Source organism: Salvelinus namaycush, chromosome 23 (genome assembly GCF_016432855.1).
Source record: "Salvelinus namaycush isolate Seneca chromosome 23, SaNama_1.0, whole genome shotgun sequence".
NCBI classification, from domain to species: domain Eukaryota; kingdom Metazoa; phylum Chordata; class Actinopteri; order Salmoniformes; family Salmonidae; genus Salvelinus; species Salvelinus namaycush.
The window spans coordinates 44312142-44456320 of record NC_052329.1 but is presented as its reverse complement, the minus strand read 5'-3'; the positions used below and the strand labels follow the sequence as shown (position 1 = coordinate 44456320).

General features: G+C 42.3%; 1 protein-coding gene across 2 annotated transcripts; it reads right to left on the bottom strand.

The window, feature by feature from the left end:
- Positions 1-43811: 43811 nt before the first annotated feature.
- On the bottom strand, positions 43812-107506 carry LOC120018848 (fibroblast growth factor 12-like). Of its 2 annotated transcripts, none has more exons than XM_038962068.1 (5): positions 107161-107506; positions 63114-63224; positions 58887-58990; positions 44851-45049; positions 43812-43991 (listed from the first exon to the last, which is right to left on the bottom strand). In XM_038962068.1, exons 1-5 carry the CDS (start codon positions 107249-107251, stop codon positions 43846-43848), a joined length of 651 nt encoding a protein of 216 aa, XP_038817996.1. In that variant the 5' UTR covers positions 107252-107506; the 3' UTR covers positions 43812-43845. The 2 variants fall into 2 exon arrangements, with proteins under 2 accessions (XP_038817996.1, XP_038817995.1); XM_038962067.1 differs by lacking the exon at positions 107161-107506 and adding an exon at positions 69650-69848.
- Positions 107507-144179: the final 36673 nt, after the last annotated feature.

Here is a 144179-nt window from a genome sequence, read left to right as displayed (position 1 = left end):
GGATAGGGGGGTGCTCCCTCTGCTGTTTCCTGAAGTCCACAATCATCTCCTTTGTTTTGTTGACGTTGAGTGTGAGGTTATTTTCCTGACACCACACTCCGAGGGCCCTCACCTCCTCCCTGTAGGCCGTCTCGTCGTTGTTGGTAATCAAGCCTACCACTGTAGTGTCGTCCGCAAACTTGATGATTGAGTTGGAGGCGTGCATGGCCACGCAGTCGTGGGTGAACAGGCAGTACAGGAAAGGGCTCAGAACGCACCCTTGTGGGGCCCCAGTGTTGAGGATCAGCGGGGTGGAGATGTTGTTACCTACCCTCACCACCTGGGGGCGGCCCGTCAGGAAGTCCAGTACCCAGTTGCACAGGGTGGGGTCGAGACCCAGGGTCTAGAGCTTGATGACGAGTTTGGAGGGTACTATGGTGTTAAATGCTGAGCTGTAGTCGATGAACAGCATTCTCACGTAGGTATTCCTTTTGTCCAGATGGGTTAGGGCAGTGTGCAGTGTGGTTGCGAGTGCGTCGTCTGTGGACCTATTGGACCTAGTTTTCTAAGGGCCTGAAGCGAGGCGACCATCTCTGTCGGCGCCATCATCTTATCTGTCTTATCATAATCGCACTGATTAGGAGGTTTATTGTAATTTTTGCACTTTCCATTATTTCTTTTGCACTATGAAAATGTCGCCCTCAGTCTGTGGTTGCCTGGTATCAAATACCACCCCTCCTACCTGTATGTCTCATCCTGCTCTCCCTTTCTGTTATGACTGCTTATCCCAACAAAATTCATAAAATAGGAAAGGTCTGTGTGATGGTCCACCAGGTCTTCCTAGGTCCTTCTAGGTAGGGCAACAACACTGTGCATGTGAGATTCACCTCTGACCCTGCAACAGTCACCATGGCGATCAATGTCTACTGTGCTACTGTGTCACCATGACAATATCACCCCATCGCTACAGCCATGACTACAGCTTTGTCACATGAACATTTTTATAATATGAAACAACTCAAATACAAGTAACATTCTGTGAAATAATAGTGATTTTACTCGAGTTTCCAATGACGTCCTGTAAATTGTTCTACAGTATGTAGTTATTTAATTACATCAATTTAATGTGGAACTGTCACTTTGGTCTGCACCCTGTGATGGAAATATTATTATTGGCACAACCAAAAAACAGCTAAACGTGTACAACACTCTACACTAACTGGTGCACAACTATAACCTCTAACAATGTACGCTGTGAAATATGTTAATGAGGCCCAGAAGTCACAATCCCATGCACCCACAAGTGGTCAATAGGTTGGAAATGTACGGTATTATATGTGGTAACATTACTGTAACACCTGAAATACAGATATTTCCTCACCCATGACAATTTTCCCACAATACAGTGTAATATTTTGTCAAACATTTACAGTGTTAAGTTTAGGCTTGCTGTTAAAAAACAAATCAAAGTATCCAACTTTCTGTTATCACATATGCATCTCCCCAAACGCACTCAATAATCATCGCCCATCTCAACTTTCAAATTAGTGACAGCCAACACATAAGATATGTTTAACAAACTCAGTTAACTTCTAAGTTCTAAAACTGATCTCAAGTCAGTTACTAAATAGTTGGAGATGGAGAGGCCAATGTGAGATTCACCTCCGACCCTGCAACAGTCATCAAGGCGATCAATACTGCTGCATTACCATGGGAACAATGTCTACTGTGCTAGATATTGTTCTCATGACAATGTGTATAATATGAAAAAAGGAATAGCCACAACTCTGATGTTGATGATTCAATGTGTCAATGTTTAGTTTTAGTTTTTTTCTATATTTATTCAGACTACTGTCACAACCATAGGCTTAGTATTCATTCTAATTATATGATCACAACAGTGAGTAGTGGGATTAGTGGGAAGTGATGGTCTAATCTTCAACTGAATTGTATGACTTGTTATGGGGAAAGAGTTGAATTTGAGTTGAGTAAGTTGAACTTGATATATCTTGATATGCACCGAGTGTACAAAACATTAAGAACACCTTCCTATTGAGTTGCTCCCCATTTTGCCCTCAGCCTAAATATGCTTGGGGATGGACTCTACAAGGTGTCAAAAGCATTCCACAAGGATGGCCCATGTTCTCCAATGCTTCCCACAGTTGTGTCAAGTTGGCTGGATGTCCTTTGGGTAGTGGATCACTTTTGATACACATTGGAAATTGTTGAGCGTGAAAAACCCAGCAGCGTTGCAGTTCTTGACACACTCAAACCGGTGCATCTACAATACCACGTTCAAAGGCCCCTAAATCTTTTGTCTTTCCCATTCAACCTCTGAATGGCACACATACACAATCCATGTCTCAATTGTCTCAAGCATTAAAATTCACCTGGTAAGTCTATGTCATGGAAAGAGCAGGTGTTCCTAATGTTTTGTACACTCAGTGTATATCTTGATCAATATATAATATATTGATATTCTGATGTATCTGATAGTCCTTCTCTACCTACCATGTTTGACAGGATAGAGTTGCTCCTTGGCAGGGTTGAGTATAATGGGATTTTTGGGTAAACCACTGGAAGCTGAGAGAAACACAAAGCAGAAAAAACACTCAATTTGTTAAAAGTTTGACATAGTTATCCATAAAACCTAACCCTAACTACAGGAAATACTCATAAATATACATATCACAAAAGGATTTACAGTGCAAAGTTCATAGTCTCAAAATATTCAGATAGTTGTAAAAAAGGCCTTTTTTAAAAAAAGAAAATTGACCCCTCTGGTGAAGTTGATGGCTCTTCCTTTGGTCTCGTAAGTGACCACACAGTGGTACAGTCTTTCGTAGTGCTCCAACATTACATTGATGACCAGCTTGTCTCCTTTGAGCACACGATCAATGTTCCCGAAGGCATTACACTCCTGCTTCCTGGTACCACAGTTACCACCAGTTCTCGCAGTCACCACTTGATGCTGTACAGTGACAGCATGAGCATGAAGAGAAAATAAAAACAGAGATGAAATGAGTTATACACAGGCTGATGGAACTGAGCACCGTTTAAGTAAGTCACTCGAAGGGTATAAAACCCTGTGGTAATATAGCCTATCTACATTACCTCTTTCTGAACAGGCCCTGAGTTTGGCAACAGTTTGGCTATCTGTGTGTTATGCCTTGTTCATTCCTTCAGCAAATTAAGGTTACATTCATAAAGTGGTGTATAATTAAGTGATATTGCCCAAGAAGCTGGTATTTGGAGGATATATTGGCATGGGTGTTGTTAGGCTCATCATCGATGAGGCGATCATATCCTCCAAACACCGGCTTCGAGGGCTGATGGGATCTAATCCGGCTCCCGGGTGGTTTTAGTTTTTAAAAATTATAATAATTATTAGTAATAAAAAATTGGAGGGGGGGGAACAAACTCAATATACTTTAAAACAACTAAAACCAAATTGAAACTGTGTAGAAATTATAACCGACCTACATTCATACAGTTTTTGACTGTATCCAGCTCGCTAATAATCACCGAAATGAAAGCTAGAAAGTCAGGGAGCATCGAAAATTCCAAAAACGATGGATAGAGAACAATTTTGACGGCAAGGAAATATAAAAATAATTTATTGCGGCCCTCTGGATCTAGTTGAAACCCGAATGAGTTTGACAGCCCTGGCATAGTAGGTATAGTTCAATACATCAGAGCTTGTCGAACAGTCAGACTATTTGGATTTCATACAACCATGACAGCCAAAGCATAAGATATGTTCAGCAAACTCAAAACATAAAGGTTGATTTAACTTAGAAAGTTCTAAACCTTAACAAAAAACAGTTACTAAAACATTGGAGGCCTCAAATGTTGTAATCAGTCATGAAATCAGCCAAACTTTATAAATCAGTCTTGAAATGGCACAACATGGGCATTCATTTAAAAAATAAAGGAACGTACTGTAATTTACTATCCGGTATCTTAGCTGAACATTTGTTGTTCATTTTACAGCTAACAAATGTAATAATTTGCTAGACCAGAATGCATTGTAGTCTACAGTATTATATTGTAAACTGGTGTAGCAGCACATTACTGTATGATTTACTGTAAAAATACAAATACAGAAATCCATTACAGTGCTTGTTTTCTGGTTGAGAAGACATAATATATCCAGACTACAATGAACTAGTCTTTGTTACAAAGCAGGTCAAGACAACATTTTCATGATTTGAGCAAGACGTCATGTTTTCTGGTCAATTAAGGGCAGGCACCACACTCTAATGGTGTTTCTTTCCCCTTAAACAAATCACAATCAACTTTTACCAGTTGAATGTAGACAGAAATATCATTAATAATTTCTTTTTTGTATACATTTTTTATGAAATATTGTATTAAAATACACAAATGAGGTGGTCTCCCATTAAATATGCTCACATTTGCAAATCCCGCAAATACATTTCTCTGGACACAATTTAGACTGCAAAACACCAAACACCTATTTAGACCCAAACACCATCTCTTCAAAGTATGTTAATATAGTCCAGTTTGTTACATTCTCTATGAAAAGGGGCTTTTAAATTATGTATAATTCTAAACAGTGAGCTTTGAAATGTTTTGATGTATAGTATGTCCATTTTAAAGTGGTTAAAATTCATGAAATTTTGACGACACTAGTACGATAAACTAAAGAAAATATACATTTTCATCAAGATTTTGAGATTTTTATGTTGACTTTTTAAAAATACTAATATTAATAAACCAAAATACCAACAAATCTAAAAAATAATGGGTAGATGGAAAAATGTAATTTTAGCCTGCGGTGCCTGGCCAAATTATAACCAAAAACATGTTTACAAAACTTCCTTGTACAACCTAGTATACAATCTGACAACAATGTTTTCCCCCCTGGGGTATATTAATGATACCAGTGCTTTTTAATAAGGAACCTATTTTGAAAATTGTATCAAGTAATACACCTTCTTAGCTGCTATTGGTACTATGTACTGCATCCAAGTGATACTACTAGCCTTTCTCTCATATTGTAAGTGAAATGAGTTGTACACAGACAGATTGAGGATCACCTTACATGGTACCAAGTGACAGAGGGGCTAGCATTAGGCAGCATGATGTCCTCCAGGTCAGGGCAGGTTAGGGTCCTGCCCTCCTGTACGGGCGTGATTACTAGAATGGGAGGCACGGCAGCCTTCACCTCACAGTTAGGGTCCTGGCCACGTGGCACCACCTCCAGACACACAGCAATCTTGGCACACAATGTCCTGTTTTAGAGAGGGGAAAGTACACGCACGCACGCACACACACACACACACACACACACACACACACACACACACACACACACACACACACACACACACACACACACACACCATGTTAAATCAGACAAACTTTGACTTTGTCATCTTTCCAAAAAAACAGATATTGTAGGTCAGGAAGTTTTGGCTCAGGATTTGGCACACTTCCTGACTGTCCCACAGATAATGATGATGGGTTCAAAAGATTTAAAGAACGTCTAACTTTTTATACAAACATCTGCTCATAGACAGGTTCTTGGTTGCATGGACCAAAACTCCTGGCCCTACCGAGCACAATCTCCATCCTACCTCAGCATGCAGATGTACTAGCCGGTGTCCTGCGTGGTGGTTGGCTGCAGCCACAGCCTCTCCCTCTCCTTGTTGAGCCTCTGGTCGGGGTGGTGGAAGTCGATGGGTTGTTCCAGGTCCTGACCTGCAGCCACGTGGTACCACACCAGGTTGAGGCCTGCTGCTTGGGCCGAGCTATAGTTGTAGACAGTGGGGTGGGAGAAGAGAGGGCAGGGCAGCCAGCCTGCCTCCCCCTCCATAACCCACACGGCTCCATCGCCTGACTCACCCCAGTCGTGGCACTGGAACTCTAAGAGAGGGATTACTCTCTCTCTCTCTCTCAGATTCACACAGAGAGAATATTAGTCTTCCTATTAAATGCCCCCTATGGAACATTACAAATTAATCCCTTCTGGAACCATCCATTTCCAACAACACCTCCTAAACACTGACACTTAACACAGGACCCCCCAAAGGTTGTGTCCTCAGCCATCTGCTGTACTCCCTGTTCACCCACAACTGCGTGGCTTTGCAAGACACCAACTCCATCATCAAGTTTGCTAACGACACCATGATTGTAGGCCTGATAACCAACAACGACAAGTCAGCCTATAGAGAGGAGGTAAGTGAACTGGCATTGTGGTGCAAAGACAAAAACCTCTCACTCAACGGTAGCAAAACAGAGGAGTTGATTGTTAACTTCAGGAAGCAGAGGAAGTTCCTCGGCGTCCACATCACAAAGGACTTGACATGGACCAACAACAGCACTACTCTTGTCAAGAAGGCGGTGGAAGAAATTCGGCATGCCACCAAGGGTCTTCTCCAAAAACAACCGCTGAACCATCGAGAGCATCCTGACTGGTTGCATCACGGCCTGGTACGGAATTGCTCCATCCACGACCGCAAGGCCCTCTAGCGGGCAGACGGTGTTGGAGCATGAGGTCTGAAAGAAACTGTCTCTGAGCATGTGGGTATCTACATGCTATCAAACTGCTGAACACTTGAACTGGACTGATCCCCTGCTCTGATTCTCCACACCTTAGCACACACACACACACACACACAAACACACATTCATGCTACACATACATCACAACTGCTGCTACCAGACTTTTTTTAGGGTGCAGATCAGATTTAATATTGCAGAGAGATAGTGGCTTCCAAGAATGTAATTGTCTGCAACATTTCCAATCCCACATATATATATATATATATATATATATACAGTTGAAGTCGGAAGTTTCAATACACTTAGGTTGGAGTCATTAAAACTCGTTTTTCAACCGCTCCACAAAATTCTTGTTAACAAACTATAGTTTTGGCAAGTCGGTAATCTCCTTTGTGCATGACACAATTAATTTTTCCAACAATTGTTTACAGACAGATTATTTCACTTATAATTCACTTCATCACAATTCCAGTGGGTCAGAAGTTTACATACACTAAGTTGACTGTGCCTTTAAATAGCTTGGAAAATCCCAGAAAATTATGTCATGGCTTTAGAAACTTCTGATAGGCTAAATGACATCATTTGAGTCAATTGGAGGTGTACCTGTGGATGTATTTCAAGGCCTACCTTCAAACTCAGTGCCTCTTTGCTTGACATCATGGGAAAATCAAAAGAAATCAACCAAGACCTCAGAAAATAAATGGTAGACCTGCAAAAGTCTGGTTCATCCTTGGGAGCAATTTCCAAATGCCTGAAGGTACCACGTTCATCTGTACAAACAATAGTACGCAAGTATAAACACCATGGGACCACGCAGCCGTCATACCGCTCAGGAAGGAGACGCGTTCTTTGGTGCGAAAAGTGCAAATCAATCCCAGCACAACAGCAACAGACCATGTGAAGATGCTGGAGGAAACAGGTACAAAAGTATCTATATCCACAGTAAAACGAGTCCAATATCGACATAACCTGAAAGGCCGCTCAGCTAGGAAGAAGCCACTGCTCGAAAACGGCCATAAAAAAAGCCAGACTACGGTTTGCAACTGCACATGGGGACAAAGATTGTACTTTTTGCAGAAATGTCCTCTGGTCTGATGAAACAAATATAGAAGTGTTGGCCATAATGACCATTGTTATCTTTAGAGGAAAAAGGGGGAGGCTTGCAAGCCGAAGAACACCATCCCAACCTTGAAGCATGGGGGTGGCAGCATCATGTTGTGGGGGTGCTTTGCTGCAGGAGGGACTGGTGCACTTCACAAAATAGATGACATCATGAGGATGGAAAAGTATGTGGATATATTGAAGCAACATCTCAAGACATCAGTCAGGAAGTTAAAACTTGGTCACAAATGGGTCTTCCAAATGGACAATGACCCCAAGCATAATTCCAAAGTTGTGGCAAAATGGCTTAAGGACAACAAAGTCAAGGCATTGGAGTGGACATCACAAAGCCCTGACCTCAATCCTATAGAAAACGTGTAGGCAGAACTGAAAAAGCGTGTGCGAGCAAGGAGGCCTACAAACCTGACTCAATTACACCAGCTCTGTCAGGAGGAATGGGCCAAAATTCACCCAACTTATTGTGGGCCACTTGTGGAAGGCTTCCCGAAACGTTTGACCCAAGTTAAACAATTTAAAGGCAATGCTACCAAATACTAATTGAGTGCATGTACACTTCTGACCCACTGGGAATGTGATAAAATAAATAAAAGCTGAAATAAAACATTCTCTCTACTATTATTCTGACATTTCACATTCTTAAAATGAGGTGGTGATCCTAACTGACCTAAGACATGGATTTTTTTACTCGGATGAAGTGTCAGGAATTGTGAAAAACTGAGTTTAAATGTATGTATGCATGTAAACTTCCGACTTCAACTGTAGATAGTTGTCAAAATAAAAAGTATGCATGCATGAGCATTAGTTTGCAATTAAGGTGGTTTGATTGAATTCCAGCCTGAGACACAGTGGCATGTGGCATAGGAATATTAGAAACACAGAAATGAAGATGAGAGGACTATGAACATGGCACAAAACATGGTCAAATATACTATTACTATTAATGCTTCGTTCAGGTGCTATCGGAGTTCTCGGAAATTCCTAGTTCCGACTGGGAAGTTTCAATTGAATGACCCTCCAAGTAGGAATTACAAGTTGGAAAATCTTATTGGTTTAAGAATTGTTCCGACTTCAAAAGCACTTGAACACAATCATGTCGAAGTTACAACTACCCATTTTCCTATTTCCCACGAGAATGTGAAGCCAGCACAATACTGCATTCAAGTGCTAGTCGGTACTACGAAACTGACATTTCTGACTTGCTAACTGGTTGAACGCGTTACAGTAGCCTAAGTATATAACATGATTGACATTACCGTAATAATCATAATGGAAAGGCCTTGGAAGTGCCATAACCTGTGTAACATGTAATAAATGCATTATGAAGAAAATTGTGTAATTTAGGCTCCGCGAAATATGAAATGGGTATGAAGAAAATCGTGTACTGTTGCCTACATGACAAAAAGGCCTTCTGATTACAAGTGCACCTGTATCCCAAAGTATTAAGCAAAATCAAGCATAGAAAACAGCATTGGCATTAATAAAACCATTTTTCCCACAAATTAAGTCGCACGTAAGTGTGCATCTTTTCTCAAAAATTCTGTTCAGCAAGTCTAAAACAGTACATATAGGCATGCAACGACACATTTTATAATAATGGTTAAACAAATGCGTTATGTACCTATATGCACGAATTGAATGTGAGACTGTGTTGAATATAAACACAGATACACTGATGCTGTACGTAACATGAAAGCAAAAAGGAACACTAAACTCACACAGATGTGTAATCTGAAAACATATGTTTATCTTAAAGGGATAGTTCAACCAAATACTAAATTACATATTGGTTTTCTTACCCTGTAAGCAGTCTATAGACAGGGTAAGGAAACCAATTGTGTAATTTGGGTGAAACATCTCTTTTAACTTTGAACTCTTCCTTTATATTCACGTCAGTTTCTTCTCAAATATAACATATGCTGACTTGTGCAAAATAAAGTTAGGCTACTTCATTTGATGTACAATAAAATATTGGACACTTTACATTTGAAGCTAGGCTACTTAGGCTAATTTAACTAAATAAAACATCTTCTTTCAGCTTATCTGAGTGTCACAAATGACTGCTTTAGTAGCCAATTGTCTAGAAACATTACCGATACTGCCTGAATTAGCCTAGAATTTCTCATTATCATTCAACCACGGGATGATAGGAAGACATTTTCTGAGTCACGAAATTACTTAAAAAAGGACTTGCATCTATATCGTAAATTAATTGATTCCGCTTCCACAAAAGAACACTCATTATGTGTCTGAAACAAAATCTAATTATCCACTACGATCGATATTATCCACTCTTCCTGTCTCCTCTGGCAAGCTCAGACAACAGCGAGACAAACTCCAATGTCTCAGTCTGTAAATTGCTTAACCAGGTCCGATCAGAATCTGATGGAGAAGAGTAGGGTCTTTCTGTCAAAACTGACAAACTGTATGAAAATGCATAAATTAATTACAATAGATCTATATAGATTTCTCTGCTTGCACCTTATGGGAAAAGCATTATTGCTTGAATTGTTTGGATTATAGGCTGAGAGTGAAATAAAGCAAGCTATTGTCTATCCATGCAACTAGTACGGCAACAGTGCACAATGCGTAATAAACGGCAGCAGTGCACAATGTGGTAATACTTACAACTCCACGGGTTCTCTCTGTAGCGATGAAGAAGGCGACGGGAGAGGTGACACGCCGGGTAGGGCAGGGCAGATTGGCTGTTGTAGGGTGAGGTGACAGCCGGCTGCAGACAAATTCACGATCAGAGCGGAACGAGGGACACCGCGGTCGTGCCAGTACCAGGCATGATTTAAATCATATGGCAAACGGCAACCACACGGTCTTGGGAATCCTTACCATCCAAAAGACAGTCGAACGTCTTCGAGATTCGTCTCGGCAGTAGGCTACAGAGTATTGCCTATTACACATAAAACGTACCTGTCCGTTTGACGAAAGACTGCCAACCGTCATAAACTACTTTGAGGTAACTTGATATGCAAATCTCCGTGAGCCCCCCGTGCGATCTCCAAGGTACCACTGGTAATTAGAGTTAAATGACACTCCTCGCATTGTGTTGTTGGATATAGGAGTAGGTAAAGCCACCGAAGAATTTAATCTTTCAGTAGGCTATTCCATAACACAATCAGACACCATTCTTTCTTCTAGACTTCAACATAAACTGTGTTATTGTCACGTCTGCTCCCGCTCTTCCTTCCCCTGGCGCTTAAGGGCGCCAGATTACCCTGCATCACACGCTCCTGCCATCCATCACCCACACCTGCCTTCCCTCGTCACTCGCATCAGCGTTATTGGACTCACCTGGACTCACTTATCACCTGTTCATTTCCTCCCCTATATTTGTCTGTGCCCTTACTCTGTTCCCTGCTGCTGCATTAATTGTTTTTTGTCATTAGTTGACCTGACCTGTTCACCGGACGTGCTACCTGTCCCAGACCTGCTGTTTTCAACTCTCTAGAGACCGCAGGAGCGGTAGAGATACTCTTAATGATGGGCTATGAAAAGCCAACTGACATTTACTCCTGAGGTGCTGACTTGCTGCACCCTCGACAACTACTGTGATTATTATTATTTGACATTGCTGGTCATTTATGAACATTTGAACATCTTGGCCATGTTCTGTTATAATCTCCACCCGGCACAGCCAGAAGAGGACTGGCCACCCCTCATAGCCTGGTTCCTCTATAGGTTTCTTCCTAGGTTTTGGCCTTTCTAGGGAGTTTTTCCTAGCCACCGTGCTTCTACACCTGCATTGCTTGCTGTTTGGGGTTTTAGGCTGGGTTTCTGTACAGCACTTTGAGATATCAGCTGATGTACGAAGGGCTATATAAATAGATTTGATTTGATTAGTTTCTGTTTGCTGATGCTGTTCCTGTCTCGTTCTATGTCTGTATTTATTAAATGTTTACTCCCTGTACCTGCTTCGTCCCTCCAGCGTCATTCCGCGTGACAGAATGCAGCAGCCAACATACGAAGCATTGGGGAGTACTGGCGTTCCGGTTGGAATGGTGGCAGCGGCTCTGGGTCGCCATCGAATGGCACCGGGGATGCCTAGCCAGCTCGTCGAGCTTTCACGCCCTAGCTGGTTCAAGAGGTTTCCTTGCCTCGGTTGGCTCGAATGGCGCCCATCCCACGTCGGGCCTCAGCCGGATCGTCAGTTCTTGTTCGCCCCGCTGGTCCAGGAGTTTTGTTTTTTATTTTGTTGGAGACGTCGGGGTGGATCCCGCCGCCGATGGTACCGGGGGTGCCTAAGCCAGCCCGTCAGGCTTTCACGCCCTGGCTGGCTCGAGAGGTTTTCCTGGCTCGGCGGCTTCCCATCCCACGTCACACTCCACTGGATCACCGGGCTCCCCTTTTGCTGCGGGATCGAGAGGCTCTCATGCCTCAGCCGGATCGTCAGGCTCTCATGCCTCGGCCAGCTCGCCAGGCTCTCACGCTCCTGCCGGTTCGTTGGGTTTTCACACCCCAACCGGCTTGCCCAGCGCCCATGTCTCGGGCCGGTTCGCCCAGGTGGGAAGCCGGGAGGCGTCCCAAGAGGGAGGGGTACTGTCACGTCTGCTCCCGCTCTTCCCTTCCCCTGGCGCTTGAGGGCGCCAGATTACCCTGCATTACACGCTCATACCATCCATCACTCACACCAGCCCTCCCTCGTCACTCGCATCAGCGTTATTGGACTCACCTGGACTCACTTATCACCTGTCATTTCCTCCCCTATATTTGTCAGGTCCGCAGCTCTGTTCCCCGCTGCTGCATTGATTGTCTTTTGTCTTTGTATTTGTTTCTGATGCTGTTCCTGTCTTGTCTACGTCAGTTGTTTATTAAATGTTTACTCCCCGTACCTGCTTCGTCCCTCCAGCATCATTCTGCGTGACAGTTATTGGCTTATAGGAACAGGTGGTACAACTGCTACGACAAGAGATTTAAATTTAAGGAAATAAATCATGAAATCATTTAAACATTTTCTTAGTGCTCTGCATACTGCCATGATGAAGGAAGTGATTAATGTACCAGAAAGTTAAACTCCTCCCTTCCACGGAAACCCCAAGTTGCCAAATCTCCAATAAAGGGCGGTGTCACGGCCGTCAACAGAAGTGGACCAAGGTGCAGCGTGGTTAGCGTACATGTTCTTTTATTTAGAAAAGACGCCGAACAAAACAATACACACTACAAAACAAACCGTGAAGCTAAAGGCTATGTGCCATAAACAAAGTCAACTTCCCACAAAGACAGGTGGGAAAAAGGGCTACCTAAGTATGGTTCTCAATCAGAGACAACGAATAGACAGCTGCCTCTGATTGAGAACCACACCCGGCCAAACACAAAGAAATAGAAATAAAGAAACTAGAATGCCCACCCTAACCAAAATAGAGAAAAAAAAACTCTCCATGGCCAGGGCGTGACAGTACCCCCACCCCAAAGGTGCGGACTCCGGCCGCAAAATCTGACTCTAAATGGGAGGGTCCGGGTGGGCGTCCTTTACGGCTGCGGCTCTGGTGCGGGACGTAGACTCCCCTCCGCCTCTGGCTCCCCCCCTTTGGTGGCACCTCTGGTGCGGGGACCCTTGCCGCCGACCCCGGACTGGGGACCCTCGTAGCGGGCCCCGGACTGGGCACCCTCGTTGCGGGCCCCGGACTGGGCACCCTAGTTGCGGGCCCCGGACTGGGAACCCTTGTTGCGGGCCCGGGACTTGGCACCCTCGTTGCGGGACCCGGACTGGGCACCCTCGCTGGGTGCTCCGGACTGGAGGCTGTCGCTGGAGGCTCCGGACTGGAGGCCGTCGCTGGAGGCTCCGGACTGGAGAACGTCGCTGGAGGCTCCGGACTGGAGGCCTTCGTTGGAGGTTTCATGACTCCTCACTGGAGGCTTCGTGCCATGGATCATCACTGGAGGCTTCTTGCAATGGATCATCACTGGAGGCTTCGTACAATGGATCATCACTGGAGGCTTCTTGCCATGGATCATCACTGGAGACTTCGTACCATGGATCATCACTGGAGCCTTCATGCCATGGATCATCACTGGAGGCTTCTTGCCATGGATCATCACTGGAGGCTTCGTGCCATGGATCATCACTGGAGGCTTCTTGCCATGGATCATCACTGGAGGGAGGAGACGTATGGACAGTCTGGTATGTTGAGCTGCCACAGGGCTCACCAGGCTGGGGAGACATACAGGAGGATTAGTTCTAGGCGCAGGCACAGGACTCACCAGGCTGGAGAGACATACAGGAGGCCCTGTCCTTCTGGGGACAGGTCACAGGATACACTGGGCCGTGGAGGCGCACTGGAGGTCTGGAGCTAGGAAACTGCACAACCCGTCCTGGCTGGATGGTTACTTTGGCCCGGCACATGCGGGGCACAGGACACACTGGGCTGTGCAGACGCACCGGAGACACAGTGCACAGAGCCGGCGCAGGATATCCTGGGCCGAGGAGGCGCACTGGACGTCTGGAGAGCAGGGCTGGCACAACCCTTCCTGGCTGGATGCTCACCCTAGCCCGGCAGATGCGGGGAGCTGGAATGTAGCGCACCGGGCTAAGAATGCGTACTGGAGACACAGTGCGCTCCACCACATAACACGGTGCCTGACCAGTATGACGCTCGCCACGGTAAGCACGGGGAGTTGGCTCAGGTCTCCAACCTGACTCAGCCACACCCCCCGTGTGCCCCCCCCCACATTTTATAGCCAATTTTCACTTTGTGCCTTGGTAACTAGTGAGAACCGCAAAGTAAGCAGAAAATTATGCAATTATTCCAAAACTGCAGCTCATTATTGGAAAACGTATTTCGCTACTTCAGTCAACCAGTCCATTTAGAATGTTTGATAAAACTGTCGTCATTTGGCAAGGTATCTGTATCCCATTAATTAGAAACGTTTTTATAGGCAATTATTTCTGTAGGTGCACAAAGAACAGGTGGAGCAGTCGGAAATGCTATTGAGTGAGTGAGACATGGAGGTGAAAAGGAATTTAGGGAGAACTGGGATGCTTGGTTTGGTTTATTTTTTGTTCTGTCCCACAAATGCACATGTAGAAATTGAACAGTAAAAGCAAATGAACGTTGTATTCAAGACAACATTTCGACCAAACAGTTTAAAGTATGGCATGACAGTACATTTCATAACACTTTACCCAATACATTTAGTGTGTTCCATCAGGCCACTACTCCACCATCACATACAGTACCAGTCAAAAGATTGGACACACCTACTCATTCAAGGGTTTTTCTTTAATTGTACTATTTTCTACTTTGTAGAATACTATGAAATAACACATATGGAATCATGTAGTAACCAAAATGTTAAACAAACCAAAATATATTTTCTATTTTAGATTCTTCAAAGTAGCCACCCTTTGCCTTGATGACAGCTTTGCACACTCTTGGCATTCTCTCAACCAGCTTCATGAGTAATGATTTTCCAACAGTCTTGAAGGAGTTCTCAAATATGCTGAGCAGTTGTTGGCTGCTTTTCCTTCACTCTGTGGTCCAACACATCCCAAACCACCTCAATTGGGTTGAGGTCGGGTGATTGTGGAGGCCAGGTCATCTGATGCAGCACTCCATTACTCTCCATCTTGGTCAAATAGCCCTTACACAGCCTGGAGGTGTGTTTTGGGACATTGTCCTGTTGAAAAACAAATGATAGTCCCACTAAGCACAAACCAGATGGGATGGCGTATCACCGAAGAATGCTTTGGTAGCCATGCTGGTTAAGTGTGCCTTGAATTCTAAATAAATCACAGACAGTGTCACCAACAAAGCACCATCACACCATCACACCTCCTCCTCCATGCTTCACGGTGGGAACCACACATGCAGAGATAATCCGTTCACCTACCCTGCGTCTCAGAAAGACACGACGGTTGGAACCAAAAATCTCAAATTTGAACTCATCAGACCAACGGACAGATTTCCACTGGTCTAATGTCCATTGCTCATGTTTCTTGGTTCAAGCACGTCTCTTCTTCTTATTGGTGTCCTTTAGTAGTGGTTTCTTTGCAGCAATTTGACCATGAAGGCCAGATTCACGCAGTCTCCTCTGAACAGTTGATGTTGAGATGTGTCTGTTACTTGAACTCTGTGAAGAATTGATTTGGGCTGCAAGCTGAGGTGCAGTTAACTCTAATGAACTTATCCTCTGCAGCAGAGGTAACTCTGGGTCTTCCTTTCCTGTGGCAGTCGTTATGAGAGCCAGTTTCATCATAGCGCTTAATGGTTTTTGTGACTGCACTTGAAGAAGAAACTTTCAAAGTTCTTGAAATTTTCCGTATTGACTGACCTTCATTTCTTAACCTTTATGGCTGCAAGGGGCAGTATTGAGTAGCCAGTTAAATCGTGCCCATTTCAAACGGCCTCGTACTCAATTCTTGCTCGTACAATATGCATATTATTATTACTATTGGATAGAAAACACTCTCTAGTTTCTAAAACCGTTTGAATTATTTCTCTGAGTGAAACAGAAGTCATTCTGCAGCACATTTCCTGACCAGGAAGTGGAATGTCAGAAATCGATGCTCTGTTCAACTTCCTGCCTATACATGGGCATGATACGTAAGAGTCTACATACACTTCATACACCTTCCCCTGGTTGTCAAGAGGCGGTGAGAGAAAAAATTTCGTGTTTATCTTGGTCTGAGGTGGAATTAAAGCTCTTTGTTTGACGTGACCGTCCACTTCCTGTTTCTGGAGCGCGCGAAAGAGGACATGGATTTGCCTTCTGTTTTGCTCTCGTTATGGACGACTAACATCTCCGTCTTAGATTTTATTTGATACATCTGACCATATCATCGTAAAGTATGTTTTTTCAATATAGTTTAATCAGATTATTTAATTTTTTTCGGGAGTTTTGCCGTGTTCCGTTCTCTGACTTTGTTGACGTTGGAGAGATCCGTAGCACTTGGCAAGTGCCCATGCTAAATGAAGAGGGAAATTTGCCATTCCAGATCCAAACAACGACTGTTCTGGACAAAGGACACCTTGTCCAACATTCTGACGGAAGATCACCAAAAGTAAGAAACATTTTATGATGCTATTTCTAATATCTGTCGTGCATGTGAGCTGGTCGTGGGCGCCCAAGTGTTTCTGGCTATTGTGGCTATGCTAATATAACGCTACATTTTGTTTTCGCTGTAAAACATTTAATAAATCGGAAATATTGTCTGGAATCACAAGATGCCTGTCTTTCAATTGCTGTACACTATGTATTTTTCAGAAATGTTTTATGATGAGTAATTAGGTATTTGACGTTGGTGTCTGTAAATATTATGGCTGCTTTCGGTGCAATTTCTGATTGTAGCTGAAATGTAAACTATGATTTATACCTGAAATATGCAAATTTTTCGAACAAAACATATGCTATACAATAAATATGTTATCAGACTGTCATCTGATGAAGTTGTTTCTTGGTTAGTGGCTATTTATATCTTTATTTGGTCGAATTTGTGATAGCTACTGATGGAGTAAAAAACTGATGGAGTAAGAAAAGTGGTGTCTTTTGCTAACGTGGTTAGCTAATAGATTTACATATTTGTCTTCCCTGTAAAACATTTTAAAAATCGGACATGTTGGCTTGATTCACAAGATGTGTACCTTTCATATGCTGTATTGGACTTGTTAATGTGTGAAAGTTAAATATTTTTAAAAAATATCTTTTGAATTTCGCGCCCTGCACTTGAGCTGGATGTTGTCATAAGTGTACCGGTGTCGGGCTGCACCCCAAACAGGTTAAAGTAATGATGGACTGTCGTTTGTCTTTATTTATTTGAGCATAATATGAACTTTTACCAAATAGGGTTATCTTCTGTATACCACCCCTACCTTGTCACAACACAACTGATTTAGCTGAAACGCATTAAGAAGGAAAGAAATTCCACAAATGAACTTTTAACAAGGCACACCTGTTAATTGAAATGCATTCCAGGTGACTACCTCACAAAGCTGGTTGAGAGAATGCCAAGAGTGTGCAAAGCCGTCATCAAGGCAAAGGGTGTTTACTTTAAAGAAAGGGAAAGAGGATACCTAGTCAGTTGTACACATGAATACCTTCAACTTGCAACATACAGGAACTCAAGTCCTTTTGACCTAGAATTCCTTACAATCAAATAAATGCCGACCGCATTATCTACCAATAGAATTCTCTTCGATTATAATCACAGCTGTGTATACCCCCCCCAAGCAGACACCTCGACGGCCCTGAAAGAACTTCATTCGACTCTATGTGAACTGGAAACCACATATCCTGAGGCTGCATTTATTGTAGCTGGGGATTTTAACTAGGTTAATCTGAAAACAAGGCTCCCTAAATTTTATCAGAATATCGAATGCGCGACCCGGGCTGGCAAATTTCTGGATCATTGCTACTCTAACTTCCGCGACGCATACAAAGCCCTCCCTCGCCCTGCTTTCGGCAAATCTTGCCACGACTCCATTTTGCTGCTCCCAGCCAATAGACAGAAACTAAAACAGGATATGCCCGTGCCTCAGGTCTTTTCAACGCTGGTCCGACCAATCTGATTCCACATTTCAAGATTGCTTCGATCACGTGGACTGGGATAGGTTCCGGATAGCCTCAGACAACAACATTGATGTATATGTTGATTCGGTGAGCGAGTTTATTAGCAAGTGCATCGGACATGTTGTACCCACGGTGATTATTAAAACCTTTCCCAACCAGAAACTGTGGATTGATGGCAGCATTCGTGCAAAACTGAAAGCGCGCACTACTGCTTTTAATCATGGCAAGGCGACCGGAACATGACCAAATACAAACAGTGTAGCTATTCCCTCCGCAAGGCAATCAAACAGGCTAAGCGTCAGTATAGAGACAAAGTAGAGTTGCAATTCAACGGCTCAGACACGAGACGTATGTGGCAGGGTCTACAGTCAATCACGGATTACAAAAAGAAAACTAGCCCCGTCCCGGACACCAACGTCTTGCTCCCAGACAAACTAAACAACTTCTTTGCTCACTTTAAGGACCCACTGACACGGCCTGCTACCAAAGCCGGCGTGCTCTCCGCAGCCAACGTGAGTAAAACATTTAAACGTGTTAACCCTCACATGGCTGCCGACCCAGACGGAATCCCTAGCCGCGTCCTCAGAGCATGCGCAGACCAGCTGGCTGGTGTGTTTAGGACATGTTCAATCAATCCCTATCCCAGTCTGCTGTTCCCACATGCTTCAAGAGGGCCACCATTGTTCCTGTTCCCAAGAAAGCTAAGGTAACTGAGCTAAACGACCATCGCCCCGTAGCACTCACTTCCGTTATCATGAAGTGCTTTGAGAGACTAGTCAAGGATCATATCACTTCCACCCTACCTGACACCCTAGACCCACTGCAATTTGCTTACCGCCCCAATAGGTCCATAGACGACGCAATCGCAATCACACTGCACACTGCCCTAACCCATCTGGACAAGAGGAATACCTATGTAAGAATGCTGTTCATCGATTACAGCTCAGCATTTAACACCATAGTACCCTCCAAACTCATCATTAAACTCGAGACCCTGGGTCTCGACCCCGCACTGTGCAACTGGGTCCTGGACTTTCTGACGGGCCGCCCCCAGGTGGTGAGGATAGGAAACAGCATCTCCACCCCGCTGATCCTCAACACTGGGGCCCCACAAGGGTGCGTTCTCAGCCCTCTCCTGTACTCCCTGTTCACCCATGAATGCGTGGCCATGCACGCCTCCAACTCAATCATCAAGTTTGCAGACGACACTACAGTGGTAGGCTTGATTACGAACAACGACAAGACGGCCTGCAGGGAGGAGGTGAGGGCCCTTGGACTGTGGTGTCAGGAAAATAACCTCACACTCAACGTCAACAAAACAAAGGAGATGATCGTGGACTTCAGGAAACAGCAGAGGGAGCACCCCCCTAACCACATCGACGGGACAGTAGTGGAGAAGGTGGAAGGTTTTAAGTTCCTCGGTTTTAAGTTTTGACCAAGTTCCTATGGTCCACCCACACAGACAGTGTGGTGAAGAAGGCGCAACAGCGCCTCTTCAATAGGAGGCTGAAGAAATGTGGCTTGTCACCAAAAACACACAAACTTTTACAGATGCACAATCGAGAGCATCCTGTCGGGCTGTATCACCACCTGGTACGGCAACTGCTCCACCCACAACCGTAAGGCTCTCTCGAGGGTAGTGAGGTCTGCACAAGGCATCACCGGGGGCAAACTACCTGCCCTCCAGGACAACTACACCACCCGATGTCACAGGAAGGCCAAAAAGATCATCAAGGACAACAACCACCCGAGCCACCTGTTCACCCCGCTGATGCACCTGTACTGACCCCGCTGTTCACCCCCGTTCACAGCGCCACCTGTTCACCCCGCTATCATCCAGAAGGCGAGGTCAGTACAGGTGCATCAAAGCTGGGACCGAGAGACTGAAAAACAGCTTCTATCTCAAGGCCATGAGACTCTTAAACAGCCATCACTGACATTGAGTGGCTGCTGGCAACATACTGACTCAAATCTCTAGCCACTTTAATAATTAAAAATTGGATGTAATAAATGTATCACTAGAAACATATAATGTTTACATACCCTACATTACTCATCTCATATGTATATACTGTACTCTATACCATCTACTGCATCTTGCCTATGCCGTTCGTGCCATCGCTCATCCATATCTTTATATGTACATATTCCTATTAATTCCTTTACACTTGTGTGTATAAGGTAGTTGTTGTGAAATTGTTAGATTACATGTTAGATATTACTGCACGGTCGGAACTAGAAGCACAAGCATTTCGCTACACTCGCATTAACATCCGCTAACCATTTGTATGTGACCAATAAAATTCGATTTGATTTGATTTTGAACTGAAATGTGTCTTCCGCATTTAACCCAACCCTTCTGAATCAGAAAGGTGCAGGGGGCTGCCTTAATCGACATCCACGTGAAAATACCTGTGAACAACATGTCAGCGGTAAATTAATAACAGAAGACAACTGGAAAAGGTTAAGTGTGTTACCGTTGTGGCAAAGGCTGCCATAATGCATCCTAATGCGGACTCCAGAGTGAAACAGGCCAGAACTGCAACAAAGCAGGCCACCTTCAAAGAGTTTGTCGTCCTGAGACAACTAAATTAGTATTATTTTTTATTTTATTTTACTAGGCAAGTCAGTTAAGAACAAATAATTTTTTACAATGACAGCCTACCCCGGCCAAACCCGGACGACAGTGGGCCAATTGTGCACCGCCCTATGGGACTCCCAATCACAGCCAGTTGTGATACAGCCTGGATTCGAACCAGGGTGTCTGTAGTGATGCCTCTAGCACAGAGATGCAGTGCCCTAGGCAGCTGCGCCACTCAGCAGCCCAAAAGTTCTAAAGACAGAGAAAGACACATTTCAAGAGTAAGAAGAGCAGTGATATGCATGCTGTTGATGAGATATCAGACAAAGAGAGTGACAATGGATTAGCTAGCCTATAGATCTGTAATGTGAAAAGTGACTTGAAACAAGCTATCTGGCCAACACCACAAGTGAATGGACAGTGAAAATGGAGTTAGACACAGGCTCTGCTGTATCAGTGATGTCACAAAGTGAGTTCAGGAGGCATTTCAAGAATGCAAAGTTGAAGCCGTCAACTGTTCAACAGAATGTACACAGGTGACAAGATAGTTCTCTCGGAGTGATGTCTGTGACCAACAGTGCGAGTTGGATCTGTACGTGGCCAAGTCCGGTGGCCCAGCGCTCTGGTGTCATGACTGGCTGAGGAAGTTGCAGATGGGCTGGAGATCTATAAAGAGGTTGCATGCCGCAACCCCTGCCCTGCAGTCTACTGAGAGGAAATTGGAAGGAGTTTTGAATGGTGCTGCATCTGTGTTCAAACCAGGCATTGGAACACTGAAAGGGAAATCAAAGGGGAAATAGTTCTCAACGACGATGCCACACCCAAGTTCCACATGGCACGCCCAGTTCCATACGTTATCTGCCAGAAAGTGGATAGGTTGGAACAAGCTTTCCGTGTTGTAATAGGGGCAAGTATAGGATATCATTATCAAAGTGTAGTTAGAAAATGGTTTATTATGACATAATAAACATTTATTTGGCCATAAAAGGAAAGTGGCTCTAACTTTGACTTTATTTTAATAGGTTCATTTGAAGGCGATAATGCACATAGAACATTATTTCCATGTGTCAGATTTGCAGAAAGGGTAAAAGTAGGTTTGTCGAACTAAAAAGATGCAGGTTGTTGGGACAAGGTTTGTCTCTAAGGGAGGTTCTCTATTTCACAGTACAAAGGCTTTTTGGATGTCATCACATAATGCAAGCTGGCAAATCAACCCTCCTACTCCAGGCATTTATACAAATGTACTTTGCATTTCAAACACATCTCTACTTTTGTCACGCTTATTGACACTGGGATTGTTTATTTCATGTGTCTTATCCTCCAGGGAAATTATATTTAAATATTTTGTTTATTTTCCATTCCGTGGCTGTAGCTGACTCTTTCGTTCTGCCGTTTGTACCGCTAGACTTGACAGACCCCTTGAAAATAATTTGGCTTAGTAAGTTGTAAGTTACAGCACATACACATAATTGGGGCCAGGAGTTTTTTGTCGTTGATCCAAGCAGGAAAAACTCTGGACCCTAATTATAAGCTTTGGGTCAGGTCTTATATTATCAAGAAAAACTCCTACCATTGCCTATTGTGAATCACATAGTCTGATATACAAGATGTTTATGTGTATCAAATAACATTCCCTGGGTCATTTTATAAGCATTCATGGGATTTTGTCATGCTAACGTTAACCGTAAACCAGATTGACCCATTGTCAAGGCCCAGAGTTTTCATCAACAACTAGAAAATGACATTTTCGGGAGAACATTTGGTGTGCTTGCTCCTTGTTTTTTCATGGTAATTAAAGAAGTTGTAGCAGTAGTGGTAATTACGGCAATAATAATGGTAGTAGTAGTAGTAATATGGTTTTCATAGGCTATGGGTTAGTTATAGTGACCAATAGGGTGGTTTGTAGGTGTGGAGTTTTTATACTGGGTTATAGTGGGCTAGTAGTAGTGGTGGTGGTAGAAGTGGTGACTGTGGTTGTGGTAGTAGTAGTAGTAGTGGAAGTTACTTCAGTGGAGGTGGTATTAGTAGTGACTATGGTCAATTGTAGTATAAAGCTTTATTGAAGCAATCAGTTCTTTTTAAATCTGATTCTGCTGCTTGCATCAGTTACCTGATATGGAAAAGAGTTCCATGTAGTCATGGTTCTATGTCATACTCGGTGCCTCCCATAGTCTGTTCTTGACTTGGGGATTGTGAAGAGACCTCTGGAGGCATGTCTTGTGGGTGTCTGAGCTGTGTGCTAGTAGTAAGGATCGGACCCTTTTTTTTCAATGTTCGCCTAAAATGACATACCCAAATCTAACTGCCTGTAGCTCAGGACCTGAAGCAAGGATATGCATATTCTTGATACCATTTGAAAGGAAACACTTTGAAGTTTGAGGGAATGTGACATTAATGTGGGAGAATATAACACATTAGATCTTTGAAATGCAAGAGAAAGGCCATTATCTGACTTAGGACTACGCGCAATTTAGATTTTGTCCACAAGACGACAGCAGTGTATGTGCAAAGTGTTAGACTGATCCAATTAACCATTATGTTCAAAATGTTGTATCATGTCTGCCCAAATGTGCCTAATTGGTCAATATATACATGTTCAAGTACATATAACTGTGCACTCTCCTCAAACAATAGTATAGTATGTTTTCACTGTAATAGCTACTGTAAATTGGACAGTACAGTTAGATTAACAAGAATTTAAGCTTTCTGCACATATAAGATATGTCTATGTCCTGGGAAATGTTCTTGTTACTTACAACTTCATTGTAATCACATTAAAGCACATTAGCTCAACCGTCCCGAGGGTGGCCGGACTGTAGAGATCTTCAAGTTTTAAACTCTTCTTCACAAATTCCTCTTTTACAACAGTGTTCTATTCATATGAGGTTTTGAATATTTACACTATTGTTCTATTTTAAAGCATATTCTGCAATAGTACTCTCTCCATACACAGATTTCCTATATAACATTATAAATCAACTTAGGTATTTACATCCACACCACCAGCAACAATCACAGCGCAGCTAGCTCGAGAGGTACACATATCATGTTCTTGACGAAATTTCAGTGTCTGGTGGCATCAATGAACAGCCCTTCCCCATCTCATCTGTTACCCTCTCAAACTTTTCAATGGCTTCTTCTGTCAGTGCTCACTACCTGTAGATTGATGGGTGGTGTTGGACAGAACCCCTAGATAACGTTATAGATCGTAAAAACATCTCTTTCACACCGGAGCTAGTCCCCTGACAGCTCTCATTCACTTAGTGCTTAATAGTAATAATATCTATATCTAAATTTCTGTCCTCTTATTATCAAAATTCCAATCCTCTTGTTATCCAAAATGCAATCAGCTTAATATCCAAATTTCAATCAGCTTAACACCTTTCCACACTCACAATCAGAGTCACTTAGTGCTATTCCCAAACACTCAGTAATCTCCCTTATTACTCTCTGTACATCTTCAACGATTCTCTTGTCGTTACTTCCTATGCACCATGTATCTTCAGCGGTTCTGTTGCCGCTTCTTGCTACACATAAATAACACCTTGTGCTAAATAACACCTCATGCCATTTGTAGTGGCTGCAGGCCACGTAGACACTTCTTATATACAGTGGGGAGAACAAGTATTTGATACACTGCCGATTTTACAAAGCATGTAGAGGTCTGTCATTTTTATCATAGGTACACTTCAACTGTGAGAGACAGAATCTAAAAAAATCCAGAAAATCACATTGTATGATTTTTAAGTAATTAATTTGCATTTTATTGCATGACATAAGTATTTGATACATCAGAAAACCAGAACTTAATATTTGGTACAGAAACCTTTGTTTGCAATTACAGAGATCATACGTTTCCTGTAGTTCTTGACCAGGTTTGCACACACTGCAGCAGGGATTTTGGCCCACTCCTCCAAACAGACCTTCTCCAGATCCTTCAGGTTTCGGGGCTGTTGCTGGGCAATACGGACTTTCAGCTCCCTCCAAAGATTTTCTATTGGGTTCAGGTCTGGAGACTGGCTAGGCCACTCCAGGACCTTGAGATGCTTCTTACGGAGCCACTCCTTAGTTGCCCTGGCTGTGTCTTTCGGGTCATTGTCATGCTGGAAGACCCAGCCACGACCCATCTTCAATGCTCTTACTGAGGGAAGGAGATTGTTGGCCAAGATCTCGCGATACATGGCCCCATCCATCCTCCCCTCAATATGGTGCAGTCGTCCTGTCCCCTTTGCAGAAAAGCATCCCCAAAGAATGATGTTTCCCCCTCCATGCTTCACGATTGGGATGGTGTTCTTGGGGTTGTACTCATCCTTCTTCTTCCTCCAAACACGGTGAGTGGAGTTTAGACCAAAAAGCTCTATTTTCATCTCATCAGACCACATGACCTTCTCCCATTCCTCCTCTGGATCATCCAGATGGTCATTGGCAAACTTCATACGGGCCTGGACATGTGCTGGCTTGAGCAGGGGGACCTTGCGTGCGCTGCAGGATTTTAATCCATGACGGCGTAGTGTGTTACTAATGGTCCCAGCTCTCTTCAGGTCATTGACCAGGTCCTGCCGTGTAGTTCTGGGCTGATCCCTCACCTTCCTCATGATCATTGATGCCCCACGAGGTGAGATCTTGCATGGAGCCCCAGACCGAGGGTGATTGACCGTCAACTTGAACTTCTTCCATTTTCTAATAATTGCGCCAACAGTTGTTGCCTTCTCACCAAGCTGCTTGCCTATTGTCCTGTAGCCCATCCCAGCTTTGTGCAGGTCTACAATTTTATCCCTGATGTCCTTACATAGCCCTCTGGTCTTGGCCATTGTGGAGAGGTTGGAGTCTGTTTGATTGAGTGTGTGGACAGGTGTATTTTATTCAGGTAACGAGTTCAAACAGGTGCAGTTAATACAGGTAATGAGTGGAGAACAGGAGGGCTTCTTAAAGAAAAACTAACAGGTCTGTGAAAGCCGGAAGTCTTACTGGTTGGTAGGTGATCAAATACTTATGTCATGCAATAAAATGCAAATGAATTGTCACGAATACCACCAAAGGTGGCTCCCCTTCCTGTTCGGGTGGCGCTCGGCGGTCGTCGTCGCCGGTCTACAAGCTGCCACCGATCCCTTTTTCCTTTTCGTTTGTTTTTGTCTAATTGTTTTCACCTGTTCCTTGTTGGGGTTTTGGGATGGGTGTTATTTAAGTTCGTTTAGCCCGCTGGTGTTTGTGCGGGCTTGTTGTTATTTTGACGTTAGTGGTGTTTGTGTACTTTTGGGTTTTCGCTGTCCGGTATTTTTGCAACTGTGGTTTTGGGTTAGTTGCGCCTGTGTTTTGGGCTTCACTCATGTTTGTAACTGGCTACTGTGCTAAAGGACATTAAAGCGTTTTTTCCCGTCAACCTTCTGCTCTCTGCGTCTGACTCCACACCATCACTCTCCAGACATTACATTAATTACTTAAAAATCATACAATGTGATTTTCTGGATTTTTGTTTTAGATTCCGTCTCTCACAGTTGAAGTGTACATATGATAAAAATTAAATACCTCTACATGCTTTGTAAGTAGGAAAACCTGCAAAATTGGCAGTGTATCAAATACTTGTTCTCCCCACTGTAAATGCCAATAGACAGCTGTCAGCGAGGCTTTCCATTGTACCGTTACTCACCCTAGCTCTAGTCTTCTCACCGTAAGACAAGTGAATAGCCTTCTCATACAACTATGGGTACCTTATTGTTCAGCTTTGTTGGTTTAATGATATTTAAAAAAGTGTATACAAATTAATTTACAAAAATTCAGTCGCTGTGTCGCTCAATTGTTTGTGGACGATGTGTCTCCTCCGGGGCAGCTCACAGTAAGGGTCTGGTTCAGGGCGGGTCCTCGTTGTCTTTTGGTCAGACAGGAATCTTCCTCACGCTTCATAAAATGCGCCACCGGTTTTCCTTGCAGACCCTTACTGGAAAGCTCCGCAGGCAGAATCAATCATCCTGTTCGTAGATGCCAAATTACCACCAGGGACACCTAAAGTCAATCTTAAATGAATCATTCTTTATTAACTGCAAGTTGGAGAGGTCACAGTCAAACTTAGATACACTAAGTACTGAAATGAGCTCTGCTCGGGCAGCCCTGTTAGATCTCTTATATACTACTTACACAGTAGTAAGTAGTATATAAGTAGTATATACAGTAATATATACTAGTATATACAGTAGTATATACTAGTATATATAGTAGTATATAGTATACAGGGCTGCCCGAGCAGAGCTCACAGTCTCCCATCTTAACATAAAGAACATCTTCTGGGCATTCTGCTAGATGGTCCTAAGGAGGGGGTCATGACGCCACCCCTCATATATTTACCAAGCACAGGGAGGAAGCAAGGATTACTTATGACACAAAAGACAAGATTAACATTTTCAAGGCTGTCTCTTCACAAGATAAAATGTCCTTCACAGATGCAATCCAAGAGTGTGCAAAGTCTGAGATGCCCAGCCCTGAGAGGGAGGAGAGGAGGATCTCATGATTCATGTTGTCAAAGGCATTGGATAGATCTAGGAGGATGAGGACAGAGGAGAGAGTAAGCTTTGCAGGGAGCCTCTGTGACACAGAGAAGAGCAGTCTCGGTTGAGTGACCTGTCTTGAATTCTGACTGGTTAGGGTCAAGAAGATCGTTCTGAGAGAGATAACAAGAAAGTTGATCAGAGACAGCACGCTCAAGTGTTTTTGAAAAAGAAGAAAGGGATACAGGTCTACAGTTTGGCATCAGAGGATTTGAGTGTTGGTTTCTTGAGAAGGGGAGCGACTCGGGCCAGAAGGGACTCAGCCAGGGGTCAGGGATGAGTTGATGAGGGAAGTGAGGAATGGGAGAAGTTCTCCAGAGATGGTCTGGAGAAGGGAAGAGGGGATGGGGTCGAGTGGGCAGGTTATCGGGTGGCCAGACCTCACTAGTCGCAGAATTTCATCTGGAGAGTGAGGGGAGAAACAGGTCAAGGCATAAGGTAGAAAATTGTTTTGGTATAGTTTTTTTTACATTAGAACTTGAAAAAACATTAGAAGCTCCAACTTACCCTCCCCATATGAGAGACCAGTGGACTCAATAGACTGAGTGAATGAGTAGCGGATTTTGTCAACTTTCTTTTCAAAGTCGTTGACAATGTCGTCCGCAGAGAGGGAGTGGGTGGAGGATTAAGGAGGGAAGAGAAGGTGGAAAATAGAATAGAATTTAGAGTGGTAGAAAGTATCTGGAAGCAGCGGATACAGAGGAAGAGAAGGTAAAGACGAGGGAGTGAAAGGATGATAGGTCCTCCATTTTCACTCAGCTGACCTTAACCTGTTCTGTAAGCTCGCAATGAGTCACTCAGCCATGGAGCAGAAGGGGAGGGCTGAGCCGGCCGGGAGGAAAGGGGACAATGCGAGTCATAGGATGTGGAAAGGGAGGAGAGTAGGGTCGAAAAGGCAGAATCAGGAGACAGGAGGGAGAAGGATTTAAAAGAAGGGAGAGATGATAGGATAGTAGAGAAGTGGGAGAGAGAGAGTGAAGACTGCGATGGCGCATGACCATCTGGGTAGGGGCTGAGTGGTCAGGGTTGGAGGAAAGGGAGACAGAAAAGGAAACAAAGTAGTAATCAGAGACCCGGAGAGGGGTTGCAGTGAGATTAGTAGGCGAGCAGCCTCTAGTAAAGATCAGGTCAAGCATATTGCCTGCCTTGTGAGTTGGGGGGCGATTGGGAAGGGGTGAGGTCAAAAGAGGCAAGGAGGGGAAAGAGAGTTGGAAAGAAATTAATTGAAAGCAGACGTCGGGAGGTTGAAGTCGCCAAGTACGAAGAGGGGTGAGCCATTGTCAGGAAATATGCTTATCAAGATGTGAAGCTCATTGAGGAACTCTAAGGGCACCAGGTTGGCGAAAGATGAAAATGATGTTATTAAGCTTGAGTGGACAAGTGACAGTGGCAGAATGGAATTCAAATGAGGAGATGGACAGGTGAGAGGGGGAGAAATGATAAAATCTCCATTTAGGAGAAATTAGTAGACCTGTGCCACCACCGCGATGACGAGATGCTCTTGGACTATGAAAGAAAATGTAGTCAGATGTAAAAAAAGAGCGGGTGGAGTATCAGTGTTCTCTGGGGTGATCCATGTCGCCGTCAGGTCCAAAAAGTGAAGGGACTGAAGGGGAGCATAGGCTCAGATGAACTCGACGTTCTTGACCGCAGATCGGCAGTTCCAAACGCTGCCAGAGACCCGGAATTCCACATGGGTTGTGCGCGCAGGGTACACAAAATTAGAAGGGTTGCAGCCAAGGGGTGGGGAGCGTCTGAAAAGCGAACAGGTATGGAAAACACACACATAGTTGCCAAAGCTACAAAAAGTAGAAAATAACTCGGCAAGATATTCAAGTGAGAGTGTGGAGACGTCCTCTCTTTCCTTCCTCAAAGAACCGTCTTTGTTTCGGCGACGGTCTTAGTTTTTGCGACACAACCGCCACTGACATGACCGCCGCTTACAGCTGTCGCTGAGAAACCAGGGGAGGCTGAAATACTAAAACAAATTGCTAATTGCCTAGCAGAGGTGGAAAGCATACCTCCCTGTAGTAATTGCTGATTGCCTAGGAGAGGTAAAACCACTCCCCTCCAATTCAGCCACTGATGACCAAAACAGGTCACAAATTGCCCTGCCCCTTAATCCTGGTTGATGTGTCAACAACAATCTGCAAATTATGAGCAGTCAGCAGTTCACACACCAAGAAGGCCACTGGGAAGACAGGCAGCACTTCAAGTAGATGGCCCTAGCTAGCAAAAAGACAGTACTAGACCACAACAGATAAAGACAAAAAATGATAGTTATCACTCTAGTGATAGAATGAAAAACATTGAGATGGAGCCTGAGAAGCTAGTTATTTACACTCAGAAAATATAAGAAACCACTCCCCCTCCAATACAGCCACTGATTCCAAAAACAAGTCACAAATTGCCTTGCCCCTTAATCCCGGTTTGATGTGTCAATAATTACAATTGAAGTCGTAAATTTACATACACTTAGGTTGGAGTCATTAAAACTCGTTTTTCAACCACTCCACAAATTTCTTGTTAACAAACTATAGTTTTGGCAAGTCGGTTAGGACATCTACTTTGTGCATGACACAAGTAATTTTTCCAACAATTGTTTACAGGCAGATTATTTCACTTATAATTCACTGTATCACAATTCCAGTGGGTCAGAAGTTTACATACACTAAGTTCACTCTGCCTTTAAACAGTTTGGAAAATTCCAGAAAATTATGTCATGGCTTTAGCTTCTGACAGGCTAATTGACATCATTTCAGTCAATTGTAGGTGTACCTGTGGATGTATTTCAAGGCCTACCTTCAAACTCAGTGCCTCTTTGCTTGACATCATGGGAAAATCAAAAGAAATCAGCCATGACCTCAGAAAAAAAATTGTAGACCTCCACAAGTCTGGTTCATCATTGGGAGCAATTTCCAAACACCTGAAGGTACCACGTTCATCTGTAGAAACAATAGTACGCAAGTAAAAACACCATGGGACCACGCAGCCATCATACCGGTTAGAAAGGAGACGCGTTCTGTCTCCTAGAGATGAACGTACTTTGGTGTGAAAAGTGCAAATCAATCCCAGAACAACAGCAAAGGACCTTGTGAAGATGCTGGAGGAAACAAGTACAAAAGTATCTATATCCACAGTAAAATGAGTCCTATATCGACATAACCTGAAAGGCTGCTCAGGAAGGAAGAAGCCACTGCTCCAAAACCTCCATAAAAAAGCCAGACTACGGTTTGCAACTGCACATGGGGACAAAGATCGTACTTTTTGGAGAAATGTCCTCTTGTCTGATGAAACAAAAATAGAACTGTTTGGCCATAATGACCGTCGCTATGTTTGGAGGAAAAAGGGGGAGGCTTGCAAGCCGAAGAACACCATCCCAACCGTAAAGCACAGTGGCGGCAGCATCATGTTGTGGGGGTGCTTTGCTGCAGGAGGGACTGGGGCATCATGAGGGCTAAAAAAATTATGTGGATATATTGAAGCAACATCTCAAGACATCAGTCAGGAAGTAAAGCTTGGTCACAAATGGGTCTTCCAAATGGACAATGACCCCAAGCATACTTCCAAAGTTGTGGCAAAATGGCTTAAGGACAACAAAGTCAAAGTATTGGAGTGGCCATCACAAAGCCCTGACCTCAATCCCATAGAAAATGTGTGGGCAGAACTAAAAAAGAATGTGTGAGCAAGGAGGCCTACAAACCTGACTCAGTTACACCAGCTCTGTCAGGAGGAATGGGCCAAAATTCACCCAACTTATTGTGGGAAGCTTGCGGAAGGCTACTCGAAACGTTTGACCCAAGTTAAACAATTTAAGGGCAATGCTACCAAATACTAATTGAGTGCATGTAAACTTCTGACAGACTGGGAATGTGATGAAAGAAATAAAAGCTGGAATAAATAATTCTCTCTACTATTATTTTGAAATTTAACATTCTTAAAATGAAGTGGTGATCCTAACTGACCTAAGACAGGGAATTTTTACTAGGATTAAATGTCAGGAATTGTGAAAAACTGAGTTTAAATGTATTTGGCTAAGGTGTATGTAAACTTCCGACTTCAACTGTATCTGCAAATTATGAGCAGTCAGCAGTTTACACACCAAGTAGGCCATTGGGAAGACAGGCACCACGGCTAGTGCAGCTATTGCAGACCAGAACAAGCTAGCTACTTTCTATGCCCTGGACCAGAGCTAGTTAGTGCAGACCAGAGCAAGACTGATGATAGTGCAGACCAGAGCTAGCTAGCAACTAACTATGCTCTGGACCAGAGCTAGTGTGGACCAGAGCTAGTGAGGACCAGAGCTAGCTAGCTACCCTGGACCAGATCTAGTTGGTGTGGGCCAGAGCCAGACCAGAGTTCCAGTCCTGGGCGTAGCTACTAGCTAGCTAGCACTGGTCCGCACTAGCTCTGGTAGAGCTCTGGTCCGCACTAACTAGTATCAACAATATTTTGTTTAGCAATCTAATGCCGGGCGTACACTACACAACTTTGAAAATCCTTACATCGCTGAGCCTCTTACATTAAACGCCATCATTAAACAAGCCTCTCGCACTAAACGATGCGGCAAAGACGAGGGATCACACACTACCAGATTATTATTCACTTGGTCGTGAGGATTCTCATTGGCTATTGCCAGTGGTGTAAAGTACTTCAGTAAAAATACTTTAAAGTACTACTAAAGTAGTTTTTGGGGGTATCTGTACTTTACTTTACTATTTCTATTTTTGACAACTTTTACTTTTACTTCACTACATTCCTAAAGAAAATAATGTACTTTTTACTCCATACATTTTCCCTGACACTCAAAAGTACTCATTACATTTTGACAGGAAAATGGTCCAATTCTCCCACTTATCAAGGAAACATCCCTACTGCCTCTGATCTGGCAGACTCACTAAACACAAATGCTTCGTTTGTAAATTAATGTCTGAGTGTTGGAGTGTTTTAAAAACACAAGAAAAGGTGCTGTCTGGTTTGCATAATATAAGGAATTTGAAATTATGAATACTTTTACTTTTGATTCCTAAGTTTATTTTTGCAATTCCATTTACTTTTTATACTTAAGTATATTTAAAACCAAATACGTTAAGACTTTTACTCAAGTAGTATTTTAATGGGTGACTTTCACTTTTACTTGAGTCATTTTATATTAAGGTATCTGTACTTTTACTCAAGTATGACATTTGAGTACTTTTTCCACCACTGGCTATTGCTAATCACCGTTCTCAAAATGACACTACAAGAGCATTGCAGATTTTGTGCCGATAAAATCAAAATCAAATATATTTTGGGACGGCTCAAAGACGGGATCGGTAGCGCTCACATTGAACAAGCATCGGTGATGGCCGCACCCTGAGTAGTCAACGACATGGGGATTTTGTCTCCGATCTCAAAAACGTACCTGGGACAACTTAATCGGGTCCCAAATCATGTAGTGTACACTTGGCTTTAGTTGAGTCAGTCTGAACATGTCAACGTTGGTTTGGTGTTTTTGCAGCTTTAACGAATCAAGAGCAGTGGCAATTCGAACACTTCCCATTGAAGCATATGGAGCCCATTGAAGCAGTTTGTCTCTGTGGATGGTTTGTCCTCTGACAAATCACCTGTAACTGTCAGTGTTCCTCAAGGTTCCGTTTTAGGACCACTATTGTTTTCACTATATATTTTACCTCTTGGGGATGTCATTCGAAAACATAATGTTAACTTTCACTGCTATGCGGATGACACACAGCTGTTCGATGAAACATGGTGAAGCCCCAAAATTGCCCTTACTGGAAGCCTGTGTTTCAGACATAAGGAAGTGGATGGCTGCAAACTTTCTACTATTAAACTCGGACAAAACAGAGATGCTTGTTCTAGATCCCAAGAAAGAAAGAGATCTTCTGTTGAATCTGACAATTAATATTGATGGTTGTACAGTTGTCTCAAATAAAACTGTGAAGGACCTCGGCGTTACTCTGGACCCTGATCTCCCTTTTGATGAACATATCAAGACTGTTTCAAGGACAGCTTTATTCCATCTACGTAACATTGCAAAAATCAGAAATGTTCTGTCCAAAAATGATGCAGAAAAATGAATCCATGCTTTTGTCACTTCTAGGTTAGACTACTGCAATGCTCTACTTTCCGGCTACCCGGATAAAGCACTAAATAAACTTCAGTTAGTGCTAAATACGGCTGCTAGAATCCTGACTAGAACCAGAAAATTTGATCATATTACTCCAGTGCTAGCCTCTCTACACTGGCTTCCTGTTAAGGCAAGGGCTGATTTCAAGGTTTTACTGCTAACCTACAAAGCATTACATGGGCTTGCTCCTACCTATCTTTCCGATTTGGTCCTGTCGTACATACCTACACGTACGCTACGGTCACAAGACGCAGGCCTCCTGATTGTCCCTAGAATTTCTAAGCAAACAGCTGGAGGCAGGGCTTTCTCCTATAGAGCTCCATTTTTATGGAATGGTCTGCCTATCCATGTGAGAGACGCAGACTCGGTCTCAACCTTTAAGTCTTTATTGAAGACTAATCTCTTCAGTAGGTCCTATTATTGAGTGTAGTCTGGCCCAGGAGTGTGAAGGTGAACGGAAAGGCACTGGAGCAACGAACCACCCTTGCTGTCTCTGCCTGGCCAGTTCCCCTCTCTCCACTGGGATTCTCTGCCTCTAACCCTATTACAGGGGCTGAGTCACTGGCTTACTGGTGCTCTTCCATGCTGTCCCTAGGAGGGGTGCGTCACTTGAGTGGGTTGAGTCACTGACGTGGTCTTCCTGTCTGGGTTGGCGCCCACCCTTGGGTTGTGCCGTGGCGGAGATCTTTGTGGGCTATACTTGACCTTTTCTCAGGATGGTAAGTTGGTGGTTGACGATATCCCTCTAGTGGTGTGGGGGCTGTGCTTTGGCAAAGTGGGTGGGGTTATATACTGCCTGTTTGGCCCTGTCCGGGGGTATCATCGGATGGGGCCACAGTGTCTCCTGACCCCTCCTGTCACAGCCTCCAGTATTTCTGCTGCAGTAGTTTATGTGTCGAGGGTCTAGGGTTAGTCTGTTATATCTGGAGTATTTCTCCTGTCTTATCTGGTGTCCTGTGTGAATTTAAGTGTGCTCTCTCTAATTCTCTCTTTCTCTTTCTTTCTTTCTCTCTCTCGGAGGACCTGAGCCCTAGGACCATGCCTCAGGACTACCTGGCATGATGACTCCTTGCTGTCCCCAGTCCACCTGGCTGTGCTGCTGCTCCAGTTTCAACTGTTCTGCCTGCGGCTATGGAACCCTGACCTTTTCACCAGATGTGCTACCTGTCCCAGACCTGCTGTTTTCAACTCTCTAGAGACAGCAGGAGCGGTAGAGATACTCTCAATAATCGGCTATGAAAAGCCAACTGACATTTACTCCCGAGGTGCTGACCTGATGCACCCTCGACAACTACTGTGATTATTATTATTTGACCATGTTGGTCATTTAGGAACATTTGAGCATCTTGGCCATGTTCTGTTATAATCTCCACCCGGTACAGCCAGAAGAGGACTGGCCACCCTTCATAGCCTGGTTCCTCTCTAGGTTTCTTCCTAGGTTTTGGCCTTTCTAGGGAGTTTTTCCTAGCCACCGTGCTTCTACACCTTTATTGCTTGCTGTTTGGGGTTTTAGGCTGGGTTTCTGTACAGCACTTTGATATATCAGCTGATGTAAGAAGGGCTACATGAATACATTTGATTTGATTTGATTTGATACAAATTTAAAATGGTAATAGTTTGAATGGCATTTCTAGCCTAAATGGTTGAAGACTAGTAGCGACCCAAAAGAATTCACCTAAGTTTTTGGCCCCTGAAATGCAATAGGATTTATGCAAATATGGTTGTAGTGTGAATAGTATAAGTAGTATCAAAACTTTTTTCCCAAGCAACAGTACCAGTGCTAGTCTGGTGTTGGTAGCTTTAACGGTTCAACAGCAGTGGCGAATCCAAATACTTCCCTTTCAAGTCTTTGGAGCGTGTATGAACATTTGAAACAGTTATAGTTCAAAAAGTATAAATGGTATCAAAAAGCTGTATACCAGCAACCTATTTCAGACCGGTCTGCACGTTAAGTTCGAATGGTGTTTCTAGCTTTAACGGTTGAAACCCAGAATGTTTCCTATTCAAGTCTATGGCCATTGAAATGATTTGGGATTCATGCACATTTGGTTGTAGTGTGAAAAGTATTAGTAGTATCAAATGTATTTCTTTTCTCCAAAATTATATTTTTGGCACCTTGTTTACTCGCTGGTGATCTAGCTCTCATTGACCAACATTGAAAACGCTGCTAACGCTACCTAGGTAGCCAGTTAATTTAACTTGTTTTCCCAAATGTATGTTAGCTAGCTAACTTAGCTATATTATGAATATAACTCTCATCTGCTGTCGGCCTCAGGATACGATTTGAGAGTGAACGAAGTTAGCTCCGAAAGTGGTTGCCTTGACTGTATGCCGGCAGTGCATTAGCCATCCAGTGTCCACAGTACAAACTTCCTTTTAGCAGGTTGTAATGACAGTCTACAACAACATACCTGAAAGTCTCCTGATTAGCAAGAGGTAGTCTATGTTTACTTTCATTGTGTATTAAAAACACAGTTTGGGATCATTGTGCGAGGTTTTCTCCATTGGTTAGAAGGGGGAATTGCACTCTTCGAAAAACTTTGAGCTGAATAGTAACAAGAGGAGGGCTTGACAATGGGTCAATTGGGACTCCGTTGGAACGTTACCTAACGTTTTAGGAACATTCACTGTTTGCTGTGACATTAGCAACACATGGAGTGTGTGAAGAAATTAGTGTTATCACTTTTAACAGCACTGTGAAACTTAGCGTTTCTTAGTTAGTGTCCATCTGTTTATAATTGTCTTATAAATAGCTGCTCAGAGTTATAATAGAGTCGGAGAGTGTTCTTTTTTCCCGAAAAACCTTTTGGTGGAGAGAGCCTTGTCATCAGTAAACTCTTGTCATTTTGACATGGAGTCTTGTTTTATCTGTCACACGGCATGAAGAAGAGCTGTATTTGTATTGGCCTTCATACATCTTTCATAACCATCTCCTGCTATTAAGACAGCAAGATATTGAAGACACAGGACCCTAAAGTGAATCTTTGAAGAAGAGTTTATTTATACCTACTTCCACCCTGTACTGTATCAGAGTGGTTGTGCTCTGCGCTTTAAGGAGGTCTGGGAGAATGTGAAACATCACTGTATCTACAGTGTAGAATAGATGTTTGTGAGTGAGTGCCCGTGTGTATGCATGCATATGTGTGTTTGTGTGTGTGCCTGTGTGTGTGTGTGCGTGACTCTAGGAAAGTGAGCAGGTGCACATGACAAGATCGGCAATCCCATCATAGATTATGAGATTTGCACAACAGTCCTATCTCAGTGTGTACCTTGTATGATATGATGGATGGATTATATGCAATGAAAATGATGTTAAAGAGCAGGTTGTGTTGTTATTGTGTTACCTAAATGAACACTAGGTAGTGAATAATGTTTTTATCTGAAAAGTTTTTATCTGAAGACTATTAAAACAAAATGTTGAGTGGTCAATATACACTGAGTGTAGAAAACATTAGGAACACCTGCTCTTTCCATGACATAGACTGACCAGGTGAATCCAGGTGAAAGTTATGATCCCTTACTGATGTCACTTAAATCCACTTCAATCAGTGTAGATGAATGGGAGAATACAGGTTAAATAAGGATTTTTAAGCCTTGAGACAATTGAGACATGGATTGTGTATGTGTGCCATTCAGAGGGTGAATGGACAAAATATTAAGTGCCTTTGAACAGGGTGTGGTAGTAGGTCCCAAGCGCACCGGTTTGAGTGTGTCAAGAACTGTAATGATGTTGGGTTTTTCACGCTCAACAGTTTCCTGTCTGTGTCAAGAATTGTCCACCCCTCAAAGGACATCCAGCGAACTTGGCACAACTGTGGGAAGCATTGGAGTCAACATGGGCCAGCATCCCTGTGGAATGCTTTCGACACCTTGTAGAGTCCATGCCCTGACGAATTGAGGCTGTTCTGAGGGACAAAGGGGGAGCAACTCAATATTAGGAAGGTGTTCCTAATGTTTTGTACACTCAATGTATGACTAGTATTTTACAGTTCTTTCCATTTCCTCTATGAACTAATTGCAAACAAATAGTACAGAAGCTCCACCATCCGCCCCATTCCTTGCATTATCTCACTCTTTCCTAAAACCCCTAAAAGTCTAATCCTTTGGGATTTGCTTTAAGATGGTCATATCATGGACCATTTATCTATTTGATTTGGAATTTGCCTAACAAGTCACATGATAAGTTGCATGGACTTACTCTGTGTGCAATAATAGTGTTTAAATTATTTTTGAATGACTACCTCGTCTTTGTACACCACACATACAATTATCCGTAAAGTCCCTCAATTCGAGCAGTGAATTTCAAACACAGATTCAACCTCAGAAACCAGGGAGGTTTTGCAATGCCTCGCAAAGAAGGGCACTTATTGGTAGATTAAAAAAACAGACATTTAATATCCCTTTGAGCATGGTGAAGTTATTAATTACACTTTAGATGGTGCATCAATAAACTCAGTCATTACAAAGATACAGGCGTCCTTCCTAACTCAGTTGCCGGAAAGGATTTCACTATGAGGCCAATGGTGACTTTAAAACTATTAAGTTTAATGGCTGTGATAGGAGAAAACTACAGCGTTGTCGTTACTCCACAATACTAACCCTATTTACTGAGTGAAAAGAAGGAAACCTGTACAGAATACAAATATGCATCCTGTTTAAAAATCCTCTAGAAAAACCTGGTTCAGTCTGCTTTCCGCCAGACACTGGGAGATTAATTCACATTTGAGCAGGACATTGACCTAAAACACTAGGCCAATTCTACACCGGAGTGGATTACCAAGAAGACAGTGAATGTTCCTGTTTGGCCGAGTTGCAGTTTTGACTTAAATCTACTTGAAAATCTATGGCAAGATCTAAAAATGGTTGTCTAGCAATGATCAGCAAGCAATTTGACAGAGCTCAATACATTTGCAAAACATGTTTTCACTTTGTCATTATGGTGTATTGTGTGGGTGAGAAAGAAAAAAAAACAATTTAATCCATTTTGAATATAGACTGTAACAACAAAATGTGGAATAAGTCAAGGGGGATATGAATACTTTCTGAAGGCACTGTACCTCCATACTTCCATTCAATTGTATGTGTTACCTTCATATGAGTCCCGTGACACTTGTGGGTGCCGAATCTCATCTTTCCATAGAGTGGTCATATTAACACTACCGACATTTTTGTGAGAAGACAGAGTTTCGGGATGTCTTATGGTCTAACAAACAGCCCTGTAGTTCTTCCACTTTCCACTGCAGATTCGGAAGGGTGACATAGGCGGATGCAGTGGATTGAGACGTAGCCCATGCAAAAAAAAACAGTTGAACTAAGCTCATGAGGCATTTATATGTTATATTCTCCAAGAATCAATGGGTACATATCAAGTCCAAAAATGGATGTAGCAAGTGCTGATTGCCCCTGTAAACAGGATTATTCCATTTCATTGGTAGACAGATCATTCAATTGGCCTTTAAGAGAGGCATATACTGTATATATACTGTATATATATATATATTCTTTAAATCAGTCATCCTGCGGCTCTACGAAACAATAGGCCTGGGACATTTTACAAACTTTGTAGTGTAATATTAAAGAAGCTACACAGAATTTTTGCCTCTTGGTGTGTTCTTGAGCCAAAAGGAGTCCCCTAATATTGTAGTGACTCCAATTGGAGCCCCTGAAGTGACTCTAATCAACAGTATGCAAGGTTATCCTTTGTGTTGTCTTGACAACACCCTCGTCACACTTTTGGGTAGCAAAAGTCTTTACAGGTCTGTAGTTCTGATATCTGATTGGAGGTTAACTTTACAGTAATGCTATTGGTAAACATCTCAAATGTGGAATCCAATCAACTCAGATGTTATAAAGAGTCATATTCATTTTCTCTTTCTTGTTCCTGACCTGCACTGGTGAGATATCTACACTCTCTATCTCTCTCCCTCTCTGAGCTATTGGCCATGGCACAAGCCATGGTTTCTTTGACTCTCTCTCTCTCCCTCTCTGATCATGCTTAGAATAATGTTTTTTAATGCCTTGTACCTTAAGCTTTGTGCCTTTGATATAGACAATCCTCATGACCAGTCATTGATCTTAGTCAGCTAAACACATAATACTTGATTGCACATGGTTGACGCCTCTGGCATATTGCTGTATTATCTTTATGGAGTCAGATAATTAATTTAATGGGCTAATTGCTTAGTCTTCTTACAAGTTGCATGTGAGGAGTATACAGTAACTTCAGAAAGTCTTTCAGACCCCTTAATTTTTGCACATTTTGTTACGTTACAGCCTTATTTTAAAATGTACATAAGTATTCAGACCCTTTTTACTCAGTTCTTTGTCGAAGCATCTTTGGCAGCGATTATAGCATCGAGTCTTCGTGGGTATGACGCTACAAGCTTGGCACACCTGTATTTGGGGAGTTTCTCCCATTCTTCTCTGCAGATCCTTTCAAACTATGATCGATCCCCATGGGGAGCGTTGCTACAGAACTGTTTTCAGGTCTCTTCAGAGATGTTAGATTGGGTTCAAGTCCAGGCTCTGGCTGGGCCACTCTAGGACATTCAGAGACGTGTCCTGAAGTTACTCCTGCATTGTCTTGGCTATGTGCTTAGGGTCGTTGTCCTGTTGGAAGGTGGACCTTCGCTCCAGTCTGAGGTCCTGAGCACTTTGGAGCAGGTTTTCAACATGGATCTCTCTGTACTTTGCTCCGTTAATCTTTTCCTCGATCCTGACTAGTCTCCCAGTCCCTGCCACTGAAAAACATCCCCATAACATGATGCTGCCACCACCGTGCTTCACCGTAGGGATGGTGCCAGGTTTCCTCCAGACGTGACGCTTGGCATTCAGGCCAAAGATTTCAATCTTGATTTCATCAGACCAGAGAATCTTGTTTCTCATGGTATGAGAGTCTTTAGGTGCCTTTTGGCAAACTCCAAGCGGGCAGTCATGTGCCTTTTACTGAAGAGTGGCATCCGTCTGGCCACTCTACAGCTATGACCCGATTGGTGGAGTACTGCAGATATGGTTGTCCTTCTGGAAGGTTCTCCCATCTCCACAGAGGAACTCTAGAGCTCTGTCAGAGTGACCATCAGGTTCTTGGTCACCTTCCTGACCAAGGTCCTTCTCCTCTGATTGCTCAGTTTGGCCGGGCGGCCAGCTCTATGAAGAGTCTTGGTGGTTTTTCCATTTAAGAATGACGGAGGCCACTGTGTTCTTGGGGACCTTCAATGCTGCAGACATTTTTTGGTACCCTTCCCCAGATTTGTGCCTCGACACAATCCTGTTTCGTAGCTCTGCGGACAATTCCTTCGACCTCATGGCTTGGTTTTTCCTCTGACATGCATTGTCATCTGTGGGACCTTATGTAGACAGGTGTGTGCCTTTCCAAATCATGTCCAATCAGTTGAATTTACCACAGGTAGACTCAAATCAAATTGTAGAAACATCTCAAGGATGATCAATGGAAACAGGATGCACCGGTGCTCAATTTAGAGTCTCATAGCAAATGGGCTGATTATTTATGTACATTAGATATTCTGTTATTTATTTTTTTATACATTTGCAAAAATGTATAAAAACCTGTTTTCGCTTTGTCATTATAGGGTATTGTGTGTAGATTGGATTTGTATTTATTTAACACATTTTAGAATAAGGCTGTAACGTAACAAAATGTGGAAAAAGTCAAGGGGGTCTGAATACTTTACGAAGGCACTGTATTATATGCAAACATATCAAATATTACTTCACTACAATATTGTCCAGCAAATTACCCAATTACCTTGTTTGCCTAAAACTAATGACTTGTAGTAGAGTAGTTTCATGATAGGAAATGGATTAATATTACATTATATTCATGAATCAACATTCAAGACATTTTACGTAAACATTTAGCAATTAAACTTCCATAGTGTATACTTATCAAATTCAGTGGGTGTGTCAGATCAAAGGCATTCAATAGTCAAAGACTCCTGTTTAAACTACAGGAGCAATAAAACGCCAAAGAGACTGGGGTTTGGTATCATTATTTTTTATTGTTCAGTTATATTTTTCATCCTGCTGTTTATTTGCAATGTTTTTCTATTATATTATGCATATGAAGGTGTTTCAATAAAGGTGCAAACATTAGCAAACACATAGAAAGACCATTTACCGTAAATATGGCATTAATCGCACCCTTCAGTTTTAGCCTACATGGTCAGGTTGAGATCGACAAAGGGCCTAGCTCCTTGATGAGATATCCAAACACACCGGTACACATTTAGGCAGGGCTCTTTTCGCCCCATACCATTCATTGCCTGTATGCCATGGACCTGACCTCATATCAATGACCCAACCCTCCAACACAACTAGTCCTAGTGGTGGTGTCATTTTCCCCAATGGAAGACTTCTCAGAGGAGTGATTGGATAAGTAGTAGTACACCAATTAAATGCAAAATCACCAATTTACACAAAGAAAATTCAGGGGGAACCCGCTTTCAGGCCGGGCCTCCTTCAGCACAGCAGCCAATCAGAGACGACCTCATAGACCTCATGACTCATTGACAGGCTAATTTAAACATATCTAAAAACTCTCCTCCAGTGTTGCTTGACCGAGTCATGATGAGTTTAACTGTGATAAGTAAAGAGATAATAAGACAATAGGATATAGGGCAGTGTGTATAGATATTCCCAGCAGTGGATCCAGTCTACAATGAATCAGGGCAGTGTATAACAGATTCCCAGTAGTGCAACTTATCACACAGGAATGCTGAGGTTTATACAATGACACATTGTATGATTTGGATGGTCGAGAAAGCAGTCTGTGCTTTTAGCAGAACTCACAAAAATCTAGATTGCTATTATAAGTGGAGGTCCCACTGAAATATGAAGGACTTCCTGGATGATGTCTGAAGGTATACCTGGGTGTGGAACTCAGGTTTTGATGACAGCAGTAAGTATCATGACATATGACATCAGGGTTTGACCTTTGACCACTCTCGTTAGCCCTAGCTGTCCCCTCATTCAGGATCCTTCAAGTGTGTCCATCACATCTCTCACATTCAAATCATTGTCTGAGTCTTTTGATCAAATGCTTTTTAGTGTAGCAAACTATGGTTTTTAAAGGAGCACACCAATAACAATACTTCCTTTTCAGAATTTCATACTGTACATACAATGTTTCTTGGCATAAAAAACATCTGTGTACCCCTTCACTACTGTACAATGTGCAGTATCAGAACTCTACATATCCGTCTCACGGAAAATTCTGGACCAGCGTGACCGCACCCCAGACATCTTGACCACGGCATGTGACTGCTCTGTGAGTGCAGGAGAACAGTGACTGCACTATCAGCTCAAGTGGCTAACAATAATACTAAACTGTACCATGTGACCAGCCTAATGTTGGAAAGGTAGCTAACTCCATCAAGCCCAACAGATGGCTGGTACTGTGAAGTACAGTGACCCCGCCCCCCCCACCCCAGTGATACCCTTTGCCCGTCCCCTTCCCCATGAGAGCATCATAGCAAATCAGAGAGCAGGATTCGTGATACACGCCTATTCCCCTCTGACGGCAGTGTCTGCAGAAGAGACCCTCGAACCTCCCCGTGCCAAACCCCCATCCATGACCCCCCTTCCCCAACCCAAAAGGAAAATTATAGTAATGATAGGAGGGAGAGGGGAAAGAGTCTTAGGCCCAGATTCAATCAGATCAAGCGTTAACTGGCTATAGCCGACACCCGCATAGCTCATGTTTTAGCTGTGTCGGAGGTGTAACTGCGTTGGAGCTGTCGGTGAATCGGTGAGCAGCTGCTCTTGATCATTGTCACAAAGCCACACCCAAGTTCAGAACGAGAAAGTGTAGGCTATATAGAAATAATGACGCTCAAATTTAAAACAAAATTATGAGGATCAGCCAAATCGAGGTGTAAATTACATCTCACATTCCAGTGCTCTTAAACAGCAATGTCTGTTTTAGGTATAATGCCAGGAGCCTCTTGTCGATTTGACAGCTCTAACGCAGTTCCACCTCCGGCACCGCCAAAACAACTGCTATGCGGATGTCGACTAAAGCTGATCTGTTTGAATAACGCCCTAAATCAATTACAATACAATGCTTATTCATGATTCTAACAACACAAAGTAGTAAGTGAAAGTTCTGTTACATTCATAAAATCAACGTGTGTGAACTACCATGGTTTAAAGCTTATTTTAGAGCTTGACTTTGAAACATTGACATTGTCATGATGAGGAGGACGAACTCCCTGGTGCCACACTCATATCAGGCTTTTGCATAAAATGTCAATTCAATGTCCTGATTGAAAAATATTTTCTCCCATTTTTTTCTAAAATATTTCACAGGCAAGAATTTCGTAATTGTATTTTTTTCTTCTATTTTTGTTGTTGTTGTTTGTTGTTGTTGTTTATCGTCGTTGTTGTTGTCGTTGAACAAGGTGTAAGAAATACGTGGGGCGATGTGCAGGCTATGAGCCACCATCCTGCACTGTGGAGTTCTGCCCCACCCCTTTTTCTCCTCCGTTCAGGAGAGCGGGAGCCTCAGTCCCTGAGTTTTTTCGTGAGCGTCCCTTCTCCTCGATGTCATGCAGCGATGGCTCTTTGTACATGCAAACTGAAGAAAGGGCGGGGGAGGGGGACAAGTGAGAAAAAAAGAGAGATGGAGGTAGAGAGTGAAGAGGAGTGAGAGAGAGATGGAATATTTATGCAGTAAAGAGATATAGGAGAGAGCAGGAGGGGAGAGAAGGGAAGGGAGAGAGACAAGACAATAAGAGAGAGAGAGAGAAAGAGAGAGAGTATGGGAGATAAAGGAGGTAAGGGAGAGTGACAAAAAACAGAGGAGATGAATTGAGAGATTCAGCATTAGTTTAGAGTTAGTTTAGTTCAAACACACAAAACATTAGAACCTACATTTGCCCTCCAGCAGGGTTGGGGTCAATTTGAATTGAAGTCAGTCAACTCAAAAAATTAACTGAAATTCCAATTTAATTTTCAATAATTACTCAATAAACTGAAAATAAGAACCTATTTATTTAAAACATTTCAAAATTCAGATCACTTCCTGAACTGCATGACTTCAAATAAAATTGACCCTAACCCTGCCTCCCAGTACCGAGGAAGTCATTTAGCTTCTCAAACTTGAATGGATTATCTGGGTACCTGTGTCTGAGGACTCAAATCTATCAAAGGCAAATTGAGGTCTTCTCAAACAAACAGAATTCTTGTAATCTGGCAATCTGACATTACCCCATACAGAATATGTCGTTATAATGTCCCATGACAATTTTGGCCTGCTGGGTCATTTATAAACAGATACAAAGATGCTTCATTAACATAGCTATGGCTTGTAAAAGTGTTATGACTCCTATTAAATGCACTTTAAATAAACCTTGACTTGATTTATGGCAGGTGTTGCATTTGAATCCAGCCCTGAGTGTGGCTGGCTGGCAGCCAGACAGTGTTTCGGGTCTCACCTTCGATGGGTCTGGGCACAAAGTGTGAGCAGGGCTTGGTCTTCTTCACCCGGTTGCCCTTCATGACAATGCCGTCCTTGTTGAGGCCCAGGTACCAGGCCCTGCCAGACTCGTGCTGCCGGAACAGCGTCGATGAGTAGATGACATAGTAGTTCTCAAACACAGACTCCTTGAATTTCGCCTCTACTGTGAACAAGTCCTGAGGAACAAAGAGAGGACCGTGTTCAAAGATCTAGCCCACCGGTTTAAAATTTGTCAAACATCAATGGAATTCTTAGTTGAGAAGGCAAAAAGTTGTCAACGAACACTAATTTTAACCAATCAGTGACAAGATTTCAAAGTTTTGTTTATTTCAAGTAGACGTTTGTTGACAACTAAAATAAATATTAACCAAAAATGGACATTGATTTTACATTGCAGTGCATTCGGAAAGTATTCAGACCCCTTGTTCTTTTCCACATTTTGTTTCGTTACATCCTTATTCTAAAATTGATTAAATAAACATGTTTCCTCATCAATCTACACACAGTACCCCATAATGGCAAAGTGAAAACAGGTTTTTAGAAATTTTTGCAAATGTATTAAAAATGAAAACAAAAATACCTTATTTACATAAGTATTCAGACCCTTTGCTATGAGACTCGAAATTGAGCTCAGGTACATCCTGTTTCCATTGATCATCCTTGAGATGTTTCTACAACTTGATTGGAGTCCACCTGTGGTAAATTCAATTGATTAGACATGATTTGGAAAGGCACACACCTGTCTATATAAGTTCCCACAGTTGACAGTGCATGTCAGAGGAAAAACCAAGCCATGAGGTCAAAGGAATTGTCCGCAGAGCTATGAAACAGGATTGTGTTGAGGCAGAGATCTGGGGAAGGGTACCAAAAAATGTCTGTAGCATTGAAGGTCCCCAAGAACACAGTGGCCTCCATAATTCTTAAATGGAAGAAGTTCGGTACCACCAAGACTCTTCCTAGATAGAGCTAGCCGCCTGGCCAAACTGAGCAATCAGGGGAGAAGGGCCTTGGTCAGGGAGGTGACTAAGAACTTGATGGTCACTCTGACAGAGCTCCAGAGTTCCTCTGTGGAAATGCGAGAACCTTCCAGAATGACAACCATCTCTGCAGCATTCCACCAATCAGGCCTTTATGGTAGAGTGGCCAGACAGAAGCCACTCCTCAGTAAAAAGGCAAATGACCGCCCGCTTGGTGTTTGCAAAAAGGCACCTAAAGGACTCTCAGACTATGAGATACAAGATTCTCGGGTCTGATGAAATCAAGATTGAACTATTTGGCCTGAATGCCAAGCGTCACGTCTGGAGGAAACCTGGTACCATCCCTACGGTGAAGCATGGTGGTGGCAGCATCATGCTGTGGGGATGTTTTTCAGCGGGAGACTAGTCAGGATCGAGGGAAAGATGAACGGAGCAAAGTACAGAGAGATCGTTGATGAAAACCTGCTCCAGAACGCTCATTACTTCAGACTGGGGCGAAGGTTTACCTTCCAACGGGACAACAACACTAAGCACACAGCCAAGACAACGCAGGAGTGGCTTCGGGGACAAGTCTCTGAATGTCCTTGGCGCAGCCAGAACCCGGACTAGAACCCGATCTAACATTTCTGGAGAGACCTGAAAATAGCTGTGCAGCGACGCTCCCCATCCAACCTGACAGAGCTTGAGAAGATCTGCAGAGAAGAATGAGAGAAACTCCCCAAATACAGGTGTGCCAAGCTTGTAGCGTAATACCCAAGAAGACTCGAGGCTGTAATCGCTCCCAAAGGTGCTTCAACAAAGTACTGAGTAAAGGGTCTGAATACTTATGTAAATGTGATATTTCCGTTTTTTATTTGTAATACACTTGCAAAATGTTTTTTTTTTAAACAAAACAAAATTGCTTTGTCATTATGGGGTATTGTGTGTAGATTAATGAGGGGAAGAAATTATTTGATTAATTTTAAAATAAGAAAAAGGGGTCTGAAAACTTTCCTAATGCACTGTATGTCAGGTTTTCGCCTGAAGGGGTGTTACCAGTGGAGGCTGTTGATGTAAGAAATTAGGAGGATGGGCTATGGGTGTTTGCTATGACTACATTACATTACATCCAGACATCACAATGAGCACATCCTCCCCACATCCCCATCCACTGGGTATTACAGGTTGGTTATGTATACAATCCAAAACAATGGTGGAATTTTAGCAGAACAATCCATGTCGACCTCTAGAAGATCCTAGTCTTAGAAAAAAAGGTGCTATCTGGAACCTAAAAGGGTACTTCGGCTGTCCCCATTTGAAGAAAAGGTTCTACATGGAAACCAAAATAGTTCAACCTGGACCCAAAAAGGGTTATCCTATTGGGACAGCCAAAGAACCCTTTTGGAACGATTTTTTTCTAAGAGTGTACGTCTTACTACAGAGAGTAACATTTGGTCTAGATTTCTCCTTTTTTCCAGGCCTTGGAATTGGACGACTGTGCCATTCTGTCATAGTACCCTCGAGCTGTGCACAGGTGCACAGGGTGGAGAATGTGATTAATCAGAGCACAATACACCTCAAGTAGTATGTACACACACACACACACCTGACACATGCTGTAGACATGGACGAAAAGACAGAGATCGACCTGTTTAATGTTTTCTGAAATTCAATTTGACAACATTATCTCTACCATCACCCCTCCATTATTTCAGCAGATGGTAATGTTTCCTTGAGCTCCAAGGGATGTTTTTGTGAAGAAGACAGCGTGGAGGACAGTGGGAGAAGAGAGGGAGGGAGAGCAGTGTGAAATTGAGGGATGGAAAAGAAAACATAGAGAATATAGTAGAAGACTACATGCAATGAAATAGACAGTGACATTTAGTCAAGGGCCATGGCTTTTTATATCACCATCTGACCACCCAATCCAGATCACTCTATTCAGATATAAGATCACATTAATGAATAAAAACGTACATTGTCTACAGTGGCGGTTGGTGACGTTTAAGATGAGGGAGGCTGATTTTTTTTGGAGCATGGCCTTATTTCTATTACAGCATATTGGAGGTTGTTACAATTTACCCTACGAATTAAAGTTTACAACCTAGATGCAAAGGGCGAGAGAAAATATTGAGTAATCAAGGTGACAGACAGTGACACATTCAATACCACCTGACACACTCTTACCTGCATCAAGCTGATCTATGGTGTAATCATTAGTCCAACAGTTGCAAACAAGAGTTTCTATTGGACAAATTCAGGTATGTTTATCCCTGTTTCGTTACGTTTGCTTCCGTTTAAGAAAAGTTTTAACAGAATTGGCAGAATGAATACATCCCTGATCACCGCAAACACAGTTCACTTTCATAGCAGCCACATACAAACAGCATGATCATTTCTTCATTGTATAATTTGTTCTCGCATCTACGCACTCTCCTCCTCTCACCGTTTCAGTACACAATACAACATCTGTCTGTGACCAGGCAAAAAAAAAACTTTCCATGCCATACCATAACCGCTAATCTCTACACACAGCCTACATCGTTGTCACCATATTAGCTAACATCATAGTCAACATCAAGGGCGCAACTTTCACTTGGGACAGGGGGGCATGAAAAAGGAAAGTCCAGTCTGTGACGGCTCTGAGTTGAACTTTTCCAGATACAACACTTTATTCTCTCTGTGCAGCAAACACTGGACAAGCAAGAAGCTTAAAAGAATGAAACGATTTGAAGGCAGTCTGACAAACCTCAAGTTGATTCCCAAACTGTATCCAAGGTTGATAGAGGCTTTTCCTGATGACACAAATGTCAAACAAAACTGTGAGGAAGACCTGGGAGACACTATTGATGATGATGAATGGACACATACATTTGAATTCCCAGTCATGTTCATGTACTCTCAGACATAAATTACTGCAGTGTAAGACCATCCATAGAGCATACTATACTGACCAAAAATATAAACGCAACATGCAACAATTTTACTGAGTTACTGTTCATATAAGGAAATCCGTCAATTGAAATAAATTCATTAGGCCCTAATCTATGGATTTCACATGACTGGGCAGGGGCGCAGCCTACCCATTTGGGAGTCAGGCCCACCCACTGGGGAGCCAGGCCCAGCCAATCAGAATTAGTTTTTCCCCACAAAAGGGATTTATTACAGACAGAAATACTCCTCAATTTCATCAGCTGTCTGGGTGGCTGGTCTCAGACGATCCCGCAGGTGAAGAAGCCGAGGGACACAAAAGGGGACATATTTGCATGTTATGATCTTGTGAAGGCTGGCTGAATTCTTTCAAAGAGTATGTTATTTTATCTCAGCATGTCTACAGATTCTCCCTTCTCCCTGTTTTTTGTTTGCTTGGAAATGTTGATACTGGAGACTTATCTGAAGAAACTGTGTAACCAAGCATTTATAGCGGCTAAGAAACATGTCCATTAATTGGAAGGTTGGTTATCCTCCCACAATTTCACAATTGTTGGCAGAAATGTCAAGTTATGGGGATTGTGGCTGACAAGGCCCGTACGTCTCTCTCCAGAATGCGCTCTCTCCCGCCCTTTCGTGGGTATTCATTGTTTCATAACTTCATTGTGTGCATTGTTTGGTGTGACTATCAATTTCCAATTACATATATCACCAGTAGTAGCCCACATTTACCGTTAACTTACGGCAATTTCTGTTAATGCCGTCGATATATTATTATTACAGTTATTTACCGTTCTCATTGTCGGATTGGACATGTGTTTTGCAGTACTCACAACCTATGCTACACTTGTGAGAAACACGTTTTTGTTTATTACATTCAATTTATGAATTTTGTCAATATATTGATCGTCTTTCGTTTGAAATGCTCCTGTCAACGTTGAGTAAGGACCTGCACCTGAATATGGATATAGAAGTAGGACTAGTTTACCTGGCCTGCGTGCAAATGTAGGCCTATAAACGTGCCCAGTTAGGGATGTCTGATAGTATTTCTGATCGTCTTAACTCACCACCACTAATGAGCTGTGGAGCTTCTCAGCATAATTCTGAACAGCAAGTAAACAAAGTATGTTTTTAGAATAAATTGAGAATGACAATAGTTCCTCACAGTGTTTTAACAATATTTCCAGCTCTCTCTCTCTTTCGATAACCACTCGGCATGAAAGGGAAAAATGTAATGCTCTGTTCCAGTGGAAAAGTCATACCTGATTACTTCTTATCCCTTGCACAAATAGCCTACAGCTGTGTCTGTCCCAAGCTCACTGGCTCAGGAAACTGAGGGCCCAGAATATTTTATACAATGTTTCAAGTTTGCTAGTGCGAGTTTCGGCAACCCAGTTAATAGGTGATACAATGTTTCAAGTTCGTTGCAGACAGGACATGAGTAGCCAATGTGATTTATAGGATATTAATTTGCAGGCTGCAATGTTTTTATGTTGGCTTTATGTAGGCTATTTTTACATAGTTGGCAATGGCAATAAAAGTTAATTTTATATTTGTATAATTTTCATTTAGATAGAATGTAGATTAACCCCAGACAATGATTTTGAGATACAAAGACTATTATAAATTAAATGAAACTGTTCCACAAAAATGTACAAATCAAAATCATAACTGGCACACAGATTGGTAGAAATGGTAAGATAAATTGGCACTCTAAATGGAAAAGGTTGCCGACCGCTGGTGTAGCCTATTACCGGCAACTTCAGGAGCTTAACAGCAGAATCTGCGAAGGCCAGCAGCAGAGGGAGGATGGTCAGGAACAGTTTTAATTCTTCTGGTTAGGCAATCTTGAACTCTGGCTCCCTCTTGAGTCATTTGTGTGTCTTAATTATTTAATCAAACAGCATGCTTAATGCATCAGACCAGTGCAGTAAATATAGCCTAGTTGATTTTATTAAAACACATGTCTATACATGGAAAAATAAACATAGGAACATTTTCACCAATTCTTTTTTTGTCGTGTACAGCCCTAGTAGAAATGCAGGAAATGAGCACCAGACCCACCACCAGGTTATGTCCCCCCCACTTCTAAAACCAAAGATGCGCCCCTGGTCAACATAGCTAGCTACTAGAACTAACGCATTAATAAACCTGCTACAATGATGCACCAGAGTGTACAGCAAGCAGTTTAGCAGTTACACCGGTGGGCCACAGGGAAATAAATCAATAAAAACAAAAACTTACCTTGACTTGGAAGAGTTCCAATGTTGGAGTTCCATAGCCAGCTAGCTAACATAGCATCCCTCTATGTTTTAGCCGGGTGTTTGAGTAGGCTAAAATAGCTAGCTGCATATATATAGCTAGCTCTCTCCTCTCTCTCTCTCTTGCTTCTAATTCATTTTTGATCAATTTAATTTGTTCAAATCTGTTCAACAATTGTCTCTCTCTCTCTTTGAGTCAAATTCTCACCACATTTTATGCACTGCAGTGTTAGCTAGCTGTAGCTTATGCTTTTGTACTAGATTAATTCTCTGACCCTTTGATTAGGTCGACATGTCAGTTCATACTGCAAGAGCTCTGATAGGTTGGAGAATGTCCTCCGGAAGTTGTCATACTTACTGTGTAAGTCTATGGAAGGGGGTGAGCACAATGAGCCTCCTATGTTTTGTATTGAAGTCAATGTACCCAGAGGAGGATGGAAACTAGGTGTTCTCCGGCTACACCATGGTGCTACCCCAGAGAGTGCTGTTGAGGCTACTGTAGACCTTCATTGCAAAACAGTGTGTTTTTATCAATTATTTGGTGACGTGAATATATTTAGTATAGTTGTATCTAAAAAGCATAACTTTTTTACTGTTTCACTATTTACATTTTTCTGAAATTCACTAAGGATGGCCTTCCCTTCCTCCTCTGAGGAGGCTCCACTGATTGTCTATTTCTAATGAACTTATTATATCCAATCCAAACATTTCCCTTCTTTATATCTCTATCTCCTACAATGAAAGCAGTTCTTCCTCTAAGGTTTAATAACCCCGATTGCCCGCCTTAGGCTGCTTCCACTGGATGTTAACATTCACTTCTGCTAATCATGTATGCCCCCCCTTATAATTCCTGAGTAAATAACAGTTATTTTGAGTTGAAGCATTATACTTGCAGGCTGTGTTACCAAGCTCACTTTATACGAAAGAAGAACACTGACTAAGTAATAAGGCTCAGTTCCAAGCAGCGCAGGGCAAGCTGAAGACAGCTTTCCACCCAACACATCTCACTGTATTTGGGGGACGGGGGACAGGGAAATGCTCCCCCTTCTCCCATCCCTCTCCACAGCCACGTTAGCAGATTAAGGCTTAGTAAATCAACAGGGAGACCACTCTAGAGACAGCTAGGCTAATAGGGGGAGCCAAGGCTGAGCCAGGGGAAGGTGGGATGAGAGATACAATGCAGGCTATAGTATCAGATCAATTGGCTGGAGTCATTGGTCACTATTCTCTCCAATAAGAGGGAGTATTTTATGTCATAATATCTCAGTCCCTGTTCTGGAAACAATAGAATACAATGGAATTCATCTCGGAAGCCAGAATCAAATATTCTGTGCTAGCTCCAAATACTATTATTCATTTTTTTAAAACAGAAATTAAAGAACGATGCAAAAATAAATGGTTGATAACATGAAACATTATTATTGAAGCAGGAAGATAAATGACCCAGCCACTCAATTTATTGTGCTGTGATACCCGTACTATCAACTGTTTACCCGTCATGGTTGCCATCGATCGATTTCTGAAACGGAGGAGGGAATCTCAGCCAGAGCCTCCTTATTACACTCTTATCACCAACCATCATCATCATCAACTCCAGCAACAAATGTCTCATCCTCCTGATAACACTGTCACACTTATGACATTATATAACGCAAACGTAGCTACAAAGGTTATTTTCGTCAGCCACAGATCTTGATTAAGCAAAACGTCAAAAAAACGAATACCCCGACAACAACACCTCAGTATAACAAGCAAGACAGCAATCAACAGGATCGCACCCCGCGATCACACTTTTTTCCTTTTGGTTCCTGGGTCATTCCACTAAAAGAGTGTCTTTTGCATCCGTTTGATATTTTAAGTAGAAATTGTGCACCAATACTCCATTTTAAAATCCTGGTATATTAGTGCCCTTTCATATAGTCCACATGGAGAATTACATTTTTACTATGAATAAAGACTGGCTGAGGAAGATTTTAAACCACTTAACCCCAACATTTCTCAGAGTTCTCACCATCATTGTAAAGCCCTAGTTTATTTTGTTGCTTTGACAAAAGCGTGAACTGAACTCTTATTTCACTTTGGTTTAAATAGTCCTTTAAAAATATTTTTTACAAAAGAAACATTGAACATCTAATAGTCAAATCACAGAGTAAAAGCAGGTGAGCTGGTTCTACTTTTTTTGGCCATTTTCTGGTGTTTTGTGGTGGAAAACTGAGCAGGTCGAGCATAACACATCAACCCTGTTCCCCATAGATAAACGCAGGATAAACATTGATTGTCATGAATCTTGCCCTAGAGGTTCTGCAGAGTGGTCACTAGCTGGCACAGCCATAAAGTCATGAAATATAAACCTAACCTTAACCCTAATGCGTAACCCTAACCTTAAACTAAGGCCAAAAAGCAAAAAAAAGGGATCATGAATTGCAGCTGGCCCATCTAGCAAAAATCAGTCAGTTATGCCTCCAGGGCAAGATTCATGACAATAAACGTCAACCTGCTAGACCAGGCCTGGGCAAAGGCCGGCCCGGGGGCTGGCCCGGGGGCCGTATGTGGCCCGCGACCTGATTCAATACGGTCCACGGAATCATGCTCATATCACAAAGAATTTGCATTAGTACAGTTTTAAAAGCCCAATGAATACTCACCTTTGTGTAATGATTTAACTCCCGCCACTTGTGGGACATTAATTTTGAAGGCACGTATAAATAACAACTGCACGAGGACAGACAGTGACTGAGTCTGACACACGTCACAGTTACAAATAGTAGCTAGCTAGAAATTGCTCGAAAATGAGTTGTTCATATATTTCAAAGAAAAGGAAAGTAGACAATGAATGTAGGGTGTTCCAGCAAGAGTGGATATCGAGATATTTCTTTATTGAGGTATCAGGGAAAGCTGTGTGCTTAGTGTGCAAAGAGAGCATCGCTGTCTTGAAAGACTACAACTTGTCCCGGCACTTCCAGACGAAGCATGCAGAGAAATATAGGAATATGTCGTCTGAGCAGAGGGCAAGTGCATCGAAAGAGTTACTTTCTCAGTTGCAAAAGCAGCAAGGACTTTTCACAAAACTGCATTCAGTTTTGTGAGAGCTAGCTATGTACTGTCCCACAAAATTGCTAAACATAGCAAGCCATTTGCTGAAGGCGAATTCATTAAAGAAAGTTTGACCCTGCAGAAATAATTTGCCCCGACAAGAAAGAGCTGTTTCAAAATGTTTCCCTGTCAAGACGAACAGGTACACGGCGTGTTGAGGACATTGCAGAGAATAATTGAAAGACAAGGTAAAGGATTTCACCTATTTGTCCTTGGCCCTGGATGAGAGCAGTGATGCACATTGCACAGCACAGTTGTTGATATTCTTACGAGGCATAACCCCAGACTTTGAAATTACAGAGGAGCTTGCTTCAGTGCAGTCAATGAAGAGCACAACCACAGGGAAGTATTTATTGGAGGAGGCTAATAAGTGTGAGGCAAAGCTGGGACTGCGTTTTGAAAAGTTATCCAGTGTGAGCACAGATGTGTGCCCAAACTTGACAGGAAACACATTGGCCTTTTGAAAAGGATACAAGATCAAGTAGCTGAGCTGAATCCAGATCAGAAAATTATTTTCCTGCATTGCATTATTCTTCTTCAGGAGGTGCTCTGTAAATGTGTTCTGAAAATGAGCCATGTTGTGGATAGTCACTAAAGTAGTAAACTTCATAAGAGCAAAATCTTTAAACCACAGGTAGTTTGTCTCACTTTTGGAAGAGACAGAGTCGGGTCATACAGATCTCCCCTACCACACAAACGTGAGATGGCTGAGTTTGGGGAAAGTGCTTCGAAGGGTGTGGGACCTGAAGTCGGAGATTGCTGAGTTTTTGCAAGATAAAGAATGGTTGGCTGATTTTGCCTTCACTATGGACATCATGGCCCTCATGAATGAACTGAATTCCAAACTACAAGGCCTTTTTGCACATCAGATGAAGGCTTTGACAAGGCTATACAAGGGAAAATGACTACTCCTGACCCGCCAAGTAGAAGCCAACAATCTCACTCACCTTCTGAGACTACTAGGACGTTTCCTATCAGATGACCAGAGGGAGAAGTATACATCGCTGCTGCGTGCTTTGAGCGGTGAGTTTTCTCATCGTTTTGAGGATTTTCAAAGTGTTGGAATGACATGCTGTTGGTTTCCTCTCCTTCAATGTGGATAACGCTCACACTGACCTGCAACTTGAGCTTATCGATCTTCAGTCTGATGCAGTGATTGGAGAACTATTCAAAACAATGTCACTGACGAGGTACTATACATCTCTCGATGAACAAATCTTTCCAAAGATTAGGAGTCATGCTCAGAAGATGTTTGTACTGTTTTGGTCAACCTATGTAAACTCAGCAAAAAAAGAAACGTCCTCTCACGGTCAACTGCGTTTATTTTCAGCAAACTACATGTGTAAATATTTGTATGAACATAACAAGATTCAGCAACTGACACATAAACTAAACAAGTTCCACAGACATGTGACTAACAGAAATTGAATAATGTGTCCATGAACAAAGGGGGGTCAAAAAAGTAACAGTCTGGTGTGGCCACCAGAAGCATTAAGTACTGCAGTGCATCTCCTCCTCATGGACTGCACCAGATTTGCCAGTTCTTGCTGTGAGATGTTACCCCACTCTTCCACCAAGGCATCTGCAAGTTCACAGACATTTCTGGGGGGAATGGCCCTAACCCTCACACTCCCATCCAACAGGTCCCAGACGTGCTCAATGGGATTGAGATCCGGGCTCTTCGCTGGCCATGACAGAACACTGACATTCCTGTCTTGCAGGAAATCAGGCACAGAACAGGCAGTACAGCTGGTGGCATTTTCATGCTGGAGGGTCATGTCAGGATGAGCCTGCAGGAAGGGTACCACATGAGGGAGGAGGATGTCTTCCCTGTAACGCAGCGTTGAGATTGCCTGCAATGACAACAAGCTCAGTCCGATGATGCTGTGACACACCGCCCCAGACCATGACGGACCCTACACCTCCAAATCGATCCCACTCCAGAGTACAGGCCTCGGTGTAACGCTCATTCCTTTGACGATAAACGCGAATCCGACCATCATCCCTGGTGAGACAAAACCGCGACTCGTCAGTGAAGAGCCCTTTTTGCCAGTCCTGTCTGGTCCAACGACGGTGGGTTTGTGCCCATAGGCGACGTTGTTGCCGGTGATGTCTGGTGAGGACCTGCCTTACAACAGGCCTACAAGCCCTCAGTCCAGCCTCTCTCAGCCTGTTGCAGACAGTCTGACACTGATGGAGGGATTGTACGTTCCTGGTGTAACTCGAGCAGTTGTTGTTGCCATCCTGTACCTGTCCTGCAGGTGTGATGTTCGGATGTACCGATCCTGTGCAGGCGTTGTTACACGTGGTTTGCCACTGCGAGGACGATCAGCAGTCCGTCCTGTCTCCCTGTAGCGCTGTCTTAGGCGTCTCACAGTACAGACATTGAAATGTATTGCACTGGCCACATCTGCAGTCCTCATGCCTCCTTGCAGCATGGCTAAGGCACATTCACGCAGATGAGCAGGGACCCTGGGCATCTTTCATTTGGTGTTTTTCAGAGTCAGTAGAAAGGCCGCTTTAGTGTCCTAAGTTTTCATAACTGCCTACCGTCTGTAAGCTGTTATTGTCTTAATGACCGTTCCACAGGTGCATGTTCATTAATTGTTTATGGTTCATTGAACAAGCATGGAAAACAGTGTTTAAACCTTTTACAATGAAGATCTGTGAAGTTTTTTGAATTTTTACGAATTATCTTTGAAAGACAGGGTCCTGGCAAAAAGAGTTTATGTGAACAGACATTTTCAGCGATGAAATATAACAAGTCAAGGCACAGATCATCATTGTATTTATATTCCGGCCCCCTGACCATCCGCGTCTGAATCTAGTTGATGATCCCTGGCTTAGTGCATTAATGGGTGTAGGCCTATTGGTGAGGTGGGGAGATGAGGGGGGCTGTGGAAAGTTTTGACTGACATTTTAATAGATTTTTTTTGTGATAGTACTGCTCCCAAAAAATATTGCAAGACAGTCAAGTACATTTTAACATTGATTAATTTTAAGATTTGACTATAATGTGTCGGGTATTTATGAAATTCACATCGTGGACAACTCAAAAAAATATGTTTGACCTCGATCTGAGAAAACACTGATGGCGGAGTAGACCAATGACAGTGGTTTGTTCATAAAATAATGGTTGCTTGTTGACACTGAAAGAACACCCCCCCCCCCCACCCCCCTTCTCTGCAATTGCATTTGAAACTTTTATAGATGGAGGCATCAATAACTTATTAGGGTTGGACCCACAGCACAGCATACAAAGTCAGTGGACCCACTCTTCCCTTCTTTAAGAGCCACGCAGAGATATAACCGCTAAGAGACCTGTTGTACACTCTTAGAAGGTGCTATCTACATCCTAAAAGGGTTCTTCGGCTGTCCCCATAGCACCTTTGAAGAACACTTTTTGGTTCCAGGTAGAACCCTTTTGAGTTCCATGTAGAACCCTTTTGAGTTCCAGGTAGAACCCTTTACACAGAGGCTTCAACCTGGAACCAAAAAGGGTTCTCTTATGGGGACAGCCTAAGAACCCTTTTGGAACCCGTTTTTCTAAGTCTAAAGCGAGACTGTGCTTTATGTTGGGATGTCAAACAAACGAATGTCTCCAACCTCTGCAATTCCATTCTTTAAGGATTTGTCCTTCCCCTTTGAAATCTGCTGTTGATCTTGGCCATTAAAATACCCAAGAAATAAAGTACCCCCCTCCCCTCTCTATAAGCATGGTCCCAAGATACATTATAGTGCTCCAAAATAAGGGGGGTAATGGTATTTTCCAAACATCTAGGAAACACCTGTTTAGTAAGTGTATTACTCAGTGAGTGTATTATGGTCAGAGAGCATTCATAAAATCTCCATTTGGAGAGTGGTTGTTATGTGTGTGTGTACTGTACTATTTCTCATGGTTCCCGGAGGATGACCCCAAAAACATACTGGGAAAACATGGGCCAGTATTTATCAAGCATCTCAGAGTAGGAGTGCTGATCTAGGATCAGGTTCTCCCTGTCCATAATAATCTGATTCCTTATGATCTAAAAGCAAAACTGATCATAGATCAGCATTCCTATTCTGGGACACTTGATGAATATGGGACCTGAAGAGAGGATTATATATCACCAGACTGGAGAAAGAAAAGGTAACGTAGGTGGAGAAATAGGGAACATGAGAAGAGGGAGGGAGGGAAAGGAAGGAAGAAGAAAAGGAAGAGGGAACGGATAGAAATTCGAGATGGAAAGAGAATAGGACTGAGGCAGACACTAAATAGCTATTATCCATAAATAACCGAAGAGACAAAGGTTGCATCCCAAATGGCTCCCTATTCCCTATGCAGTGCACTACTTTTGACCAGAGCCCTATGGGTGATATCTAGAACCAAAAAGGGTTATTTGGCTGTCCCCATAGGAAAACCATCTGAAGAACCCCTTTTCGAGAGGGTTCTACCTGGAACCAAAAAGGGTTATCCTATGGGGACAGCCTCAACACGCTTTTGTAACCCTTTTTTCTAAGAGTGTATGTAGGGAATAGGGTGACATTTGGGACGAACAAATACAGACCTGTTCAAATGCAGACCTACAGTGAATCTAAACTGACTTGGTACACAGTACTAAATCCGTATTATCCAGTACAACAAAAGTACCAGTTACTAAAGACTTTTTCTAGAACAAGTTTTAATACATCTAGAATATAATCACACACACACAAACACACAAAAACAAACACACACACAAAAAACACACTCAGAGTCAGTCAAGTTTTAGAGTAGCAGAGGCAGGACTTACTGAGGTGTAGAGGAAGCCCTCTCCATTCATGGCTGCATAAAGGCCGGCCTTCACCCCCTGGATGGCCACCACCCGCAGCCCCACCGGGATGAGGTTAAACAGAGCTGAGGAGAGAGAGAGACAGGGGGAGGAAAAAAGAGAGATACATGAAGAGATACATGGAGAAAGAGACAGAGAGAGAGAGAGAGAGAGAGACAGAGAGAGAGAGAGACAGAAAGACAGGAAGGGATAGGGAGAATGAACACAGGTATAATAAAGGTCACAGTTCATTCCTACCCACCTTACTATTTAAATACAGTACAGCAGTAGAGCAACATCACAGCACTGTGACTTTCACATTTCGGAAGGGTGTTGACTGAATGGAAACCAGGTTCAGTGTTCTCTGGGGGTCATTGTATTGAATAAGGTAGGCTGTGGAAGGAAAGTGATCTATGGTGGATCTTTGAGGGAATAAGGGGAAAAGGTAATAAGCGAATCAGATACGAACCTCAGGTGTAGGGGGGAATGTGACAACACTCCCTTGTCAGATGCACTGATTCAATTTCACTCAGTGAAAATCGACAGGCTCCTTGGTTGGCCAACAAATTGCCTTTGGAGGCAGAAAAGAATAACATATACCAGAGGCCAGGAGAGCAGCGAAGCAAGAGCCCAGAAATTATGTGTGTGTGTGCGTGTGACTGTGCATGTATGTGTGTGGATGTCTAAGCACGATGGGGGTGGATCAAAAGAAATGCATGAGGGAGAGTGAAGTGGAGTCCGTGTGAGTGTATGTGTGGGATAAAGAGACTGAAAAAATGTGTACATGTGTGTGTGTGTGTACTCTGTGCAGGGGCGTCATGCCTATAGGCCAGTGGAGGAGAGAGAGTGTAGAGTTACACACACAGCGTTTTATTTGATTTTAGCTGCCGGTGATAATATTAGCCCCTACCATTTTATGAGTTGGCTTTAGCTAGCCAGCTAGATAGGTTCCCAATCTCCCAGCCTCATAACTAGCTACCAAACCATGTCATGCTATCAATCAAGTTATAGTAGTTTGTCTAACTACAGGTAACTGCCAAAAAGGAAACACCAACATAAAGTGTCTTAATAGGGCGAGCCAGAACAGCTCCAATGCACCTTGGCATCGACTCTACAAGTGTCTGGAGGGATGTGACACCATCCTTTCCACGAGAAATTCCATCATTTGGTATTTTGTTGATGGAAAACACTGTCTCAGGTGCCGCTCCAGAATCTCCCATAAGTGTTCAATTGGGTTGAGATCTGGTGACCGAGACAGCCATATGGCATAAGGTTTACATCGTTTTCAAGCTCATCAAACCATTCAATGACCAATCATGCCCTCTGGATGGGGGAATAGTCATCCTATGTGGATATAGCCATTGTAGCCAGAATAATGGCCTGTCCAACATTTTTATACATGAGCCTAAGCATGATGGGATGTTGATTGCTTAATTAAGTCAGGAACCACACCTGTGTGGAAGCACCTGCTTTCAATATACACTGAGTGTACAAAACATTAGGAACACCTGCTTGTTCCATGACAGACTGACCAGGTGAATCCAGGTGAAAGCTATGATCTCTTATTGATGTCACGTGTTAAATCCACTTCATTCAGTGTAGATGAAGGGAGGAGACATGTTAAAGAAGGATTTTTAAGCCTTGAGACAATTGAGACATGGATTGTGTATGTGTGCCATTCAGAGGGTGAACTGACAAGAACAAATATTTAAGTGCCTTTGAACGGGGTATGGTAGTAGGTGCCAGGCGCACCGATTTGAGTGTGTCAAGAGCTGCAACACTGTGTATCAAGAATGGTCCACCTCGCAAAGGACACCCAGCCAACTCGACACAACTGCGGGAAGCACTGGAGCCAACATGGGCCAGCATCCCAGGAATTATCAGCTGTCCAAAGTGCTATGGATAGAGTCCAGGCCATAATCACATTTTTAAGCTATACAGTGTTTGTTTACAATTACATTGTTTACAAACAATGGAGTTAAGAAAGCTTCTATTTAAGTTGACAGTTGAACTAAGCTCATGAGGCATTTATCAATTCTATTTCTTAAAGAATGAATGGCTATGTATCAAATCATTCATTAAAAAGGTTCAAAAACAGATGTACCAATCCCAGATTTTCCCTTTAACATCATATCCTCAAAACCATCCTAAGACCTGGCAGCATTTCTCACCACTGCTTCCTGGATTCTGAGCTAAAGCCCAGAAAAAAAAGCACTGTACTGTAATTTGGGCAGCCCATAAACCTCATGTTAATGCCAACCTTGGAGCTCCATAATGCCAAAACTCACAAATAAGAGCTTCGGCGATCTTTCAAGGATCACATAACAACACGAAGCCTTTCGAGATGCTTCGATGTGGGCTAGGAAGATAAAAGTTATACTTTTTTAACGGAGAGGGATAGGTGAAATAATCCGCAAGGACACAAATACAAAGGGATAAGGAGGGGATGCAAAAATACTCCAGCATCATGAGTGGGTGCAACTGAGCTCCTGTATGAAGAAGGAGCCCTCCGGCTACACAGCTCACCAGGCATTCATCTTCTCTCTCTCCACGAAAACACATACTGTACTGTACCCACCATCCATTCACTCTGAAAGAGCACAACTGTGCAGGCGACTGCCAGTCGTTTTGGGCTGGGAAACAAGATCGCTTTTGGTCCGTCTCCAACCTCTCCTTTCCTTTCCTTTCCTTTCCTTGCCCCTCTTCTCCTCTCCTCAGCCCTGTTTTCCTCCTCTCTTCTATTTCAGCCATCTTTACCTCTTTTCCCCTCCTCTCCCATCCTCCTCTTATCAGCTTTCCTCTCTCCTCTCCTCTCTTCTTCTCTCTTCTGATAGAGCTCATTGGGTTTACTTCTGGCTTCTCTATCTATCTCTTCAATATGAGTAGGAGATGCGAACGAAATAAGCTTAACATCTTGCCAGCTGTTGATTCTTCTATTCTCCTTCCCCTGAAGCTCTGGAGACTCATATGCTATGATATTTTCATTCTGATACAACGAGAGGTCTTCTTCTTCTTCTTCTCTCCCGCTGGTACAGCAGTGGAGAAAGGAAGAGGAAGTTTGACTTTCCTTCGTTTTTTTGTTCAGCAGAGTTGCGAATTGAGTTACTGTGGGAACTGCGGCTGCCGCCGCCCACTCTTCTCTACCATTTCACGACTGCCAGGTACAGTAGGTAATCTCGCCCCTGCAATACAGTGTGTGCTGCAGCGCTAACACACACACTCTGCTATAGGGAAATAATCGTAGTGTGAATCGACCAAGCACAGGTTAACTACTTACTTAATACTCTTCATCTCTATTGAGACACAATGAGCTCCCTCCACTTCATTCTGTCCTTGGCAACATGTTGTGCCTCACTCCAAGAGCACACAGGTTGGATGAGTGGCCCTCTGTGGCTCAGTTGGTAGAGTCCGGCCCTTGCAATGCCAGGATTGTGGGTTCGATAGGTGGGATCACCCACCATACAAAAATGTATGCAAGTACTGTATGACTACGTCGCTTTGGATAAAAGTGACTTATAGGGCCAACACTTTGCTCTGGACTTCAACTCTATCAAGTGACTCCTGTATCTATTAAACTGTCACTTTAGTGTGTGTGTGCACACACACAAGGAACACAAGCCATGGTGTGCATGCACGTAACTTGTGTACCTCTAGGCCCGATACTGCATGTAAGTCAAGGAGGGGACAGATCCCCTTCCCACCAGACTGATGGACGGGAATGCTCCTGGCCCAACAGTTAACAGATTGTTTGAGAAAACAGAGAGGAGAACAATGACACTGATAGTAGTGGTGAACTGGCTCGCGTAGCTGAGAAATACACAGTGGCAGAGTGCGAGCAATCCATCAGTCCTCTCTATTCAACTCCACTCCTTCCGGTGTGTCTGCACAGATTTAGCTGGTCAAACACAGAGTTGTTTGTGTTTGTGAAAGTGACCCAAATGTAACCCTGTTCAACGGGGTGTGTGAAGGTAATGCAGACGGGTGTGCGTGGAGTGTTGAGGCTTGCACAGGTGATTATCTATGGAATTCTAGATTGCGTTGTGTCAATATCCATGTACACTATCATGATGAAATGGCATTTGTTATCGTAAGGGCTAGGCAGTTTTTCGGGCCCACGTGACCTCGCCAGGACAAAGTATATTGTACTTTCAGATTGTATGATAGGAGATGTGCATGTTGGGAATTGTAATGTGTGTCATATAAACTCACTGTAGTCGCTGTTCTCGTCCTTGGTCCCATTTATAGTGCCATCCGGCTTCATCTGCAGGTAGAAGCCCTGCTCGCTGAACAGTCGAGTCACAATGCCCTTCAGCTGCGGCTCTGCAATATAACACGACAGGGATAAGAGTTAGCTAGCTGCTTGAGTCGTGTTCATTAAGCACCAAACAGAATAAAATGGACTGAAACAGGGAGGAACTACCTGAATGTGTCCAATAAGAATAGCTCATTTTAGTTTTCCATTGAAATGACCACGGCCCAGGTCACTTAGGCACCAAAACACTTGAATGCCATGCCCTCATACCCTTAGTACCCATTTCAATGACTAGGGGCTGACCAGGAAGAACTATAGACTATAACTAGGGCCCAGAGTTCTTCCTGGTCGGATCAGGTCGCATAATCAGAAAAAACGTATAGTGTAAGCCCGTTAGTGCAGTATAGTTAGTACCCATTAGTGCAGTACCATGTGATAGGCTACATAATGAATGAATTGTCATGTGATACATGTGATGACACACAAGTAAACAATGCCTCCCATCATGACAGAGGCAGACAGATCCCCTCTCACCATCTCCTCAGACCATCGCTCAATGGTAAAGAGAATAAGAGGAATAAGAGGGTTTTAAATCGCAACAGCTAATTGTACTAAGGCCATTCAGAGCATGCAGATACCAACATAACACTAATCAGTGGAAAACAATCTAAACCATCTCCCAGTCTTGTAGATTTAAAAAAAGTTTCAGTTGGTGGGTCAAAACTGAACTGAAAAATAAACGGTCTAAGAAGCCACCTCCAGATCATGAACTGGGCGCACAATATGGGACAGATAAACTTGGCACTACAGCTGCCTAACACCCAAATTATGCAGGAAGAGACAGAAAAAGACTAAAATACAGCAGTATTTAGAGCAAGTCGGTGTGCCAGTTAAATGCTGATGATTAGGTGGACCCAGTGGCTGATAGAAACACTGAAAGGGGGAGAGATACGTTAAATATGATGCAGAAATGTGTGGTCCACCTCCTCTCCATCCATCGGTGATAGATATGATACTCTCAGACCTCTAACTAACTTGTAGCCTAACTGTGAGAATTGGCCCATGGGTGGATCAATAAAGCATTCTTCACCAAAAATGCTTCACCTTACCCTGGACACTAATAGCTCTGGTCCAGTTCATTAGTGTGCCTTCCTTCACTTCAAGTACTGGAGGAACCCGCACAACAACAACAAAAATATGTGAAAATCACATGTTCACATGATAAATGTATGTTTTCACATGTTGAACTTAGATTTCATGTGAAACCATATTTTCACATGTATTAAATGTATAGTCTACATGTTAACACCTTTTCACGTGAGGAGAATAACATGTTTTCACCTTACATGTGAATTGAAAAGCAATCACGTGAAAATCACATTTGCAGTTTCATATTTAAGAAATGTCACAACCATTGTAAGTTCACATGTGGGGGTGAAAGTGTTATTCTCCTCACATGTGAAAAGGTGTGTTGCAGTAGCAATGTTCCAAATGTGGAATTGCAAATTCTGTAACCCCATTCTATAAAAAGGTTACGTAGCCTACCTACCTGAGCATAAAAATAATGATTTCTTACTTCTGAGCTATCCACTCTATTATTAGCCTTCCATTTCATCCTAGCTAGCCATGTTTAGCTTCTGTTATTGTTAGTTGTCCATTGGTTTTTGTTACATTTAATAAACAGGCTTAAATAGGATGCATTTGAAAATGTGTGAATTTGTTTTCTTTTGGAATTAATATAAACAGACACTTTCCTTTCTACAATGACAGCCTACCGGGGAACAGTGGGTTACCTGCCTTGTTCAGGGGCAGAACAACAGATGTTTATCTTGTCAGCTAGGGGACTCGATCCTGCAAACTTTCGGTTACTGGCCCAACGCTCTAACCACTAGATTACCTGCCGCCCCCCACTAGGCTACTCGAGTTAGCTTTTTGTAATTTTAGTGCACACGTTTTTTTTATCGTGATTAATCACATTGTCTGAAAGCGTTCAAAATTCAATGAAAACATCCAAAATACATTATCTATACAGCTAAAAACAATGTGATGTCAAAACAAGTTGACATTGAGGTTAAAGTAAGTGTGCTTTATCAATTTGCCTGATTCTGCTAACAGATACTTTGGACATAATCAAGAAGTTAATATTTTAGTAGTCCTCAACTAGCAGCTTCATTAAATAGTACACGCAAAACACCAGTCTCAACATCAACAGTGAAGAGGCGACTCCGGGATGCTGGCCTTCTAGGCAGAGTTCCTCTGTCCAGTGTTCTTTTGTCCATCTTAATCTTTTCTTTTTATTGGCCAGTCTGCGATATGGCTTTTTCTTTGCAACTCTGCTTAGAAGGCCAGCATCCCAGAGTCGCCTCTTGACTGTTGATGTTGAGACTGGTGTTTTGTGGGTACTATTTAATGAAGCTGCCAGTTGAGGACTTGTGAGGTGTCTGTTTCTCAAACTAGACACTCCAATGTACTTGACCTCTTGCTCAGTTGTGCACCGGGGCCTCCCACTCCTCTTTCTATTCTGGTTAGAGACAGTTTGCGCTGTTCTGTAAAGGGAGTAGTACACAGCGTTGTATGAGATCTTCAGTTTCTTGGCAATTTCTCGCATGGAATAGCCTTCATTTCTCAGAACAAGAATAGACTGACGAGTTTCAGAAGAAAGAATTTGTTTCTGGCCATTTTGAGCCTGTAATGGAACCCACAAATGCTGATGCTCCAGATACTCAACCAGTCTAAACAACAGTCAGAACAACAGTTTTCAGCTGTGCTAACATGATTGCAAAAGGGTTTTCTAATGATCAATTAGCCTTTTAAAATGATAAACTTGGATTAGCTAACACAACATGCCATTGGAACACAGGAGTGATGGTTGCTGATAATGGGCCTCTGTACGCCTATGTTTAAATCAGACGTTTCCAGCTACAATAGTCATTTACAACATTAACAATGTCTACACTGTATTTCTGATCAATTTGATGTTATTTTAATGGACAAAAAATGTGCTATTCTTTAATAAACAAGGACATTTCTAAGTGACCCAAACTTTTGAACGGTAGTGTACATTGCAATTATTTTCAAATGAGTGATCGTTCATGTGCAAAGTATTCATTCTCATGAGCATAGCTTCCATGTCTCTCCCACTCTTTATTTTTCCCCTCCCTTCCCATTGTGTAACCAAACAGTCATATCAGGTTAGTCCACTAGGGACTTTAAATTGCATTATGTTAGTAATCGATAATCTATACTGTGTGTGTTTATGTAATTCTGCATGATTATTTAGTTAGTTAGTAAATAATTAAGCCAATTTGTGTATCACTGATTCATCATTTAGGCTAGGGTTCGTGCAGATTTGAGGTCAACAACATTCAGAATGAGACTGATATGAGGAAATTATTAATTATTGACTGTTATGATATCAAGATATTCCGATATATTCTTGAGTTAATTCGGGAAACGGTAACTCATTAAACAAACTTTTCCCATGGTGCCCCAAGATACTAATTAGTTAATTGTTACATGATTAATTTAAATAGTATAGTTAATATACACTGCTCAAAAAAATAAAGGGAACACTAAAATAACACATCCTAGATCTGAATGAATGAACTATTCTTATTAAATACTTTTTTCTTTACATAGTTGAATGTGCTGACAACAACATCACATAAAAATTATCAATGGAAATCAAATTTATCAACCCATGGAGGTCTGGATTTGGAGTCATGCTCAAAATTAAAGTGGAAAACCACACTACAGGCTGATCCAACTTTGATGTAATGTCCTTAAAACAAGTCAAAATGAGGCTCAGTAGTGTGTGTGGCCTCCACGTGCCTGTATGACCTCCTTACAACGCCTGGGCATGCTCCTGATGAGGTGGCGGATGGTCTCCTGAAGGATCTCCTCCCAGACCTGGACTAAAGCATCCGCCAACTCCTGGACAGTCTGTGGTGCAACGTGGCGTTGGTGGATGGAGCGAGACATGATGTCCCAGATGTGCTCAATTGGATTCAGGTCTGGGGAACGGGCGGGCCAGTCCATAGCATCAATGCCTTCCTCTTGCAGGAACTGCTGACACACTCCAGCCACATGAGGTCTAGCATTGTCTTGCATTAGGAGGAACCCAGGGCCAACCGCACCAGCATATGGTCTCACAAGGGGTCTGAGGATCTCATCTCGGTACCTAATGGCAGTCAGGCTACCTCTGGCGAGCCCATGGAGGGCTGTGCGGCCCCCCAAAGAAATGCCACCCCACACCATGACTGACCCACCGCCAAACCGGTCATGCTGGAGGATGTTGCAGGCAGCAGAACGTTCTCCACGGCGTCTCCAGACTGTCACGTGTGCTCAGTGTGAACATGCTTTCATCTGTGAAGAGCACAGGGCGCCAGTGGCGAATTTGCCAATCTTGGTGTTCTCTGGCAAATGCCAAACGTCCTGCACGGTGTTGGGCTGTAAGCACAACCCCCACCTGTGGACGTCGGGCCCTCATACCACCCTCATGGAGTCTGTTTCTGACCGTTTGAGCAGACACATGCACATTTGTGGCCTGCTGGAGGTCATTTTGCAGGGCTCTGGCAGTGCTCCTCCTGCTCCTTCTTGCACAAAGGCGGAGGTAGCGGTCCTGCTGCTGGGTTGTTGCCCTCCTACGGCCTCCTCCACGTCTCCTGATGTACTGGCCTGTCTCCTGGTAGCGCCTCCATGCTCTGGACACTACGCTGACAGACACAGCAAACCTTCTTGCCACAGCTCGCATTGATGTGCCATCCTGGATGAGCTGCACTACCTGAGCCACTTGTGTGGGTTGTAGACTCCGTCTCATGCTACCACTAGAGTGAAAGCACCGCCAGCATTCAAAAGTGACCAAAACATCAGCCAGGAAGCATAGGAACTGAGAAGTGGTCTGTGGTCACCACCTGCAGAACCACTCCTTTATTGGGGGTGTCTTGCTAATTGCCTATAATTTCCACCTGTTGTCTATTCCATTTGCACAACAGCATGTGAAATGTATTGTCAATCAGTGTTGCTTCCTAAGTGGACAGTTTGATTTCACAGAAGTGTGATTGACTTGGAGTTACATTGTGTTGTTTAAGTGTTCCCTTTATTTTTTTGAGCAGTGTAGTTAATTATTCGATAAATAGCATGTCATCACATGAATGATAGTCACGTTTTTTTTTACATTTGACAGCCCTATTTTGAATTGAACAGTCAATATTCTGATATTGAGAGAAATTGATAAGAAATATGCATGGTCAAGACATTGCCTTCTCCCATGAGAGACCTGGGATCTAATCCCGCCAGTATCAAAATCACATGCTGGTTTAGAATATCACATGTGATATGTTGGAAAACCACTTGTCTGAGTCACGTGAAAAATCCATGTAAAACTTCACGTGTCCGAAAACCATGTCTGGTCCGTGCATTTTTTGTTTTCACGTGACATTTCTCACGTGATTTGTTAAAAATGTGTTTTGTCATGTGATTTTCATGTTTTTTGTTGTTTTAAGGGCACTCAGTGCAGCAACCCCCTAACTAATAAACATGTACGTGTAGACAACCAGACTAAATAGCCCTTAGTGCATTGCTGTTGTAACTCACTTGACCAGTATCCTACATGGATTTTTTAAATCTGATGTCCCCCCAGGTGAAATGGAGAGGGGAGAGAGGTTGCTTACAAATGTGTATATCAATGTTCAGTTATGGACTTCTTTCAAATTATGTATTATGCCAACATAAGAACACGCAAAAAGTTTGAATTTGACTCTGATGGTGGCACGCTCAGTGGTGTAAAGTAACTAAGTAAAAATACTTTGAAGTACTACTTAAGTCGGTACTTTTTTCAGTATCTGTACTTTACTATTCATATTTTTGACAACTTCTATTTTTACTCCACTAAATTCCTAAAGATATGTACTTTTTACTCCCATACATTTTCCCTGACCCCCAAAAGTGCTTGTAACATTTCAAATGCTCAGTCTGAAAGCGTTCAAAATACAATGAAAATACATTATCTATACAGCTTAAAACAACAATCCAATGTGAAAACAAGTTGACGTTGAGGTTAAACAAAGTGTGCGTTCATCAATTTACCTGATTTTGCTAACTGTTACTATGGACAAAAATCAAGATGCTAATATTGTTGTAATGGTTTTTGTATATAAAAAAAAACCGTATAGATCAATTTGAGCAAATTCTGAATTTGCGATTAATCGTTTGCTAAATTGCGGAATGATTTATACTGAACAACAAGTTTTCCCAAAACGTTCTTGTATATTCTTGAACAGACTTTGAGATATGTTTGCTCCGCTCAGTGGATGTGCAGGGTGTGGCTTGAAGCAATGATTGACCCAATTAAAGGGAAGCGATATATTTTGAAGCCACAACACAACCCCTCCCCGTTTTTCCCTGGTCGTTCAGTACTGCGCCGTTTCCGTTAAATTGAACGTTCTATTACGTTTTAATGTACTGAACGCAGCCCTGCTCTGAGGTCACTGACCTGGCTTCCTGCGGACTGGTCTTTTCTTGCCGCTGCAGAACCGAATTTTGTTGAAGACAGTAAATATATGCCTCTCACACAAGGAGCGGGGATCTTTGTTGGGGCTGGTGCGCCGTTTCGAAGTAGCGACCTTTTCGCTGTTTGCCTCTCTTGCTTGACGTTTCTGTCGTATCAGGGAGCTGGCGAGCGCCGCCGCCATCTCCCCGGTAGACTAACCTTAGTGTAGACCACTTGGATCGTCTCCGCATCTACTATGAGCGAGATGTTGTCAAGATATTGCTGAGGGTGCTGGTTATGGCTGGTCCAATGCATAAGGTTGCATAAGTGCGCCATAATGATAAATATGTAACGTTAGGTAAGGTGCATAAAATGACTGAACTTGCTGAATGCTGAAATCAAACATATTTGCGATCTAAATAATGGTAACAACATCGATATACATATGAAATATTGCAAAGGCAGTCTTTACAAATAGGTAGGCTACTATATCTCTAAATAAACTCATTTGTATTTTACATTCAGCACATTGTTTCTCCAAGGTACTCCTCTTTATCTCCAGTCCAGATTATTCCCAGTTATCCTGATAAAATGTCCCGTAAATAGTTTCATTATCCATCGTTTTCACTCCTCGTCAATTTCTAGTGCTCGACATTGCACAACTTTCTGAGTTCACTGTTCATGTACGCGGACACACTGTTCACCAGCCCGCGGACGGCATTGCCTTTTGGTCTACTACGGGCTCGGGGCTCGACACTCGAGCCGCAGGTAAAAAAAAAAAAAAAAAGAAGCCAAATTCGAAACCTCAATGTTCTCTGGAAGACGGAGAGTTACAACAAGTTGGAGAACAGTCGGAAAATATATGTTGCCATGACAGGTAATGAGCATCCTAAACTGACATCATTCTTACACATTGGGTGCACACTAGGTGAATCAATCGTCCCACGTCATTTCTTAAAAATGTGGATTTTTTTCCCCCACGTTTCAACCAACGTGGAATAGTCGTTGAATTGACGTCTGTGCCCAGTGGGAAAAATCGAAGCACAAATCTCACTTGTAGCCTGTGGTGAAAAGTACTATCAAAGCAACCGGTGAAGTCCACTCTTCATTGCCTGGTTTGCAAACAGCCTTTCTTTTTCGCTCTATGCAATCCTACGTGACTGTGGTTCGGATGAGGAATTCTCGGAGGCTGAGAGAAAGAGAGGGAGAGAAAACCAGCGAGAGAGGGGGAGCGGGTTTTAGCGAGTGTGTGTGTGGTTGAGAGAGAGAGGGAAAAAGGAGGGAGAGTTAGTGAGAAGTGGTGGTGGTGCATTGTAAACGAAAGTGATGGTGGGCTGCTTGGCAGTAGGTGCGCCAACAGCAGTTAAATTCCATAATTCAAGGCTATGAGAAAGGCAGTTCTCCATTACACAAACAGATCTCGCGCACCAGACATACTTCCTGCGCGCAATATAGCCCATGGACTGGGGGCGAGGTAACGCAAACCTAGTCCCTAGGCTAGTAGCCTGTATCTGTACCTGTAGCCTACCACACACATGGACCAGCTGGATACCGGCTGTCCCGAGGCACTGCTTCTTTCTACCCTTATACTGTAAACCTAATTGAAAAAGAGAGGGTATAGCAATTTTTTTTCTTCCCACCTTTATTTAACCAGGTAGGCCAGTTGAGAACAAGTTCTCATTTACAACTGCGACCTGGCCAAGATAAAGCAAAGCAGTGCGATACAAACAACACAGAGTTACACATGGAATAAGCAAACGTACAGTCAATGACACAATATTAAAGTCTATATACAGCATGTGCAAATGAAGTAAGATTAGGGAGGTAAGGCAATAAATAGACCGTAGTGGCTAAGTAATTACAATTTAGCAATTTAACACTGGAGTGATAGATGTGCAGAAGATGAATGTGCAAGTAGAGATACTGGGGTGCAAAGGAGCAAAACAATAAATAAATAACAATATGGGGATGAGGTAGTTGGATGGTCTATGTACAGGTGCAATGATCTGTAAGCTGCTCTGACAGCTGATGGTTAAAACTTCTTAGGGCTAGGGGGCAGTATTCGGAAGTTCGGATGACTGACGTGCCCAAAGTAAACTGCATGTTACTCAGGCCCAGAAGTTAAGATATGCATATAATTGGTAGTATTGGATAGACAACACTCTGAAGTTTCCATAACTGTTCGAATAATGTATGTGAGTATAACAGAGCTGATATGGCAGGCAAAATTTGGGGTTGTACCTGGTAGGTTCATTGATAATTTGTGTGAGATTGAGGGCATCTAGCTTAGATTGTAGGATGGCCGGGGTGTTAAGCATATACCCAAATTGAATTCAGAGGCTAAATATTTGTATGTCAGCTACCAAGCGTGGAATCCAATGATGTACTCTTCTTGATGTTATCCTCACAAATAATTTTCATGACCTCTCTCAAACTGGACAGTTTTATCTCAATCTCTTTATTCAAAGACTCAATCATGGACACTCTTACTGACAGTTGTGGCTGCTTTGCATGATGTATTGTTGTCTACCTTCTTGCCCTTTGTGCTGTTGTCTGTGCCCAATAATGTTTGTACCATGTTTTGTGTTGCTACCATCCTGTGTTGTCATGCGTTGCTGTCATGCTATGTTGTTGTCTAGGTCTCTCTTTGTGTAGTGTTGTCTCTCTTGTCGTGATGTGTGTTTTGTCCTATATTTATAGAATTGTTTAATATATATTTTTAATCCCAGCCCCAGTAGAAGGCCGTTTGCCTTTTGGTAGGCAGTCATTGTAAATAAGAATGTTCTTAACTGACTTGCCTAGGTAAATAAAGGTTAATATAAAATAAAAATGTATTGTATCCGATTAATCCAAGTAAGTAGATGCAGCAGGGGGGCAATAAAGTAATTCGATTCGCTTTGATTGATGACCATAGGCACATTGAAACAGATGATATCAGCAATGAAGGTCCAATGGTCTGATCATTCATGGCTATCCTATACCACATTGTGCTGAGAAATGGCTTTAGGACACTTCCATAAACAGGGCGATCTCTTGTCATAGCCCATCACTTAATATTCCCATCTCTTATTTGTCCGGAATGATAGCGCAGTTGTGGAGTATTTTGGTGATTCTCATGTTTTAGCAACTGAGACAATTCGATCCAGTGCAGCTTTTTTTTTTAGGTTACAGCGAGTGACACGCACGCAAGTGAATCCTCCACCGTGAACAAGTCACACACTCATGCTGTTCTAAAATGGATCACCGAGCGGGCCTCTCTCTCTCTCTCTCCAAACCCCTCTGTCGTGTCAAGCGCAAATTATTCACTCAGGATACTCCTCGCTGTGCATCTCTCAGGGCCGATGCAGGTTAAAAGTGTCTTGTTCCATGTGGCACAGGGACATTTTTGGGGGGGGGAACTCAATCAGGGTCTCAACTTACTGTTGATAGTTAGAATAGTAGAATATACAAGGTCAATTGTGGATGTGGAGCAGCAGTTTTTCACTGACAGTCACTCAATTAGCCCATGTCAGCTAACGTGTTTTATACTTGTAGTAATCATGGTTGAATTACCGAAAGGGGGCCCCCATTGATTCTGTTAGGGACTCTCACCAGATATCATATTAAAGACTGGGGATGGGCCAACAAAATGTTGCTTAGGGCCGGCTCTGATCGCATGGGGAGGCAGGTAGCCTAGTGGTTAGAGCGTTGGACTAGTGACCGAAAGGTTGCAAGATCGAATCCCAGAGCTGACAAGGTAATAATCTGTCTTTCTGCCCCTGAACAAGGCTGTCATTGAAAATAAGAATTTGTTCTTAACCGACTTGCCTAGTTAAATAAAGGTAAAATAAAAAATACAAATATGTGGGTGCCAGGAGCCACTACGGTCCTTGGATGTACACAGAGAGCTAATAATAATAATAATATGCATGTCAATCTTTCCTGGCTGAAAGTGGAGGAGAGATTAACTTTAAGTGGAGGTATTGACATGTTGAATGCACCAAGCTGTCTGTTTGAACTACTGGCACACAGCCATGCATACCCCACAAGACATGCCTCTTCACATTCCCCATGTCCAGAACAGACTATGGGAGGCGCACAGTACTACACCACTACCACATATCTACAGTACAAAACCCACGTGTACATAGAGCAATGACTACATGAAACTATTCCACATCAAGTAGTAAAGCAGTAAAATTTGATTTAAAAAAATAGATAAAAATACACCTTATGGAACAGCGGGGACTGTGAAGCAACACAAACAGACACACACACGATAACATACACACTATACATACACGTACACGTGGGTTTTGTACTGTAGATATGTGGTAGTGGTGGAGTAGTGGCCTGAGGGCACACAGTGTGTTGTGAAATCTGTGAATGTATTGTAATGTTTTAAAACTGCATAAACTGCCTTAATTTTGCTGAACCCCAGGAAGAGCCCTTGGCAGCAGCTAATGGGTATCCATAATAAATAAAAATACAAAATGATGAGTTCATCCCTGGGCTACATCATGACGCATGCCCACTGGGCTAAGTTGTGTCGTATAATTTTTCTGGTTGAGTCCATTTGGGCTGTAAATGCATTCCAAATGCAGTGATGTCCTTTGCTGACTTTGTCACAAGTAAAAGTTGATCAATCAGTAGGCCTAATAGCGACGACTGGAGATTTATCGGTCAGTGACTGAATGGGAATTCATATGGATTTTTTTATCCATTTTAGAATAAGGCTGTAATGTAACAAAATGTCGAAAAAGTCAAGGGGTCTGAATACTTTCTGAAGGCACTGTACGTACATACATACATACACAGTACCTTCGGAAAGTATTGAGACCCCTTCACTTTTTCAACATTTTGTTACATTACAGCCTTATTCTAAAATATATCTTTTTTGTTATCCTCAGCAATCTACACACAATACCCCATAATGACAAAGTGAAAACAGGTTTTTAGAATTTTTTGCAAATGTATTACATATAAATAAAAAACAGAAATACCTTATTTACATAAATATTCAGCCCCTTTGCAATGAGACTCGAAATTGAGCACAGGTGCATCCTGTTTCCATTGATCATCCTTGAGATGTTTCTACAACTTGATTAGAGTCCACCTGTGGTAAATTCAATTGATTGGACATGATTTGGAAAGACACACACCTGTCTATATAAGTTCCCACAGTTGACAGTGCATGTCAGAGAAAAAACCAAGCCATGAGGACGAAGGAATTGTCCGTAGAGCTCCGAGACAAGATTGTGTTGAGGCACAGATCTGGGGAAGGGTACCAAAACATTTCTGCAGCATTGAAGGTCCCCAAGAACACAGTGGCCTCCATCATTCTTAAATGAAAGAAGTTTGGAACCACCACGATTCTTCCTAAGCCACTCCTCAGTAAAAGACACATGACAGCCAGCTTGGAGTTTGCCAAAAGACACCTAAAGACTCAGACCATGAGAAACAAGATTATCGGGTCTGATGAAACCAAGACACAGTGGCCTCAATCATTCTTAAATGGAAGATGTTTGGAACCACCAAGACTCTTAGCACAATCTTGGCATTCTCTCAACCAGCTTCATGAGTTAGTCACCTGGAATGCATTTAAATTAACAGGTTTGCCTTGTTAAAAGTTATTTTGTGGAGTTTCTTTTCTTCTTAATGCATTTGAGCCAATCAGTTGTGCTATGACAAGGTAGGGGTGGTATACAGAAGATAGCCCTAATAACTTTTGAGAAAATGGCCCTTGAATGTTTTGGTACCTACTGGAGAGGTCTTTTGTCTCCCTTAATTTGGTTTTCATACAGGATGTTCACAGTCAGACTGTTGGAAAAGGTCAGACATTTCAGTTGCCCAGGCTCCCCCTTTGGATAGATCCAATTGAAAAACTTTACTAGCTATTCTGGCAGTTGGCATATCCAACAGTCTATTCCAAAGTCTCACCATACACACCTTCCATCTCACCTCACAGGGTTCCCAGCCCATGTCCCCAGTTATTGCAAGTATAGGTGCAAACTTGTGGACACCTAAAAAGTAACGTACTGCTCTGTTATGGATATGTTCATTTTTGAGATACCTCTTTGCACCCCACACTCCTGCTGAATAGTCCAGAACAGGACACATGCATGTCTGATACAGTTTGGAATACGTAGCATAACCAATATCTTTGAGTGTTTCTGTTTTTCTATAACTCCCCCAAGAGCTCTACTTCCTGATTCGGACAGGGCAGATGTTCCGTATAGAAAGGTAATATGTTCATTAAAAAAAAAGACCAAATATATAGAATTGTTACTGAACTCAAGAATGTCTTCACCAAAACACTTCTCTTAGTACCTGTTTTTCTAAAATTCATTATCTGTGTTTTTGTCCGGTAGTCATGAGTCTCCATCTTTTACAACAATTGACTGCACATAATAACATGTTCTGCAGGTCTTGTTCAGTTTCAGCCATCAAAATAATATCATCAGTATATAAAAGGATACTTAGCATTTCATCATATCTTACTCCAATGTTTAACTGTTTAATATATTTTGAAAAATAATTTACTAACATAGCAAACAGTCGGTGATAAGGCGTGTCTTTGTTTTACACCCGAGGGTGTGGGAAACCAATCGTAACAATTTTCATTAATTCGCACACAAGCAATTGGTACTTTGTAAAGAGACTGGATTGCGTGATAATTTCCCATCAACTCCTGTCTTTAACAAACTATAGGCTAAAATATCCCTATTTACAAAATCAAACGTTTTCTGGAAATCAATGAAACATGCAAAAGTAGGCTTCTCTTCGTGTAATCTATTTCTGATTATTCTACAGACCGAGAAGATATGATCTATACAGGCTCTGCGTGATACACAGTGATGGGACAGAATGGATAGAGGGCATGTAAACCATTAGACTGCATGGAGCTTGGTTTGGCTGCCAACCTCGTTCTCTATAATTCTCCTGATTGCCACTCAACCCCCCCAGCTCTGAGAGTAGAGGACCCATGTGACTCACAGAGAGGATGCCATGATTAGTTTTCTCACTGACCTGCTTCAGCGAATCAGCAGTGGTAGGCCTACAGTTGGCTGCTGATACTGTGGCCGTGAGTGGCTCAGTTGATTGAGTGTGGTGCTTGCAAAGCCAGAGGTTGTGGGTTTTATTCCCGCTGGGGCCACCCAAAAGCATGACTGAAAGACAATTTGGATAAATTGTATATGTTGTTATACTATAAGTACCTTAACACTGGAGTTAAAACCATGAGTTTATGAGGAATCAATGGGTATTTTAGCTGGTACATAAAATAATTTTCCAAAATTGGTAATTACCTGGTACCAAATGGTGCAAACTAATTAACCTGTTTGGGCTGCAGGGGCAGTATTGAGTAGCCTGGATAAAAGGTGCCCATTTCAAACGGCCTCGTACTCAATTCTTGCTCGTACAATATGCATATTATCATTACTATTGGATAGAAAACACTCACTAGTTTCTAAAACCGGTTGAATTATATCTGTGAGTAAAACAGAACTCATTTTGCAGCAAACTTCCTGACAGGTAGTGGAAAATCTGAAATCGATGCTCTGTTCTAGGGCCTGCCTATAAATGTGCTTGATATTTATTAGTATACATGCACTTCATACGCCCTCCACTAGATGTCAACAGGCAGTGAGAGAAGAAATGGAGTGTATAACATGATCTGAGGTCGAATAAAAGCTCTTGGCATGACGTGACACCAATTTCCTGTTTTCTGGAACGCGCGAGAAGGGACCTGGTATTGCCTTCTGAAAAGCTGTCGTTATAGACGACTAATATCTCCGGCTTTGATTTTATTTGATAAATGTGACAATATCATCGTAAAGTATGTTTTTTCAATATAGTTTTATTAGATTATTGAAATTTTTTCGGGACGTTAGGCGTGTTGCTTTGTCTGCGTTTGTTCACGAAGGAGAGCTTCGCGCCACTTTGCTAGCTTTCCGTGCTAATTGACTGGAGAAGAGGACATTCTAAAACCAAACAACGATTGTTCCCGACAAAGGACCCCTTGTACAACATTCTGATGGAAGATCATCAAAAGTAGGACCCATTTTATGATGCTATTTCATATATCTGTCGAACATGTGTACTATTAGTTTGCGCCCAGATTTTGGGCACTCTCTCGCTATAACTAAGCTGGATGTCGTAATGAAGTTATTTTTAGAATTCTAACACGGCGATTGCATTAAGAACTAGTGTATCTATCATTTCCTATACAACATGTATTTCTTAGTAACGTTTATGAATAGTTATTTGGTCAGAATAGTTCAGTGTCATAAAAATATCCGGACTTTCTGGGAAAAAGATGCTACGTTAGCACAATGTATAACCACTGATTTCAGCTCTAAATATGCACATTTTCGAACAAAACATAAGTGTATGTATAACCTGATGTTATAGGACTGTCATCTGATGAAGCTTATCAAGGTTAGTCAAAAATTATATATCTTTTGCTGGTTTGTTACGATCGCTAACTTTTGCTGCTGGTAAATGGCTTGTGTTTATGGCTATTGTGGTAAGCTAATATAATGCTATATTGTGTTTTCGCTGTAAAACACTTAAGAAATCGGAAATATTGGCTGGAATCACAAGATGCTTGTCTTTCATTTGCTGTACACCATGTATTTTTCAGAAATGTTTTATGATGAGTATTTAGGTATTTCACGTTGGTGTCTGTAATTACTCTGGCTGCTTCGGTGCTATTTGTGACGGTAGCTGTGATGGTAGCTGCAATGTAAAACTGATTTATACCTCAAATATGCACATTTTTCGAACAAAACATAGATTTATTGTATAACATGTTATAAGACTGTCATCTGATGAAGTTGTTTCTTGGTTAGTTTGGTTGGTTTTGTGCATGCTACCTGTGCTGTGAAAAATGTCTGTCCTTTTTTGTATTTGGTGGTGAGCTAACATAAATATACATGGTGTTTTCGCTGTAAAACATTTTAAAAATCGGACATGTTGGCTGGATTCACAAGATGTTTATCTTTCATTTGCTGTATTGGACTTGTTAATGTGTGAAAGTTAAATATTTCTAAAAAATATATTTTGAATTTCGCGCCCTGCACTTGGCCTGGCTGTTGTCATAAGTGTACCGACGTCGGGCTTGCAGCCCAAAGAAGTTAATATTATACCACAGCATTGTTGAATACTTGTATCTGATTGGTTAGAAAGGCATTCTAGAATGGACATTAAAACCAGCTATTAGAAAACATTGTACCATTAAACTTTTTCAAACCGTTAACTTCTACTTGGTACTCATCCCGGATCCGGGAGCACCCTCATCAGTAAAAAAGCTGACTAGCATAGCCTAGCATAGCGCCACAAGTAAATACTAGCATCTAAATATCATGAAATCACAAGTCCAAGACACCAGATGAAAGATACACATCTTGTGAATCCAGCCATCATTTCTGATTTTTAAAATGTTTTACAGGGAAGACACAATATGTATTTCTATTAGCTAACCACGATAGCAAAAGACCCAACTTTTTTTTCTCCACCATTTCTTTACTGCATAGGTAGCTATCACAAATTTGACCAAATAAATATATAAATAGTCACTAACCAAGAAACAACTTCATCAGATGACAGTCTTATAACAGATTTATTGTATAGCATATGTTTTGTTAGAAAAACGTGCATATTTCAGGTATAAATCATAGTTTTACATTGCAGCCACCATCACAACTCTCACCAAAGCAACTAGAATAACTACAGAGAGCAACGTGAATTACCTAAATACTCATCATAAAACATTTATGAAAAATACACAGTGTACAGCAAATGAAAGACAAACATCTTGTGAATCCAGCCAATATTTCAGATTTTTTAAGTGTTTTACAGCGAAAACACAATATAGCATTATATTAGCTTACTACAATAGCCTACCACACAGCCCAATTCATTCAACATAACGTTGGCGATAGCGAATAATCCAGCAAACGATATTAATTTTTTCACTAACCTTCTCAAACTCCATCAGATGACAGTCCTATAACATCATATTACACAATACATATATGGTTTGTTCGAAAATGTGCATATTTAGTGGCACAAATCGTGGTTTTACAATGTGAATAGTAGCCAAACTGCAAACAATGTCGGGAGAAATCTTGGGAGAGGCACCTAATCTAATCAATAACTAATCATAAACTTGACTAAAAAAATACAGGTTGGACAGCAAATTAAAGATACATTAGTTCTTAATGCAACCGCTGTGTTAGATTTTTAAAATTAAGTTTAATTTGGGAACGAATTTTTACAAAGTGGAAATGGCGCCCCCCTATTGACAAAAGGTTTTAATCAGTCTAAATTACCCTGGGACCATTGAGGAATATTAGGTCATCTGAATATTTGTAGTATTATTTCTAAGAGTGAACAGGTAGAAAATGTATTGAATTTGTTTCTCTGCAACATGGCTGAAGAAATCTTCTCCTATTTCTGCCTTGAATGTCCCTGGATATTCCATATTCAAGAGGGACAGGTGAGAAGACAGAGGGGGTGGATTGCTTTTGTACATGAAAAATAACTTTAAATGCAATCGTATCATTTGGAAACATGCCAATGACCTTGAATATATGGGGCTGAATGTCTTCCTCTCCCCTCATATGTCTCACTATTATTGGATTATATCGACCACCGAAATCTGATATCTCGTTTTATGACCTTCTAAATGCCATGCTTAAAGAATGTGATCATTAAGGAGATCATCTTCATGGGCGATTTCAATATAAACTGGGAAAACAAAACTTGCAGGAAAACTCTAAGAGATCAGACTATTTCAACCTGACCCTATTTATTGCCATTCCTCCTCACGCCATTTGCACACACTGTATATAGACTCTCTTTTTTTTCTATTGTGTTATTGACTGTACGCTTGTTTATTCCATGTAACTCTGTGTTGTTGTTTCTGTCGCACTGCTTTGCTTTATCTTGGCCAGGTCGCAGTTGTAAACGAGAACTCGTTCTCAACTAGCTTACCTGGTTAAATAAAGGTTCAATCAAATTTTAAATATCATGCTCAAGGAAAGCACCTCTAGTACAACAAGGGCAGTAACTAGAGGGGATTGCATTGTCCCTTTGACACAGTAAATTCGGTCAATCGGCCTTCTCTGTTAGAGCTACAATATACTGGAATGCAATGCCCATGGACTAGAGAAGCTGCACGGATTATTGTACTTTTAAAATGTTAATTGAAAACATGGCTCAAATCTATCCAAACCTGTACACATGAGTTATGTGGTTCCGCATATGTAAGACGACAGTTGATAGTGTTGTTGTTGTTGTTAGAATGATATATTATTGGATGTAATTTGCATTTTGAATGAGTATTTCAATTGTGGCTGTGTAATTGCCCTTACCTGCCCTGGGACTACTGGTGCAAATTAGCTTTTGGCTAACCCCGGGACATTTACATGAATGTTGCATTATTGTAATATTGATGTTGATGAATGTGCATTGTCCCCTATAAATAAATAAACTTCCTATATCGGGACAGTTGGAAAAAATATCGGGACACGTTGCAATCATGATGGAAATAGTGGAAAACATGTTATTTATACAGGTAAATGTGTGCTTTAGTATTGTTTGCTTTGGCAACTGTGGTACAAGTGGGATCTACGCCTCCGTTCTGTACATTACATTCGAAAAATGAACTCCGCTGTGTCGTCCATTATTTCCAAGGTAATTTAAAGAATTATCTCTTACATAATTACTCGTACTATTGTGTTATGACCATTTTACTATGTAATTAGGAAATAAATTCCAGAAAAACATTTGTAGCGCAACAAGTGCTACCAACATGTCATAATTAGAAAATGCTGCAGAAATAAAACGCAATTAAAATGTTATGAAAGTTTGCTTGATGAAATTCCAGGCAATAACCTCCAAAACCATTTGACCAAGCAGATCATCCAATCTAGGTGTCATCACCTAACACCCAATCACAACTCTTTTTCAGTCTTAGACACCCATTCTTTGGCCAATAAGGAGGTTAATCCACCTGTTTCAAGCTACTAGTGAATCCTAACACAGAATATACAGTAACTGTTCCCTCCTTTTATTGACTTACACATGGCTTTAAAGGGATAGTGCAACATTTTGTAAATGTACCTCTTTTTCTACTCATGAACTCACGGATAGCATTTGTATGTCTCTGCATGCAGTTTGAAGGAAATTTAAGGTAGTATCAGGAGCCATTGCTAACTAGCGCAATGACTGGAAGTCTACAGGAACAGCTAACATTTTATGTTTCTGCATGGTAGCTGTTCCTGTAGACTTTAAAAGGCTAACGTTAGTTAAAACACAACACCAGGGCTGCAGCTGAGTGTCAATGGACAGGCGGATCGATCCACTCGCTGCCTGCCGTGGGGGTGACGTTTTTGCGGTCCTCAAGGAGAGTTTTATGTTATGATGTTATTTTCTCCTCAAGGATTTTTAGATGAAATGTTCTACTCTAAATGATCCACTGCCTCCTCTATTCTTGATCCTGAGTTGGCTCTAGAAATTGTAGCCTCCATATTTATTCCTCTGGCAGATAAACTTGCCCCTTTTAAACAATTCAGAGTTAAAGATATGGAGGGTTAGCTCTTCGAAGCTATCTGAGCTCATTCAGACCAGGCCTTGGACAAAGCAAGGATAACTGACTAGTGGATTGGCATTCTTTCAGACAACTGAAAAACATATGTATTATTTTGATTAAGAAAGCTAAATCAAGCTACTTTTTAAGCTCCATCTCTGACTCTGCTGCTGATCCTTCAACATTTTGTAAAAAAAAGTTAATGCACTAAAGCGTACAAATTTCTCTTCTTCCATGCTTAAGCAAGTTCTGTCTGACCCTGGCATCATTACGTGAGAAGAATGTGATACTTTTAACCAGCATTTTATCATCTCGGCAGTTTTTTTTATTTCAGAGAAACGGTGGTGTGTTTTAACCTGGTTGACTGCTCTTCCCTCTCCCAGCCTCTAGCTGACTCTGTGGTTAACCCGTCTTCTTTTAATGAATGTTTGTTTTCATTTTCAACAATCTACTACCTGTGATGTCCTAGATGCCTTGCTTAAGATTGGGGCTTATATGCGTGATCCAATTTTGCTTCAGCTCTCTGCCCCCGTTTGCGGAATTATTAACCTGACGATTATATCTGGTACTATCCCCAAGGTTTGGAAGGTGACCTAAATAACTATCACCCTATTTTAAAAACTTTCTTACCTGGCTAAAATTTTCTAATCTCAGCCAAGATCTTTCTTATCTATGAAATCAAATGTTATTTGTCACATGCGCTGAATACAATGCTCACTTAATGCAGTTCAAGACATAGAGTTAAGAAAATATTTACTAACTAAACTAATGGAAAATATAAAAAGTAACACAAATTTACCTAACAATAACGTACATCAGTCGAGTTTTAGAATAGGTCAAAGTACTATCATACGATAACATACGCACTATACACACACGTACACATGGATTTTGTATTGTAGATGTGGTAGTAGAGTAGTGGCCTGAGGGCACACACTTGATGTGTCATGAAAAGTGTTATGAAATGTAATGCCAGGTAATATTTTAAACTGCCTTAATGTTGCTGGACCCCAGGAAGAGTAGCTGCTGCCTTGGCAGCAGCTAATGGGGATCCTTAATAAATACAAATATCTAGGCATCTGGATATACAAAAATCTGTCATTTAAAAAACATTGATTAGTTAGTTAAGAAGCTGAGAATAAAAATGGGCTCCATCTATACAAATAGGTTGTGCCTCTCGCTAAATAGTAGAAAGCACATTCAGTCGACGTTCCTACCGGTCCAAGACTATGATGACATCATTAATATGAACGCAGCTACCACTTCATTAAAGCAGTTAGATGCGGTTCTCTACCGGAAAGTTGGTTGGCCCTCTGATGTCACGTACGTCGATACATTGCTATGTTTTCATAAAGCACAAAAACTCCCACTGTACCTAACATCATTACTAACCTTTAGTTACCACACCCGGTCTCTGGAAATTCCTTCGGTCTCTACTAAGTCAGGTAAATCAGCTTTTAGTTTTTTTGCACCTTATTTGTGGATCGATCTTAAAAATGTTGTTAAATGTGAAGTCTTGGTGCCTCTAGAGCAATTCATAAAACTGATTTCAGGACCTTATTACTGATGAATGTGGTTGTTTTTTTATGAGTGTGTTTTCTTTCTGCTTGCATTTTGTATTTGTATTTTGATGTGTGTATTTCTGTAATTCAGGGCTTATCTGTAAAACAGACTTTGGTCTCAGTATGACTCCCTGATAAAATACAAGTTAAATAAAAAATGTCAGATGACTAAAATTCATACTCTTTTTTTAAATATTTTTTTTCTTCTAAAACTCACTCATTTCATGTTGCATGCATCCAACTCGTTCTTGAAGTGTGAGTGAATAGGACAACTTTCCTACAACTTCCTCTCTGTGTGTATCTGGCTGAGTCAAACTACAGCACACAGTAGAGGCAGGAGGAGATTATGATGATGACTTATACGGTCTTATCTCCCGTGGGATAAGGAGGGAGGCAACGAGTGCAGTGTGTTTTTAAAGTGTTACTAGGTACACGAAAACCCTCTTGCCCGCCGACCTGCAAGCTATCGGCATTAAACATTCAAGTCAACGTGAATGTTAGCAAGTGTCTTGTTCTTCTTATTGTCATAATGCTGAGAACGCTCTGGCCCAGAGTCAACACTCCCCAGTACCCTGAATCTATTATAGTGCAGTTCTCTCTGCTCGAAAAGCATCTTCACAGCAAATAATATTTGAAATGATCTCAAATACTTTATCTGGGCTTGATTGACGGGATAGGCCGTCATTGTAAATAATAATTTGTTCTTAACTGACTTGCCTAGTTAAATAAAGGTTACATCAAAAAAAAAAAAAAAAAAAAATCCTGACACAATGGAACCAAGTAATGCAAACTTCTGCCCATCTGGCACTCCAGGCAGACTAAAGCAAACGCTACAAGTATTTGAAAGATTTCAAATAGTATTTGAACCCAGGTCTGTTGCACAGCTGTGTATATTAAGTGGCTGTGGGTAAATAGCCTTAGTAAACTGCCTCGTAAATAGCTGTGAAGACACACAAATGCAAATAATATGAGCACATAACGAGGCTACTGTACCATGAATCCTAGCAGCATAGAAAGCAAATACTGTGTATATTGATAGGTGAGTTATCCATGAGAAACATTGCCATCTAGTGTATGTTCATGAGAACTCTACTCTACTCCACTACAATGAACATCAGCACTGTCTGATCATATCTGAAGGATGAATGACTGATCTTAAACCCTAAACACAGTATGTTATCCTGTAGTTTACAAAGATATATCTCTTTGTATATTCTAAGAGATTGCACTGAAAGATAGCCTTGCTATTTTAGCCGGCACCCACGCATAGATATACTCTTACTTTATATGGCATATATTCCTCTGTTTCTCTCTCTCACACACACACGTTAAATGTTTGATGTGTCCACGTCTCTGAGCTCCATTCCACAACTAGTGACTAATTTAGAAATTTGGCTTCTGTAAAATGTATGAATCTGAAACACAACTGGCTTTTAAACGGAATCTAAAAACATCCAGGAGCCTCATCATGCACACACAGCAGCTGTAAGGTACGAGGGCAGCGGGGTATATTAGCCACCGGTTACATATGGTAAAATGTATATTCTGTGGTCAAATAAAATTCACTGGTCACTTTTTTTCAAGAGTGTGCTGCATTCTCCCATCAGTATCCTAAATGTAAGTAAATCACTGTACTCTTACTGCTTTCTTTATGCTTAAATAATGACCATCTCAAATTTTACAAAACAGTCAAGAATAAAATGTTATTGGATCAGAAATTCCCAACCCCCCCAAAAACCACACATACAAGAGGCTGGAAGCAGCACAGGGTTAGCTTCTGAGCAGCACCCCAAGAGCCGGTTAGGTGCCTTGCTCAAGATTTCTCTGTCCACCCTGGGAATTGAACCAAAAACCTTTTGGCTACTGGCACCCTCTCTTGAGACTGCCACCACCGTTTTATGATTGAGCGATATTACATAATGGATACCGTGTCCCTCTCTTCTACCATGTCTGGGCTAGTCTCTCATTTTGAGCCATGTCTGTAAGACAGATAATGAGCTATATCTAGGCTCATCTTCACATCATGTGTTGAGGGTGAAGTTTCCCATAACCCCAGACCTAGGACCAGATGAGGGGCAACTTCTACCTACTCTCTGCACAATCTAGCCAGGTGGGAGTGCTCATGTCAACCATTATGATGTTGTGACAAGCTGAGTGTTGACAAGCAACATAATTTAACGTGATCCTGCAGGTTAGCGCTGGGTTTCTTAAAACGCTATTAACGGGAGATTACATGAATCTCCGGGCTAAACTGGGCTTGATAGCAACGAAAAACCCACAACAATAAAAACAGCAGATCAGGCGTGTATTCATTAAGAACACCATTTACTGTTTAAGAAACAAATGGAAGAAAACACTGTGGGACCTACCCGAATGTGTCCAATAGAAACTCTCGTTTTCATTGCAGAACTTTTTCAGTTTGGAATAAACGGTTTGTTGCAAAACGTTTTGCAAAAGACGAAACGTTTTGCCATAGAATCAGCGTAATGAATACACCCCAGTTGATCTCTCTATGTTACCACGTCAAGTGATTATGATACCAGACAGCTGGTGTAGAATCTCTACTCTCGCCACAATTAAATAGCGACCAATCCGGAACACCGGGAGCCAAGGCTAATGAATGTAAAAAAAGATATACTTATTCGAGTATAATGCCATGTTCAAGTGCTAGTCGGAACTAGGAAACTCAAATGATAACTGGTTGTAGTTATACACGTGCCTCGTTCAATCAGTTATCAAGTCGGAAATGTCAGTTTCCTAGTTCCGGGTAGCACGTGAACGCATATACAGTTGATGTTGGAAGTTTACATACACTTAGGTTGAAGTCATTAAAACTCGTTTTTTCAACCACTCCACACATTTCTTGTTAACAAACTATAGTTTTGGCAAGTCGGTTAGGACATCTACTTTGTGCAAGACACAAGTAATTTTTTCAACAATTGATTACAGACAGATTACTTCACTTATAATTCACCGAATCACAATTCCAGTGGGTCAGAAGTTTACATACACTAAGTTGACTGTGCCTTTAAACTGCTTGGAAAATTCCAGAAAATGATGTCATGGCTTTAGAAGCTTCTGATTGACTAATTGACATCTAAGGCTAATTGGCATAATTTGAGTCAATTGGAGGTGTACCTGTGGATGTATATCAAGGCCTACCTTCAAACTCAGTGCCTCTTTGCTTGACATCATGGGAAAATCAAAAGAAATCAGCAAAGACCTCAGAAACAAAATTGTAGACCTCCACAAGTCTGGTTCATCCTTGGGAGCAATTTCCAAACGCCTGAAGGTACCACGTTCATCTGTACAAACAATAGTACGCAAGTATAAACACCTTGGGACCACGCAGCCGTCATACCGCTCAGGAAGGAGACGCGTTCTGTCTCCTAGAGATGAATGTACTTTGGTGCGAAAAGTGCAAATCAATCCCAGAACAACAGCAAAGGACCTTGTGAAGATGCTGGAGGAAACGGGTACAAAAGTATCTATATCCACAGTAAAACGAGTCCTATATCGACATAACCTGAAAGGCCGCTCAGCAAGGAAGAAGCCACTGCTCCAAAACCGCCATAAAAATGCCAGACTACGGTTTGCAACTGCACATGGGGACAAAGATCGTACTTTTTGGAGAAATGTCTACTGGTCTGATGAAACAAAAATAGAACTGTTTGGCCATAATGACCATCGTTATGTTTGGAGGAAAAAGTGGGAGGCTTGCAAGCTGAAGAACACCATCCCAACCGTGAAGCACGGGGTGGCAGCATCATGTTGTGCGGGTGCTTCGCTGCAGGAGGGACTGGTGCATTTCACAAAATAGATGGCATCATGAAGGTGGAAGATTATGTGGATATATTGAAACAACATCAGTCAGAAAGTTAAAGCTTGGTCGCAAATGGGTCTTCCAAATGGACAATGACCCCAAGCATACTTCCAAAGTTGTGGCAAAATGGCTTAAGGACAACAAAGTCAAGTTATTGGAGTGGCCATCACAAAGCCCTGACCTCAATCCCATAGAAAATTTGTGGGCAGAACTGAAAAGGCATGTGCGAGCAAGGAGGCCTACAAACCTGACTGTTACACCAGCTCTGTCAGGAGGAATGGGCCAAAATTCACCCAACTTATTGTAGGAAGCTTGCGGAAGGCTACCCGAAACATTTGACCCAAGTTAAACAATTTAAACGCAATGCTACCAAATACTAATTTAGCATATGTAAACTTCTGACCCACTGGGAATGTGCTGAAATAAATCATTCTTTACTATTATTCTGACGTTTCACATTCTTAAATAAAGTGGTGATCCTAACTGACCCAAGACAGGGAATTTTTACGAGGATTAAATGTCTGGAATTGTGAAACTGAGTTGAAATGTATTTGGCTAAGGTCTATGTAAACTTCCGATTTCAACTGTATATCTCAGGAAATGTACATAGTGAACTCGTACACATTGTCAATACGTAAATAGAATGCACTATTCCAGAACGTGACCTATTGTAGTTTGGTGGAAATCCCCATCAACTGAGGATGAGTCACCATTCTGTAGTTGGATGGACATTATCCAACCATTATGTCAAAATTATGTTGAAAATAATAAACTACATTTATCAATCTGACTCCAATATTATGTGAATAAATATAACAGGCCCTGTACGTCTCTGGAAGAATCCAATCAAGGTAGCGAGCCTTGCATCACCTCTCAGTATAACAATAACGAACATGTGTCTAACTTGCACCGTTATGCAATTATTATGAGACTAGATTCAAATAGCTAATCCTGGAAACCAATACCATTAATTTATTGAGGCAAGCAGATCAGAGATGTGAAGGTGGTACCCAAGCATGTGCTATGTGTATATAACAACTACCAATAGACCTGCTAAATTATAAGTGTATAGTCAATCAAACAATTTGTTGCGGTTTCGGGGGTTGTGTGGTGGATGCATGGTATGTGCCTGCAATGTTTCTTTGCTGTCCGTGGTCTTGGCAGCCAGAAAACAATGTGAAGTATTCCCCAGAGGCAGGGCAATGGACAGCTCAGGGGAAAACTTCTAGACTGCAGCTGAACAGCCACACCTGTCTCCAGTTGTAATCATAGCCAAACTGCAGACAGGTGAAACCAATCAGGGCCTCTACCTAACCTTGCGCTGGGTTTTCTTTCATTGATCCTGGTAGGTGAGGAAGTAGGACGTTATTGGGGGGGGGGTGTTCAACACACAATGTGTTCATGAAATACATGGTACATTAGACTACTCAGTTCAGAATAATATCTAAGAGAAAACTGTGATACATTTTAGTCATTTAGCAGACGCTCTTATCCAGAGCGACATACAGTAGTGAGAACATACATTTTCACCGTACTGGTCCCCCATGAGAATCGAATGCACAACCCTGGCGTTGCAAGCACCATGCTATACCAACTGAGCCACACATGAGCTTGGTAGTGAGTTCTAAAATGAACAAATTCATGTCTTTTTAACCAAATTCAAAAAGAAACTCACCCCCCAACCTAAATTAAAATGCATTTGCACTTCACTAGTAAAAACAAAACATATGACAACACACCCAGATTCTAGTCTAATCAACTATGTAAATGATAGGACCGCACCCCTGTGTCACTCCTCTTTAAACTAGCTGCAGTGCGAAAAACAAAATAACAGTTTCCCTGTAACAATACATCCATAGCACTTACAGTACAATAAAACATGTCAATTCATAGCTCTTTCTGAACTCTTAAAACATGACAATTTAATTCACACAGGAACATTCATTTTCATTGATTCAAGTTTCATCAGTCTTCACAACTCTCCTGTGACCCCAGGACTTCCTTGGGAACGTTTCTTCCTCGAGATTGCCACCAATAAGGTGTGTTTGACCCCTGTGATAGTCAGCCATCCAAACAATGTCATAAATCGTGATTGAGTAATTGCGCTGGGACTAGGCACAAGAAAGACGCGAGTATCACCTTCTCTCATTCTTCCACTACACTACCACTTGAATGTCAATGTCAGAGTGGGAAGAATTAACGTTTGCGATTTCAGTGGTGGAAAAAGTATCCAATTGTCATACTTGAGTTAAAGTGAAAGTCGCCCAGTAAAATACTACTTGAGTAAAAGTCAAAGTATTCGGTTTTAAATATACTTTAGTATCAAAAGTAAATGTAATTGGTAAAATATAACTATCAAAAGTAAAAGTATAAATAATTTAGAATTCCTTATATTAAGCAAACCAGATGGCACGATGTTCTTGTTTTTTTACAGATAGCCAGGGGCACACTCCAACATTCAGACATCATTTACAAACGAAGCATTTGTGTTTAGTGAGTCTGCCAGATCAGAGGTAGTAGGGATGACCAGGAATGTTCTCTTGATAAGTGTGTGAATTGGACCATCTTCCTGTCAAGCATTCAAAATGTAACGAGTACTTTTGGGTGTCATGGAAAATATATGGAGTAAAAAGTACATTACTTTCTTTAGGAATGTAGTGAAGTAAAAGTTGTCAAAAATATAAATAGTAAAGTACAGATACCCTAAAAAACGACTTAAGTGGTACTTTACAATAATGCACGATCTCTCCCTATCTGCAAACATGACCAATGGCATAACACCTTAATACTATGTCAATTAAACCAATCAATAGGTATACATAAACATCAACTACATATATTTCTGTAGTGGCAAGCGGAAACATAACCAACACTGTTACACGAGGAAATACTTCATTTCAGTTGTACATAATGACTGTCAAATAGATCAATTGCCCTTAGTCTGCTCAACTAGTGAAATTAAAATGTTCTGATGATAATACCCACCAGAGGGCGAAATCATCTTGAAAAATGCTGGTTGCAAGCAGGACTATAGGATAACTCCGACATCCGCATTATAGAGAGGTAAATCGGAGGTGGATAATGGTTGCAATTGAGATCAGCTGTGCGGGGGATTTGAGTTCATATTGATGCTTTAAATGAGAGATAAGCTGGCAATCTAGCGGCCATCAATTGGCCCAGATTGTTTCACATAGCTTTATTCAAAGACTATAGACTTTTCTTTTTTTTTTAACTGGTGAATAGTTTGTTGATTGATAAAGAGGTCAATTAAATGAAACTATTTCTCAGCTGACTGAGCCAAATAAAGATGCGTACGTGTTCAGCTTGAACATACTTTATTACCCCAACATCAATGTGTAAAAGATGAAGATAAACAGCTTCCCACCTGTAAAATAACAGTGTTACTCTACATACTTGTATGTCTGACTCCTATTCTATTGAGGAAAGTTTTATTTACAATGATTGGGATATGTGGTTGTCTTACCTAGCTACCTTAAGTTGAATGTACTAACTGTAAATTGCTCTGGATAATAAGAGCCTCTGCGAAGTGACCAAAATGTAAATGTAAAATGTTGTTGAAATGCCTGTAGTACTTCAATCCTCCACCAGAGGCTACCATGGGAGCAAAGATGCCATGTCTGTCCTCTCCTCACCCTTTTGGCCCGGTCAATGGCTCATTCTCAATGCCATAGAGAGCTAGCTGAAGGACAGATGGGTCCAGCTCTTAGCTAATGCTGGAAGAGACTCACTGAAATCAACCTCTAAGCAACTGCCGCCATCACAAAAACTCATACTGTAACTAAACTAATTCTGTCCACATACAAACTTGCATCTAAAATCCTCAAAATGTGCTTATGTTAAAATGAAACATTTAAACCAGCCATTATATATACACACCCATGCAGAGACGCACGCAGACATGAACACAGAAGGCGCGATGGACAGACTGTTGCAAGGGGGCAGAAGTGTATGGTCTGAAATAGTAAAACACACACAAGCTTAGGACTACACAATCTTACACACACAGGAATGTTTCTCATACATATGTAGTCTTTCTATCTTGCTTTACATGTAATGATGATATATAATGATTAGGGTCAAAAGATGTTCCTGCTGAGGTCACATGAAAGACAGACAGAGATAAAACAGCTAGTCAAACTGTCCCCTGCATCACACGCACACACAAACACAGAGATCAGCTGCATGGTTTCTCTCTAGAGAAGAGTCAGCTGGACTGCCTCAGCTGTGTGGTTTCTCTGTGCTGGGCCGTACATTTCGCATACACTTCAGTGACACATCAATGTCAAGCAGTGGGCTACCTGTCCATCATATATGACTATAGGACCACCATCATCCACCATACTGCAATTCAGCATTTAGCTGCAAATGCATACAATATCCAATGAACCTGTGATCAATTTTTGTAAATGTTAGGACATGAATTGTGTTTTCCCATTAGACAGTCAATGAAAGTAATATTATGTGTTCCATGTGTAGGGCTGTGGTGGTTTGTCTTAATTTGTACTATTTTCCACATTGTAGAATAATAGTGAGACATCAAAACTATGAAATAGCACATAGTAACCAAAAAAGTGTTATATTTGAGATTCTTCAAAGTAGCCACCATTTGCCTACATGACAGCTTTGCACACTCTTGGCATTCTCTCTTTAATGAGTAGGTGTGTCCAAAATTTTGACTGGTACTATATATATTTGTTTTTAATTTTCCATTAATAAGTTTATTTTTTGTATTTATTTTACTTCCACTTTGACATTAAAGAGTATTTTGTGTGTTGACAAAAAAAATGACAATTAAATCCATTTTAATTCCAGTTTGTAACACAACAAAATTTGGAAAAATACTTTGAGTGTACAAAACAGTATGTCTTTCCATGACATACACTGACCAGGTGAATCCAGGTGAGAGCTATGATCCCTTATTGATGTCACTTGTAAAATCCCCTTCAATCAGTGTAGCTGAAGGGGAGGAGACCGGTTAAAGAAGGATTTTTTAAGCCTTGAGACAATTGAGACATGGATTATGTATGTGTGCCATTCAAAGGGTGAATGGGCAAGTCACAATATTGAAGTGCCTTTGAACAGCGTATGGTAGTAGGTGCCAAGAGCACCAGTTTGTGTCAAGAACTGCAACGCTGCAGGGTTTTTCACGCTCAACAGCGCCCCATGTGTATCAAGAATGGTACACCACCAAAAAGACATCCAGCCAACTGGAGACAACTGTGGGAAGCAATGGAGTCAACATGGCCCAGCCGTCCTGTGGAGTCCATGCCCCGATGAATTGAGGTTGTTCAGAGGACAAAAGGGAGGGTGCAACTCAATATTAGGAAGGTGTTCTTAATCTTTTGTACACTCAGTGTATAATTAAAACCATCTAACTCTAAATCCATGTGTACCCCTCTATATTCCTTGCAGTGTTGAATTTCACAGCTTACAGTATACTCACAAACCCCCTCCTGTCTCTATCTCTCCCTCGCAACAATGTCACAGGGTGCTTTGGTAAACATTATTTCATTCTTGCTCTTTAGAACGTCTGTCGTTCAGAACAGCAGCTCGAACCCACATAGATATGGACAGTGCTTTTCTCACTCAGCAGCAAGTTTAACATAACCTTTTAACAGAATTCACTATTGCATTGATAAGAATAAGAATTCCACTTCCTCATCAAACAAATGAGTGTTTCTCAAATTTAAGGTCGAGATACTAAAAATACACACCCATCGTACAGATGTATGAATTATTTCTGCGGGCCAGCACATCAGTGAACATCAGCAAAGCATGTCTCTCGGTCTCTCTCTATCCCCCTACTCCTGTTTTCTGTACTCCTCCCGCACCTTCTCTCCCCTCTTTTCCCCTCATCGAAACATTTATGAGAAACCAAAACAAGAAGTGGCTTGAATGACTTATATCAGTCTGCCAAGTCGATGTTCGAAAACATCAAAACCTCAGCTGGAGCAGTAAAAACATTCCAGTGAGACTATTGCATTGATTACATAATGGACATAAAGGCAGTGAAGGCGTGAAAGGCACAGTCAGTCACTCTGTCGGCCAGGTGTCATGTTCCTGATGATGACGGACAGAATGCTCTGTCAGGGGCTGCTGTGACAGAAATGTGCCATGGTAATAGAGAACTGGTTCTCTCCCTCTCTCTGAGATTTAAGATTAGTTCTACTGCGCCAGGTAAGCTTAATCAAGCACAGCAAAAAATATTTTGAATACTATTTGAACCCAGGTCTGAACTGGATTCATGGTTGGTAAAAAAGAGAGTCAAGAGGGTTTTCAACAACAAAATGTATTTATTTTTTTGGGGGGGGGTCTTTTTTTTCTATCCAAATAACAACACTTGAAGTCAATACTAACTGTCCCAGTTACCATAAAATATTTGTAATAATCCTATGTCAAAATAAAGAGAAAGGGGCGTCTTTGCATATAAAAACGTTTAACTGTGGTACATCATCAAATAAGACCTAGATAGAGCTCATAAATTCAGCAAAAAAAGAAACGTCCCTTTTTCAGGACCGTCTTTCAAAGATAATTCGTAAAAATCCAAATAACCTCACAGATCTTCATTGTAAAGGGTTTAAACACTGTTTCCCATGCTTGTTCAATGAACTATAAACAATTAATGAACATGTACCTATGGAATGGTCGTTAAGACACTAACAGCTTACAGATGGTAGGCAATTAAGGTCAGTTATGAAAACTTAGGACACTAAAGAGGCTGTTCTACTGACTCGGAAAAACACCAAAAGAAAGATGCCCAGGGTCCCTGCTCATCTGCGTGAACGTGCCTTAGGCCTGCTGCAAGGTGGCATGAGGACTGCAGATGTGGCCAGGGCAATAAATTGCAATGTCCGTACTGTGAGACGCCTAAGACAGCGCTACAGGCAGACAGGAGACAGCTGATCATCCTCGCAGTGGCAGACCACGGGTAACAACACCTGCACAGGATCGGTACATCTGAACATCACACCTGCGGGACAGGTACAGGATGGCAACAACAACTGCCCAAGTTACACCAGGAACGTACAATCCCTCCATCAGTGTCAGACTGTCCGCAATAAGCTGAGAGAGGCTGGGCTGAGGGCTTGTAGGCCTGTTGTAAGGCAGGTCCTCACCAGACATCACCAGCAACAACGTCGCCTACGGGCACAAACCCACTGTCGCTGGACCAGACAGGACTGGCAAAAAGTGCTCTTCACTGACGAGTCGCAGTTGTGTCTCACTAGGGGTGATGGTCGGATTTGCGTTTATCGTCGAAGGAATGAGCGTTACACCGATGCCTGTACTCTGGAGCGGGATCGATTTGGTGGTGGAGGGTCCGTCATGGTCTGGGGCAGTGTGTCACAGCATCATCGGACTGAGCTTGTTGTCATTGCAGGCAATCTCAACGCTGAGCGTTACAGGGAAGACATCCTCCTCCCTCATGTGGTACCCTTCCTGCAGGCTCATCCTGACATGGCTCTCCAGCATGACAATGCCACCAGCCATACTGCTCGTTCTGTGTGTGATTTCCTGCAAGACAGGAATGTCAGTGTTCTGCCATGGCCAGCGAAGACACTGGATCTCAATCCCATTGAGCACCTCTGGGACCTGTTGGATCGGAGGGTGAGGGCTAGGGCCATTCCCCCCAGGAATGTCCAGGAACTTGCAGGTGCCTTGGTGGAAGAGTGGGGTAACATCTCACAGTAAGAACTGGCAAATCTGGTGCAGTCCATGAGGAGGAGATGCACTGCAGTACTTAATGCAGCTGGTGGCCACACCAGATACCGACTTACTTTTGATTTTGACCCCCCCCCCACCCCTTTGTTTAGGGACACATTATTCAATTTCTGTTAGTCACATCTGTGGATCTTGTTCAGTTTATGTCAAAGTTGTTGAATCTTATGTTCAGTGAGGACGTTTCTTTTTTTGAGTTTATATAGTGCATTCGAGAAGTATTCAGACCCCTTGACTTTATCCACATATTGTTATGTTGCAGCCATATTCTATTTTTTTATCCTCCTGAATCTACACACAATACCCCTTAATGACAAAGCAAAACCAAGTTTACGGACATTTCTGCAAATGTTATAAAAATAAAAAACGGAAATATCACATTTACATAAGTACTTTGTTGAAGCATCTTTGGCAGCGATTACAGCCTCGAGTCTTCTTGGGTATGTCGCTACAAGCTTGGCATCTCCCATTCTTCTCTGAAGATCCTCTCAAGCTGTCAGGTTGGATGGGGAGCGTCGCCGCACAGCTATTTTCAGGTCTCTCCAGAGAAGTTCGGGCTCTGGCTGGGCCACTCAAGGACATTGAGACTTGTCCCGAAGCCTGCTTTGTCTTGGCTGTGTGCTTAGGGTCGTTGTCCTGTTGGAAGGTGAACCTTCGCCCCAGTCTTGAGATCCTGAGCGCTCTGGAGCAGATTTTCATCAAGGATCTCTGTACTTTGCTCAATTCATCTTTGCCTTGACCCTGACTAGTCTCCCAGTCCCTGTCGCTGAAAAACATCCCCACAGCATGCTTCACCGTAGGGATGGTGCCAGGTTTCCTCCAGACATGACACTTGGTATTCAGGCCAAAGAGTTCAATCTTGGTTTCATCAGACCAGAAAATCTTGTTTCACATGGTCAGAGAGTCTTTAGGTGGCCTTTGGCGAACTCCAAGTGGACTGTCATGTGCCTTTTACTGATAAGTGGCTTCCATCTGGCTACTCTACCATAAAGGCCTAATTGGTGGAGTGCTGCAGAGATGGTTGTCCTTCTACAAGGTTCTCCCATCTCCACAGAGGAACTCTTGAGCTCTGTCAGAGTGACCATCGAGTACTTGGTCATCAACCTGACCAAGACCCTTCTCCCTCGATTAATCAGTTTGGCCGGGCGGCCAGCTCTAGGAAGAGTCTTGGTGGTTCCAAACTTCTTTCATTTAAGAATGATGGAGGCCACTACGTTCTTGGGGACCTTCAATGCTGCAAAAATGTTTTGGTACCCTTCCCCAGATCTGTGCCTCAACACAATCCTATCTCGGAGCTCTATGGACAATTCCTTCGACCTCATGGCTTGGTTTTTGCTCTGACATGCACTGTCAACTGTGGGACCTTATATAGACAGGTGTGCGTCTTTCCAAATCATGTCCAATGAATTGAATTCTCCACAGGTGTACTCCAATCAAAATCTAGAAACAAGGATGATCAATGGAAACAGGATGCACCTGAGCTCAATTTCGAGTCTCATAGCAATGGGTCTGAATACTTACGTAAATAAGGTATATCTGTTTTTATTTTTAATACATTTGCAAAAATTGGGTATTGTGTGTAGATTAATGAGAAAAAAAATATGTAATCCATTTTTGAATAAGGCTGTAATGTAACAAAATGTGGAAAAACTCAAGGGGTTGAATACTTTCCCAATGTACTGTATCATCATCATCATCACTGAAGATCATATGAAGAGCTCATTTCCAAAATGTTATAACCACATTTGTGTCTTTTCACCAGAAATTATCGCTTATGGGTACCTTCATGTGTGTTGTGTGTAAAATATTACTGTTCTCTGATTTTAATTCAGAGATTTTAAGTGTGTATTAAAATGTAAATCCAGTGTTTAGCTGGAATGGAATGTGATATGTGGTTGTCTCACCTAACTATCGTAATTTAAAAAATATATATTTCACCTTTATTTAACCAGGTAGGCTAGTTGAGAACAATTTCTCATTTGCAACTGCGACCTGGCCAAGATAAAGCAAAGCAGACACATACAACACAGAGTTACACATGGAATAAACAAACATGCAATCAATAATACAGTAGAAAAATCTATATACAGCGTGTGCAAATGAGGTAGGATAAGAGAGGTAAAGCAATAAATAGGCCATGGTGGCAAAGTAATTACAATATAGCAATTAAACACTGGAATGGTAGGATGTGCAGAAGATGAATGTGCAAGTTGAGATACCGGGGTGCAAAGGAGCAAAGTAAATAAATACAGTATGGGGGATGAGGTAGATTGGATGGGCTATTTACAGATGAGCTATGTACAGGTGCAGTGATCTGTGAGCTGCTCTGACAGCTGGTGCTTAAAGCTAGTGAGGGAGGGAGGTAAGAGTCTCCAGCTTCAGAGATTTTTGCAGTTCGTTCCAGTCATTGGCAGCAGAGAACTGGAAGGAGAGGCGGCCAAAGGAAGAATTGGCTTTGGGGGTGACCAGTGAGATATACCTGCTGGAGCGCGTGCTACGGGTGGGTGCTGCTATGGTGACCAGTGAACTAAGATAAGGTGGGGCTTTACCTAGCAGAGACTTGTAGATGACCTGGAGCCAGTGGGTTTGTCGACGAGTATGAAGCGAGGGCCAGCCAACGAGAGCATACAGGTTGCAGTGGTGGGTAGTATATGGGGCTTTGGTGACAAAACGGATGGCAATGTGATAGACTGCATCCAATTTGTTGAGTAGAGTGTTTGGCAGGTGCGAGCAGCGGTCGGTTGAAGAGCATGCATTTAGTTTTACTTGGATTTAAGAGCAGTTGGAGGCCACGGAAGTGGAGGTTAGTTAACACAGTATCCAACAAAGTGCCCGAGGTATACAGAATGGTGTCGTCTGCGTAGAGGTGGATCAAAGAATCACCAGCAGCGAGAGCGACATCATTAATGTATACAGAGAAGAGACTCAGCCCGAAAATTGAACCATGTGGCATCCCTATAGAGACTGCCAGAGGTCATGACAACAGGCCCTCCGATTTGACATACTGAACTCTATCGGAAAAGTAGTTGGTGAACCAAGCGAGGCAATCATTTGAGAAACCAAGGCTATTGAGTCTGCCAATAAGAATGTGGTGATTGACAGAGTCGAAATCCTTAGCCAGGTCGATGAATACGGCTGCACAGTATTGTCTCTTATCGATGGCGGTTATGATATCGTTTAGGACCTTGAGCGTGGCTGAGGTGCACCCATGACCAGCTCTGAAACCAGATTGCATAGCGGAGAAATTACGGTGAGATTCGAAATGGTCGGTAATCTGTTTGTTAACTTGGCTTTCAAAGACCTTAGAAAGGCCTTAGAAAGACCTTAGAAAGAGAGGGTCCAGATTGTCTAGCCCGGCTGATTTGTAGGGGTCCAGATTTTGCAGCTCTTTCAGTACATCAGCTATCTGGATTATGGTGAAGGAGAAGTGGGGGAGGTTTGGGCGAGTTGCTGTGGGGAGCGCAGGGCGGTTGACCGTGGTAGGGGTAGCCAGGTGGAAAGCATGGCCAGCCGTAGAAAAATGCTTATTGAAATTCTCAATTATTGTGGATTTGTCGGTAGTGACAGTGTTTCCTACCCTCAGCGCAGTGGGCAGCTGGGAGGAAGTGCTCTTATTCTCCATGGACTTTACAGTGTCCCAGAACTTTTTTGAGTTTTTACTACAGGATGAAAATTTGTTTGAAAAAGCTAGCCTTAGCTTTCCTAACTGCCTGTGTATATTGGTTCCTAACTTCCCTGAAAAGTTTCATATCACAGGGGTTATTCGATGCTCATGCAGAACGCCACAGGATGTTTTTGTACTGGTCAAGGGCAGACAGGTCTGGAGTGAACCAAGGACTATATCTATTCCTGGTTCAAATTTTTTTTAATGGAGCATGCTTATTTAAGATGTTGAGGAAGGCACTTTAAGAATAACCAGGCATCCTCTACTGACGAGATGAGGTCAATGTCGTTCCAGGATACCCTGGCCAGGTCGATTAGAAAAGCCTGTTCGCTGAAGTGTTTTAGAGAGCGTTTGACAGTGATGAGGGGTGGTCGTTTGACTGCAGACCCATTACGGATGCAGGCAATGAGGCAGTGATCACTGAGATCTTGGTTGAAAACAGCAGAGGTGTATTTGGAGGGTGAGTTAGTTAGGATGATATCTATGAGCGTGCCCTTGTTTACGGATTTGGGGTTGTACCTGGTAGGTTCATTGATCATTTGTGTGAGATTGATGGCATCAAGCTTAGATTGTAGGGTGGCCGGGGTGTTAAGCATGTCCCAGTTTAGGTCACCTAGCAGCACGAGCTCAGAAGATAGATGGGGGGCAATAAATTCACATATAGTGTCCAGGACACAGCTGGGGGCAGAGGGTGGTCTATAGCAAGCGGCAATGGTGAGAGACTTATTTCTGGAAAGGTGAATTTTTAGGAGTAGAAGCTCAAATTGTTTGGTTACAGACCTGGATAGTATGACAGATCTCTGCAAGCTATCTCTGCAGTAGACTGCAACACCGCCCCCTTTGGCAGTTCTATCTTGGCGGAAAATGTTATAGTTAGGGATGGAAATTTCAGGGTTTTTGGTGGTTTTCCTAAGCCAGGATTCAGACACGGCTAAGACATCCGGGTTGGCAGAATGTGCTACAGCAGTGAATAAAGCAAACTTAGGGAGTCGGCTTCTAAAGTAAACATGCATGAAACCAAGGCTTTTACAGTTACAGAAGTCAACAAATGAGAGCAGCTGGAGAGTAGGAGTGGAGCTAGGCACTGCAGGTCCTGGATTAACCTCTACATCACCAGAGGAACAGAGGAGAAGTAGGATAAGGGTACGGCTAAAGGCTATAAGAACTGGCCGTCTAGCACGTTCGGAACAGAGAGTAAAGGGAGCAGGTTTCTGGGCACGATAGCATAGATTCAAGGCATAATGTACAGACAAAGGTATGGTAGGAAGAGAGTACATTTGAGGTAAACCTAGGCATTGAGTAATGATGAGAGAGATATAGTCTCTAGAGACGTTTAAACCAGGTGATGTCATCGCATATGTGGGAGGTGGAACAACATGGTTGGTTAAGGCATATTGAGCAGGGCTAGAGGCTCTACAGGGAAATAAGACAGTAATCACTAACCAGGACAGTAATGGACAAGGCATACTGATATTAGGGGGAGGCATGCGTAGCCAAGTGATCGTATGGGTCCAGTGAGGGACACAGCGATTCAGACAGTTAGCAGGCCGGGGCTAGCAAGCTAGCAGGCCGGGGCTAGCAAGCTAGCATAAGGGCCTTAGAGGGACGTCGCGATGGTGGAAAGTTGTTTTTGCCTCCTCGTGCGGTGACGTTGATAGACCAGTCGTGGAATTAGTAGGGTTCCAAGTACCAGAGGGGTCCAACAATGCACTAACTAACCATACATCACTCTGGATAAGAGCATCTGCTAAATTACTAAAATGTCAAATGTAAATGTTTTACATACAGATCTCATATTACTGTATTGATTAATACAAAATATATATAGGTATATTGATGTCACAAATTATAATTTTATTAAAACTATTGTTATTGGTTGCATTTGACTTTGTAAAACCTATCAGTACTACTTATTTCTCTGAACGTGAGACAGATATATAGCGTTTTGCGGACCATGTATGTAATTGAACAAGGCCATGACATGATTAGATACACACACCTTTCATAAGTTCTTTAAACAATAAAAGCAAATGTACCAACATTTCTGAAAATGTATATATAGCGTTTTGGAATCTCTTCATATCTCATTATCTGAGCAGAACTAACAAGGTCTCAATTAGAGCCATTTTATCATTTAAACCCAACCTGACATAAAATGTCCTACTCTCCAAGGCATGTCTTCACTGTAGATGGAGTGCTAGAAGAGTCATGATGATTAAGTATAATGTGGCCTTATTATGCCTACTCTGATGTGTCCTCTCCAATTGAGTAAATCAAATCAAATTGTATTTGTCACATGCAACGGGTGTAGACTTTACCATGAAATGCTTGCTTAAAAGAGCCCTTCCCAACAATGGAAGGGTGCTTAAAAAATAACATTTTAACTCAAGAGGAATAAAATAAAATACACAAGAATGGAGCTATATGGGACCCGATTCAGGAAACTAGGCGTATGTCGCAAGTCACGACTTCACAGGAGAACTTTTTTTTTTTAATCAAAATGAGTTTTTTGGCAGAAATGCCTTCTCAAACATGTGAACTTTCGTGTGCCTTCATAAAACTTGCATGCTATCTGTAAATACAAAAAAAAGTACAATTACGAGCCTGGTTTAGACACAGAAAAAGGCAGTAATCTTCCCGCTAGCGATGATTGTCTGAGATAATGAGTGGGCTGGACATGCCGAGAGACGAGTTCGGATTGGTCTGCCATATAGAAGGCTTCTGTCTATTTGAGCACGTCAGTCTGTGTTGGTAATCCTGTCGAATGCAGCTTTTTTTTAATGTATTGTGTAGTGGAGCTGCATAAGTGTTGCGCTCCACTTTCTGGAGGATCAAGTTTTGTAATAAGTGGAATTAGAGTATGATAGCTTAGGAGATGGAGAAAACCCGTCTCCGGATTACATCTTCAAACTAAGGGCAACCGTGGTATGGCATTCCTGACAGGGAGACGCATCCATCATGCATGATGATGTATACAGGTAAGATAGCTAGCTACATTTTCAGATATTATACGTTTCTAATTTTGACAGAAAGTGGTTTCATTTCAAGCTAAAGTGTACTGTTAGCTAGCTAGTTAACGTTAGCTGGCTGTTTCCCTAGGTGACATTATTCGCTTCCCAGAGCTGTTTGCTTTTCTTGTTAGAGCCTAATGTTAGCTAGCTAACATTGAACCTGGTTGGTTAGCTCCCAGCACTGTGGCATTGTTGGCACTTTGTTCATTGTTGTTTAACTAGCTAACGTTAGCTGGCTGGCTCGTTAGATAACATTACGTGACGTATGTACAACACCTGTTGAATATGGCCGGTGTCAGTAAACGTCTGCAAAAAACGTAATGAAATTGTTGCCAGCAGGGCTGGTTAGGCTGTTTTCATGTTATCCAGAGGTAAACAAATCTAAGGAAGTCTCTAGATTTTGCTTGCCTGAAGTAGAGTATCTCGTGATAAATTGCAGGCCACACTACTTGCCTAGAGTTTTCAGCTATACTTTTCGTGGCTGTTTATTTACCACCACAGACGGATACTGGCACAAAGACCGCACTCAGTCAGCTGTATAAGGAAATAAGCAAACAGGAAACCACTCACCCAGAGGCGGCGCTCCTAGTGGCCGGAGACTTTAATGCAGGGAAACTCAAATCAGTTCTACCTCATTTCTATCAACATGTTAAATGTGCAACCAGAGGGAAAACAATTCTAGATAACCTGTACTCCACAAACAGAGACGCGTACAAAGCTCTCCCCTCGCCCTCCATTTGGTAAACCCCACCACAACTCTATCCTCCTGATTCCAGCTTACAAGCATACCCACCCTCGTCACACCCTGACCTGACCAAAATAATACAGAAAACATAGATAACTAAGGTCAGGGCGTGACAGTAAGGTCTACACCTGTTGTATTCGGCGCATTTGACAAATATAATTTGATAGATTACCTTCCTAAAACATTAACAGACACATTCATCTTACTCATGCCATTGTGACTTAATTAGTCCTCCGTATGAACTATTCCAATTCAAATCCCATTCACTTTTATTTTGTAAGAGGAAACTTCATGTTTGGTGAAGAATTGGTAGACACAAGGCACATGACAACAAAGAGCACGTACAGTATAACATTTAATACAATCGTAACTTAAAACAAAAACAAGTTGAGGAATTTGATAGATGCTTCACTCTTAGATCTGAATGGGAGAGATCTATATCTATGCCCAGGGGGTAGGATGTTATATCCTTCTAGCCTAGGACTGTTCTCATTGGAGTATAAAGTTCTGAATTTTATGGCAGGATAGGAGCAGAAGCAGAGAGACAGAGTGGAGGGAGCAGAAATGTGTAGGGCTCAAACCAGGATCCCTGCCACAGAGGGAAGTATATGAAGCAAGTGTTACCCACTCAACCAGACTTTGGTCCACATTCGTTTTTCTTTTAAAAGTAGTACTGTGAGGTATGAGAAATGGGACGTCGAACTCTCTGGCTTATTGTATTTTCAAACAATGTAAGGAGACGAAAAGGCAGGCATGGTTTGTAACTTTTTAAATCATATAAGCCCATGTAAAAGGGCAAGTAATTTCTTCATTCGGTTCAGACAACTTTTGGCCAAAGGGTTTTAGCCATCAACTTCATGATATCCTACGAAATGTGAATTTCAAAGTTGTATTAAATGCAGAGGCAAGTTCAAATGTGAAGTGTAGGCTACTGTTGTATCAAATCAAAGTTTGTCGCGTATACAGGTTTTCAGATCTTATCGCAGGTGCAGCAAAATGTATGTGTTTCTATCTCCAACATAATACCTGGCAATACAAAACATCAAAAGTTAAACGAGAGGAATTAAGAAATATCAGAATGAGCAATTTCAGTCAGGAATATATATATTCAGACCACTTGACTTTTTCCAGATTTTGTTAAGTTACAGCTTTATTATAAAATGTATTAAATGATTTTTCCCCCAATCAACCTACACACAATACCCCATAATGACAAAGCTGGGCCACACAAGGACATTCAGGAACTTGTCCCGAAGCCACTCCTGTGTTGTCTTGGCTGTGTGTTTAGGGTCATTGTCCTGTTGGAAGGTAAACCTTCGCCCCAGTCTGAGGTCCTGAGCACTCTGGAGCATGTTTTCATTCAGGATCTCTATGTACTTTGCTCCGTTCATCTTTTCCTCGATCAAGACTAGTCTCCCAGTCCCTGCTGCTGAAAAACATCCCCACAGCATGATGCTGCCACCAGCATGCTTCACCGTAGGGTTGGTACCAGGTTTCCTCCAGACGTGACTCTTGGCATTCAGGCCAAAGAGTTTAATCTTGGTTTCATCAGACCAGAGAATCTTGTTTCTCATGGTCTAAGAGTCTTTTGGTGCCTTTTGGCAAACTCCAAGCTGGCTATCATGTACCTTTTACTGAGGAGTGGCTTGGAAGAGTCTTGGTGGTTCCAAACTTCTTCCATTTAAGAATGATGGAGGCCACTGTGTTCTTGGGGACCTTCAATGCTGGAGAAATGTTTTGGTACCCTTCCCCAGATCTGTACCGACACAATCCTGTCTTGGAGCACTACGGACAATTCCTTCGACCTCATGGCTTGGTTATTGCTCTGACATGCACTTTCAACTGTGGGACCTTATATAAACAGGTGTGTGCCTTTCCAAATCATGCCCAATCAATTTAATTTACCACAGGTAGACTCCAATCAAGTTGTAGAAACAGCTCAAGAATGATCAATGTAAACAGGATGCACCTGAACTCAATTTTGAGTCTCATAGCAAATGGTCTAAAACCCTATTTACATATGTATTCAAAATAAAAAAACAGATAACTTATGTAAAAATATCTAAACCTGTTTTCACTTCATCATTATGGGGTATTGTGTGTAGATTGATGAGGAAATGCTTTTTTATTTTAGAATAAGGCTGTAACGTAACAAAATGTGGAAAAAGTCAAGAGGTCTGAATACTTTCCGAATGCACTGTATCTAGTCATATCAGTTTAGAACACAAAGGATGCATTCTTAAAGTATTCAAACAGGGCCAAAGTGTCTGACTCACTGAAGATGATGATATACCCTTGCTAACTGTTTGGCTCAAATATTCTCTTTAACTCACTAGATCCGTATTTGACTCATACCTGGGTTTAAGTCTACTGAACAAAAATATAAACGCTGCATGTAAAGTGTTGGTCCCATGTTTCATGAACTGAAATAAAAGATCCCAGACATTTTCCATACTCACAAAAAGCGTATTTCACTAAAATGTTGTGCACAAATTTGTTTATGTCCCTGTTGGAGAGCATTTCTCCTTTGCCAAGATAGGTGTGGCATATCAAGAAGCTGATTAAACAGCATGATCATTACACAGGTGCACTTTGTGCTGGCGACAATAAAAGGCCAATCTAAATTGTGCTGTTTTGTCACAACACAGATGTCTCAAGTTTTAAGGGAGTGTACAACTGGCATGCTGACTGCAGGAATGTCCACCAGAGCTGTTGCCAGAGAATTTAATGTTAATTTCTCTACCATAAGCTGCCTCCAAAGTCATTTTATAGAATTTGGCAGTACGTCCAACCGGCCTCACAACCGCAGACCACGTGTAACCACGCCAGCCCAGGAACTCCACATCCGGGCTTCTTCACCCGCGGGATCGTCTGAGACCAGCCACCCAGACTGCTGATGAAACTAAGGAGTATTTCTGTTTAATAATGCCCTTTTGTGAGGAAAAACTCATACCGATTGGCTGGGCCTGGCTCCCCAGTGGGTGGGCATGGCTCCCCAGTGGGTGGACCTACAATATGCCCTCCCAGGCCCACCCATGGCTGCGCCCCTGCCCAGTCATGTGAAATCCATAGATTAGGGCCTAAATTGTTGCATGTTGCGTTGATATTTTTGTTCAGTATAGTATTTGAAATCGCTCAAATGCTTTAGCTGTGCTTGATTGAGCTTGCCTGGAACAATGGGACCAATGGAATAGTCCTCAAAGTCCAAACCCCACCCCTCTGACACTCTCAAGCAAATGCGCAAAGATACTATTCGAACCCAGAACTGAGTTTGATTCATTAGCTCTTGTGGACAAAGACCACCAACTCAGTCGATCACCATGTGGAAAATGCCCTGCTTTTATTAGTCAAATGATATACATTTTTTTCACCCTGCATGTGCATCTGCCCCAGTGCTGAAGCCTCTGCACCCCTTCTACTGTCCTCTGCATTGTGAAGGCCATGGCCACATAGAATTCCTGAGAGAGGCATGGCATCCTGCCCCAGAGAACTGCAAGCACAGCATAACTCCACAAATACAATGTCAGAGGAAAGCCCAAACACTTTCACAAAGATGCATAGCCACCACACTGTGAACACAGTCTTAGGGAGGCATTCGGTTGATTAATTTTTGAAAAATATTGTGAATAATTAGTAGTAGCCGTACTGTGCTGTCGTTAACTTTGGTAAGTCGAGTGTAGTGGTCTACTTTTATGTTTATGTTGTTTGCCGATAAAAGTCAGTGGTTTAAGGTTCTGCGCTGTCCATTGTGCTGAATCAGTCTTGGGGTGCAAAACTCACCGGAAGAGCAGTTTAGATTTTGTTTGAACATTTTCGCTGGGTGGGATACCAGCGCTGCAGAATACAATAACTTTCTTTCACTGTTATGAGCAAACTATCCTACACATAAGACAAAGTATTGCTACTTCTGAAACGTTGCACTTGACAGTCTAGGCCTACATACACCCATTAATGTATCTACACACTGCATCACACAGACATACATACTCCAACACACAAACACGTCTTCTGATAAATCACCACGACTTACACACAAAATAGAAGATGATGAAAGATTTTCATATAAGTGTCATGGCTAATGTAGAAAGATGCTCACTCAGTATGAAATGACTGCCTCTCAGTGGCCCCCAAGCGACTCCACTGGTTTGAATATAGGGACTTTCATAAGTCTAACTTCGCAGTAATTGAATCAAAAATACTGATGGGGGCATTTTGTCTCAAAGTTAATGATTCTACAACAATGCCGGATTGTTTTGTTTTCAAATGTATGGCTCTCACTGTTTCACCCATTGAGAAACGGAGACTGCTGAAAGCACACCGCTGCAGAGGCGAATCCCCCCACGCCACTACAGAGAACAGACCTCGCACTAAAAGAAAGAAGCATGCAGGATGTCTCACCGCTCGTGGTTGTAGTCGACTTCGATCGCTTTCCACAGAGACACTGCAGCATATGCGCACCTTTCTTCAGGAAAAGCCTCAGAATCTTCATTGATTTGAGTTATAGTGTTTCCTCGTCAATTCACGCAATCTGACACTATTACGATGGAGGTTATTGAGGTACAGCCACCTCAGGTCGATCACCGTGCTATCCAGATCCCTGGCTTCCCTCAGCAGATCGAAAACCACAGAAAAGCCTCAACAAAGCGACCCGATACATTACACCGACACATCCTGATATATTTATCATTGATGAGAATTCCAAAAAAAACACCCATGGCTCCATGAATTGCAAGCTATGCCACAAGGACTTCAGAATAATATCCCATAGTCTATGCCTCTTCTCGATTTTACTAGCAGACGTAAAACGAGGTGTCCTCTGGTTCAAGCGGGCACGCTAAAGTTAAACCGCAGGGTAGAGTGACAGCGTCGCCGTGGATGAGGTAATGCGCCTTGTTCATCCTTGGTGGTAGGCTACAGTGGTGCAAAAAGCGTGGGGTGCGAGGGATACCAGGGCATGTCAGAGTGAGAAAGAGAAGCTATTGACGATAGGAGTGGCTGCGGTTCCAGATTTTCTGGAAACTTTGATTTGCCGTGGCTAAAGATAAGGAGTTTTCTGCGCATGTGCGGTGTTTCTTTCTCTCAGTTGCTGCACTCTTCGCTGCCTGCGTTGCTGCTGCTCAATACTCCACTTTCGTTTCCCCAACTAACGCCTTTGTCTGTTGTAGCCTACAAACTTTATGTTGTACATGTTTGAACTATTGCATTCCATGTCTCAGTACGCTATTAAGCATGAGCTCAATTTCATGTTATTGTTTCGGGAAGTTAGTTAGGCTACATGCAGCTATTTACATGTTGTTCACAAAAGACATGATCAACATGTTCAAACAAACTCACAGATAGTATTTTGCCCCAATACAAAACTCAAGTGGGGAGTTTTGCATTGGGGCATGAAGCTATCTAGGCAGCATACAGTTGAAGTCAGAAGTTTACATACACCTTAGCCAAATACATTTAAAATCAGTTTTTCACAATTCCTGACATTTAATCCTAGTAAAAATGCCCTTTCTTTGGTCAGTTAGGATCACCACTTTATTTTAAGAATGTGAAATGTCAGAATAATAGTAGAGAGAATGATTTATTTCAGCTTTAATTTCCTTCATCACATTCCCAGTGGGTCAGAAGTGTACATACACTAAATTAGTATTTGGTAGCATTGCCTTTAAATTGTTTAACTTGGGTCAAATGTTTTGGGTAGACTTCCACAAGCTTCCCACAATAAGTTGGGTGAATTTTGGCCCATTCCTCCTGACAGAGCTGTTGTAACTGAGTCAGGTTTGTAGGCCTCCTTGCTCGCACACGCTTTTTCAGTTCTGCCCACAAATTTGAGGTCAGGGCTTTGTGATGGCCACTCCAATACCTTAACTTTATTGTCCTTAAGCCATTTTGCCACAACTTTGGAAGTATGCTTGGGATCATTGTCCATTTGGAAGACCCATTTGCGACCAAGCTTTAACTTCCTGACTGATGTCTTGAGATGTTGCTTCAATATATCCACATACTTTTCCTTTCCTCATGATGCCATCTATTTTGTGAAGTGCCCCAGTCCCTCCTGCAGCAAAACACCCCCACAACATGATGCTGCCACCGCTGTTCTTCACAGTTGGGATGGGGTTCTTTGGCTTGCAAGTCTCCCCCTTTTTCCTCCAAACATAACGATGGTCATCATGGCCAAACAGTTCTATTTTTGTTTCATCAGACCAGAGGACATTTCTCCAAAAAGTACGATCTTTGTCCCCATGTGCAGTTGCAAACCGTATTCTGGTTTATTATGGCGGTTTTGGAGCAGTGGCTTCTTCCTTGCTGAGCGGCCTTTCAGGTTATGTCGATATAGGACTCATTTGACTGTGGATATAGATACTTTTGTACCTGTTTCCCCCAGCATCTTCACAAGGACATTTGCTGTTATTCTGGGATTGATTTGCACATTTCGCACCAAAGTATGTTAATCTCTAGGAGACAGAACGCATCTCCTTCCTGAGCGGTATGATGGCTGCGTGGTCCCATGGTGTTTATACTTGCGTACTATTGTTTGTACATATGAACGTGGTACCTTCAGGTGTTTGGAAATTGCTCCCAAGGATGAACCAGACTTGTGGAGGTCTACAATTTTGTTTCTGAGGTCTTGGCTGATTTCTTTTGATTTTCCCATGATGTCAAGCTGCGTTTGAAGGTAGCCTTGAAATACATCCACAGGTACACCTCCAATTGACTCAAATGATGTCAATTAGCCTATCATAAGCTTCTAAAGCCATGACATCATTTTCTGGAATTTTCCAAGCAGTTTAAAGGCACAGTCAACTTAGTGTATGTAAACTTCTGACTCACTGGACTTGTGATACAGTGAATTATAAGTGAAATAATCTGTCTGTAAACAATTGTTGGAAAAATTACTTGTGTCATGCACAAAGTAGATGTCCTAACCGACTTGCCAAAACTATAGTTTGTTAACAAGAAATGTGTGGAGTGGTTGAAAAACGAGTTTTAATGACTCCAACCTAAGTGTATGTAAACTTCCGACTTCAACTGTATCAAACACAAGCAAGACACAGACGCACAGTCTAATTAGCGATTTCATGTTATTTTTTTAATAATCATTGCAGACATTGGCTAAGCAGGAGCCAGACAGGAAGTCAGAGTAGTAGTGTTATTTTTCAGCAACTCTGGCTGGTGACTATGATATGGCAGCAACTACAAAGATTAGCCTACATCATCACACAAAACGCAGCTCATTTTTGCTCCAATGCAGTATGTAGGGCTGTGTCCTGCATACATAACTGTTACAACAGACAGAGAAGGTTGAAGCCTTCATAATGGCCTTGAATGCTTGTTCATTCAAATCTCGGAAGGTTTTTATTTCAGCTGTTCAGAATTATGAGGCAGAGACATAGGCTACATAATCATGGTTCAGAAGAAGGTGAGTAAAAGAGAGAAACGCGTGTGCGTAAAATAACACATACGCTGAACGTGATCCGTAGCTTTGAGAAAGAGGTTTCCAGAGGGGCGGGGGCGAAAACTCTTGATAATACAGAGCATTCGGGAAGTATTCAGACCCCTTGACTTTTTCCACATTTTGTTATGTTACAGCCTTATTCTATAATGGATGAAATTGTTTTTTTCCTTCATAAATCCACACACACAAAAAACAGGTTTTTAGAAATGTTATCAAATTTATTCAAAATGTAAAAATCACATTTACATAAGTATTCAGACCCTTTACTCAGTACTTTGTTGAAGCACCTTTGGCAGCGATTACAGCCTCAAGTCTTCTTGGGTATGACGCTACAAGCTTGGCACACCTGTATTTGTGGAGTTTCTCCCATTCCCATGCTCTCAAGCTCTGTCAGGTTGGATGGGGAGCGTCACTGCACAGCTATTTTCAGGTCTTTCCAGAGATGTTCAATCGGGTTCAAGTCCGGGCTCTGGCTGGGCCACTCTAGGACATTCAGAAAAGTGTCCCAAAGCCACTCCTGCATTGTCTTGTGCTTAGGGTCGTTGTCCTGTTGAAAGGTGAACCTTCGCCCCAGTCTGAAGTCCTAAGCGCTCTGGAGCAGGTTTTTGTCAAGGATCTTTCTGTACTTTGCTCCGTTTATCTTTCCCTCGATCCGGACTCATCTACCAGTCCCTGCCGCATGATGCTGCCACCACCATGCTTCACCTGACGCTTGGCATTCAGGCCAAAGCGTTCAATCTTGGTTTCATCAGACCAGAGAATCTTGTTTCTCATGGTCTGAGAGTACTTTAGGTGCCTTTTGGCAAACTCCAAGCGGGGTGTCATGTACCTTTTACTGAGGAGTGGCTTCCGTCTGGCCACTCTACCATAAAGGCCTGATTGGTGGAGTGCTGCCAAAGATGGTTGTCCTTCTGGAAGGTTCTCCCATCTCCACAGAGGATCTCTGGAGCTCTGTCAGAGTGACCATCGGGTTCTTGGTCACCCGATTGCTCAGTTTGGCTGTGCGACCAGGTCTAGGAAGAGTCTTGGTGGTTCCAAACTTCTTCAATTTAAGAATGATGGAGGCCACTGCAGAACATTTCTGGTACTTTTTCCCAGATCTGTGCCTCGACACAATTCTGTCTCGGAGCTCTACGGACAGTTCCTTCGACCTCATGGCTTGGTTTTTTCTCTGACATGCACTGTCAGCTGTGTGACCTTATATAGACCAGTGTGTGCCTTCCCAAATCATGTCCAATCAATTGAATTTACCACAGGTGGACTCCAATAAAGTTGAAGAAACATCTCAAGGATGATCAATGGAAACAGGATGAGCTCAATTTCGAGTCTCGTAGCAAAGGGTCGCTTTGTCATTATGGGGTATTGTGTGTAGCATAATGAGGATTTTTTATTTATTCAATACATTTTAGAATAAGGCTCTAACTTAACAAAATGTGGAAAAAGTCAAGGGGTCTGAAAGCTTTCCGAATGCACTGTATGTGTGGCCACGGGGAAAGGGGAGAGCGCGGTTACAGTACCGCCGACGTGAGCGGGTGGGTTTGATGATTTTATAGACAAAGCATCGCCTCTGCTTGGAGTGGGTCCACTGCCTAGGAGTGTGTGTTTTCCAGTCTGAAAAAACAACTAGCCTAGTAGTGATATTTTATTTCACTGCCCAAGTAATGCATTGAATATAAAATCACGTTTCGATTTTTCTATACTATAGGCAACATTAAGTATGCCAAGTTATATTAGATCAATTGTTTCTAGGAATGTTGAGTTTTTTACATTGAAAGGTAACCTGCAGGTAGCCTGCAATGTGGCCATGGGGTTATAGTCAAGTCAGGTGAATCGTTAGAACAGCTAAACAAGATGATAATATCATGAGAAGATCATAAGGCCATGATATCTGGTTATTTTAGAAGAGTGAAGCAGACATAGTAGATAGTAGAATCAAACTTAGAGGGACCTCCTTTAATCAAATCTGATTCCAAACCTAACCCTAACCTTAACCCCACTGCTAACCCTAATGCTAACCCCACTGCTAACCCTTACCTTAAATTTGTTTTCATGAATGTCTACGATATACACAATTTTGACTTTGCAGCTGGCACATCTAGCGGAAAATCGCTCATCTCTGTCTCCAGGACAAGAAGACTCATCCCAATAAATGTCAACCTGCCCCATATATGCCTATTATAGGCTACTAAAGTCTATACAGGTGAATGTGCTCACAGTTCCATGCAAGGTAATAATTTCGCCAAAAGGAGGCGGTAGCATGCAGAGGACAGAGGCGAATCCAGCTGTCACGGGAACCCTGGCTCCCATCACATCCATTTACGTCACAGGGTGGGACGTCAACGCTCTCTTACGTACTTGCGTAGACGTACAGTCAATGCACCTAAACACCAAACACAACACGCGGCTTTCTTCATAGCGTACTACATTATCTTCATTCCCACTGCAGAGTCATTTCATGATTGCATAATATTGAAAAGTATGAAATCAATGCTTGTTTGCTAAATATGATATAGTACAAAACGTATTAATTACATTTTGCGTACAGTTTCATCGTGGTCCTATTGTAGACATTGTGCCACACAGTAAGCACCCTGTTGTTTTTTCATGTCTGCATGATGACAACCTCAAACATGTATTTTGTATCATCATAGCACTAGAAAATAGCCATCAATAATTTACATCGTTTTATGTCTTTATCAATGCCCATAGATTCCTCCATTCACAAACAACACATCATACGGGACACACTAGATCTACTGGGTGATGAAATCTCTGACTTGAGTGTTGAAATGAGTTACAAAAAAGACCTATACTGCTGCTGCCTGCTATAAATACATCACAGTCTTCATGATCAAGGTCCGTTGATACACACACACACACACACACACACACACACACACACACACACACACACACACACACACACACACACACACACACACACACACACACACACACACACACACACACACACACACACACACACAGGGAGAATAGGCAACAAACAATCAGCTCTCTCACAGACACACACACACCCACTAACACACAAAGAGCAGCAAACACAGCCTCACACATACACATTAGGCAGACAGAAGACAGACGTTAATGCCAAATAGACATCGCACCCCACGCTTTTCACATCACTGTACAACCCTCCGGTTCTTTCTCTCTGCCTATCACATGCACCTTATAATCTCGTATGGCTCTTTTATATGGATTTCATCAGGGGCGCAACTTTCACTGGGGACGGGGGGACGGGGGGGGCCCACATTCTGAAATTGCATTCTCACATGGTCCTTACATTAGGCTTGTTACTGGGCAAGATCAGCCAATATATTAGATGTAATTTGAAGAGAGCAGAGTTGGAGAGACTTGCACTTTCTCTTGAGCTACAGTATTTTTATAGCCTTCATTTTAGGAGTGGGAAGATTTTAAGACAGAGAAGTATGGGTGATCAATATTTGGGCCTTTGTAGGCAATGGAGAGACTTGCACTTTCTCTTGAGGTACATCATTTAAACTAAAGCCTAATCGTAGGCCTATTTATCAAGTACATTTCCTTGGAAAGATAACTGCCCCATGCTTCTCCGCCTATGTATAGGCTATAGCCTAATCTATTTAATTTAGACTACACACGTACCTGATCGCGCAGGTATGGCTACTGAACCTGAAGCAGCAAGAGTGATGACAACGACACTTGCTACGTTTTGCATAGGCATATAGGCTATAGCCTACCCTTTAGGAGACCGATTCGCAGGCAGAGACAAATATTATTATGACAAATATTATTAACCGACTCACATTGGTTAAGCTCCCTCCACTTTTTTCCATTATCAGTATTTATTTACAGACACTGTTGTAAACTACAGTCTAATCATATTTAAGTTAACTACCAAGTGATTCTCAGCCCGTGTAGGCAGCCAACTCTATTGCAATGAGATCACACAAACTAGGTGCACTTGAACTCTCAAGCCCATCTAGCAGCGGTAGCTAGGCTACTGAAGTTGAAGCAGCGAATTCTGAGTGTGAACAATGCACATTTTTTATTTATTTTAATACAATAGGTAGGCTAACCCATACAAAGCAGAAAGAGGACCGTTTCCAAATAATCTGTGGGACAACAAAAATATTTAAATCCCAAAGTCTTCTGTCTGACCATCCGCTCCCGGCCGCAGACCGTGCCACAATGATCTCTGTTGGTACTGTAGGTCCCGCAGGCATGGAATGCAGGAATGCAGCCCTTCTAGTACGCAGTCAGTACACAAGACTATGCTCAACATGTCTTAGCAGGATCAGATGGTGACCGGGGTCCCAGCAGGGTCAGAGAACCAGGGAAGACCAGTCTACGGAGGTCAGGTGAATTTTGCAGTATATTAACAATATCAGTGAATGATATAAATTTCCATCTTGAATTGATGGGTAGCTACAGGACAGCAGCCTCAGCTTAAAGCTACAGTCTGGGATCTGGGAATAATTGTCATTTCAATTATTGAACCATTGATTCTATTTGGGATAATATAATGTATAAATGTACACCAAGGTCATTCTTTGTCATGCCTCGTCTTAGGAGGATCAGATGGTGACAGGGTCTCAGCAGGGTCAGGCAGCCAGGGAAGAGGTGATTTTTTGCAGACACAACACTTCATTCTCTCTGTGCAGCAAACACTTGACAAGTCAGATGCTATTTTAAGGCAGTCTGACAAACCTCCAAAGTTGATTTACAAACTGTATCAAGGGTTTATAGAGGCTTTTTCCGATGACATAAAATATGTAAAACAAAAATGTGAGGAAGACCTGGTAGAAGCTATTGATGATGATGAATGGATACATATGTTTGAATGCCCAGTCATGTTCATATCATCTCAGACAAATTACTACAGTTTAAGACCATCCATAGAATGTACTATATGCCAGTGAAACTGAACGACATGCACTCAACAATGTAATTCCTCTGCTGGAGGTGTAAAACACAAAAGGGGACACATTTGCATATGTTATGGTCTTGTGAAGGCTGGCTGAATTCTGGCAAACAGTATGTTCTTTTATCTCTGCATGTCTACATTCTTCTTCTTGGTTTTGTTTGCTTGGAAATGTTGATACTGGAGACTGTTATCTGAAGATACTGTGTAACCAAGCATTTATAGCGGCTAAGAAATGCATTGCCATTAAATTGACGGTTGGTAATAAAAGCTTTGATTTATTACCAGATTAAGGGTATACTGGGCAACTTTCATAAGGTCTGGAGGCCTTATATGGAATACAGTTTGACTAAAGGAGTCTGTATTGAAAACATGCCCATGCCAGGGGAGATACCTATTTAGGCAATCCCTAGCTGCTGGGCTGCTTAGTCCTGGCCCTGGTGGTCTGCCGTCCTGTGGGTTGTCACTCTGGCCTTGGCCTAACACACCTGAAACCAATAATTAATGTTTCACTAAGATCCTAAAGCTGTGTGGGGTGTGTGGGTTGGTGGCACTGCAGGGTGGTGGAAACCTAGGGACAGGACAGGGAGACACAGCTATATTGTGTGCAAGTAAAACGAGCTCTACGTTCTATTAGTCCTGGGAGATTAATTACATGGAGGATTTGCTGTTTCTGTGTGTTAATGTACAGTGTATTTGAGATGAATGTGTATTTTCCGTGTGTTTTTTTGTTTCCAAACCTTTTCCTTGGTAACACATTTTTTTTAAAGGTGGGAACTGGGAAGGAACTTGAGTTGAGTTATTGACTAGACTGGTGGGGGTCAGGCGTGCAGGCAGCCCGGGCTGGCTGGTCGGTCTGGCTGAAATTTGATATGGAGGATGCCTTAAATAAAAACAATCAAAAGTCTTTGTATTTTTTGAAGAGATGTTCATTTGTTAGGCTATTGGTTAATGGTGCAACACAATATTTATTACTGAATGACCTTTGATCTAGTTCAGTCTTATTAATCACTTAAACATATTTATTAATGCCCCCCCCCCCCCCCCACTTCTAAAACCAATGTGGCGCCCCTGGATTTCATATGTGGCTAATCATTTCTGCCCCCCCCTTATTTTATGGATTCAACACATAGGTCTACCAGTGAACAGATGTGCAGACTATTGCCACTCACAGAACACTCTCATAAAAAGTATGAGAAATACAAATGTTGTGTGTGTGTGTTTGTGTGTGTGTTTGTGCATGCTTGGGTGCGTGCGTATTGTGCGCAAGTATGTTTGTCCTCTGTTTGTCCTCAGTCTAAACCTACAGTTGAAGTCGGAAGTTTACATACACCTTAGCCAAATACATTTAAACTCAGTTTTTCACAATTCCTGACATTTAATCCTAGTAAAAATTCCCTGTCTTAAGTCAGTTAGGATCACCACTTTATTTTAAGAATGTGAAATGTCAGAATAATAGTAGAGAGAATGATTTATTTCAGCTTTTTTTTATTTCATCACATTCCCAGTGGGTCAGAAGTTTACATGCACTCAATTAGTATTTGGTAGCATTGCCTTTAAATTGTTTAACTTGGGTCAAACGTTTCGGGTAGCCTTCCACAAGCTTCCCACAATAAGTTGGGTGAATTTTGACCCATTCCTCCTGACAGAGCTGGTGTAACTGAGTCAGGTTTGTAGGCCTCCTTGCTCGCACACGCTTTTTCAGTTCTGCCCACAAATCTTCTATAGGATTTAGGTCAGGGCTTTGTGATGGCCACTCCAATACCTTGACTTTGTTGTCCTTAAGCCATTTTGCCACAACTTTGGAAGTATGCTTGGAGTCATTGTCCATTTGGAAGGTGTATTTGCGTCCAAGTTTTAACTTCCTGACTGATGTCTTGAGATGTCGCTTCAATATATCCACAGAATTCTCCATCATCGTGATGCCATCTATTTTGTGAAGTGCACCAGTCCCTCCTGCAGCGAAGCACCCGCACAACATGATGCTGCATGGTTGGGATGGTGTTCTTCGGCTTGCAATCCTTCATCCTTTTTCCTCCAAACATAACGATGGTCATTATGGCCAAACAGTTCTATTTTTGTTTCATCAGACCAGTAGACATTTCTCCAAAAAGTACGATCTTTGTCCCCATGTGCAGTTGCAAACCGTAGTCTGGCTTTTTTGTGGCGGTTTTGGAGCAGTGGCTTCTTCCTTGCTGTGTGGCCTTTCAGGTTATGTCGATATAGGACTCGTTTTACTGTGAATATAGATACTTTTGTACCTGTTTCCTCCAGCATCTTCACAAGGTCCTTTGCTTTTGTTCTGGGATTGATTTGCACTTTTTGCACCAAAGTACGTTCATGTCTAGGAGACAGAACGCGTCTCCTTCCTGAGCGGAATGACGGCTGCGTCGTCCCATGGTGTTTATACTTGCGTACTATTGTTTGTACCGATGAACGTGGTACCTTCAGGCGTTTGGAAATTTCTCCCAATGATGAACCAGACTTGTGGAGGTTTACAATTTTTTTCTGAGGTCTTGGCTGATTGGCATTAAACAAAGCATGTTTAGTTATTAAGCTGCAGCTGGCCCAGAACAGAGCGGCACATCTTGCTCTTCATTGTAATCAGAGGACTGATAAATACAAATACTATGCATGCCAGTCTCTTTTGGCTAAGAGTTGTGGAGAGACTGACTGCATCACTTCTTTTTATAAGAAAAATGAATGTGTTGAAAATCCCAAATTGTTTGCATAGTCAACTTACACACAGCCTTGACAAACACATTTACGCCACCAGACATGCCACCAGGGGTCTTTTCACAGTCCCCAAATCCAGAACAAATTCAAGAAAGCGTACAGTATTAAAGAGCCATTATTGCATGGAACTCCATTCCATCTCACATAGCTCAAATGAACAGCAAACCTTGTTTAAACAGATAAAGCAACACCTCACAGCACAACGTCTCTCCCCTATTTGACTTAGATAGTTTGTATATGTATTGATATGTAGGCTACGTGTGCCTGTAAAATGTGTTTGATGTAGTTCTGTCCTTGAGATGCTCTTGTTTATTAATGTTCTGTATTATGTCATGTTTCATGTTTTGTGTGGACCTCAGGAAGAGTAGCTGCTGCTATTGCAACAGCTAATAGGATCCTAATAAAATACCCCAAAAATACCAAACCTATGCGGAGGGCTCGGAGCACGTGTCAAACTCATTCCACGGAGGGCCGAGTGTCTGTGGGTGTTCGCTCCACCCTTGTACTTGATTGATGAATTAAAGTCACTAATTAGTAAGGAACTTCCCTCACCTAGTTGTCTAGGTCTTAATTGAAATGAAAAAACAAAAACCCGCCGACACTCAGCCCTCCATGGAAGGAGTTTGACACCCCTGGCTTGGAGTAAAGAGAACTCACCCTGCTCATCGCTGTCTGGTTTTGCTGTTCTTTCCTCCTCATCTTCCTCCTCTCCCTTACTGTCTTTGGACAGCAGTCGTCGGAACAGGCTACCAAGCGAACGAGTCATGTCTGGCTCTCCAACGCTCTCTGAGACGTCCAAAAACACAGTCCGTAAAATGCAGAGCCCCCCTGTACCCCTTAATCTGCTTTTGCTCCCCTATGCCCCTGCTTACACAACCCCTCTTCCCCTGTATAAGTCAGTTGTCCGTGTCACTTGTAAAGAGTTAGTTAAGCTGACCAGTCCTTGTCCACTCGGTGTGGGTCTGTCTCACCGTATTTAGCCCTGGCTGTCCTTGTCTCACTCCTGTTGACACAAACTCTAACTCACTAAATCCCCACCCTCCAACTCACCACCACTACTCTCTCCAGGCTCCTGGAGCACACACACACGCTTGCGTCCATACACACCTTGGCTTTACAAGCAGGTTATCTACCACTGCAATGGGACACCGGAGTCAACCTTTTCACCTTTTGTCAAGCGGGACAGCTGCACGCCTCCCTGTCCAGTGATTGACGCCATGCGTCAAACACAATTAGGAGTTATTCGAACGGTTTAACTATGTAGATATGTGATCCCTTGGCCCCGGCAAGCCATGCAATAGAAATGGAAAGTCTATTCTGAGAGTGTAAATGGGCGTCACTGCATGGTGGGAACTATTTATATCGGTGTTTACGTGATTAAAGTGCTGGGAGAGGAAATTCCCGGTGAGCAATGACAGAGGCAAGACATCAGAGACACTGGGGACATATTAAAGAGAGTATGTCTTCATTAGGTATGCAACTAAGTGTATTTTTTAACACTTTTTTTTATGATTGGTCTTCGAGTATGTTTGTGTGTGGGGGGGAGGGGCAAGTTCAGTAGCAAAACTTTGTCTTTAGCAATTTCATGCATCTGCAAAAATGAGCGAATTCTGAAGACTAAGATGTTTTTCGTTTTTGGTAGTGTCTTATTTTAAATACATTTTACATTTTCGCCCGAATATTCTCATTACAGAAATGCATCCAGATTAAATTCTCAGGGCATTTGATAAAATCTTACTTTAGAAAAACGAACTTATTTGAATACAACCCAAAATATATTGCTGTAGTTTGTCCATAAATCATGAAAATGGTATATTAGTTGATGTTTACAAATAAAAACTGAAATATTACATTTGCATACAGTTGAAGTCGGGAGTTTACATACACCTTAGCCAAATACATTTAAACACAGTTTTTCACAATTCCTGACATTTAATCTGAGTAAAAATTCCCTGTTTTAGGTCAGTTAGAATCACCACTTCATTTTACTTCTTAGGGATAGGGGGCAGTATTCGGAAGTTTGGATGACTGAGGTGGCCAAAGTAAACTGCCTGTTACTCAGCCCAGAAGCTAGGATATTCATATAATTTGCGTCCAAGTTTTAACTTCCTGACTGATGTCTTGAGATGTATCCACTTCAATATATCCACATAATTTTCCAACCTCGTGATGACATTTATTTTGTGAAGTGCACCAGTCCCTCCTGCAGCACAACATGATGCTGCCACCCCCGTGCTTCATGGTTGGGATGGTGTTCTTCGGGTTGCAAGCCCTCGCCTTTTTCCTCCAAACATAACGATCGTCATTATGGCCAAACAGTTCTATTTTTGTTTCATCAGACCAGAGGACATTTCCCCAAAAAGTACGATCTTTGTTCCCATGTGCAGTTGCAAACCGTAGTCTGGCTTTTTTATGGCGGTTTTGGAGCAGTGGCTTCTTCCTTGCTGAGCGGCCTTTCAGGTTATGTCGATATACGACTCGTTTTACTGTGGATATAGATACTTTTGTACCTGTTTCCTCCAGCATCTTCACAAGGTCCTTTGCTGTTGTTCTGGGAGTGATGTGCACTTTTCGCACCAAACTACGTACATCTCTAGGAGACAGAACGTCCCATGGTCCCATGGTGTTTATACTTGCGTACTATTGTTTGTACAGATGAACGTGGTACCTTCAGGCGTTTGGAAATTGCTCCCAAGGATGAACCAGACTTGTGGAGGTCTACAATTTTTTTCTGAGGTCTTGGCTGATTTCTTTTGATTTTCCCATGATGTCAAGCTGCGTTTGAAGGTAGCCTTGAAATACATCCACAGGTACACCTCCAATTGACTCAAATGATGTCAATTAGCCTATCATAAGCTTCTAAAGCCATGACATCATTTTCTGGAATTTTCCAAGCTGTTTAAAGGCACAGTCAACTTAGTGTATGTAAACTTCTGACCCACTGGAATTGTGATACAGTGAATTATAAGTGAAATAATCTGTCTGTAAACAATTGTTGGAAAAATTACTCATGTCATGCACAAAGTATATGTCCTAACCGATTTGTCAAAACTATAGTTTGTTAACAAGAAATTTGTGGAGTGGTTGAAACACTTTGGTTGGAGTCATTAAACCCGTTTATGTAAACTTCCGACTTCAATTTAAGGTATTTCCTCAGCTTTCCTCAGTACTTTGTTGAAGCACCTTTGGCAGCGATTACAGCCTTGAGTCTTCTTGGGTATGACTCTACAAGCTTGGCATACTAGTATTTAGGGAGTTTCTCCCATTCCTATCTGCAGATCCTCTCAAGCTCTTTCAGGTTGGATGGGGAGCGTTGCTGCACAGCTATTTTCAGGTCTCAGAGATGTTCGATTGGGTTCAAGTCCGGGCTCTTGCTTGGCCACTCAAGCACATTCAGAGACTTGTCCCGAAGCCACTCCTGTATTGTCTTGGCTGTGTGTGTAGGGTCGTTGTCCTGTTGGAAGGTGAACCTTCGCCCCAGTCTGAGGTCCTGAGCGCTCTGGAGCAGGTTTTCATCAAGGACCTCTCTGTACTTTGCTCTGTTCATCTTTGCCTCGACTCTGACTAGTCTCCCAGTCCCTGCCTCTGAAAAAAATCCCCACAGCATGATGCTGCCACTTCCATGCTTCACCGTAGGAATGGTGCCAGGTTTCCTCCAGATGTGACGCTTGGCATTCAGGCCAAAGATTTACATTTTTGTTTCATTAGACCAGAAAATCTTTCTCATGGTCTGAGAGTCTTTAGGTGCCTTTTGGCAAACTCCAAGTGGGCTGTCAAGTGTATTTTACTGAGGAGCGGCTTCCGTCTGGTCACTCTACCATAAAGGCCTGATTGTTGGAGTGCTGCAGAGATGGTTGTCCTTCTGGAAGGTTCTCCCATCTCCACAGAGAAACTCTAGAACTGTCAGAGAGACCATCGGGTTCTTGGTCACCTCTCTGACCAAGGCCCTTCTCCCCCGATTGTTCAGTATGTCTGGGCGGCCAGCTCTAGGAAGAGACTTGGCGGTTCCAAACTTCTTCTATTTAAGAATGATGGAGGCCACTGTGTTCTTGGGGACCTTCAATGCTGCAGACAGCGTACCAACCCTTCCCCAGATCTGTGCCTCGACACAATGCTGTCTCAGAGCTCTAAGAACAATTCCATCGACCTCATGGCTTGGTTTCTGCTCTGACATGCACTTTCAACTGTTGGACCTTAGTGTGTGCCTTTCCAAACGTATGTAAATCAGGTATTTTTTATTTGATTTGTAATACATTTTCAAACATTTCTAAAAACCTGTTTTTGCTTTAGTCAAGAAATGGTCATTTCTTAATAAGGCTGTAACGTAACAAAATGTGGAAAAAGTCAAGTCTGAATACTTTCCAAAGGCACTGTACATCTAAAAGACCTTACAGTCACAAATATCCGTGTCCTAATACACCAATACTATCACGTTTGAAGGTAAGACCCAGGTGCAGAGAGTGTTGAAGTAACAAAAGTTTATTAATTCGAACACGGATAGGCAAAGGTACAGGACGGCAGGCAGGCTCAGGGTCAGGTCAGGCAGAGGTCGGTAATCCAGAGTAGTGGGGCAAAGGTACCGGACGGCAGGCAGGCAGGCTCAGGGTCAGGGTAGGCAGAAAGGACAAAACCTGGAAAACTAGAAAATAGACAAGGCAGGAGCAAGGGGAAAAACGCTGGTAGGTTTGAGGAACAAAACAAACTCGCACAGACAAACAGAAAACACAGGTATAAGTACCAAGGGAGTAATGGGGAAGATGGACGACACCTGGTGTCCCCCTCTAGGGACGCCACCTGGCATCCTACCTGGGTGCATACCTGGTTGACCGGGTGCCGGCGCTGGAACTCAGAGATGAGGCCTGGGTCCATGATGTCCCTAGCGGAGACCCAGCACCTCTCCTCCGGGCCATAACCCTCCCAGTCAACCAGGTACGGGAATCCCCTGAAAACAGGAGACAAGGGGCAGTCAGACATGGTTTTAACTCTGAACACAGAAAAGGTAGGAAAAATACGGAGGGTACGGGGCAACAGAGGATGAACAGCAGAGGGGCTAATCATCTTGGAGCGGGGGGGGGGGAAGTCTCGGCCTCGGCATCCGGGGGTGTAGCCGCGGCACTATAGCGGCGTGCCAGCGCCTCGCCTCAGGCTTGACCTTCTTGGATACCGGGTGGTGCTGCGGAAGCGAAGTGGCCCGGGCCTTACTGAACCCCTCCCGGAGGTCCTGGTACTCTGCGGAGCTGGCATAGAGGTCCGGGTCAATTTCCAAGCCCCCCGGAAGATGTCCTGGGGCAGGCAGAGCTGACTTCAGGCAATGATTGTGGCAGGACGGGCTCCAGCCCAAGATGGCACCAGTAGCCCAGTCAATGGAGGGACTGTGTCGCTTGAGCCAATAGAATCCCAATACCACGGGAAACTGCGGAGACTCAACCAGCAGGAACTGGATCGTCTTGCTGTGGTTCCCCAACACTCGTAGGTTGACCGGGGTGGTCTGGTGGGTGATCCGGCCTATAGAGCGCCCGTCCAGCACTCATGCATGGGAATGGAGAGGGGTTGAGTGGGGATGCCCAGCTCGGATGCCAGGGTAACGTCCATGAGACTCACATCGGCCCCCGAGTCGATGAGTACCTGGAGAGACTTGGACTGGTTGCCCCACCTCAGGATGGCACGGAGGGGGGGGCGAGCCAGGGGAGACTAAAAAATATCTTTAAGGCCCACCAGAGTACTCACTCCAACGAATGAGCTACAGTAGGTATCTTGAAGGGACAGGTAGACACATAATGACCAGCAGCACCGCAATACAGACAACTCTGGGTCTCAAGTCTGTGTACGCATCGGCGGGAAGAGGTGGACTCGGGTAAGCACGGATCCTCTTGGGGACGTAGACACCGGGGATTTCCGGAGTTCATCAGATGCAAGGTGGGATCCCTTAGTGGGCGATTGGGAACGCAATCGGACCTCTTCTCCCTCCTAGGTTCCCATAGCCGACCATCAATCCGGATGGTTAAAGCGATGAGTGACTCGAGATCCGTCGGTAGTTCTTGGGCTGCCAGCTCATCCTTTACCTCCTCCAATAATCCATGCAGGAACGTGTCGAACAGCGCTTCCGGATTCCAGGTACCCTCCGCTGCTAGCGTGCGGAACTCCACCGCATAGTCTGCCACACTGAGGGTGTCCTGCCGAAGCTGGAGCAACTTCCGGGCAGCCTCTCTCCTGGACACCGGAGCCTCAAAAACTTCTCACCTCCGTCACGAATACATCCAGATTGAGGCAGATGGTGGATTGTTGCTCCCACACCGCTGTGGCCCAGGTGAGTGCCCTCCCGGACATCAGCATAATAATGTACGCTATCATCGAGCGGTCCAAGGGCAACGAAGAAGGCTGCAGCTCTAAAATGAGGGAGCACTGGGAGAGAAAGGCCCGGCAGGTCCTGGAATCTCCATCGTAGCGCTCCGGGGGAGGTAAGCGAGGTTCCCGGGAAACCGGGGTGACGGCGCTGCTACCAGCCGGCTTACTGAGGGTATGGGAGGTTACCGTCGTGGTCGGCTGCTTGGTAGGTTAACCACGGAATTGCACCCGCAACGCGTCCAATGCAGAAAATAGTAAAAATAAAGAAAAACCATGGAATGATTAGGTGTGTCCAAACTTTTGACTGGTAATGTATATACACTGCTCAAAAAAATAAAGGGAACACTTAAACAACACAATGTAACTCCAAGTCAATCACACTTCTGTGAAATCAAACTGTCCACTTAGGAAGCAACACTGATTGACAATAAATTTCACATGCTGTTGTGCAAATGGAATAGACAACAGGTGGAAATTATAGGCAATTAGCAAGACACCCCCAATAAAGGAGTGGTTCTGCAGGTGGTGACCACAGACCACTTCTCAGTTCCTATGCTTCCTGGCTGATGTTTTGGTCACTTTTGAATGCTGGCGGTGCTTTCACTCTAGTGGTAGCATGAGACGGAGTCTACAACCCACACAAGTGGCTCAGGTAGTGCAGCTCATCCAGGATGGCACATCAATGCGAGCTGTGGCAAGAAGGTTTGCTGTGTCTGTCAGCGTAGTGTCCAGAGCATGGAGGCGCTACCAGGAGACAGGCCAGTACATCAGGAGACGTGGAGGAGGCCGTAGGACGGCAACAACCCAGCAGCAGGACCGCTACATCCGCCTTTGTGCAAGGAGGAGCAGGAGGAGCACTGCCAGAGCCCTGCAAAATTACCTCCAGCAGGCCACAAATGTGCATGTGTCTGCTCAAACGGTCAGAAACAGACTCCATGAGGGTGGTATGAGGGCCCGACGTCCACAGGTGGGGGTTGTGCTTACAGCCCAACACCGTGCAGGACGTTTGGCATTTGCCAGAGAACACCAAGATTGGCAAATTCGCCACTGGCGCCCTGTGCTCTTCACAGATGAAAGCAGGTTCACACTGAGCACATGTGACAGTCTGGAGACGCCGTGGAGAACGTTCTGCTGCCTGCAACATCCTCCAGCATGACCGGTTTGGCGGTGGGTCAGTCATGGTGTGGGGGGGAATTTCTTTGGGGGGCCGCACAGCCCTCCATGTGCTCGCCAGAGGTAGCCTTACTGCCATTAGGTACCGAGATGAGATCCTCAAACCCCTTGTGAGACCATATGCTGGTGCGGTTGGCCCTGGGTTCCTCCTAATGCAAGACAATGCTAGACCTCATGTGGCTGGAGTGTGTCAGCAGTTCCTGCAAGAGGAAGGCATTGATGCTATGGACTGGCCCGCCCGTTCCCCAGACCTGAATCCAATTGAGCACATCTGGGACATCATGTCTCGCTCCATCCACCAACGCCGCGTTGCACAGACTGTCCAGGAGTTGGCGGATGCTTTAGTCCAGGTCTGGGAGGAGATCCCTCAGGAGACCATCCGCCACCTCATCAGGAGCATGCCCAGGCGTTGTAGGGAGGTCATACAGGCACGTGGAGGCCACACACACTACTGAGCCTCATTTTGACTTGTTTTAAGGACATTACATCAAAGTTGGATCAGCCTGTAGTGTGGTTTTCCACTTTAATTTTGTGTGACTCCAAATCCAGACCTCCATGGGTTTATAAATTTGATTTCCATTGATAATTTTTGTGTGATTTTGTTGTCAGCACATTCAACTATGTAAAGACAAAAGTATTTAATAAGAATATTTCATTCATTCAGATCTAGAATGTGTTGTTTTAGTGTTCCCTTTATTTTTTTGAGCAGTGTATATTTTAAGTAACTTTTGACTTTTGAAAATACATGCATGTAATTACAGTACTTGACATTTTACACTTTTTGTTTTGTTACAGACTTAATTTACAATTGATTCAATTGAGATTTTGTATCACTGGTCATAATGTCAAAGTGAAATTATGTTTTGAGACATTTTTACAAATATATATTTTTTTAAATTAAAAGCTGAAATGTCTTGAGTCAATAAGTATTCAACCCCTTTGTTTTGGCAAGCCTAAATAAGTAAATAAAAAGTTGCTTCACAAGTCACATAATAAGTTGCATGGACTCACTCTGTGTGCAATAATAGTGTTTAACATGGTTTTTGAATCTCTGTACCCAACACATACAGTACAATTGTGTGTAAAGTCCCTCAGTAGAGCAGGGATTTTTAAACATAGATTCAACCAAGCACAGGGAGGTTTTCCAATGCCTCTCAAAGAAGGGCACCTATTGGTAGATGGGTCAACATAAAAAATAGACATTGAATATCCCTTTGAAAATGGTGAAGTCATTAATTACACTTTGGATGGTGTATCAATATCTACAAAGATACAGGCGTCCTTCCTGACTCAGTTGCTGGAAAGGAATGAAATCGCTCTGGGATTTCACCATGAGGCCAATGGTGACTATTGTACAATCCTTACCCAGAAAGACTCATAGCTGTAATCGCGATTCTAACATGTAATTGACTCAGGGGTGTGAATACTTATGTAAATGAGATATTTCTGCATTTAATTTTCAATAAAAGTGAAAACATTTCTAAAAACATGTTTTCACTTTATCATTATGGGGTAGATGGGTGAGAGAATTTGTATACATTTTGTATTCAGGCTGTGACAACAAAATGTGGAATGAGTCAAGGGGTATGAATACTTTCTGAAGGCACTGAAATAAGTGGTATTTTAGTAAATTGCATTGAGATCAGTGGTGTTAGTATTATGCAAGTAATTTGGTATTAACAAATTACACACTTTGATGATTTGTTGGGTTACTGAATCTCTGAAAGAGATCAGTACAGTTTTGGCAAACTATGCAACACTCATTAACGAAACATACAGTCTTTTCTCCAAAACCTGCTCATCATTACCGTAATGCACCAATATTTAGGAAATATTAGGGGGGGAAAAACTATTTTGCCTTAATTTGATAGTGTGACGTTTGTTCTTTATCTAAATGTGTTCATAAAAAATACAAATTATAACATGTACAGTTGTGGCCAAAAGTTTTGAGACTGACACAAATATACATTTTCACAAACTCTGCTGCCTCAGTTTGTATGATGACAATTTGCATATACTCCAGAATGTTATGAAGAGTGGTCAGATGAATTGCAATTAATTGCAAAGTCCCTCTTTGCCATGCAAATTAACTGAATCCCCAAAAACATTTCCACTGCATTTCAGCCCTGCCACAAAAGGACCAGCTGACATCATGTCAGTGATTCTCTCGTTAACACAGGTGTGAGTGTTGACGAGGATAAGGCTGGAGATCACTCTGTCATGCTGATTGAGTTTGAATAACAGACTGGAAGCTTCAAAAGGAGGGTGGTGCTTGGAATCATTGTTCTTCCTCTGTCAATCATGGTTACCTGCAAGGAAAAACGTGTCGTCATCATTGCTTTGCACAAAAAGGGCTTCACAGGCAAGGATATTGCTGCCAGTAAGATTGCACCTAAATCAACCATTTATCGGATCATCAAGAACTTCAAGGAGAGCAGTTCAATTGTTTTGAAGAAGGCTTCAGGGCGCCCAAGAAAGTCCAGCAAGCGCCAGGACCGTCTCCTAAAGTTGATTCAGCTGCAGGATCGGGGCACCACCAGTACAGAGCTTGCTCAGGAATGGCAGCAGGCAGGTGTGAGTGCATCTGCACGCACAGTGAGGCAAAGACTTTGAGGATGGCCTGGTGTCAAGAAGGGCAGCAAAGAAGCCACTTCTCTCCAGGAAAAACATCAGGCACAGACTGATATTCTGCAAAAGGTACAGGGATTGGATTGCTGAGGACTGGGGTAAAGTCATTTTCTCTGATGAATCTCCTTTCCGATTGTTTGGGGTATCCGAAAAAAAGCTTGTCCGGTGAAGACGAGGTGAGCGCTACCATCAGTCCTGTGTCATGCCAACAGTAAAGCATCCTGAGACCATTAATGTGTGGGGTTGCTTCTCAGCCAAGGGAGTGGGCTCACTCACAATTTTGCCTAAGAACACAGCCATGAATAAAGAATGGTACCAACACATCCTCCGAGAGCAACTTCTCCCAACCATCCAGGAACAGTTTGGTGATGCATTTTCCAGCATGATGGAGCACCTTGCCATAAGGCAAAAGTGATAACTAAGTGGCTCGGGGAACAAAACATCGATATTTTGCGTCCATGGCCAGGGAACTCCCCAGACCTTAATCCCATTGAGAACTTGTGGTCAATCCTCAATAGGCGGGTGGACAAACAAAACCCCACAAATTCTGACAAACTCCAAGCAATGATTATGCAAGAATGGGCTGCCATCAGTCAGGATGTGGCCCAGAAGTTAATTGACAGCATGCCATGGCAGATTGCAGAGGTCTTGAAAAAGAAGGGTCAACACTGCAAATATTGACTCTTTGCATCAACTTCATGTAATTTTCAATAAAAGCCTTTGACACTTATGAAATGCTTGTAATTATACTTCAGTTTTCCATACTAACATCTGACAAAAATATCTAAAGGCACTGAAGCAGCAAACTTTGTGGAAATCAATATTTGTGTCATTCTCAAAACCTTTGGCCACGACTGTATACAAAAGGGATTATGACAAAAAAAAATATTCAAATAGGTTATGTGTTACGGTAATGACTTAATTTCATAATGACATTTTTTTATTCAGTGATATGTTTAACTCAGGCCTTTACATTACAAGAGCGATGTAAAAAAATGTGTGTGTATGTGCACGTGCGTTCGTGTGCAAGGTTTTGAGTGCCAATTTATGAATAAGAGTCTCAGTAAAGGTTGCATCAGGGTTGTAAATTGCTACAGTTATTGTGACTGTTTGTCTGAATAATTTCTGTGTGAATGAATGCATATGCACTTGTGTGTAGACATGTTTGTAGACACATAAAAAAACTGACCAGAACATCATTATGTTTCTGTTCCCATTATTTGGATCTATTAGTTATACTTTGGTCTTATATTAGATGGTCTCCTTGTGAATTAATATGTAAGCTCGCCTGTGATTGGCTACAACTCAGCCTAGTTAAATAAAGGTTCAATAGAATAAAAAAATACAGCCTGCAGACTTTGATGCAAGTCTTCTATTGGCCAGCAGAGGGCCCTATATAGCAACTGATGACACAAGCAACACTGGTTATGATGATGGCAAATAACTCCAGTCTTCCAATTCAGGTCAGGGCCTGGTTTTCCGAAAGCGATGCAATTTAGGCTTATGATTGTTTTAACCATAGACATTAAAACCAGGTTTTAACATGCATCTTTCCTACAACAGCCAAAGATGTGACATGTGTTTCCCAAAACACCACGCAAAAGAGAAAGGTCGCAAAGCGCATAGTTGGAGCATGTGTCGATACTGATCGAAAGAAAGGCAGTGCTGCTCTCAGGTCAGCTTTCTCAATTCAAATCTTACCTGAACTTTAGAATTATTCCACAATACTGACAACGGATCAGCTACTAGATAGATATTACCACCTATGGCTGCAAATAGTGACGTGGCTTATGCTAATGCATACAAAAAAAAGAATGCACAAAAATCACCAATTTGGCACATCATTGCACACATGTTAGACTACACATCATTAAATATATTGAGACAGTAGTCTACAAGTAATATAACTCAATTGATTGAACAAAATAGGCCTATAGCATACGATCTGAGGCAGGTGTTAGACTATGAGCGATTTTAAGCTCAACGTTATAACGATGCTTTTAGGAAACAACATGGAGTCTTAACGATGCACCTACGAAGGTTCTAACGATGAACTTAGCCTTAAGATACTTAGGGAAACCGCGCCCTGGACTGTATTATGGACAGCTGAAGAGCCTCATAGTAGCAGGGCTTTCGTCACAAATATTGACCTGCAAGACCTCTCTGCCTACACACACAAACTCGCTCATGCACACAGGCACATACACGTACACACACACACACACACACACACACACAGGAAGGCACAATTCTTAATGAACTTTTCAGCCAAATGGCAGACTTGCCACATAGTTCACTTTCAAGCTGAGGAATGATGCTGGAAAAATGTAGCCACTCTAAAAACTTTCATGACAGAAATTATAGTTTTATTTCTATCTTTATTCCATTGTTTGTTTACAAAAAACAAACTACTTAATGAAGCCTTCATAAACAGACATTTTTGGGGTTGTGTGTGTGTGTGTGTGTGTATGTGTATGTGTATATGCCTGTGTGTGTTTGTGTGCATGAGCGAGTTTGTATGTGTGTGTGTGTAGGCAGAGAGGTCTTGCAGGTCAATATTTGTGATGAAAGCCCTACATTTACCCTGCCCCCACCCCAATGGACATTTATCATTGTACATGTTGATATTATTATTTGTATTTTTTTAGTATCTATTTTTATTATATTTTTGTTAACTATATCCTGCTTTGTTGAAGCGCGGAGCTCAAGAATTACATTGTACCCTGCAATTATAATTGTGTTTTTATTTTTTCCCCCCTTTTTCACCCCAATTTCGTGATTACGATCTTGTCTCATTGCTGCAACTCCCCAACGGGCTCGGGAGAGGTGAAGGTCGAGTCATGAGTCCTCCAAAACATGACCCGCCAAACCGCACTTCTTAACTCCCGCTCGCTTAACCCGGAAGCCAGCTGCACCAAAGTGTCGGAGGAAACACCATTCAGCTGGCGACCGAAGTCAGCCTCCAGGTGCTCGGTCCGCCACAAGGAGTCGCTAGAGTGAGATGAGCCAAGTAAAGCCCCCCAGGCCAAACCCTCCCCTAACTCGGACGACGCTGGGCCAATTGTGTGCCGTCCTATGGGAGTCCCGGTCATGGCCGGTTGTGATCGAACCCCAGGCTGTGGTGCCTTAGACCACTGCGCCACTTGGGAGGCCTTGTACCCTGTAATTATATCTGTAACCCTGTACATGACTATTAAACTATCTAGCAAGCTATCTATCAAACAAACTACTTAATGAATCCTTCATAAATACTTTACAAAGCATATAGATGCTACTGACCATTCAGAAACAAACGTCATCCAATTGTTTTCTATGAAGGATTTTTTACGCATCTCTGATGTGTTTATGAAGACTTTATGAATGCTCTATAAAGTCTTTATAATTTGTAGTTTGTTTAAAGTGGGACCAACATGGTCCTCCCGGGTGGCGCAGTTGTAACGGATCTCCTCTTCATCCGAAGAGGAGGAGCATGGATTGAACCAAAACGCAGCTTCTGAAGTTGACATTATTTATTTACAGAAAAGACGAAAACACGAACTTCACTATAAACTAACAAAACGGAGTAGACAAACCTGGACATGCGAACTTACATACAACGCAGAACTCACGAACAGGAAAATGACTACACAAAAGACCGAACGTACAAACAAACCGAGAACAGTCCCGTGTGGCGTAACATACAAACACTGACACAGGAGACAACCACCCACAAACAAACAGTGAGAACAACCTACCTTAATATGACTCTCAATCAGAGGAAATGTCAAACACCTGCCTCTGATTGAGAGCCATACCAGGCAACCCAAAACCAACATAGAAACAGAAAACATAGACTGCCCACCCAAAACTCACGCCCTGACCAATAAACACATACAAAACAAGAGAAAACAGGTCAGGAACGTGACAGCAGTGGTCTAGGGCACTGCATCGCAGTGCTAGCTGCGCCACCAGAGTCTCTGGGTTCGCGCCCAGGCTCTGTCGCAGCCGGCCGCAACCGGGAGGTCCGTGGGGCGACGCACAATTGGCATAGCGTAGTCCGGGTTAGGGAGGGTTTGGCCGGTAGGGATATCCTTGTCTCAGTATGTAAAATGTAATAAAATGTATGTAATAAAATGTATGCACTCTACTGTAAGTCGCTCTGGATAAGAGCGTCTGCTAAATGACTAAAATGTAAAATGTAATGTAAAATTTTCCTACAAACAATCAATTGAGTAAAAAAAAACATATTTTGGGTTATGATGGGTACAGACAGTTATACTAAGCTCATGAGTTATATTCTTCAAGGATCAATGGGTATATGATGTAATGCGAACTCTCTGGTCCTGAATGTCACAAAAACACAAGAAGTTATCTTTGAACCTGTCACGTTGGTATAAAGGGTCGGGAGACAGGCGTAGGAATGCGTAATAGCTTTTTTTTATTTAACCCAACTTACAGCGTGCCATGTAAAGGCATGGGGACGAAGGCCAAACAAACACGTATACAAAACACAGGGTTGAACCCAAACAAAAGAGCGAGGAGTACCTTGAATACATAAATGCGGCGAGACCCGTAATAATTACACGGGACGAGACCCGAAAACACAAGCGCACAACACGCAGCACGAGAGCCAAAACAAACACAGCACAGGTCCTCACACGACCAACGGACAATGGAACAATAAGCGACAGCCCAATGGTGAACCATAGGGCACATTTATACAATTACAATCAGTGGGAATGGGGACCAGGTGTGCGTAATGACACAGTTCCGGAGGGATCCGTGACAGAACCCAGGTTAGTGGTTGACCGTAGTCCGGTTGTCATTCACAGTGAACAGGGAGTACATGTTGACCGTGCCCTGAGATTGACTGTCCGTGTGGACTATATGTGTGCTAAGCTGCAACAGCGCATGTACTTTCTCGGCAGGCTGAGGTCTTTCGGAGCAAGCTCTGAAATACTCAACTTATTCTTGAAAATAGAGCTCTTTAGTGATACACATCAGCGGTGGGTTTGTTGTCGAAATGAGAATGCATAAGCAGAAAATAACCTCATACCGACTGTAAAATATGGTGGTGGATCTCTGATGTTATGGGGCTATTTTGTTTCCACTGGTCCTGGGGCCCTTGTTAAGGTCAACGGCATCATGAACTTATGCAGTACCAGGATATTTTAGCCAAAAATCTGGTTGCCTCTGCCAGGAGGCTGAAACTTGGTCACAAGTGGATATTCCAGAAAGACAATAACCCCAAGCACAACATAATCCACGAAGAAATTGTTAATTGTCCACAAAATCAACATTTTGCAATGGCCATCAGTCTCTGGACCTGTGGGTTGAATTGAGCGCAGATGAAGGATATCAAGGATCTGGAAGGATTCTGTACAGAGGAATGGTCTAAGATCCCTCCCAATGTGTTTTCCAACCCAGTTATTTTTAGCATACAATATAGCTCAGTATTTTAATTATTTATTTTATACAATAATTTTTTTATAAAAAACATGAGCTGGTGCACACCCAGAGAAAAGTATTTGATGTAGAGGTGCTGACTAACAGCGAATAAACTATAAGCTATAAAAAGAAGAAAGAGAGTCACACACTGCATGTATAAACTCACAGTAATTTATTGGGTAAATCACCAAAGTTTCAGCCTCACTGTACCTTGTTCAGGGTACAATCATACAATCATTTTTGCTCATATTTATCAATTTTGGACCCCACTGTAAATTAGATTGATAGTAATGTAAGATCTCCATTTGTATGCTCATGACACAACAGTTTATTCCTGTGACGCCAAAATTGAGGATGCTTTTCAGAACTTTGACAACAAGCATTTGATGACATTCAGAAACAACTTCACCAACTGAAACTTGTGCTGAATGCCAGAAAATCACAGTTCATGTTTTTTTCCAGTCTCAAAGCAGACAAATGAAGCCACTTTCAGATTGTATAAGTATCTTGGTATCTGGATAGATGAAAAGCTGAGTTCTAAACAGCACGTTGACATTTTATCAAAAAAGCTGAAATTGGGTTACTATTTCAGGAATAAATCATGTTTTAAAAAAAATCTTTGCTAGATTATGGTGATATTGTTTATATGCATGCCCCAGCCAGTATCCTAAAATACTGTACACTGTGATCACTCACCCATCACTGTGATCTATAAGACATGGTGAAATGGCCCTCCCTTTCTACGAGAAGGCTGAAGCACTGGTTCATCTTTGTGTACAAAGCAGTGCTTGGAATATTGCCAATTTACAATATATATACAAAAGTATGTGGACACCCTTTCATATTAGCGGATTCGGCTATTTCAGACACACCTGTTGCTGACAGGTGTATAAAATCGAGCACACAGCCATGCAATCTCCATAGACAAACATTGGCAGTAGAATGGCCTTACTGAAGAGCTCAGCGACTTTCAACGTGGCACCGTCATAGGATGCCACCTTTCCAACAAGTCATTTAGTCAAATTTCTGCCCTGCTAAAACTGCTCCGTTCCACTGTAAGTGCTGTGATTGTAAAGTGGAAACGTCTAGGAGCAACAACGGCTCAGCCGCAAAGTGGTTGGCAACACTGTCACGCCCTGACCATAGAGAGCCTGTTATTCTCTATGTTGGTTAGGTCGGGGTGTGACTAGGGTGGGTGATCTAGGTAATTATATATCTATGTTGGCCTGGTATGATTCCCAATCAAAGGCAGCTGTTTATCGTTGTCTCTGATTGGGGATCATATTTAGGCAGCCATTTCCCCTTTGTGGGATCTTGTCTAGGTATAGTTGCCTGTGAGCACTACTCTGAGCTTCATGTTTTGTTTGTTCGCTTTATTGTTTTTGTTATTTGAGTTTTCTATTCCATAATAAAGAATGGAAACATACCAGGGGTAGGCCGACTCTCACTAACACGTACATGTCGGTTGTTTTGTTTTACTCTAGAACAAATTTCCTTTCGATTTTTTTTGGGGGGGACTATCTGTTGTTCCATGTAGTGAATCTGTTATTCAATGCGTTTCTATGGCAAATTATTTTATTTTTTATCTAACTAGGCAAGTTGGATAAGAACAAATTATTATTTACAATGACGGCCTACCCCGGCCAAACCCGGACAACGCTGGGCAAATTGTGCGCCGCCCTATGGGACTTCCAATCACGGCCGGCTGTGATACAGCCTAATAGCTGTACGGACAAATAAAATCGTTCCATCAAACAATTGGTTTATATATTTTGGGGGTACTTCAAGGGGTCTTAAAATACTAAATCAAATAGCAAAATTATCCTTGGTATAGCTTAGTAGTCCCTTTGATAATGGTGAAGTTATTAATTACACTTTGGATGGTGTATCAATACACCCAGTCACTACAAAGATACAAACGTAATTTTGTATCTTAATGTGTATTTCATCTAGATGTATGTTTATCTATACTGGCCTGTTGTACAGTATGTGATGGGTTTTGTGTTGTGCAGGACTCATTTGTAAAACAGACTTTAGTCTCAATATGACTTCCCTGTTGAAATAAAGGTAAATAAATAATAATAAAGTAAAACTGTCAAAAAATGTGCCAAAGAAATGTACTTTATGTCCTGAACAAAAAGCGTTATGTTTGGGGCAAATCCAACACAACACCGAGTACAGCGTTTCATATTTTCAAGCATGGTGGTGGCTGCATCATGTTATGGGTATGATTGTCATCGACTAGGACTAAGGGAGTTTTTATTGAGCTAAGCACAGGCAAAATCCTAGAGGAAAACCTGGTCCAGTCTGCTTTGGAACAGACACTGGGAGACAAATTCACCATTCAGCAGGACAATAACCTAAAACACAAGGCCAAATATACACTATAGTTGCTTACCAAGACAACATTGAATGTTCCTGAGTGGCCTAGTTAAGATTTTGACTTAAAATAGGCTTGAAAATGACAAGACTTGAAAATAGCTGTCTAGCAATGATCAACTTGACAGAGCTTGAAGAATTAAAAAAAAAATATTGTGCAAATATTGTACAATCCAGGTGTGCAAAGCTCATAGAGACTTACCCAGAAAGACTCACAGCTGTAATCAATGCCAAAGGTGATTGTAACATGTATTCATGGTTGGGGAGTAATGGATTACATGTAATCCGTTACATGTAAGGGATTACAAAAAATGTAACTAATCCATTTCGCTACCAGAAAAAATATTGTAATCGGATTACAGATACGTTTGAAAAAGTAGATGATTAAATCTTTGACACTTCTGTTTTCTCAATGACATTCAAATCAGCATTGAAAAAAGGCGTAAGTTTAAATTTGCTCAACGTGAGCAAGTCTGACCATAAATCAGAGACCTCTATAATGACAAAACAAATGTGTTTGATGGATCGCGGGAAAAGAGCAGGAATAGTCTTTTGTAGGCTACAGTCCAAGCTATGTCTTCCAATGGTGCGACAGCTGTCAGCATTCAAAGATTATCCAACTTGAATAAACTCTTGGAGGTAAGGATGACAGCAGGGGTGTAGTCTACGGCGACACGGTAATCACTTATTATTGGCTCCCGAGTGGCGCAGTGGTCTAAGGCACTGCATCTCACTGCTAGAGGTGTCACTACAGACCCTTGTTCGATCCCGGGCTGTATCACAACCGGCCGTTGTGATAGGGTGGCGCACAATTGGCCCAGCGTCGTCCGGGTTAGGGGAGGGTTTGGCCAGACTAGCCTAGTTACATAAATGTGAAATAAAAATATCTACATAGTGCATTGATGTGAATCACACTGCTGCTCTCTCATTTAGCTATTTGCGCCTTACGAATTGTGGTTGTTGTGGATGGCTGTTTAAATCTAAATGTGTATTTGAATCCAATAATGGTTGAATTCAAGAAGTTTAAGCTGCCTATAAATCGTTGTTTTTGAAACCAGTGGACAGCAGGTGAAAAAAAGCGCTCTTGCAACAGCTGCATAGTGCAGATCCAAGCCTATGGAATACAAGTGGGGATTTTATTGCTCAATCTAATTCATGTTGATAAAAAAAATCTATTGGCCTAATGGACACATGCTCAAACTCGCACACTTTTGATAGACTTAAATGGGTAATCTGTAGTTGCTACATCCATTTTTGGATTTATAAATTATATATACACACTACCGGTCAAAGGTTTTACAACACCTAGAATGAAGACATCAAAACTATGAAATAACACATATGGAATCATGTAGTAACCAAAAATATATTTTAGTTTCTTCAAATAGCCACCCTTTGCCTTGATGACAACTTTGCACACTCTTGGCATTCTCTCAACCAGCTTCACCTGGAATGTTTTTCCAACAGTCCACACATATGCACACACATTGGAGGTCACACATATGCTGTCACCAAGACAAAGGGTGGCTATTTGAAGAATCTCAAATATAAAATATATTTTTATTTATTTAACACTTTTTTGGTTACTACATGATTCAACGAGACGCGTTCTTTGGTGCGAAAAGTGCAAATCAATCCCAGAACAACAGCAAAGGACCTTGTGAAGATGCTGGAGGAAACACGTACAAAAGTATCTATATCCACAGTAAAACGAGTCCTATATCAACATAACCTGAACGGCCGCTCAGCAAGGAAGAAGCCACTGCTCCAAAACCGCCACAAAAAAGCCAGACTACGGTTTGCAACTGCACATGTGGACAAAGATCGTACTTTTTGGAGAAATGTCTACTGGTCTGATGAAACAAAAATAGAACTGTTTGGCCATGATGACCATCGTTATGTTTGGAGGAAAAAGGGAATGCTTGCAAGCCGAAGAACACCATCCCAACCGTGAAGCACGGGGGTGGCAGCATCATGTTGTGGGGGTGCTTTGCTGCAGGAGGGACTGGTGCACTTCACAAAATAGATGGTATCATGAGGAAAGGAAATTATGTGGATATATTGATACAACATCTCAAGACATCAGTCAGGAAATTAAAGCTTGGTCGCAAATGGGTCTTCCAAATGGACAATGCATACTTCCCCAAGCATACTTCCAAAGTTGTGGCTAAATGGCTTAAGGACAACAAAGTCAAGGTATTGGAGTGGCCATCACAAAGCCCTGACCTCAATCCTATAGAAGATTTGTGGGCAGAACTGAAAAAGCGTGTGCGAGTAAGGAGGCTTACAAACCTGACTCAGTTACACCAGCTCTGTCAGGAGGAATGGGCCAAAATTCACCCAACTTATTGTGGGAAGCTCTCCCCAGAGATATTGGATTGGGTTCAAGTCCGGTCTCTGGCTGGGCCACTCAAGGTGTCATGTGCCTTTGACTGAGGAGTGGCTTCTGTCGGGCAACCATAAAGGCCTGATTTGGTGGAGTGCTGCAGAGATGGTTGTCCTTCTACAAGGTTCTCCCATCTCCACAGAGGAACTCTGGAGCTCTGTTAGAGTAACCATTTGGTTCTTGGTCACCTCCCTGCCAAGGCCCTTCTCCCTCGATTGCTCAGTTTGGCCGGGCAGCCAGGTCTAGGAAGAGACTTGGTGGTTCCAAACTTCATCAAATTAAGAATGATGGAGGCTACTGTGTTCTTGGGGACCGTCAATGCTGCAGACATTTTTTGGTACCCTTCCCCAGGTCTGTACCTCGACACAATCCTGTCTCGGAGCTCTACGGACAATTCCTTCAACCTCATGGCTTGGTTTCTGTTCTGACATGCACTGTCAACTGTGGGACCTTATATAGAGATGTGTGTGCCTTTCCAAAATCATGTTCAATCAATTGAATTTACCACAGGTGGACTCCAATCAAGTTGTAGAAACATCTCAAGGGTGATCAATGGAAACAGGATGCACCTGAGCTCAATTTAGAGTCTCATAGCAAAAGTTCTGAATACATACAGTGCCAGTCAAAAGTTGACACACCTACTCAAGGTTTTTATTTTATTTTACTATTTTCTATATTGTAGAGTGAAGGATAAGCTGCCAACAAGTACTCTGCATATGTGGGAATGTTCAAGACTGTTGGAAAATAATTCCAGGTTAAGCTGGTTGAGAGAATGCCAGGAGTGTGCAGAGCTGTCATCAAGACACAGGGTGGCCACTTTGAAGAATATAAAATATTGTAACGCTCGTCTGAAGAAGTGGACCAAGGTGCAGCGTGGTAAGTGTTCATGATCTTTATATACTCCGAACACCAAACAAAAACAACAAAAGTATAACGAACGTCATGTTCTGCAGGCTTCACAGAGCTAACAAAAAACAACATCCCAACATAACTAAGGTGGCAAAACAGGCTGCCTAAGTATGATTCCCAATCAGAGACAATGATAGACAGCTGTCCCTGATTGAGAACCATACCTGGCCAAAACATAGAAATAAAGAACATAGAGTTTCCCACCCGAATCACACCCTGACCAACCAAACAGAGAATAAAAAGATCTCTACGGTCAGAGCGTGACAAATATAAAATGTGTTTTGATTTGTTTAACACTTTTTTGGTTACTACATGATTCCATATGTGTCATTTCATAGTTTTGATGTCTTCACTATTATTCTACAATGTAGAAAATAGTAAAAATAAAGAAAAACCCTTGAATGAGTAAGTATGTCCAAACTTTTGACTGGTACTGTACGTAAATAAGGTATTTCTGTTTTACATTTTTTATAAATGTAATATTTTAATACAATATTTGTAATACAGTGGTGGCAGGTGGCAGCCTAGTGGTTAGAGCGTTGGACTAGTAACCAAAAGGTTGCAAGATCGAATCCCTGAACTGACAAGGTAAAAATCTGCCGTTCTGCCCCTGAACAAGGCAGTTAACCCACTGTTCCTAGGCCGTCATTGTAAATAAGAATTTGTTCTTAACTGACTTGCCTACTTAAATAAAAAAATACAATTAAACTATTTTCGCTTTGTCATTCTGATGTATTATGTGTAGATTGATGAATAATTTTTTGATTTCATCCATTTTAGAGTAAGGCTGTGAGGCAACAAAATGTGGAAAAAGTCATGGGGTCTGAATACTTTTCCGAATGCACTGTAATAGACAGCTGCATGAAATATATATTGAACAAAAATATATACACAATATGCAACAATTTCAAGGATTTTACTGAGTTACAGTTCATATAAGGAAATCAGTCCATTGAAATAAATGAATCTATGAATTTCACATGACTGAGCAGGGGCGCCAGGCCCAGCCAATCAGCATGAGTTTTTCCCCACAAAAGTTTTTTTTTACAGACATAAATACTCTTCAGCCCTCCCCCAATAAAATAATTGCACTATAACGGTGACAAACGGTGCCCAAAAACTGTTAGGGCCTACATAAAGCTGTCCCAACAGTAGTCCCAACACCTTACCACTGCTACACCTGGCTATCAGCGGAGCCTTGTCTGACAGTGAAACAGTTAATTCAGCCTCATTTCCTGCCTTTTTAAAAAACATAGCTGATGTGGCTGACTTGTTTAAACAAATGTGGTTTCTACTGACAATTGAGATGTACAAACTATGGCATAAGGGAACAACGAGCGGATAAGAGGCAATCCGTAATTTCGATTAAGACATTAATGAGCTTAATGAGCGAGCTAGGACGGACGTTGTCAATATAACTATTTGTTCAGCACTTTTGAAATGTACAGCGACAAAATTCAGAATATGGGCCGTTCTTACAGTATTCTCCCTGTACACCAAGTCAGAACCGTAGGATAAATAACGGGGGCATATAAGCAGACAATGAAAGCTCTTAAAATATTCAATGATTACATTTCTCTAAAACAGGCTATAGGCTACATGTGCACCACCAAGTCACAACAGTTGGCTTAAGTAAGAGGGGAAAAGGGACCAAATTATTAGCGTGAGTCACATGGGCTACTAACAGCTTACTGCACAACATACACTTAGTATTACTTTCTTAGCTATAGTATACATATCTCCCTGGCATATTACATCATTTATGCAGCAGCATACAATACATTATTGGACTCACCTTGTTGTGCTGTGCTCACCTGCTTCCAAACCACTCATTGTTGAATTTGCGATTTCCAACTTGTTGTGTAATGTTTATGTCCAATGGCCGATGACCACCGATACGTTTTATCCATAATTTCTCTTCATACGACAGGGATTAAAATGGATTTGCCAGTAGATTGTCGACTTGATTCATGATGATGACTGCTAGCTAAGATTTTGAAAGTATAATGTTGACATGATCAGTCCAATCAAAGCTACTGTACATATAACATGATTTGACGTCATTTTATCTGTGGCCAATGCCCTTGAGCCTTCTTGGATGGGCACTTCTAATGTAACACTATGGCAGCACCCAAAGGGGAAGAATTTTCGAGATCTCCCCTTAGACTTCGTGGTGACGTAGTGTCCCCATGAGTGACAGAACACTGAGGCAATCACGGCGCAATGCTACGTATTTTCTGCTGGCTTGCTTGCCCTACCATCACAAAAAGCACTGAGCTAGGCTGAAACACCTGAAGCTGCTTAACTCAAGAAAACAAAAATATGAAGCTTTATTAACTCAATTATATATTTTTTACATTGTCTGCAAACTGATATGTGACACGTATTAATACCAAAATAACATGCAAAACAGGCAAGTCCCCACCCCCTCCCCCAACATTTTTTATTGTATTTGCCTCAATATAATTTTCACCTGGGAGTGTTAGTAGGACTTCCACTAAACTAATTTTGAACTATGACAAACACGCAACTAAATACTTACACCTGACCTATGATTCATTGTGATTACGCATACAACAACCACCTGCCCTGAATGACGGGTGGCCACTAGTCGCAACTAATCATACTTAGTGCTGTAGGAGTGCCTAACGTGGGTGTTGTTGTATGCATAATCACAATGAATCATAGGTCAAGTGTAAGTATTTATTTGCGTGTTTGTCATTGTCCAAAATTTGTTTAGTTGAAGTCCTACTAACACTCCCAGGTAAAAATTATATTGAGACAAAAACAATATTTAAAAGAAATTAACAACTGGAGTAGGGGATTTGTGCCATAGATTTGTCAAGAAAACAATAGTCCTTTAAAGGGTCAATCAGCAGTTGCTATATTTGAACTTATAAATTAATGATATGTACCCATTGATTCTTGAAGAATATAACTTAGAAATGACTCATGAGCTTATTTCAACTGTCGTACCCCATCAGAACCCCCCAAAAATCAACTTGTTTACTCCAATGTTTGTAAACAAAGTAAATGTAGCCTCAAAACATGGTCAAAACTATCATTTTGATATCAAGGATGGTCAGTCCTTGCATCCATAACTCTGTCTATTAATTTGAGTGGTTACAATTCTCCAGCCCTATCCCTCACCTTTTACCCAAAACAGTGCGGGGTGTTCACTTTGTTGTTGTTTCAACTGCTGATTGACCCTTTAAGATTACCATTGATTATTGGTAAAACGAAGAGACAAATTAGTATAGGAAAGAGTTTTTTAAACTTAATTATCAGACCGGGGTGAAGAGAAGGAGGAGTATCCATCAACCCACTTCCAGCTGGGATGGAGGGAGTATTTGAGGCAGAGTGCAGCCAGCCTGCTCTCCCCCATGTGAGCGAGTCCATTTGCAGAGCTCTGTAAATAATTAAGAGGTCTACTTAGCACCGCCATTCAGTAGCACACTCATACACTCATCAGTACTCTGCACAGAGGGAGAGCGAGAGAGAGAGAATGGCTATGCAGGACTGCATGGCTGTGCATCTTAATTTGTTTATCTATAGGACTGCATGGGGAGGCCACATGGGAATATACTATCAATCATGTGATGAATAGCACTGTGCATCACACAGCACAGAACATGCCAATGTTCCAATAGAAAGCAACCTTTTGTATGACGGCCCTCACGATTAGGGAATCCCAGGCCAATGTAAATTATAATAAAATTACAGCATATATTACAACTAAATAGCATGTACAGTCGTGGCCAAAAGTTTTGAGAATGACACAAATATTAATTTCCAAAGTTTGCTGCTTCAGTGTCTTTAGATATTTTTGTCAGATGTTAGTATGGAATACTGAAGTATAATTACAAGCATTTCATAAGTGTCAAAGGCTTTTATTGACAATTACATGAAGTTGATGCAAAGAGTCAATATTTGCAGTGTTGACCCTTCTTTTTCAAGACCTCTGCAATCTGCCATGGCATGCTGTCAATTAACTTCTGGGCCACATCCTGACTGATGGCAGCCCATTCTTGCATAATCAATGCTTGGAGTTTGTCAGAATTTGTGGGGTTTTGTTTGTCCACCCGCCTCTTGAGGATTGACCACAAGTTCTCAATGGGATTAAGGTCTGGGGAGATTCCTGGCCATGGACCCAAAATATCGATGTTTTGTTCCCCGAGCCACTTAGTTATCACTTTTGCCTTATGGCAAGGCGCTCCATCATGCTGGAAAAGGCATTGTTCGTCACCAAACTGTTCCTGGATGGTTGGGAGAAGTTGCTCTCGGAGGATGTGTTGGTACCATTCTTTATTCATGGCTGTGTTCTTAGGCAGAATTGTGAGTGAGCCCACTCCCTTGGCTGAGAAGCAACCCCACACATTAATGGTCTCAGGATGCTTTACTGTTGGCATGACACAGGACTGATGGTAGTGCTCACCTTGTCTTCTCCGGACAAGCTTTTTTGCTGATGCCCCAAACAATCGGAAAGGGGATTCATCAGAGAAAATGACTTTACCCCAGTCCTCAGCAGTCCAATCCCTGTACTTTTTGCAGAATATCAGTCTGTCCCTGATGTTTTTCCTGGAGAGAAGTGGCTTCCTTGCTGCCCTTCTTGACACCAGGCCATCCTCCAAAAGTCTTCGCCTCACTGTGCGTGCAGATCCACTCACACCTGCCTGCTGCCATTCCTGAGCAAGCTCTGTACTGGTGGTGCCCCGATCCCGCAGCTGAATCAACTTTAGGAAACGGTTCTGGCACTTGCTGGACTTCCTTGGGCACCCTGAAGCCTTCTTCACAACAATTGAACTGCTCTCCTTGAAGTTCTTGATGATCCGATAAATGGTTGATTTAAGTGCAATCTTACTGGCAGCAATATCCTTGCCTGTGAAGCCCGTTTTGTGCAAAGCAATGATGACGGCACGTTTTTCCTTGCAGGTAACCATGATTGACAGAGGAAGAACAATAATTCCAAGCACCACCCTCCTTTTGAAGCTTCCAGTCTGTTATTCGAACTCAATCAGCATGACAGAGTGATCTCCAGCCTTGTCCTCGTCAACACTCACACCTGT

What these genes read in the sequence shown, in the direction of transcription:
- LOC120018848 (XM_038962067.1), bottom strand. Translation starts at nt 69,848, where the DNA reads ATGGCGGCGGCGCTCGCCAGCTCCCTGATACGACAGAAACGTCAAGCA. An exon ending in GGACGAGAACAGCGACTACA is followed by an intron (nt 58,991 to 63,113) that starts GTGAGTTTATAT and finishes CTCTCTCCTCAG; the next exon opens with CTCTGTTTAACCTCATCCCG. An exon ending in TGTGCCCAGACCCATCGAAG is followed by an intron (nt 43,992 to 44,850) that starts GTGAGACCCGAA and finishes CCCTTTCTTCAG; the next exon opens with TTTGCATGTACAAAGAGCCA.